Source organism: Pongo pygmaeus, chromosome 3 (assembly GCF_028885625.2).
Source record: "Pongo pygmaeus isolate AG05252 chromosome 3, NHGRI_mPonPyg2-v2.0_pri, whole genome shotgun sequence".
NCBI classification, from domain to species: Eukaryota; Metazoa; Chordata; class Mammalia; order Primates; family Hominidae; genus Pongo; species Pongo pygmaeus.
Genome location: NC_072376.2, coordinates 14,771,118 through 14,910,257, shown reverse-complemented (window position 1 = coordinate 14,910,257; position 139,140 = coordinate 14,771,118). Strand labels below are relative to the sequence as shown.

Here is a 139,140-nt window from a genome sequence, read left to right as displayed (position 1 = left end):
TGTTCATCTCACATAGATGATATGGGAACTAAATGAGTTAACATAGGTGAGTGTCTGGTTTCAAGCAGCACTCAAACAAATGGCAATCCCTGACTTGTCACATTGTCCCTAAGTCACAATTTTCCAGACCTGGGAATCTCTCCACTGAAAGGTTGTGCATATATTAGATAATTGCAGAAGCTAGTGAGTCTGGATTTATCCATAAATAACTCATCAGACTTTTAAAACACTCCACTTTTAATAAAATGCCTCAGGACACTACATAAAATGCATCTTGTTAAAATATTAAATCACAGGCAATGACAAAATCTGACAGCGTATCTTATTTCATATTTTTAGTGTCCTGTCTGGATAAGCTAGTTTAAAACTTAAGATTTATGTAAATGTTCCATATCCTTTATGACAAAATTAAAGTACAATATCTGCTCTGGGCTATAGGTCAGAATCTGTAGGAAACCTCCTACCATACTAGGTTTCATAGAACGAATTAGCCAAATGCATGAGCCAAAAGTTTGAAGTCAGCCAAATTGTACCGGGCTCAGCTCAAGGCTGAGTTCTAGCCTTGAGGTTAACTTGTCCTAATGGACCTGACCACTGGAAAGATATTTAACTTTCTGGACCTGTTTCGTAATCTGTAAAACAAAAAGCTTGCACCTGATGACCACACTTCTGCTCTCAGAGTCTATGATTCCGAGAGTTTAAGATTCAGGAACAATTTAAGGGCAGTAGAAAATGGATTGGAGGCCACCACTATCCTTCTGTGGAATGTGGCCAGATTGTTCAACATTTTTGAGCCTCAGTTTTCTGAAGGGGTGGCCAGCCCCTCCACACCTGTGGGTGTATCTCGTCAGGTGGGACGAGAGACTGAGAAAAGAAATAAGACACAGAGACAAAGTATAGAGAAAGAAAAGTGGGCCCAGGGGACCGGCGCTCAGCATACCAAGGACCTGCACCTGCATCGGTCTCTGAGTTCCCTCAGTTTTTATTGATTATTATTTTCACTATCTCAGCAAGAAGAATGCAGTAGGAAAGCAGGGTGATAATAGGGAGAAGGTCAGCAAGAAAACACGTGAGCAAAAGAATCTGTGTCATAATTAAGTTCAAGGGGAGGTACTATGCCTGGATGTGCACGTAGGCCAGATTTACGTTTCTCTCCACCCAAACATCTCAGTGGAGTAAAGAATAGCAAGGCAGCATTGCTGCTAACATGTCTCGCCTCCCACCATAAGGAGGTTTTTCTCCCATCACAGAATTGAACAAATGTACAATCGGGTTTTATACCGAGACATTCAGTTCCCAGGGGCAGGCAGGAGACAGTGGCCTTCCTCTATCTCAACTGCAAGAGGCTTTCCTCTTTTATTAATCCACCTCAGCACAGACCCTTTACGGGTGTCAGGCTGGGGGACGGTCAGGTCTTTCTCATCCAACGAGGCCATATTTCAGACTATCACATGGGGAGAAACCTTGGACAATACCCAGCTTTTCAGGGCAGAGGTCCCTGTGGCTTTTCCCAGTGCATTGTGCCCCTGGTTTATTGAGACTAGAGAATGGCGATGACTTTTACCAAGCATACTGCTTGTAAACATTTTGTTAACAAGGCACGTCCTACACAGCCTTACATCCCTTAAACCTTGATTCCATACAACACATGTTTTTGTGAGCTCAAGGTTGGGGCAAAGTGGCTGGGGCAAAGTTACAAATTAACAACATCTCAGCAAAGCAATTGTTTAAGGTACAGGTCAAAATGGAATCACTTATGTCTTCCCTTTCTACATAGACACAGTAACAGTCTGATCTCTCTTTCACTTCTCTACAGTTTCCTATCTTCCATCTGTGTTGTGAGAACCAAATACACTCCTTTGAGAAATCCCTTTATTAGGAGTACCCTGCTATTCCATCTAGCCGCTAAAGCAGCCACTCTCAACAAGGAGAGGGCAGAAAGTATCAGAATCAACCTGTGGAGTGTTTTCAAAACATTTATTCTCCCACACCTCAGAAGCTGAGTCATGGGATAAATAGTTTTCTTCTCTTTTACAAACTATTAGATTGGTGTATTGGTCTGTTCTTGTATTGCTATTTTAAAAATCTGAAGCTGGGTAATTTATTAGGAAAAGATGTTTAATTGGCTCACAGTTCTGCAGGCTGTACAGGAAGCATGGCGCTGGCATCTGCTTGGCTTCTAGGACACCCTCAGGGAGCTTTTACTCATGGCAGGTGAAGTGGGAGCAGGCATGTCACATGGCCAGAGAGGGAGCAAGAGAGCAAGGGGGAGGAGCCAGCCTCTTTAAACAACCAGTTCCTGCATGAACTCATTACCATAGGGAAAGTACTAAGCCATTCATGAGGGATCTGCCCCCACGACCCAAACACCTCCTACCAGGCCCCACCTCCAACCCTGGAGGTCACATTTCAATATGAGATTGGGAGTGGACAAACATCCAAACCATATCAATTGGTAATGGTTGCCTAGACCCTTGTATGGAGAAGACTGCTAAGGACATGAATGGACTTAATTAAACAGTTTTGTGGTGATTAATGCTGTCTACAAGGGATATAGGATTAAGGAGAGGTAGCTGTGGCTGTGTGTTTGCAATCCTAGGTTTGAAAGTTACAAGTCTGCCAGGATGATTTCTCACTTCCATTTCATTCTTTTTTCCTTTGTTAACCAATTTTTCTTGCTTCAAGACCCTGTTATTTCCCTAGATAAGACTTGAGTGGTCTTGGCATTTCAGCTAAAACTGAGAGAAGACAAGTTGGTGAAAGAAGGTGAAAATGACTTTCTTCACTGGATTCTGTTAGACTGTCTGTGAAGATGGTCACTGTGCCTCTACTCCCATTGGGAGTAGAGCCTTGTGAGACCACAAGGGTGATCTGTTCTAGCTGGACCCTGCTCAGATTCCCAGCCCACAGAACCATGCACAACAAAATGGTTATTGTTCTAAGCCATTACATTTTGGGGTGATTTTTGATGCAGCAACAGATGGTGGAAACAGTTTCCAGCAGGGCTTTTAGTTTATTTGAGCACAGAAATGTGTAAGTAAAGAAGAAGATTTAAATGTTCAAGCTACAAGGGTCTTATAAACCATGCAGCTCAAACAGTTCATTTCACTCATGAGAAAATCAAGGCTCAAATAAGTTATTTTACCCAAAGTCACAAAAAGAGTGAATTTCCTCTATGCTCTCCATTTTGTTAGCCTATAGTTGTTCATAATAGTCTCTGATGACCTTTTGTATTTCTGTGGTATTTGTTGCAATGCCTTTTGTTTTTTTTCTGATTTTGTTTCTATGGGTCTTCCCTCATCTTTTTTGGTTAGTCTATCTAGTAGTTTATCAATTTTGCTTATCTTTTTAAAGAATCAACTTTTTCTTTTATTGACCTTTGTATTTTTAAGTCTCTATTTCATTTAATTCTTCTCTGATGTTTATTATTTCTTTTCTTTCTGATAATTTGAGGTTTGGTTCATTTTTGCCTTTGCAGTTCCTTAAGATGCATCATTAGATTGTTTATTTGAAATCTTTCTACTTTATTTTCTGTTTTCTGATTAAATCTTGATGATATAACTGACATGACAAATAACCCAAGAGGGTAAAGTGGAACTCTCAATGGAGATATTTAGATAGAATAGATTAAGAGACCAAAGGGAATTGTGAGTCAGATGCCACAATCCTAAGAATGTGCAAAAGATCAGGAAATAAAGAATTACTGTAAACCCTTTGCACCCCTTGAAGATTGAACTCTATAGCCTGCATGCCCCAGGCTTCAGTGCCCTCTGCCTTTCGATTGGGTTCAGCCAATAGGAAGCATTAGCAGGAGCTAGGGGTGCAGTAGGAGAAAAGAGAGAGTGCTTACGTGAGTCCCTTGAAACACAATCATGGTGCCAGTATGGTGAGGTCAAGTGGGGGTTCTAATATTAGCCACACGCCAGCCAGAATAAGCCTTTTTATCATTTCAGTTCCTTTCTTCCAGGCTGGGGTGGCTGCTTTCCTCACTTAGGGCCACTTGGCAGGTGGCTGCTCTCCAATATCCACAGCTATCAACAGGTTCCAGGTACACTCATACCGGGGGGTGGTAACAGCTCCTCAGTGTTGCTACTTCTGTGTGCTTCACCATCCCTGGCTGGTCTCATTAACCCTCCCACATATTTGGTAAATGACTCCTCTTTAATTCTCTTCAATTGCCCTTCTGAGTGTGCCTCTGTTTTCTGTAGATACATGCCCTCATGGAGATGGCATACAGGGGCAGAGAGCTGGGATTGAAGGGAGGACCTGTGAAGGGAATTTCCTTTGAGAGAGCTATACTGTGAGCCCCCACCTGACCTCACCATACTGGCACCATGATTGTGTTTCAAGAGACTCATAAAAAAAGAAGGAAGGCATTCTCCCCACCTCACTTCAAGTCAAGAGAGGGGAGTTTTCACAAAGCCACTCAGAAAGCTCGACCTTTCCCTGGTGTGCAGGGGGATAAAATATCCCGTCTGATTACTTCATGAGAAATCTAAAGGTCGAAAGGTCAGTGGAACAGTTGCTGGCAGCTGAGGCTAGAGGAGAAGTGTCTGTGAGGGAACCTGCTGGTGTTCTGGTGTTCACTGGAGCAAAGCATGCCTGAGTGTGTCACATGCACCAAATATGAGTGAAATCAGAGCAAACCAGCATAAGACTTCCCAGGTCCCCTCCAAAAAGGTCTTTAGGGAAGCCAAAGGCAACGTTGTAGAACATTTGAAGCTCCAATTTCCCAGGAGTTAAGAAGGGGTAAGCAGAGCTGGGCATGGTGGGTCACATCTGTAATCACAGCACTTTGGGAGGCCGAGGTAGGCGGATCGCTTGAGCTCAGGAGTTTGAGGCCAGCCTGGGCAACATAGTGAAACTTATTCTCTACAAAAAGTACAAAAATTAGCTAGGCATAGTGGTGGTGCACACCTGTAGTCTCAGCTGCTTGGGAGGCTGAGGCATGAGAATTGCTTGGGCCCAGGAGGCAGAAGTTCCAGTGAGCTGAGATCACACGACTGTACTCCAGCCTGGGCAACAAAGCAAGACTCCATCTCAAAAAAAAAAAAAAAAAAAAAGTCATGGGCCTTGCCTGAATTCTCATCCAGGGGTAAGAAAACAACAGCCCTGTGCACACAAGTGAAGGGGCAGTGACAAGCCAGCATCAAGTCGCTTTGCAACGACTTCCTACAAGCTATGCTTGTTCAAAATAGCTGTTACAGCCACGCATATTCCTTTCTTTCTGTTAAAAATAGAGATGGAGTCTTGCTATGTTGCCCAGGCTGGTCTTGAACTCCTGGGTTCAAGGGATCCTTCTCCTGTGGCCTCCCAAAGTGCTAGCATTACCGGCAGGAGCCACTGTGCCCAGCCAGCTATGAATATTTTTCAAGCATTAACTGGCAAAACTAAGTAACAGGATCAAATCCATTCCTTAAATTGGGGCAAGAGATCACCATGGTTCTCAGGGCAGGAAGGATAGAGGAAAGTGCACAGCACCAGCCAGCCAACACAGAAAGCCAGGGAAACGGGACTCTGCAGGAGCATAGAGCCCCACCGGGTTCTAGTCTCCAGGGATTGGGAATTCAGCAGGATGAACATCGCGTGTGCCTGGAGAAGGTAATGAATTAGGTTTGAAGCAAACATACTGAGTTTGTAGAGGTTGCTCTTTGTACTGAGAAACTATAAGGACTTGGGTATGTTTTTTATTCTCTTTGGGCCTCAGTTCCCAAACTCATAAAACATGTTGTTTAAATCAGATGATATTTAATGTTTATTGGCCTAAAAATATCTGAATAACATGTACCTAACCAGAAAAAGAAAAAAGCACTAAACCATCTCCTTAAATTAGAAGATTGCATTAATCCCTGTCAATCCATGTTAGCCTGGCTTTTTTTCTACCTCAGACAGTTACAATTATGTAAAATGAAGGTATTAACCCATTCTCACACTGATATAAAGAAATACCTGAGACTGGGTAATTTATAAAGAAAAGAGGTTTAATTGGCTTATGGTTCCACAGGCTGTACAGGAAACTTTATAACTTCTGCTTCCGAGGAGACCTCAGGAAGCTTCCAAACATGGCGGAAGGCAAAGGAGGAGTGGCACATCACATGGCCGGAGCAGGAGGAAGACAGAGGGGAGGTGCTACATACTTTGTAACAACCAGATTTCACGAGAACTCACTTGTGATGACAGCACCAAGGAGGGATGGTGTTAAACCATGAGAAACTGCCCCCATGACCCAATCACCTCCCACCAGTCCCACCACCCCTCCGCCAGCATTGGGGATTACTTCAACATGAAATTTAGGTGGGGACACAGATCCAAACCATATCAATGGATAACAACTTTTAAAATGTTCTGCGTAACTTCCATTACAGGGTAGAGTGGTTTGTTGGTGTAAAAGGTGTTCCCGGAACATAAACAAAACAAATAAAAATATTGACAAGAAAAAGAGCCCTGGAGGTAGAGGAGGAGCCTGCCTCTATTCCTTTTATTCTCTCCTGTATTTGGGTGAAGTGGCTGCCTGGGCCTTGGATGTCTGCAACGATTAACAAAATGAAAGCACAATTCTCTCTCAGTTAAAAAAGAGATAAGATTTGAAAATTTGGATGTCCTTAAACAAAATAATAAGAATGTTATTTCCCTCCTGCTGTATTATTTTGTATTATTTTGCTTTGCTGTATTCCTTTTAGAAAGCTAATTCCATTCCTTTTTTTTTTTTTTTTTTTTGACATGGTCTGTCTCTGTTGTCCAATCTGGAGTGCAGTGGTGCAATCTTGGCTCAGCATAACCTTTGCCTCCTGGGTTCAAACCATCCTCTCACCTCAGCTTTCTGAGTAGCTGGTACTACAAGTATAAACCACCACACCCGGCTAATTTTTGTATTTTGTAGAGACGGGGTTTCGCCATGTTGCCCAGACTGGTCTTGAACTCCTGAGCTTAAGTGATCCGCCCTCCTCGACCTCCCAAAATGCTGGGATTACAGGCGTGGGCCATCATACCCAGCCCCATTCTAATTCCTGATTCCTTTTACGTAATATAACTGAAAAAAAATTTTTTTTTCTTTGGTCAAATTGTTCCCTGAACTCTAAAATTTCACAATGCCGTGCCCTGGCAAAATTCTATTTTCATCTCTGTTTTGGGTACTTGGTGGCCTCTTCCTATTTTGAAATTCAGTCCTTCAGTTCAGAAAAATGTTTTGGATATTTTTAGCAGTGACTTCTTCCCTCACTATTTCTCTCTGTTCTTTCTTTCTGGAATTATTATAGGATGCTGACCTTTTGGTCTGGTTCTCTGATTTTCTTCTCTGTCTTATTTTCCAACCCATTTTCTTTCTATCCAAGTTTTTGGTAGCTCTCTTCAACATTATCTTCCAATCCTTCCACTGAAATTTTCATTTGTTCTATAATATTTTTAAGTTACAAAAACTGTTTTTTTCCTCTAAATACTCCTCTTTTCTTTCTAAAAAATGGCATCTGTTATTTTTTGATTCTCATATATCTGCCTATATTTATTACAGCTTGTTTTTAAAGTTTTCTTCTTCCATTTTAAATTTTCCTCCAGATTTTTTACCTGTCATTTGAGTATCTAGTTTTTATACTAGAGTATTTTTTTTTAGATGTCTGGTGATCCTTAGCTACCTTTTTATCCATCAGAATAACTAGATCATGTTGCAGTCACAAAGAGAGTAGAAATTTCAATAGTGTAAAATAACCATGTTCATTTCTTGGTCATGATATATGTCCTTCATGGATTGGCCAGAGAATTGGTCTCAACACCTTCACTCAAGCCCCAAGCTCCTGTCTATTTCATACTGTCTCATGTATGTTTGCTCAAAGAGGCAGAGAAAAGAGAGCATGCCCTGGCTTTTAAAGCTTCTTTCCTGAAGTGACACACAAGACTTCCCTTCACACCTAAATTAGCCAGAGCAGGTCACATGGCTGTGTCTGAGTCCCATATGGTGGGGATTCTACTCCTTTCTTAAGGAGGGACACAGAGTATTCGTGAATAATACCATAGTCTGCCACATCTGCTCATATTATACAATGAGGCATTGAAACACCAACTGGAAATTGGCACAAGGGGCAAAAATGAGGGGGCTTATTGAATGTGGGCTTCCTTATAGGGTGATCTGACTGAACTGTTTCATCGAGGAAACCTCTGATGTCTTGGGCTGGTTCAATTCACTAGAGAAAATTCTTCAAATCTCTCTTGAAGATTTCAATATTCTGAAATCCATGCTTCAATATCCTGGAGACTGAGTGAAGAAAGAACACTGGGAGCAATGTCTCAGCATTCAGAATGTAAATTTTACTTGATTCTTTGTTTTGTTTTGGTCTTGTACCTTATTCTCTCACCTGACTGTTGCCCTGGTCGACAGATTCTTTCTACATTATCCTCAGAAGAAAATAAACCTCAACAATCTCTGGGGATGAAGAATCAGTGGGAACGTCAATAGATTCTTAATCAGACCTTTAAGGAGTCCTCTGGTCTAACACACCACTCTCCTTTTCCTTCCAGAGGTATTTGTTTTCATCAACTCCTTTTGAAGGATTGCAGTGTGCTAGTTTGCTAGGGCTGTCATATCAAAGTACCACAGACTGGGTGGCTAAAACAACAGAAACTTTGCTTACAATTCTGGAGTCCGGATGTCCAAGATCAAGATGTCCATAGGGTTGGCTTCATTCTGAGGCTTCTCTGCTTAGCTTGTAGATGGCGCCTTCTCCCTGTGTCTTCACGTGGTCTTTCCTCTGTTGGAGTCTGTCCTAATCTCCTCTTCTTCTAAGCACACCAGTAAAATTGAATTAGGGCCCACCTTAATGATCTCATTTTAATTTAATTACCTCTTTATAGTCACATTCTGAGGTACTGGGGTTAGGACAAATACAGTCACATTCTGAGGTACTGGGGTTAGGACATCAAGGTATACATTTTGGGGAAGTGCAATTCATCTCATAACAAGTAACATAAAACCAGGCTATTTTGGTCTTCTCAGTGCTAGCCTTAATTTAGTTTTCTGGATTTAAGTCCACTCAACCAGCACCTTCCACTTGCCAAAATGTAGCTCCATTAACTAACTCTTTTCATAAAGTCTTTATCCTGAAAGGTTTATATCTTTCTACATATGTCTTGATTATTCTCATTTTTGTGTTGTTTTGGAAGTCAGCAAAAGTACGTGAAAAAAATATTTTGCGGTAAGCAGCTAATTTATACAGAAGAAAATGATTACTTATTTGTTTTGCTTTATTCTAATCAGCAAAAGTAAGAGTGCTGACTGCTGAAATAAAGAAGAAAAGAAAAGGAAGGAAGGAAGGAGAAAGAGAAAGAAAAGAAAGAAACAGAAAGAAAAGACTAACCCAATATTTTTTCCAAATTATTGGGAACTCTTCCTAAAGCTAATTTTTATTACTGTATAAGTGAACCTTCTAACAGAAGGCTATCATGTTCTATCGACATGACTTCCTCATCTGGGGTAGATACCCGGGGCTTGTTGTCTTGTGCCAGTAAAATTTAAGACACTGACACATACAAGGAGTTTAGGAGTGGAGGTTTAATAGGCAGAAGAAACAGAAAGAACAGCTCTCTCTCTAATGAGAGAGAGAGGCTTCCTAAAGGAAAAGACCAGCCAGCAGCAGATGTGCCAGATTTTACAGGCAGGCTTGAGGAGGCAGTGTCTGATTTACCTATAGCCCGCAGATTGCAGGTGTGATGTTTACATAGCATGCGGGAAGGATGGCCACCCAATCCTAATCTTATTATGCAAATGAGCTTTCCACTTGACAAGCGCCATCTTGTCTGCTTCTTACTGTACACGTGGCTGACAAACAGAAGGGAAGATGGAACCGCCATTTTGAACATGATTGGCACAAGTACTGGCATCGATGTCTGCAGCTCGATTTTACAGACTGCTCTCTGTTAGAAAGGAAAGTTATTTGGGGCTGCTTTTCATTAAAAGGAAAACTTTGCCAAGGACTTCTGTACCCTCACTATCTGCCTAAGTAATTTCTCTTTAACTCGTATATCACCATTTATCTCTTTCACCTATGGTAGTATTTCTAAGTTTAAAAAAAAAAACACTACAGTAAGAATCTAGTCGAGAGTATATTTCTTGATAAATACCTCAATTCATCAAATCTGAAATATTATCTATTGTAAGACACAGAAAAAGGGTTGAAGATTGTTTCTGATGAGGAGGGAAGGGGTTGGTGACGTAAAGAGACTGATTTTTTTTGAAGTTTTTTAAAAACAATTTAATTCTATGTACATCTATTAAATCTGATAAAAATAAAAACCGAGGGGAAAAAATGAAGGCCGAAAATTATGTATATGATAGGTACTCAATTATTTAAGACTAATAAAATTCATAGAAAAACTGCTAAGGATCAACAAGCGTAAGTTTACAGGTGAGTTTTATTTTCATTATTATGTATTTCTAGATTTTTCACAATATTTTGTGGTAAGCAGCTAGTTTATACAAAAGAAAAAAGTTTGTTTTGTTTGTTTTGCTTTATTCTAAAAAGAAAAATGATCAGAAAGAAACATACCAAACAATGGCACTTGGGTGGTGAAAGTATGGATGCTATTTCTTTTTTGGGCTTCTCTGAAGTTCCCCAATGTCTTCTAACGAGGATGTTTTAAGGGCTTTAGGAGACCAAGAAAAAGCACTCTGGTTGAGAAATAGACAAAGAAGTAAAGCAGATGGAGAATACAATATCACCTTTAAAATTAGTAAACACTTGGTTGGAGGACTTGCTTAAAAGCCAGATTTCTGTGTTGGCTAGTTAATTAATCAAATTAACTGGAAACCTACCAAATACACACTCTGCTTTGCGCTGGGAGAACCATCCAAATGTGCACTTGGACTCAGTTGCTGAGGTATGACACAGCCTTTGGGATCTTTTGTCATCCTAAACATCCAGAGAATCACCAAGAAAATGTCAATTATTCCCATTAGTGTTATCAAAGGGTGGTTATTTTTCTGTTGCTAAGTGACAACTCACAATATTTAGCATGGGGACAACCAGGAATGGAAAATGGAAACTCTTGCTAAAGTGATTGATTAGTAAGTTTCATAAATATTTGTTAAAGTGCTACAGTGAGAACAAAATTAAGAAATAAAAATGTAAATGTGGGTAGGGGAAGCCTGGGTAGTTTCCAGGGCACACTCCAAGGGGAACTAGAATTTTCCCCGGGCTTCTAGAAATCATGTCTTGCTTGTCAGTTTGGTATTGTCTAATTGGTGAATGTATGTGTCTTACCATTTGAAGATAAGCATTTTGATCTCATTTAAAAAAGAAACAAAGAGAAGGAGCCTGTGCTTGGAGCAAGGCCAAAGGAGAGGACTTTCAAACTAGAGCAGGCCTCTACCTTCTCAGTCATTCTCTTCATGGTTACCAAACTGTTACAGGAAAGAGGTCTTGATCCAGACTCCAAGAGAGGGTCCTTGGATCTCGCACAAGAAAGAATTCAGGGCGAGGCTACAGTGCAAAGCAAAAGCAAATTTATTAAGAAAATAAAGTGATGAAAGAACAGCTACTCCATAGACAGAGTGGGTGTTCCCAGAAGTAAGAGGAGGATCCACAAGATTAGGATTATAAGAGGGACAAGGATCCTCCTAAAAAGTAGATGTAGCTAAATGATAACCAGACATTGTTCCCTGTCTTACCTTTTTTAATCTCTTGCTGCTCAGGAGTCATAAAGCCAGAGGGCACAAGATTTATGACTTCCCCAATTGCTTCTATAGATAACATCACTATTGTAGAATTTAAGATTGGTCTTTTGAGGTGATTGTCAGACTTTTTCATTCTGGGCACCAACGGACTCCATCCAGACCCAGGATTCATGACTCAAGTGGTCCTATGGCCCCACCCAGAGGCAGACTCAGTGCGTGAGAACTGTTTTCAACATTTTTTTTCTTTTGAGACAGAGTCTCCCTCTGTCACCAGGCTGGAGTGCTGTGGTGCAATCTCAGCACACTGCATCCTCACTGCACCAACCCTCCATGTATGTATGTATATTTATATATATATATCTTATATATACTATATTACAAATATAATATATATAATATATTATATAATATATTATATATATAATATAATATATAAAAATATAATATATAATATATTATATATATTACATAATATATAATATATTATATATAATATATTATATAATATATTATATATAATATATTATATAATATATTATATATTATATATAATATAATATATGTGATATAACATATAATATCTAAAATATATATAATATAATATATAATACATAAAATATATAATATTTTATATATATAAAAATATACATACATACATGGAGAGTTGGTGCAGTTTATATATGTTTATAAACTATGATTATATTTATAAACTATTATATTTATTATAACTATTATATTATATAATATATATTATATAATATATATGACATATTATATATAATATACATTATATAATATATAATGTATTCTATATTATATAATATATATGACATATTATATATAATATACATTATATAATATATAATGTATTATATATTATATAATATATATGACATATTATATATAATCTATCATATATTATATAATATATTACATATTATATAATATATATGATATATTATATTACATATTATATAATATATATGATATATTATATTACATATTATATAATATATATGATATATTATATTACATATTATATAATATATATGATATATGATATTACATATTATATAATATATATGATATATGATATATTACATATTATATAATATATATGATATATGATATATTACATGTTATATAATATATATGATATATGATATATTACATGTTATATAATATATATGATATATGATATATTACATGTTATATAATATATATGATATATTATATATTACATGTTATATAATATATATGATATATAATATATTACATGTTATATAATATATATGATATATTATATATTACATGTTATATAATATATATGATAGATTATATATTACATGTTATATAAGATATATGATAGATTATATACTACATGTTATATAAGATATATGATATATTATATAAATATATTTATATATGATATATTATATATAAATATATATAATATATCATATATATTTATAATATATATAATATATCATATATTCATAATATATATTTATTATATTATATTATATAGTTATAATATATATTTATTATATTATATTATATATTATAATATATATTATATATTATATATTATTATATTATATATATTATATTATTATATTAATTATATATAATCATATAATATATAATATTAGAATATAGAAATAAATATATAATATATATTTATCTATGATATATTATATAAATATATAATGATATATATTATATATTATATTTTACATAATATATTATGTATGATATATTATATATCATATAGAATATATTATAATATATAATATACAGAATATATTATAATATATAATATACAGAATATATTATAATACATAATATATAGAATATATTATAATACATAATATATAGAATATACTATAATACATAATATATTATAATATATAATATAAAATATATTATATAATATATAATATAATATCTTATAATATATAATATAATATATTATAATATATAATATATTATATTATATATTATAATTTATAATATATAATATATTATAATTTATTATATATTATAAATTATAATATATATCATATTATAATTTATAATATATATAATATATTATATATGATATATATGATATATATTATATATTATATTTTATATACTATATTATATATGATATATTATGTATTATATTTTATAGGATATATTATATATGATATATTATATGTCATATATGATATATGATATATTATATATATTTATATAATATATCATAGATATATAAGATATATAATATATAATATATTTATAAATATTTATATATAAATATTTAGATATATATAAATATATCTAAATATTGATATGTTATATAAATGTATATTTATAAATATTTATATGTTACATAAATGTATATTTATAAATATTTATGTTACATAAATGTATATTTATAAATATTCATATGTTACATAAATGTATATTTATAAATATTCATATGTTACATAAATGTATATTTATAAATATTCATATGTTACATAAATGTATATTTATAAATATTCATATGTTACATAAATGTATATTTATAAATATTCATATGTTACATAAATGTATATTTATAAATATTCATATGTTACATAAATGTATATTTATAAATATTTATATGTTACATAAATGTATATTTATAAATATTTATACGTTATATAAATGTATATTTATAAATATTTATATATTATATAAATGTATATTTATGAATATTTATATATTATAAATGAATATATACTTATAAATATTTATAAATATATAAATATATATATAAATATTTATATGTAATATATTTTATATATTTACAAATATTTATATATAAAAGATTATATATATTTACAAATATTTATATGTAATATATTATATATATATTTACAAATATTTATATATAATATATAATATATAAATATATATTATATATTTATAAATATTTATATATAATAGAATTATATATTATATACAAATTTTATAATAATAGAGCCTGAGGACATAGTCAATACACTAATACTTTTTGAGTTCCTACTCTTTGCTAGGCTTCAGGCTAGGCATTACACTAGAACTGTGAAAATGGTGATTAACTCTGGGTGGTAGAGATAGAAATCATGTTCACATTCTTCTTTCTCTTTTCAGAATATTTCCCAAATTTTGTTTTGTAATTAGATATAAAGTTATAAAATTTTTTTATAAATCAACCTTACATAAATATTCATTACATCAAACATTTTAATAAACATTTTCTGTAATTTTATGTGACATGAATTCCCAAATTCTTCTCTCTATTCTCTGAAAAGCCTAAGACCTACAAAAATAAGACATGTCATTTCAACAGAAGTGGAAGTGCACATTTTGAATGTTTCAGGAGTTGGGATATGCAGAGTTGACATTAATTATCTGGTACTGAAAGTAAATAGCCTGAGTTTTTTATGAATCATTTGCATTTTTAAGCTGATGAAAGGGGATTTTTGGAACTTCCCTCTGACCTCAGATTACATGACAGAAGGAACTTAAAAGTTTCCCAGCGTGATCTTTGTTAAGGATGCTATAGATGTCAAGAACACAGAGCTTGACTTCAGAGTTTGGGACCAACCCCTACACATCCTGACAATCTTTATCAGCCCAACCTGGAATCTGTTACCCAAAGATTATATTCATTTATTTTTCTTTGCCACAAGTTTCTTTAGAATATCTTTCTTCACTGACTATATTGGTCTTCAATTCAGAAAGAAAATTTGGTACACTGTCATTCTAATGTGGGCAAAGTATTTTAGAGTATTATTCCTTTACCCAAAATATATTTCTTTGATTTCTTTTTCTGTTGGCCCAAATAGGTATATTTTATTACATCTCTCTGGCAAAAAAACTTTTGACTGAATTCAAACAAGGTCAACCTGAAGGTTAATTGAAATGTGGACACTTTTATGGAACTTCCCCCAGTTGCTTACACTTTCCTGCAAAGCCAAGATTAAGAGTGAGATGTGAAGATAAATTGACTCCAAACTATGAGTCTGGCAATTATGGTGATCCCCGGCCAAGTCACACCCATGGTGGCACTGTATGATATAATTGAACGTGGTGTAACTAAGGAGATCAGAAGCGAGACGTCAGGAGAGTTAACAGCGTTAACTCTTTAAACAGCATTAACCCTTTAAACAGTGTTCCAGACTTGGTCTTGGGACAAACAAAAATATAGCAAGGAATTCCAAGAATTGGCAGGATTCACCAATTTCAAGGATATTGTAGGTCTTCATTAGAGAATTGCTTGAGTTAAGCCACCCTGATTGGGATGGGGGAGGTGGTTATCATTGCTATGAACTGCTAGAAGCTAACAGGGTGTGGTATCGAATGGCATGTGGTGAGAAAGGGGAGGCCCAGGAACCATGGTCTCTTGATTCTGTACATCAAGAGGTCCCCTTCCTTGATTCTAATGTGCACCTACCTAATTTTCTCTTTTGTAGAGTCTGTCAGATCCCCAAGCTACTGCTAATCTCCCTAAAGCAGCATTCATTACCACGTGTATTTGCTGGTAGATGATTTGTTCACTCCATTGTTTGAAGATCATAAAATTTTAGAACAAAAAAGATTGTAGAAGTCATCTTAGCCAGGTGTGGTGGCTCATACTGTAATCCTAGCGCTTTGGGAGGTGGAGGTTGGAGGATCTCTTAAAGCCAGGAGTTCAAGACCAGCCTGGACAACATAGCAGGACCCTGTCTCTGCAAAAAATAAAAAATTAGCTGGGCATGGTGGCATGCACCTGTGGCCCCCGCTACTCAGGAGGCTGAGGTGGGAGGATCACTTGAGCCTGGAAGGTCAAGGCTACAATGAGCCATGATTGTGCCACTGCACTCCAGCCTGGGCACAGAGCAAGACTATTTCAAACAAACAACAACAAAAGAAATCATCTTGTCTACCTTCCTCATCAGATGAGAAAATTGAAGTCTGGAGAAATAAAGTGACTTGTCCAAGGCCATACAGCAGGTCCTGTCCACCCTAACTCAATGCCTTACACAAGGAAAGCTCCACTTCTCTGCATCCATGCAGGGATGCCTACAGCATCAGACCCATTCTCCTAAACAGCTGGACATATTCCTACTACTGAGACGATGGCCCATGGAAGAGCGAGGAAAGCCAGTGGCCCAGGAGAGTCCTCATGGCCCCACAGGAAGGGCTAGGAACTAGTGATAGAGAGTAGGCCTGCCCTAAGAAGGGATAACTTGGCTGATCTCTTAATGAAATGTGCTTCAGGGAGACATCTAAGGAGGCAACAGAGGCTTGCACGGAAAGAAGAGGCTGCCTTGTCCTTTTTCCCTCCAAGCTTTGAGGAATGCCCTAATTTCCCAGACTCATCTAAAGATATGAACAATTTAGAGACCTGATGAAAACTAGTGAGGAAAAGAATCACTGAGAGTTTTCTGTGCCTGCGTCCTCACTGCACCAAACCTCCATATACCAGTGTCCTGGTCTCCAAGGTTTCAGGGGTTAGCAAGGGGCACATAACAGTGAGATGAGATGAAAGAATCCAGACAGGATAAGAAGGAAAGAAGGTCAGCCTGCCCCTCTCTTTTCCAGTAGCCCAAGATGAATTCATTCATTCACCCATTTATCCACCCATAATTATGTATTGAGGCCTTGCTGTGTGCCAGGAAAACAGAAATTAATGATTACTGCAACGAAATGGCTAGTGTCTGCTGAGAGTGTATTCCGTGCTTGATATGCTATTAATCACTTTCATTTCATTACCCCATTTGATCCACTGAGTGACTCCATGGGTAATTTCTACTATTAGCACCATTTTACCACTGAAGACACCGAGCTTTAAAGAGATTATATCCCACAGCTGGTAAGAGAGGTGGCTGGAATTTGAAGGTAGCTGGTCCAAGACATGAGCCTACGTCTTTAGCTACTGTCCCTACCTGTAAGGAAGTCACATTCCAGTAAAGAGTACAGACATGTAGATCGATAATTTCCATTTCTTCATTCATTCATGGAGACATGCAGTGGGCATTTATTGAACACCTAATATGTACATGCCAGGAAGTGTGCCAGGCTCCAAGGATACAAATCCAAGCAGAGGCCAGGAACCCAGAGTCTGAGGGACCAGAGACCAGCTCTCTTCTCCAGCCCCACAGGCCTCCATCCACATCACTACATTTGCTGTTCCTTTGACTTCCTCCCTGACTAGACCTACAGCTGCTAGATGCCAAGGTTGTGCCCCACACACTTCCAAGTCCACAGTTGCAAGCACCATGCCTGGCATGAAGAAAGTGCCCAGTAAATATTTACTGGATAAAGTCTAGCCAGGGCTTGAAAAAGGCCCAGCAACAGGAAGACAATTTCTGTTTCCCCGGGTCATTGCCTTGCATGACCCAAGGAAACAGCTTCCCCCGTGTAGTCCCAGGAAAGATTGACGATGCTTCTGTGTGGAGTGCTCCCTGGATGTTCCCACGGGAGCTCTGGGTTCTGCAGCTGGCTCGCTTGATCCTGGAATCGAATGCAAACTTGGGTCCTACCCTTATCGGACAGTAACATTGATTTCTACAATTATGAAATATTAGAACTGGGTGAAAGAGATGAGTTTTGAAGCCAGCCAGACCTGGGTGACCTGAATCCCAGCTCTGGCCCAAACTGTGTCTTTGTTTACATCATTTAACTTCTCAGAGCTTCAGGTTCCTTATCTATAAAATGATGAGGATCATCCTAAGGATAAATTGGTGAGATGGTTATTTCAATGTGTCGATTTGGCTGGGCAATCATACCCAGATATGTGGTCAAACACTATTCTGGATGTTTCTGGGAAAGAGCTTCTTTGGTGATGAGATTTAACATTTAAATCGGTGGACTTTGAGTAAGGCAATTTGGCCTCTTTAATGAGGTAAACCTCATTAAATCAGTTGAAGGCCTTAATAGCCTGAAAGAATGACCTTCTGAGCAGTAGGAAGCTGCTGGTAAATGGCCTTCAGACATGAATTCCAATATCAGTTCCTCCTTGGATCTGCAGACTTTAGATTTGCCAGCTTCTATAATCACATGAACCCAATTCCTTAAAATAAGTGTATCTCTCTCTGTCTCACTGTCTCTCCATCTCTTTCTCTCTCTCTCTCTCTACACACACACACACACACACACACACACACACACACCATTGGTTCCAGTTCTCTGGAGAACACTAACTAACACAAGTGACTTGAATCATGAAGTCTCATGGCCGGGTGTGGTGGCTCACCCCTGTAATCCCAGCACTGTGGGAGGCCAAGGCAGGCAGATTGCTTGAACCCAGGAGTTCCAGACCAGCCTGGGCAACATGGTGAAACCCCGTCTCTACAAAATAAATACAAAAATTAGTGGTGGTGCATGCCTGTAATCCCAGCTACTCAGGAGGCTGAGGTGGGAGAATCACCTGAGCCAGGGAGATGGAGGCTGCAGGAGCCATGATCGCACCACTGCAGCCCAGCCTCGGTGACAGAGTGAGACCCTGTCTCACAAAAAAAAAAAAAAAAAAAATGGGAAAGAAAGAGAAAAGTTCTCGACAAAAAACAGGTGCTCAAAGGATACTAGTTTCATTCCTTCTTCCCCAGAGAACTTCAGCCTCTTTATTCTACAGGTAAGAAGATGGTGGCCCAAGAGGTACCAGAACTGTCCACTGTGCCAGTGTTACCTGGCAAAGCTCTGAGAAGATGAAGCAGACAATCAGCTTTAGCATCACTGCTTATTGCAAAGAACAGCTGCTCCATACCCAAAGGGACCATTTCTTTTCCCAGAAAGAATCTTTGTTGGAATTTCAGAGATTATCTGGTTTAAAAAATCACAGCGTTATTTTGGTGGGAGTGTAAATGAGTTCCACCATTGTGGAAGACAATGTGGCAATTCTTCAAGGATCTAGAACCAGAAATACCATTTGACCTAGAAATCCCATTACTAGGTATATACCCAAAAGATTATAAATCATTCTACTATAAAGACACATGCTCACGTATGTTTACTGCACCACCATTTACAATAGCAAAGACTTGGAACCAACCCAAATGCCCATCGGTGATAGACTGGATAAAGAAAATGTGGCACATACACCATAGAATACTATGCAGCCATAAAAGGGAATGAGTTCATGTCCTTTGCAGGGATATGGGTGAAGCTGGAAACCATCATTCTCAGCAAACTAATACAGGAACAGAAAACCGAATACTGCATGTTCTCAGTCATAAGTGGGAGTTGAACAATGAGAACACATGGACACAGGGAGGAGAACATCACACACCGGGGCCTGTCAGGGAGGTGGGGGGCAATGGAAGGGATAGCGTTAGGAGAAATATCTAATGCATGCGAGGCTTAAAACCTAGATGACAGGTTGATAGGTGCAGCAAACCACCATGGCACATGTATTCCTAGGTAACAAACCTGCACGTTCTGCACGTGTATCACAGAAATTAAACTAAAATAAAATAAAATAAAAATAAAAATCACACTGTTGGCCTAAGGACCACATAGAATATGCTGCAGAGTTTTGGAGATTTTTCTTTTACCTCATACAATTTTTAAAAATTAACTTAAGATTTGAAAGATGTCATGTAAAAGTCTAGATTCCTGGCTTGTCTGGAGGGGCTAGAGGATCCAGTGACCTGAGCCCTGCACATCTGCCTAGTGACACTGAGTTGAAGCCAAGAGACCACTGCCACTGGAGACAGGACCTAGATCATGGGGCCATTTTACTGATTTGTGTTACCTGTCAACCCCTGTAGACATTGGAGCCTGTGACTCCTCCAGGTGTCCAGCTGTTTTCACTTAGACATGAGGAAACAGGCCCAGAGAGGTCCAGTGTTCTTGCACAGGGTAGTGTAGCTGAGATTGGCCAAGCTGGCTTTAAAACCCCAGTTCTTGCCTCCCTGGTGCCTGAGGATACGCTCCATGGCAAATGAGCACAAACACTTTTATTGATGAGCTAGGTGATTCCAAAGGTCTTTTGTTCCCCCATACAGCTTGTTCACTTTAGGAGTCAGATCAAGTTTAGTGTCACAAATGCATACAGCCCTTAAAAGTTTTTCATTGACTCGCTTTATTTATCCCTGTCATTATGAACACAGTTCTGGGGTCAGACCAAACCTAGTCTCAGTCAGGCTTTGCCTTTACCAGCTACGGAACCTATGGCAAGTTTCTCACCTTTTAAATACCAGTTGTTTATATTGCATAGTGCAGTGGGGCAGATTAAATGAAATATTTCATGTAAAGTACCCACTATAGTGTCTGGAATACAGTAAGCACTCAACGAATATTGTTGAATTCGATGTCAGAGGAATTAAAATCAATATGGCAAAATAGCAATGTAGCTAAGTGATTTTGAATCTGCAAATATATGAGTTCACGGTGACCCCACTGATTTAAATCTAACACTACACTGTTTTCCTCATCTTCCCCCATTTTGTAAATATGTCGTCTGTGTGCTTATTTGGTCTTGAAACCACCTTTGCAAAGATGATGACAGTGAGAGAGGCCTAGCATGGCTGACTCCATCTTGCGTTAAGCCTCCCGGGCTGGCTGTCCTCACCCATTCCTGGGCACAGGCCAAGCTAACTATGGGAGGAATTTAGTTTATAGTTTGACTTTGGAAGCAAGGATGATACTAGTGCCTCCCTGAAATGAACCCCCTCCTTGCCCAGAGACCAAAACTGCCTTTTTAAGATGAATGAAGAGCCACAAGATTTGGATTATAAAAGGGACATGCATCCTTCTAAAATGTAGGTGTAGCTAAATAATAACCAGCCATTGTTCCCTGTCTTACCTTTTTATAATCTCTTGCTGCTCAGGAGTCATGCAGCCAGAGGGCACAAGATCTGTGACTTCCCCAACTGCTCCTGTAGATAACATCACTATTGTAGAACTTAAGATTGGTCTTTTGAGATGTTTGTCAGACTTTTGCATTCTGGACATCAACTGACTCCACCCAGACCCACGACTCATGACTCAACCCATCCTGGGAGTAGTGGCTCACGCCTGGAATCCCGTTACTTTGGGAGGTCAAGGAAGGAGCATTGTTTGAGGCTAGTTGTTCTAGATCAGCCTGGGCAACTTAGCAAGACCCCAACTCCAAGAAAAAGGGTTTAAAAGAAAAAAAACTAACCAGGCCCAGCTATTAGGGAGGCTGAGGTGGGAAGATTGCTTGAGCCCAGGAGTTTGAGGCTACAGTGAACTATGATCTTGCCACTGCACTCCAGCCTGAACATTGCATAAGGTCCATGAGGGAGGAAGTATCTGTCTTGTTTGCTGCTAAAACCCCAGGATTTATCGGTAAATCTACTAGTCTCCAATTGAGACTCTGTCTCAAAACAAACAAACAAACAAACTAACAAACCCTGAAGTCCATGGAATACGTAACCTGCCCAAAGTCGCAGCTAGAAAATAGCAAAGAAAGCCCCCATCAGCTGCCTTCCTTCACCTTCACTCCTGCACTCCAGCGCCCACCAGCGCAACTCTCTCCAGTTGAGGCTCATCAATGGCTTACCTTTTCAGAACATATTTGTCTTGATCTCCTGGCAGACTTTGATGCTGTGCCTTCCTCTCTCTTTGTGGAAAGAAATATCTTCACAACCGATTTTCGCAGCATTTTATACTCCAATTCACCTGCTAGCTTTCCTACGGTCTTTCCCGCCCTTCTTTCTACCATTCCCTAAAACTGGGCAGTCCCTCAAGATTATGGTTTCTGCCTCCATTTTCTTTATTCATGTTGTTCTCTGACAATCTCATCCACTCTTACTTCTTCAAAGCTCTTCTCCCAGGTCTGGTTTTAATTTCCCACCTCCCTACTGGGCCTCCCTGTGAGGATGCTCCACCACAACCTCACACCCAGCACACCCAGCACCAATTTCTCCCTCCACCTCTCCAAGAAAGTATCTTCTCACTCTGCGTCCCCAGTTCAAAGCACTGCCAATGCCCTGTGCCTAGAACTCACTGGTGACTCTTGCATCGCCTCTCATAGCCTCTGGCTTCCCTGCCTCCCACTTGGATCTCTGTAGCACCTCCGTTAGTCCACGCCATCCTCTACTTTTGTTCCTTCCAATCCACAGCAGAGTCCACACAGCTGTGCAGAAGGGGATTATGATTACCCCCATCTTATGTCATCAGTTATTCTCTCCCCAAATGCTTGTTATATGAAAGAAAGCACAAATAAAAGCAATGCGGGCTTGCCACCTAGTGCATTTACCGATAAATCCTGGGGTTTTAGCAGCAAACAAGACAGATACTTCCTCCTTCATGGACCTTATGCAATGTTCATTATGTAGTTTACTTAGGATAAGCTTATTAATTCATCCAACAAATGTTTACCAAACACCTAATGTGTGCTAGCACTTTTCTAGGTACTAGGAATACAGCAATGGATAAAAAAGACAAAAGTCCCTGCCCTCTTAGAACTTACACTCTAATGAAAGGAGATAGAAAATAAACAAGGAGGTGCCTAAATAATATGTCACATGATCCTACATGCAATGAGAGGCAGCCCTTGTAGAGTTCGGAGCAGGAAGTTCATAGCCAGACCTCCTGTGTTTGAAGCCAGGCTCCACCCAACACTAGCTCTGGAACTTGGATCAAGATACACAACTTTTCTGTGCTTTATTTTAGTTGTCTGTAAAATGCAAATAACAGTAAGGCCTACCTCATGGGGATTTTTGTGAGAATTGAGTGAGATATATTAGAATTGTACCTAGCACATAGAAGCACCATGAAAGCTTTAAATTAAATATGGAGAAAAATAATGCGGAGAAAGGGCAGAGGCTCTAAGGAGCATGGAGGGGTACCATGTATATAGGGTGGTCAAGGAAGACTTCATGGAGAGGAAGACATTTAAGTCAAGACATAGGAAGGGAGCCTGCCATGCAGCTATCTGGGAAGCATTCCAGCTGGAGGGAAGAGGCTGTGGAAGACCCCAAATGGGGACAAGGGATTAGTGAGGAGGCCAGGAAGACTGGAGCAGCCGGGCCAAGGAGAGAAGGGAGGATAAAGTCAGAGGGGTGTAGAATGGATGGGAGAGGAGGAGCTCCTCCTAGGGCTGTGTAATCCATGAAGTTGGCTTTTGCTGCAAGTGCACTGAGAGCTCTTGGAGAGTGTTGATGGGGAGTGGCAGGGTCTGCTTTGTGTTCCAAAAGGCCACCCAGCTGCTCAGGGGAGAAGTGCCACCAGGAAGTGGAAAGGGAAACTGATCAAGGACAGTTTTGCAAGAGTCTGGGTGAGGAAACTGGGGGCTCTACCAGCGTGGTGATTCACAGGCAGGTTCTAGGTATATTTTGAAGGTTGAGCCAGCTGACCTTTCTGTTGGGTTGGGCATGGGGTTGAGAGGGGTTGAGAAGCATAACAGAGGAGAAGTACCAGACGCTATGAAGGCATGAAGCCCTTCTGGGAGGGGACTGGAGAAGGCAGACAGTGCGGGTAGGGGGCCTCAGGGCAGGAATGAGTAAGGAAGAGCAGTTGAAATGTGGGTCTGAGATGGCCATCCTGTTATTAGTGTTCATGTTTGATCCACTGAATTCTAAATGCGTGCCGAGCAAGGGCAAAGCCAAGCCCACGGATGCTCTGCTGCTCTGCTGTCCATGAGCAATGGGCTGCTCAGGCCCTTGCTGAGTTGGGGGAAGGGTCATACCAAGGGGACTGCCTCCTCTGCTGGGGCCCTGGTATTTCAGCCCATGCCTTGCTGCTATTTTCTCAGTATTCTGGTATTGTACTTACCTCAAATATTTGTCCTAGCTTTCCAGTAAATATTCAGTTTTTATAAGGGCATTTTACTTACCTTTATAAAAATTCTGTTTTTCAAATACCACATGTTCTCACTTATAAGTGGAGCTAAATGATGAGAACTCGTGGACACAAAGAGGGGAACAGAAGACACTGGGGTCTACCTGAAGGTGGAGGGTTGGAGGAGGAAAAAAGCAGAAAAAATAACTATTGGGTACTAGGCTTAGTACCTGGGTGATAAAATAATCTGTACAACAAACCCCCATGACACGAGTTTACCTATATAGCAAACCTGCACATGTACTCCTGGACCTAAAATAAAAGTTTTTTTAAAAAAGTCTAAAAAAATAATTTTTTAAAAAAATTCTGTTTTTACCCTACATTCAAAAAAGATAATTGAAAAGTCATATCATCATCTTCATCATTACACTTATAACCCACCTTTGTCCTACATTTTCCCGCAAATTTTCCCATGCTTTATCTCCTGAGATTTCATGCCTCCTCCGTGAGGTCAGTAAGGCATTATTCCCATTTCATATAAGAGAAAACTGAGGCTCAGAAAGGTGATGCAACTTGCCTGCTCTAGAACTCAGCCAGAATGTTTTCCCATGAATCCAAGCCTCTTGTCACTAGAAAAATATGCCCCGTAGGACAAGGAATCTTGGATAATATAGAAACAAAACTAGAGACCACCAGAACATTTCTTTATGTCTTATGTAGAGTTTTTCTAATTTCTCCTAATAATAATGACTATTTATTGCATCCTTCCCCCATGTCAGATATTGCATTAATTGCAATAAGTATACCAGGCCATTTAATATCCACATCTCTATGAAATAAAAGTCATTATTAATTCCATTTTACATGTGAGCTCTCGGAGATGTAGACACGATGTAACTTGCCTGTGGTTCTTGATCATAAACACAAGAGCTGGGATTTGAAGCTAGGTCTACAGTCCTCCCCATGTTTTCTCAGCACCCCGGACTGTGGCTTTCTCTTCCTATCTGGATATCTGAGCCTACCACCACCCTGACTCCTAGATGGTGTGGCTGGGGGCATGTCTCTCTCAGAAAGCTGTTGCACTTTCTCCTTCCAAATAGACAACTTCTAATACCAATTGAAGGTGATCTTTTGCAAGCTTGTATTGACTCCTAGGACTTTTTGGTTTTGTGTCTACCCTGTGCTCTGAGATGTGTTATTGTGTCGGGTTAGTGAGTAGGTAGGTACTGTCTTCACTTTACAGGTGAGGAAAATAAAGCTTATCTAATTGCTGGCTGGAAAATCTCCCTTAACTAAGCATCAGAAGACTCACGTTTAAAATCCAGATTTGCTTACTATCTGTGTGACATTGGACTGGTCCCTCTAAATCCCTGGGACTCTAGTTTCTCATCCTTCCACTCTGCCGGGCACAGTGGCTCACACTTGTAATCCCAGCAGTTTGGGAGGCCGAGGCAGGAGGATCACTTGAGGAAAGGAGTTCTAGACCAGCCTGGCCAACGTATTTAGCCAGAGGCGGGAGGATTGCTTGAGGCAAGGAGTTCTAGACCAGGTTTTGTTTCTACAAAAATAAAAATAAAAATAGCCGGGCATGATGGCATGGGCCTGTAGTCCCAGCTACTCAGAAGTCTGAGACTGGAGGATCGCTCCAGCCAGAAGTTCAAGGTTACAGTGAGCTATTATCATGTCATCACTCCAGCCTAGGTGATGGAGGAAGACCTTGTCTCTAAAAAATAAATAAATAAACAAACAAAATAAAATAGGAACATTAATTCTAGTCACAGAGCTCTTCTGGGAACCTAATGACATCATGCACATAAAAGCCTACTGGGAACTGTGCAATGCTACACTCACACTTATTGACTCTTATGTGTTGACTCTACTGTGATTAAGAATTAGGCTCTGGAATCAGACTCTCCAGATTCAAATTCAAGCTTTACAAGTTCACATTCATATCCCTGGGCACTTTACTGAATCTCTCTGTAAGCCTTGTTCCTCTTCTGTTCCTTCCCTTTTTAAAGGGAATTGTAATAGCAGCCACCTCTTAGGAGTGCGATGAAGATTAAGGGAGAAAATGAGTATATCAAAAGTTGTCAGCACACCACCTAGTGTTGAACAAATATCTGTCCTTGTTGTAATTATTATCATTGTTTTGTTATTCTTCAAGGCCCTGAGTGGGACTCTATGAAAAGACACATTCCCTCTGGTGGTTTCATAATATGAAGTAGAGAGAAACTGCTGAATTGGAAGGGAGAAGGGAACGGAGCTAATGTGTTTTGAGTACCCACTTTGGGAGATGTCTGTACCAGGTGCTTTTAACTCAGAATAACTGAACAGGAAAATCTCACACTAATTGCTAAGTTTTCTTTTTTAAATTTACTTTTTAAAATCTATCTTAATTGCCAAGTTTTCAAAGTTAGCATTTTCATTTATCATTGAGGAAATTTCTAAGTCATCCAAAGAAGTCTTTTTTTGGTGGGGATGGGGGCTGTAAAGAAACGTCTTGTTCAGAGAGCTTACAGATCTGGGTTAGTTGTCTTCAGGCAAGTGAGTTAAAGAGACACTTGTGATCACAAGATCACAGTGTTCTTGTGACCTCTAAGCCTGGTGTAGATTTATGGCCTTGACATTCATCTTCCCTAAAGCTAATGACTATCTGCTATATATTTTTTTCTTTCACCAAGCTTTGTAAGTTTTATCTTTCTTGCATGTGGATATTATGGATTTGAAGAACCACTGAGCTTATCTTGGTTTGGATAAACATGGGAAGCAGTAGGATATCAGAATTTAGAATAACATATTTCCTCTACTGTAAGTGACCTTTCATTGCCAGATGTGTCATCAATAAAAGTTTTTCAGAAGAAAAAAAAAAAAACAGAAAATAATCACATCAATTTTAAGATACACCCAGTTTTTGAAATGGGATCTTATAAAATGAATGGGCTTCTTGGATTTGAAGAAATCAGATAAGAGCTTGCCTTTGTGTGGCATTTCTAACTTTCCAGAATGCTCTTATATCCAAATCCCATTCACTTGGCTCACTTGCTCAGCAATACTTGCTGCCTCCTCCTGTCTGGCTTTTGCTGAAAAATCATCATTAGTCTTCAGCAAAGAAATGAAATTTTAAAACACCATGCAGAAAAACTGACCAATTGCCCTTCCATATCAATCTGTAATATTTGCAGGACATCTAGTAACGAGCTTCCAGGTTATATGTCTTTAACGAGCCCAGGTCAGTACTCTTAATAACACAAAAAATGGAAAAGCCTAGATCCCTTTTTCAAGTTGAAACTTGGCCTTGCTTCTCCTGATTTTCAAGGAAATCAGGTGACACACATGTTATAACTCAAAAACATGGTTTTCTGCAAATGAAATTAAACATTAATGATTTGTCTTATAAATCTCCCTGATATGACATTGAATACTTCAAAAACTCAAAGATATACTACAGCCTTGAAACCAAACACAGGATACATTTACCAGCATAATCAGATGTCAGGGCTCAGCTTGGGTCATAGCTTAATCTACCAAGGCTCAGAATTTTCTTTTGTTAATTAAGGGAAAGGCGTCCTTGAGTTAACAAATATCTGAGGGGTGGAAGATCCCATTTCACTGAGTAGCAGACCATTACAGTCACTGGGAGGGATTATTGCCTTGATACTAGAAGCCAATAATAAATGTAAATTTAACCATGAGTTCTTGAGCTCCTCCTGAGTCCCAGGCACCATTTTCACATGAGATTTCCACCATAGGCCTGGGACAGAGGTGCCGCTTTTTCTATTTTATGCATGAGGAAACAAACTCTGAGAAACGAAGTGATGTGCTCAAGGTCCCACAACTAGGTTATGGCTCTGACTCCAAGTAAGGATGACAAGTCATCCCACTTGCCTGAAACTGTGAGGGTTTCCCAGATGTGAGACTTTCAGTGCTAAAACCGGGACGGTTCTAGGGGTGCAAACTGGGACAAGTAGGCCATTGTCTATTCAAGGCCAGTGCTCCTTCCACCAGACAACTCCAGTCGAGGGGTTACATGGGCTGCTGTGAGACGGTCTGGTCATCCAACCAGTGTTTAAAACATGGGAATTTCAAACACCTAGTTAAAGGTACCCTTTCATGCTCCTCCTTTTAGCCAGTTTTATCATGGTGGCCCACAGCTCCACATCATGGTTATGACCTAGATTGGTTTTCTTTTTTGTTTTTAAGACAGGTCTCACTCTATCGCCCAGGCTGGAGTGTAGTGGCATGATCTCGGCTCTTTGCAACCTCTGCCTCCTGGGTTCAAGCAATTCTCCTGCCTCAACCTCCTGAGTAGCTGGGATTACAGGCGCCCACCACCACACCCGGCTAATTTTTGTATCTTTAGTAGAGACAGGGTTTCACCATGTTGGCCAGGATGGTTTTCAACTCCTGACCTTGGGTGATCCTCCCACCTCAGCCTCCCAAGTGCTAGGATTACAGGCATGAGCCACCATGCCCGGCTGGTTTTCTATATCTAATCATTATTTTGAGGATTTAGAAAAGATATTTATTCCTCCAGGATTAATTACAGATGGGACAAAATGGCTTGTTCTTGAAATTCTGTGAAGGAGGTAGGAGGCAATCAGATTGCAGCCCTCTGCACATGCCAAGATACCATAAATTCTTTGCTGATTTGCTGAACAGCAAAGCACTTAGCAGAAATAAGGACATATCCATTTTATGACTGCAGATTTTATCAGACCAAACAGTTACTGTAATGACCAGTCAATTCAGGAGAGAAAAGTAATTTAGGAAGATGATTTTACAACTTTAACTGAAAAGAATATCTTTTTAAAAAAATTACTTTATTTTCACTATCCTCAATCTCGATGGAAATGAGAAGAAAGTCTTGATTGAAAAAGATGCAATTGCCCCTGACAAAACAATGCAGACCTGGCTTTCCTTGACCAAGCACTATAATCCAAAGATGATCAACATTGCCAGATGGATATGCACCAGAACTGTTGGGTACAGACCAGACAGAGATGGATGTGAAATTCCAGACCAATTTGTTGTAGGATATGTCCTTGACTATAATTAATACTTTAAGGATTTGAATCATGTTTGTGTCATTAGCAAAATTGGAAAAGCAAAATACAAAGGCAAAAATGAGGGTCAAGTAGAGTAGCAGAGTTTGGGAACATCTGGAGTCTCATTGACATTGCCAGTAAAAGTGTCAAATGTTACATTTCTGTGGTCATCTGCATAGTAGAGCTTTTTGCATGGATCTTCTGAGAATTTTATCTGTTGCATATTTTAGATATAACAGTTGCTGCCATCTGAAACTCATTGTTAGCACTAAGAACCAATAGATCATCAGCTCCCTTTGGATAGGTTGTTGTTCCACTTGTGAATAAAAAACCTCCGGAAAAAAGCAAAACAAATAAAAATCTCTTTAAGAAACATTGAAAGAGAAGATATATTCATTTATTATTTGGTATATTAATATGTATTTAGTCATGAATTTATGAAAAGAACAGAATTAAATACAGTTAATTATTACACCACTTCAAAAACCAAAAAGCAGTCAGTTTTCTTATCCTACAGCATATAAGACGTTTTATTGTATTGTGTAAACCACGTTTCCTGGAATCATCTTAGTAGTGTTTCAATAGTATTAACTGAATTTTCCCATTTGTTGAGATTATTTCTGATGAGTCAGTCACTTTCTATGGTTTCTTTAAATATAAATTAGTGTGTTTAAAAAACGTGTACACATTTGGAATTCTTCAATAAAAAATCCTCAAAGACTGCCTGTTTTTTTTTTTCTTTTTTTTTTTGGAGTTTTGCTTTTGTTGCTCAGGCTGGAGTGCAGTGGTGCGATCTTGGCTCACTGCAACCTCCGCCTCCTGGGTTCAAGCGATTCTCCTGCCCCAGCCTCCCGAGTAGCTGGGATTACAGGCATGCGCCACCACACCCGGCTAATTTTGTATTTTTAGTAGAGACGGGGTTTCTCCATATTGGTCAGGCTGGTCTCGAACTCCTGACCTCAGGTGATCCGCCCACCTTGGCCTCCCAAAGTGCTGGGATTACAGGCGTGAGCCACCGCGCCCGGCCGGCTCTGAAGTTCCATATTCCCTTTGAAGTTTTTGATTCAAAACATACACGCACACTCCCAATTTGGTGATAGTTCATGAACAGAATGTCTTACTTAAGAGGAAAACCCCGTTTTCAAACACTCTATTATTTATGCAGCTTTCCATTTCATTCTACCAACTTTTTTTTCTTTCATACATAATTTATTCAGGTAAAATATCTTCCCATCAGGTATTTTTTAAAACTATGTACTGATCTTTCTATTCAATTAGGTGACTAGACTGTATTTTAAACCAAAAAGACCACAAATATTTCCATCCCAAAACATTTTAAAGAGTGTATGTCTTAATTTACAGAAATAACACAATTTTATCTATCTTCTTCAGATAATTTTTAAACACCTGGGAGAAGCCTTAGGAGGGATGTCATGGAGAACACACCTAGCCTTTCAAACACAATAATTGTGAACCCAAACAGTGAAATCCCAGGAACTTTAGAGCTGAGAGACTTTCTTCTGAGGAAGCCACATGGTCTTCATATAAGCAAGTGTGTGTAGATGGATAATGATGATAATGATGATGGTAATGGACATTGGTTGTACACTTACTGTGTGCCAAGTACTAAATGGTAAACATGTGTCTCAGCAAAGTAGCTGTCTCTCCAACACCCATTCTTACCTTCATCTAAAGGAATAGCATTTTTAGGTGGATTATGGCTGGACAGAATAAAACTTTCATTTTCTTACCTCTTCTCTGACTGATAAAGTCACATGACTAATTTCTAGTCAAGAAGTATTACTACAGGTGTCCTATGGCTGATTTCTGGAAACTTCCTTAAAAGACAGTGCAAAGTTAGTTACTCTTTGGTTCTTTGTCATGCTTTTTCCTCCCTTCCATTACTTGGAGCATTGGTTTGATGACTGGAGAGCCATCTTGGACCACGAAAATTAAAGGATGATTTTTAGTGATAAGGAAGGCAGCCAGGATTCTGAGGATCTTACAGAGCAGAGCTGTTCTACAGGCCCCAGACAATTGGCCTCTGGGCTTTTACATGAAAGAGATGTAAACATCTATCAGATTTAACTCACTGTGACTGCAGATTTCCTGCCCCTTGGAGATAAGCCTAGGTTTTACTAATTCTTATTCAGCCCTCACAGCAACCCAGCAAAGGAGGTTACTGCTGTAATTCCCATTTTACAGATGAGAAAAGTGAAGCACAAAAAAGCTTACAGCCAAAGGGAGAAAGAGCTGGAATCCTCACAGTCTAGTCCAGAACAGGAGCTCCATGAAGGCCCTGTTCTCATTCTTACTCGTTGTCTCTCAAATTGGAACTCTACAAGGCAGTACAAGCTTTAGAAAGTAATAATACTAATAGCAGCTAATTACTGAATCCTTATGGCAAGCTAGGCACTTACTATTTTGTGCTTAGAAAAGCTGAGGACTGGAGATGTTAAGCACATTGGCCTCGGTCACACAACTCACAAGAGTTGCAATAGAATTCAAGCTGAGTAATTCAGCCCAGAGCCTCATTCAACTACTAAATTTTACTGCCAGACAAGAGTGTGCCAGCCAGAAAGCAGTGTGTGCTGAGGGTGGTGGAAGAGCAGGCATGGAGGAAGCTGGGGCTGAGGGCAAGAGGGAAAGATGGTTTGAGAGTGGGAGGATGAGCAGGGCTACGCCTTTCCCAGAGTAGTCACCACTGATCCTATTCATTACCTTTCTACTCACTGCTCAAGGATAAAAACAGGGAATTTCTTATTCGAAAATGGCTCCCTGGGTGAGACATGTTCTTTTATCAGGTTCCCTCATCTGCAGTGGAGTCTGTTTGTCCACCCTGTTCTGGTCACCTGCACGTGAAAGCACACAGCCACTGTGAGGATTTGCAATACTAACCTTCCTCAGTCGAGGGGAACCACAAAGAGTCTTGCACCTCTTGAGTCTTTCTGTGTAGATTTAGAGCATTCTGAAATCCTTTAATTCATTAAACTTCTAAATTCCTCAACCACCCTCAACGCTCAGAGTATTCCAGAAAGAGTGTCATTAACCTCCCTGTTGCCAATTTCAAGGGCTACCTTTCTGCCCAAGGTTTTCTTTATAATTTCTGACATTTCAGTCATCTATGAACCTTTCCCCTCCCCTCACTTTTCATAAGTGGCTTTCCTTCTACTCCTCTGGCTGTTACCTTTCAGATTCTTACTCACACATTTTCCTTGGACTCCCACTGCCTGGGAGGATTGTGGAAAGAGCTTCTTCACAGCCTCTCTGTGTCCAGTGAAGCTACTTTCCCATTAATTCTCTATAGAATCACCAGGGTACTGTTTCTATAATGCAGATCTGATCACGTCTCTTCCATGTTTAAAATCTTCCCAAGTGTTGTTGATTGTAAAAACAATTTCCACAAATTCCATGTTGTATTAGTGTGTTCTCATGCTGCTGAGAAAGACTTACTCGAGACTGGGAGATTTATAAAGGAAAGAGGTTTAATTGACTCACAGTTCCACATAGCTGTGGAGGCTTAAGGAAACTTACAATCATGGCAGAAGGAGAAGCAAACACATCCTTCTTCACAGGGCATCAAAAAGGAGAAGTGCTGAGCAAAGGGGGAAAAGCCCCTTATAAAACCATCAGATCTTGTGAGAACTCACTCACTATCATGAGAACAGCATAAGGGTAACCACCCCCATGATTCAATTACCTTCCATCATGTTCCTCCTACCACATGTGGGGATTATGGGAATTACAATTCAAGATGAGATTTGGGTGGGGACACAGCAAACCATATCACATCTGTTCTTGTGTATACACATTCCTTTGCAATGTTAATTGGTAGTTTCCCAATCACAAGGTAAAGTTTATTTCTCTACCTCTTGAATCTGAGGTTGGCCATGTGACTTGTGACTTGTTGGACTTGCAGTGTTTATAATGGCTTGTTTTTCTTTTTAATAAATGTTATTTTTTCGAGTAGTTTTAGGTTCACAAAAAACTGAGTAGAAAGTACACTCTCCATATAATCCCTGCTCCCACACGTGCACAACCATCCCAACCACGGTTTTTATAAAAAATGGAAATAAAATACATGTACCAAAATACGGGATGAATAAATTATGGTACAACAATATTCTTTGCCAATGAAAAATGACAATGCAGAGCTCTATTTATTAACTTAGAAAGATATTCAAAACATATTAGTTTGAAAAAAGCTAGTCACTGTAGGGTGAGATAGCATTTCTCTAAACATATGCTCCCATTTCTCTAAACATATACCTATTTCATTAGATCTAAGATGTCATCAAGTATAAGATAGACTATTAATTTATTCATTACTAAGAAAAAGGATGCTTCCACTTAAACTGTCATATGTTGCTTTGTAAATACATTGATTCTAAGATACAGCCTGATGTCAGAAATTCTAAAATCTTTTTAAAAATGTTTCTTAGCTTGTGTGTATGTGGTCGATATAAAAATATAATTTTTAAATTTATTGATACGTAATATTTGTACACATTTATGAGATACATGTGATATTTTGTTATGTGCATTGAATGTATAATTATCAAGTCAGAGTTCTTAGGGTATTCATTGCCTCGAGTATTTATCATCTCTATGTGTTGGGAACATTTCAAGTTCTCTCTTCTAGTTATTTTGAAAGATACAATACGTTGTTGTTACTTATAGCTACCCTACTCTGTTATGAAACATTATAACTTATTTCTTCTACGTAACTGTATGGTTGTACCCATTCAGCAACCTCTCTTCATCCCCTCCACCACACACACACCCCCTTAGCCTTTGGTGTCATTCTAGTCTCTATCTCCATGACATCAACTTTTTAAGCTCCCACATATGAGGGAGAATATACAATATTTGTCTTTCTGTGTCTGGCTTATCTCACTTAGCAGGATGACCTCCAGTTTCATTCATGTTCTGAAAGTGACATGATTTCTTTCTTTTCCATGACCAAATAGTACTCCATTGTGTATATACACCACATTTTCTTCATCCATTTATTAATAGATAATTCATTAATTCATATCTTTGCTATTGTGAACAGCACTACAATAAACATAGGGGTGCAAGTGTCTTTTGATATACTGATTTATTTTCCTTTGGATAAATATGCAGTCATGGGATTGCTGGGTCCTATGATAGTTCCATTTTTAGCATTTTGAAAACTCTCCACACTGTTTTCTATAGTGACTGTACTAATTTACATTCCCAACAACAGTGTATAAGAGTTTCCTTTTCTCCACATCCTCATCAGTATCTGTTAATGTTTGTCTTTTTAATAATACCCATTCTGAGGTAAGATAATACCTCATTGTGGTTTTGATTTGCATTTTGACAATTAGTGATGAACATTTTTTCAAATATCTGTTGGCCATTTGTGTATATTCTTTTGAGAAATGTCTCTTCCTGTCCTTTACCCACTTTTAAATGGGATTAATTGTGGGTTGGTTTGTTTGTTTACTGTTGAGTTGTGAGTGCCTCATATATTCTGAATATTAGTCCCTTATCAGATGAATAGTTTGCAAATATTTTCTCCCATTTGACAGGTTGTCTCTTTACTCTGTTGATTATTTTCTGTGCTGAAGCTTTGTATTCTAATATAGTCCCATTTGTCCATTTTTGCTTTTGTTGCCTATGCTTTTGAGGTCTTAGCCATAAAATCTTTGCCTAGACCAATGTCTTGAAGTGTTTTCCCTGTGTTTTCTTCTAGTAGTTTTATAACTTAGGGTTTTGTGTTTAAGTATTAAGGCATCTTGAGTGGATTTTTTGTATATGATGACAGATGGAAGTATAGTTTTATTTTTCTGCATATGAATGTCCAATTTTCCCAGCACCATTTATGGAAGAGGGTGTCCTTTCTCCAATGTATGTTCTTGGAGCTTTTGGTGAAAATCAGTTGGCTATAAATATGTGTATTCATTTCTGGGTTATCTATTCTGTTCTATTGGTCTATGTGTTGGTTTTTTGTTTCTGTTTTTGTTTTTGCGATAGAGTCTCGCTCTGTCACCAGGCTGGAGTGCAGTGGCGCCGTCTTGGCTCACTGCAACCTCTGCCTCCCAGGTTCAAGTGATTCTCCTGCCTCAGCCTCCCAAGTAGCTGGGACTACAGGCCAGCACAGCCACACCCAGATAATTTTTCTATGTTTAGTAGAGACGGGGTTTCACCATGTTGGCAAGGATGGTCTTGATCTCTTGACCTTGTGATCCACCCACCTCGGCCTCCCAAAGTGATGGTATTACAGGCGTGAGCCATACCACCATGTTGTTTTGGTTACTATAAGCCATGTAATACATTTTGAAGTGAGGTAGTGTGATGCCTCCAGTTTTGTTCTTTTTGCTCAGGATTGCTTTGGCTATTTAGTTCTTTTTTTTGTTCCATATGAATTTTAGGATTGTTTTTCTATGAAAAATATGATTTATATGAAAAGTGTACAGTATATACATAAGATGTTATCAGTGGTTACCCCTGGATGGTAAGATTATCAATGAGTAGAAAGTATAGCACTGATATATTTCAATGATTTTATCTTTATTTTTTATTATCTGTATTGCTTACATCAAATAAATGGTAACTTGGTTAAAAATAAAAACATTTTAAAGGAAAACTCTCAATCTCCCCTGTTTGGGGAAGCTTTCATCATCCCTCTCACATCACCCCAAATTGTACTTTGTGCTCATGGGGCATGTTTGTGTCATTGATAGTACTAACCATCTCATCCTCAGTCCTCCTAAAAGACCAGAGTTTTCCCAGACAACACAGTGGGCAGCTGGAAAGGCGTATGGGGGAAATGACTTTAACCAAGTTCAGGCTGAAGTAGAGATTCCCCCTTGAATACACAGGGAGTGGGCCATCTGCTCCATGGCAGTAGCCCATGTCTGTTTCTGTCAATACTCTATCACCAGCACCTTGCACCTAGAAAAGGATCAACTAATACCGGTGATCAAATAATCAGTAGGTCAATTATTTAACAGTGAGGCTAAAGTGGCCAGCAAAGCCAAGTCTGGACAAAGAAACTGAGCTACAGAGGTAAGGATCAAAGAGGGCATTATGGAGACAAAAGCTCTGAGAGCAAATACTGAGTGAGTTTCTGCTATGTGTCTGGGATTGAGGATAAAGCAATGAAGAAAAAGACCAGGTCTAGCCATCATGGAAATGAGATTCTGGGTGAAACTAGATCAGAGGAAAAGAGAGGAAGAGAGAAGTATCTTTCTCTAGAGTTTGGTACCCTCTGCGTATGGCTTCCATTTTCTAAGTCCAAGTCTGCTGCTGAAATTTCATTGTTTTTCAGCAAAGTAAAAGAGATAAAAATGAAAATTTAGTCTATCGATGATAGACTGGATCAAGAAAATGTGGCACATATACCCCATGGAATACTATACAGCCATAAAAAAGGATGAGTTCATGTCCTTTGTAGGGACATGGATGAAGCTGGAAACCATCATTCTGAGCAAACTATCACAAGGACAGAAAACCCAAAACTGCATGTTCTCACTTATAGGTGGGAATCAAACAATGAGAACACTTGGACACAGGGTGGGGAACACCACACATTGGGGCCTGTCGTGGGGTGGGGGGAGGAAGGGAGGGATAGCATTAGGAGAAATACCTAATGTAAATGATGAGATAATGGGTGCAGCATACCAACATGGTACATGTATACATATGTAACAAAACCTGCACGTTATGCACATGTACCCTAGAACTTAAAGTATAATTTAAAAAATGAAAATTTAGAGCAAGTGACTGTTTTTAAGGTGACTAGGCAATTGCATTAATCATGTCCATTCACACCCTATTGGCCAGAGCCAGCTGCAGAGCTGGAATCTGTTCTCTAGCCGTGAAGTCATGCCCTGATTAAAAATGGCAGATGGGGAAATACTGCTTATTTTTTTAAAAAAGAAGAAAAGAACAGATACTAGGCAACAGTTAGCAATCTCCACCACACCTGTTTGTGGATTCTTAGGCTTTTTTTTTTTTTTTTTTACTTTTAAAAATTTTTATTTTTTTATTTTATTATTATTATACTTTAAGTTTTAGGGTACATGTGCACAATGTGCAGGTTAGTTACATATGTATACATGTGCCATGCTGGTGTGCTGCACCCATTAACTCGTCATTTAGCATTAGGTATATCTCTTAAAGCTATCCCTCCCCTCTCCCCCAACCCCACAGCAGTCCCCAGAGTGTAATGTTCCCCTTCCTGTGTCCGGATTCTTAGGCTTTTTGATAGGAAAGAAAGACATGGAAGGAGAAAATCTTGACTCCTAAACTACTGCTCACAACTCAACACACACCCTCCACAACCCCAGAAGAAGGACTTAGTATCTTCACTTGTCAAGTAAAGTAGATGAGCCACTGATCTGCCACCATCATGTTCCATGGTTCTTTCATGATTCTGTAATAAATTATTACAGAAATGTCTATTTTGTTACTTTTACTGTGAAAGTATTTGACATGTTCATGGTAATGAGTGACACTTAGAAAACAACAGGCCGGGCGTGGTGGCTCATGCCTATAATTCCAGTAGTTTGGGAGGCTGAGGCGGGCGGATCACAAGGTCAGGAGATCGAGACCATCCTGGCCAACATGGTGAAACCTTGTCTCTACTAAAAATACAAAAATTAGCTGGACGTGGTGGCGCATGCCTGTAGTCCTAGCTACTCAGGAGGCTGAGGCAGGAGAATCGCTGGAACCTGGGAAGCAGAGGTTGCAGTGAGCCAAGATCATGCCACTGCCCTCCAGCTTGGCTACAGAGTGAGACTCCGTCTCAAAACAAAAACAAAAAAACACATTAATCCCATCTGATAGCACAGAGTCACCCATGTTCTAAAAGGCTGACAGCAGGAAGGACACCTGATGAGATCCCACCTCGCTTCCTTCCTCTCATATCACCAGGCCAAACAAGCTGTGCCTGGAGAAGCTCATGACTTCTGTGGCCCAGTGCCAAAGTCATCAAATTCTGAGCGTCTAAGAAGAATCTGGGACTTAGCAGCAGCTCCCACAGGGCGTCTTTCCCTCCAGCTTGTATCTGATTATTCCACCAGTGCAGGAAAATTCCCTGGAAGGCAATGCTGGGAAAACTGAACCAATTATTAAATATTATTCACAACGGGAGATTTGTTCTTTTGCAGAAGGTCAGAGATAGCTGTCCCATTTCTTCTTAGCTCTCCTGCTTTCTCAATGTTCTTTCAGTTCACTGATTCCACTGGGAGAAAATGTCTACTCCCAGCACATCTTGTCTTCTGGCTTCATTGCACCAAGGAAGGCTGTGTGCTTTAACCATCATCAGAGCAGTAAGTACCTGGTCAGGAGAGCAGGGGCTTGAACTGGCAATGCTAAAGGAGGCTGTTGAACTCTTGATCAGCTTGAAGGATGAAATGTGTACATGTGAACCTCTTAGATTTGGGAGCAGTGGAGTCTATTGCTGCATTTTGTCAACCTCCAGCTTGGGATAGGCCAGCTCTTAATGAAAGGTATCTGGCCCATTTCTCTCTTAGGTGGGAAAGTTCTAACCATCTAGAATGATTCAAAGCTTGTGAGAGACTATAGCTGATCCTGTTGGTTGGCAAGAGAGCCATTCTCTACCCTCTTCTCCATTGTCCCCTAGGTCTCAGGGTCTCAGCATCTAAACTAGGTAGGCTTGTCAAGGAATTTCCTCCAGAATAAAAACAGGCGCAAAAAAAATTAAAATTAAAATTAAACAAAAGACCTAACATTGATACAGTTCTTCATATGTATTAAGCATTATCTTAAGAATTTTGCACGTATCACCTTACTTAATGCTCAAAACAACCCAAAATGATAGACACTCTTATCACTCCCATTTTACAGACAGAGAAACTGAGCTCTGTCCTAAGCATTTTATCTGTATCAGGCCCTACACACTGAACATATCTGTGCAACCATGAATCTGTGGCTGATGAGGAAGGGAAGCAGGTGCCATGCACCACCCACCATTCTCTTTCGTTACTTCTGTTCCCAGAAATAGCCATGTCTGTGTTCTGGCAGTGATAGAGCGACAGCCAAGTGTCCGCAGGGTAAGTGGCAACTTTTCTACCTGACAAGCCAGTGGAGTAATCTGGAGTGTTGTTCTTGGCTAAGTGGCTTTCAAACTATTTTCTCGCCCTCCTAGACAATCTATAAGCTCTTGATAGTTTTTAGAAAATTCACTTTCAGCCTGTGATGGTTAATATTGAGTGTCAACTTGATTGGACTGAAGGATGCAAAGTATTGTTCCTGGGTGTGTCTGTGAGGGAGTTGCCAAGGGAGATTAATATTTGAGTCAGTGGACTGGGAGAGGCAGACCCACACTCAATCTAGGTGAGCACCGTCTAATCAGCTATCAGTGCAGCTAGGATAAAAGCAGGCAGAAGAACGTGGGAGGACTAGACTGGCTGAGTCTTCTGGCTTCCATCTTTCTCCCATGCTGGACGCTTCCTGCCCCCGAACATCGGACTCCAAGTTCTTCAGCTTTTGGACTCATGGACTTACACCAGTGGATTGCCAGGGGCTCTCAGGCCTTTGGCACAGATGGAAGGCCGCACTGCTGGCTTCCCTGCTTTTGAGATTTTGGGACTCGGACTGGTTTCCTTGCTCCTCCGCTTGCAGACGGCCTATTGTGGGACTTCACCTTGTCATCATGCAAGTCAATACACCCTAATAAACTCCCTATCATATATACACCTATCTTTAGCTCTGTCCCTCTAGAGAACCCTAACACACAGCCAAAGTAGTGTTCTGCTGTTTCAGCTGAGATCACAGGCTGATACGATGTGTGAAGTGCCTTGTATGATAAACATTGGTTTTCTCTTTTCTGCAGGTCTGCATTTTGCATCAAGTTTTTTGTTTTGTTCTGTTTTTGTTTTGTTCATTTGTTTGTTTTGAGACAGCATCTAAATATCTATTGTCCAGGCTGGAGTGCAGTAGCACAATCTCAGCTCACTGCAGCCTTGACCTCCTGGGCTCAAGCAATCCTCTCACTTCAGCCTCTCAAGTAGTTGGGACTACAGGAACATGCCACCACACCTGGTTAGTTTTTGTTTAGTGTTTTTCAGAGATGAGATCTCATTATGTTGTCCAGGCTGGTCTCGAACTCCTGGGCTCAAGCAATCCTCTCACCTCAGCCTCTCAAGTAGTTGGGACTACAGGATCATGCCACCATGCCTGGTTAGTTTTTGTTTAGTGTTTTTCAGAGATGAGATCTCATTATGTTGTCCAGGCTGGTCTCGAACTCCTGGGCTCAAGCAATCCTCCCTTCTCGACCTCCCAAAATGTTGGGATTACAGGCACGAGCCACCCTGCCAGGTCTTTTGCATCAAGTCTTTAAGTGTTGTTTCATGTTTACGTCACTTATTAAGAATCACACACAAGATCATGTCCTTTGCAGGGACATGGATGGGGCTGAAGGCCGTTATCCTTAACAAACTAACGCAGGAACAGAAAACCAAATACCTCGTGTTCTCACTTATACATGGGAGCTAAATGATGAGAACACTTGGACACATAGCGAGGAACAACACACATTGGGGCTTATTGGAGGATGGAGGGTGTGAGGAGGGGGAGGATCAGGAAAAATAACTAATGGGTACTGGGCTTAACACCTGGGTGATGAAATAATCTGTACAACAAACCTCCATGACACAAGTTTACCTGTGTAACAAGCCTGCACCTGTATGCCTGAACTTAAAAGTTTTTTTAAAAAAGTAATCACACATTTTGTTTTCATTCTGTTAAATCCTGTGAGGTCTCAAGGTGAGTCTCCTTAATAGAGAATAAAAGATGTGTCATCATGTGATTCTCGAATGTGAGACTCCTACTGAAAAGCAAACAACATTCTTCTTCAATGTGTTGAAGAATAAAGAGGTGTGAGTAAGGATTTTCAGGTCTTTGTAGACAGCAGCACTGGTCTCTTGTTGGCATCTATTCCCACTTATTCCACCAGTGAGACACACCAGGACAGTGACCCAACCTTTCCCCAGCTACCTAACTCACTCAATCATGGGGTGCGGTAGGTGGGAAGTCCTGTTGTCTTCAGCAGTGTGCCACCCACTGAAGATGTCCCTTAATTCTTTCAAGCCCGGAGACAACTCCTTTTAAAATAATTATTCAACACAGTTCTTTATTATATTTTTATTGTTTGAATAATTCATTTTTGTCTGTTACAAATAAATTTCAAACTAGAGAGTCATAGATGTTAATAAACTTGCCCAATGCATCACCTGCTTCTTAATTCCATAGTTTCCACTGCCTTGTGCTACTTGCATTCTGATTAGAGAATGGTAATGTGTGCCTCTCTGAATCAATTTCAAGAATAAATGCCCTGTCAGGGGATAGTTCAAAGCCTGTTGTGCTTTGTGTGTGTGAGCTAAGGCCAAGCTAACTACCACTTCTCTGGGCAGCACCTCTCAGCTGCCTACTGAGTTCTTGGTGGATTGCTTAAAATATATGTTAAAATGATGACTCTTCATAGTATAAGTAAATTAACTGCTCTGTTATTCTGAGAAAAACTGTGGGAAAATATCTGGATTAGCAATGTGTTGATAAAATGACTTAAAGTTATACAGTATTCTAGGTGTATTTTAATATTTTACTTTACACAATTTTTATCTGTCATACATAAAAATTATCCAGCACATATAACAACTTGCCTTTTAAAAACCCACAAAAGCAGTTTTTCTGTGCAGTATGGAATCTTCCTGAGAAACTTAAGTTACAGATTTAGGAATTGTTCTAACGGGGAATAAGGCACCAAGAAGTAAGTTGATGCGGTCCCTCTTGTATCACAGTGTGCAGACATGGGTTGAGCTTCTTCCAAACAAGAGCTACAAAAGGCACAGAAAGTTGCCAAGGCAAAGCCAAAGAAAAAATGTGTTTTGCCAAAATATTTGATAGCTCTGCCAGTTACATGAGAGACGTGGACATGGCACCAAACACGTTGACACAAATGGTGACTCAGGGCTAAAGTAAGACCTACTGGATGCTGCAATTACTGTGGATTGAGAGACACCGTTTTTGTAACAGGAAAGTATATATACAGTCATGTGCCGCATAACCACTTTTCAGCCAATGATGGACCAAACAATGGATCACATATATGATGATGGTCTCATAAGATTATAATACTGCATGTTTACTGTACCTTTTCTATGTTTAGATATGTTTAGATACACAAACATTTACCATCAGGTGAAAATTGCCCACAGTATTTAGTACAGTCACACGCTGTACAGGTTTGTAGCCTAGGAGGAATAGGTGATACCATGTAGCCTGGGTGTGTAGTAGGCTATACCATCTAGATTAGTGTAAGTACACTCTATGATGTTCACACAATGAGAAAATCATCTAATGATGCATTTCTCAGAACATATCCCCACTGTTGGCATATGATGTATACAGGCGTGTGTGCGTGTGTTTGTGTATATATCATATGACTGTATACAGGCACGTGTGTGTGTGGGAGTGTATACAGCCATATGCACTTACATATGTGTGTGTGTGTGTGTGTATGTGTGTCCTTTCAAGTATTCAGTCTGAAATCAAAGGACTATATTTGAAAAGGTGCCTCAAACATTATAAAGTCAAGAACCATTACAATAGGAAAATGGTGAGCCTTAGGAATTTAGAAAAGGGGCATTAGGGCCCAGGTCATTCCCACAGCCTTTGGGTAAGCATGATGGTGGGTGAAAGTTGGGATGGTAGGAGAATTTTCTACAGCAAATGAGAATGGAGTAGGGAGACAGGGAGTAATAGATATACGAGTAAAATATGAGGTGTATGAGCAACCAGTAATCCAGTAGATAACTCACTTATAAGAAAAGTAATATATGTTGTGAGGGGGTATTTATACATGTAGGTCAGAAAGTCCTTCGGGCCGGAGATGGCAAAGATACCCACATTGGAACTACAGGGGGAAAGGAGGTAGAGCTGAGGCATTGTGATAATGAAGATAGACACACAAGGTCACGCACGGAGAAAAGAGCACCAGCCCCTCACCACCTCTGTGGCTCCCTGGGGCCCTCTACAGCACGGTGCAAAATCCTTGTGACCAGCCTCCCCTAAGGTCTCCACTGGCTCTGAACTTGAACACTCAAATGAGTCTTCCTAGCGGAAATTTCAAAAATTGATTTCTAATATTTCCATTTCTTGTTTGGAAGGGGATGTGGCCCAGGCAGCCACTTCAAGGGGTATCCTGTTGAGCAAGGACTCGATGAGTCCAGAAAGCAGCAACCAAAGTAGAAAGGGTCTTAAGAGGAAAACAGCAGGTCACCCAGTAGACTGACCGGGCCCCGATTCTGAAGACATTCTGCAGCGGGAGCTAATGGCAATTTGGGGCAAGTCTGAATCTCACTCAGAACTGGTCCCAAACTCCTATCCTCATGTTAAGCCAAGACTAAACTCCCACAAGGATGTCTGCCAGGGGAGAAAGGGCTAGTGAAGAATCCCTGGACTGACCATGGTGGCTACAGCTACAAAGGCTCCTGTGGGAAACTGGATTGTCAAGCAGGGGAGGAAGAAAGGAACCAACATTGTTGAGTGCTTGCTTATTTAGGAAGCTCTGTGCTGGACTCAATTTTTGCTGTCGTCCTTAGTACTTACCACATTTTAACAGGGGTAAGTTTTGTAATCCTTATTTGAGTAGCAAGGAAGCTGAAGTTCAGAAAGGTTATTTTGTTCAAGATGACAGCATGATGTCAAAATATGAATCCAGAAATGCCTGACTCCAACATTTAGGCTATTTTTAATAAATTGTGGTCATTCCCTGAAGGAGTCTCAAATAAATTTATTAATTCTTTATTCAACACATACGGTTTATTTTATTTATTTTTGTTTTTATTGAGACAGGGTCTCACTCTGTCACTCAGGCTGGAGTGCAGTGGTGTGATCACAGCTCACTGCAGCCTCAACCTCCCAAGCTCAAGCAATCCTCCCACCTCACTCTCTGGAGTAGCTTGGACTACAGGTGTACAACACCATACCCAGGTAATTTTTTTTAGAGATAATATCTCACTGTTTTGCCCAGGCTGGTGTAAAAACTCCTGAGCTCAGGTGATCCTCTTGCCTCAGCCTCCCAAAGTGCTGGGGATACAGGTGTGAGCCACCGTGCCTGGTTTATGTTTTTTTCAAAACTAGAAAATCTCCAGATGTTAAAAACTAAGCACATATTTTTATATAACAATGAATCGAAAGATATTTTTAACTGAAGGATAATAAAGAGAGGCATATAAAAACATAAGAGCTGCAGCTAAAGCAGAACTCAAAGGAAAATGTATCGTCCTAAAATCTATGTATACAAAAAGAAAACAAGCTGAAGGATCAATGGTCTAAATTTCCATCTCAAGAAGCTGAATAAGTAAATCTACCCAAAGAAATCAGAAAGCATTTCTATGTTTCCAATGATAAAGAGAAGAGCAAAACCCAATTAAATAGAAAGAAAAAATGAATGAAGCTAAAGCTTGGTTCTTTGAAAAAGTAATACAATTGTTAAAGCCCTCAAGCAAGGTTAATCCATGAAAAAAGAGAGAAAATATAAGCTTCCAGTATCAGGAACAAGTATATTTTAACTGTATACTACATATATAAAACACTGAGCATGAAGAGGAGGAGGAAGACAGGGGAAGAAAAACATGTGTTTTGGAGCCATCCAGAAGAACTACATTCCAGATTCCATTCTAGTCAATTTAACCCAACATGCATTTGTTGGAAGAAAATATAACTACTATTAGTTTGGTACGAAAGGCCTAGAAGGAAAAAGCACATGAATTTTGGAGTTGGATAGAGTTGAGTTCAAATTCAGTCTCTAGCTTGATACTAAACGTAGGACTTACGGTAAATTATTAGGTTGGTTCAAAAATAATTGTGGTTTTGCCATTCCTTTCAGTGGCAAAACTTGCAATTACTTTTGCACCAACTTAAATATATAACCTCTCTGAGCTCCCATTTTCTCACCTAAAAAATGAAATAATACCAACCTCACAGCACTGTTGGAAGGGTTAGAGGTAAAGCAGCAAGTACGCGGGTAGCTTATATCCTACAGAATAATTTCCACCAACATCACCCATGACCATGAAGTTTACAGTTTGACTGTCTGTAGGAAGGGTACAAAAATGCACCATGCAACAAGGTCATTCATTTGGAAATGTAATGCTTTCTGAAAAACTTGAGCATTCACTTTTCTTCACTTGCCTGTTCTAATAAGAGAGGTTTGGTGTGGTGATTTTTCAGTAGAAAGGATGTTACCAATATATAAATAACATAAAAGGACCACAGGAGAATTAAAGTGAAGTAACTTAATACACAATTTTCATTCTAATCTTATACAACAATTTTTCTTGACTATTGATAGATCACAATAAAGGTATGCTGATGATATAAGTTATTTTAAGACTTTGGGGAAAAAGGCTCCCATCTCTGGGGTTGACCTTGCTGTGGAGGACCCTCCAAAATCTTCATCTCTGCACCAGCAGGTATGCTGAGTCATGTATGTTGACATAAACCACAAGGAGTCAAGGAGCTAAAACAACCACGGCGACTGGCTCAGATCTCAGATATGCAAGATGAATCCTCAGGACTTTTCACACACTGAAGAAACTTGTCAGGTCTATGACAAGAAAGGAAAAAGGAAATCAAGAGACCATAGGATACATCTGTTGTCCAATTCGCTAATGGAGGAAGCCCCATTTTTAGCGATGACAAGGTGCACAGACCACTTAGCATCCATACAAACTCCTCTCCTGCAGTGACATGTCGGGAGAGGAGCTATCCATGCCACCTGATGGTCAAAAAAAAACAGCAGGAGCAGCAACCAAGGCCAGGGACCCCCACAGCTTCTGTGGCTAATTTGTTTTCCTCTCTTCCGAAGCTTCCTAAGGGAGTGTTGAATCCAGTGTCAGAGGCAGAAGTTATAGACCGTCTGGGAAAAAGCTGGAGACCCTCAGCAAGGGGACCAAACTTGCTTTGAAACAAACCTTAGGTAAGTACCTAACAGGTGAATGACTATTATTTTCATAAAAATTAGCTAAAGCAACAGGATCCAATGGAAGTGGCTGGCACATGAATAGGGGGATGATGGATAGCGAGGAATGGGGTTCTCTAAATTTGATTTTGCTAAATATGAGCCAAGGAAGAGAGAGATCCTCAGAAGCAGCTGCCAGCACCCCTGGGCTTCTGGAAGGAAGAGGTATCAGAACCTGCCCTTGTGATGTGTCACCTAGTTCCCATATGGGCCACTGTCGGTACAAGTCCAAATGGAAGCCATGCCCATATTTTCTTTCCAGATGGAGAATGAGTGAGCTCACTTGGAGCCTAAAGCGGACACAAATGAGGGGAGTTGATAAATTATAATATAAAGGTCTTCTGATCATTTATGAGAAAAAGGTTAATGTTTAACAAGACAAAAGAGTATTGGGAATAAGACCATCTTTATTTCCCAATCTTTGTCTAGGTTTCTACTATTCTATTTTCTCCATGCAACATATCTTTGAGCAGCTTAGACTGGTCAGATATCTGCCAGATTTCTTTTACAGTTGCTTCTTCATTCATTCTTTCTGTTTTGCTGTCTAACTGCTGTAGAATGCTCATGGCCTTTTCTGGCAGTTTCCAGATAGAAGCAAGGTGACTGATGGGGAATTCAGGTCATTTGGGAAACAAAAGCCATCAGTAGAGTCTCCAGAACCTATCCTTCTGCTTTTCTGATGTGGTTAGTGAGAGAAGGTAGTGACATGGAGACAGGAACAATATTCTAGCATCTCAGCTTCTACCTCCTTTGAACAGCTTTTTCTCTCTGCATCAATCTTGTTCCAAGCTATTATATGTGGGAAAATCTCCAAAGATGCTTCTACCAGTGAGTCCCTACATACACCATTGGTCACAACTGCTTAAAAATGAGTGAGGGGTCTCGGTTTTGAAACTAGAATTATAGGTGACTCTAAAAATATATATATATCTATCTGTAATTTCAAACTTTTCTAATAAACACAAATTATTAGAAAAAATTTTTAAATACTTTTTTTTAATTTAAAAAAGATAGATCTTGGTAGACTGCCATGTGATGCCTTATCACATGTTAGGCATCTGTACTCAGATCCAACTAAGGAAGCTTCACATGCAAAATGATGTCAAGTCACAAGGATTTTACAACTTGGAAGAAAGGGCTTAGCAAAACATTCCCTTGCTCCCCTGAAACCTAGTAGGCCAGTGAACCCTGGACTGGGCCACTCACACTGGGAATGAAAAAATATGCCGTCAAAGGTTGTGTCAGCTTTAGAGGCAAGTCCCACTTGGGACCAATAGAGACGGACGAGGAAAGGCAGCCAAGTGAAGGCCACTAGCTTGGACACTTTCTGGACTCAGCTTGGAAGGAGGGACAGAGATCACCAGAGGTTGCCATCTGTGATCATCATCAAGGCCCAAGAAAGATTCACACAGCCCTCCAAGCTCAGAGGAAGCTAAGGAAAAAAGGAAATTCTACAGGTGACAAGACAGCTATTTTTTTCTTCAAGAAGAAATTAATTACCTGTAGATATTCTTGCAGGAAAACTGAATATTCCTTTTGCTTATAATCGATTCCAGCTCTTTTATGGTGGGATCCTGGCATAAGTCTCTGGGGAAGAAAGAAGAAAGTATTAAAATTACAAGATCTCACATTTTTGGAGTCTCTTTGTTTTTGTAGCAGGCCCTGGACAAGGCCCTTGGATAAAGAGGTAAAGTAGAGGCCCAGCCTCTAAGAGCTCCTGGGTCAGCAGGAGAGCTGAAGTGTCAAGCAGTTAAATATCCTTTGTGGAAATAAAGTTAAGAGGCTGTTGGGATTCGTGTACATTCATGTACTTTCATTTCCCAAGTCAATTTGTTCCCAGTGCATTCTTGTGACTGTGGATTCTTTTGCGGACTGATTCATAAAATAACCCTTGGGTACAAAGTAGTAAGATATACCTGGAATCTTCTCTTCCACCATGTATCACCCAGGCCTCTAGTGTCTGAACCTTCTCTGGTTGCAAATTATGGACTTCCACACTCCCAAAAGTGCTAAAATAGAAGAAACAAAGAACCCCAAACGTCAACCCCAAACGAAAGCACTCACGCTTCCCTTAAAAACCAGCAGGCAGAAAGGCACTGGCTAGGACCTATCCTTTGGAGTTGACACATCAAATTGCAAATCAATAACATTTTCTTATTCAGCATGACCCTTGGTTAAGAACAAAAATTAGAGAACAAAGGCCAAAAAGGTAATCAATGTAGTAAAAACTGTAAGTATAGAAGGAGATCAGCCAAGGAAGGCACAGGTGTGGCCAGATTCAGTGGCAAGGATCAGCAAATGAGAATAATAGCTGATTCTCATTGAGCACTTTCTCTGTTGTCAGGCACAGAGCTCAGCATTTTTCATCTGTTGTCTCAGTTAATCTTCCCATCACCATCAACTCTATGGTACATATGCAGGGGCTCACAGAGGTTGACTGCCCTGCCTAAGGTCACACAGATGATATGTAATGACCACCAGTACCTGCTTTCAACCACTACAGTACATTGTTGACAATGTCTGCAAAAAGACAGTGAAGGCCAAGGGCCCAGCGCAGTTCCCAATGTTCCCAGTAGTAGTTTTACTACTGAATTGGGGTACACAATTTTCCTGGAGGAGAGGAGAGTCAAGGCAGGTCTTCATGGATGGTGAGGATTTAGAAAGAAGGGAGCAGGGGAGCAGGGGAGGCAGGTCATATGGGGGAACAGTGTGAACAATGGCGAGCAATGGGTAGGGTGGAGGGTAACAGGAGAGAAAGCTGAGAAAATTACACCAGGCCTGGAAAAGTTAAGAGCAGGGGCTAGATACAGTGCAGTGGCCATTAGAACTTGGTAGACAATTTTTGGCAAAGGAGAAATCAGACAAACACATTGACTTAGGAGACAACTCTCTCCACAGAATTCAAAATTTTTACCTTTTTTGGCCCAAATCTTCAGAACTGACCTGAAACATGAAAAGCATATTCTTTCTAGAGATGAAATATCCACTGTAATATTTGCAACAGGATACTTGCAAACAGGATGCAAAATAAATGTGTACCTGTTTTTGTCAAAGATTTTACTGCGGGATCCATTGAGCATCACATGGACCACACCACAGGCAGCTTCTGCAAACTTAAAAAAAAATACCCACCATTCACCATGCAAACTTAATTACCATCCTCCAGCAGTTTCATTCAAAACAATACTTAGCAATAGCTGGTTAAGGAAGGATATCCTATATGGTTTTAGCACAGGAATGTCAGGTCTACACAATTTTCATTCCAAGCCACTGGACGGATTATGCTTCATATCAGAGTTATTGAAGCAGTTGCGCAAATCTCTAAGTGAACAATGTTCAGTGTTATAGTTCATAGAGCTGGTGGTTCAGTGGTTCAGAAGTCAGAAGTCCAGATGAGTAAGAGGAATGTCTAGAGGGGGAAGATGAAAGTGCTTTCTCAGTGTCATGCACTGCAGACACTATGCTTCATTTAGTGGGAGCAGATGGATGATTCAGGGATAAGGGAAATGGGAACACCACAAAAGGGGAAACTGAGGAGAAAACAGGGGACCCTCAGGCCTGGAAAAGCACAGAGAGAAAGGAGGACTGAATAAGTGAATGAATAAATATGCTTGAGCAAAGAGTCTTATTTCTCCATGCAAGAAACATTCAGCAGGAATCTTTGTTAGACTTTGGAAAAAATGAAATGAACAAAATAAAGTGTTCTATATGCTCCCTCCAGGAGGCCTCCCCAACCCCTGGGACTAGCTCAAGTCCCCTTCTCTGACTCTGACAGCATCCTACATTCCCTCCACATTATCCAACTGTATTGTATTATAATGATGAGTTTAACCTACCCACAAAAAATTAAACATTAAAAAAAAAACACTGCCTCTGTTATCAGAAAAAGAAAGGGACAAGTCTGAAAAAAGAAGTCCATCCACATACGTCCATGGCAAAATAAAGGTGCTGGTAGCTTACAAGGTCAGGACACCTTCAGTCACGTGCACCTCTGTATTCCTAGTGCCAGGGACTGAGTGGGGAACACAAGGAGGTTCTTGGTACATATAAAATGTGACTTCACTTTAAAAGATTTTAGCAACAGCACTGCCCTAAAACATACCATAGAGTAGTGAAATGGAAACTATTCTCAGAAAAAGCAAACAAACAAAAACTATAAAGTGCCCATGAATGTTCACTGTCCATAGTAAGTACTCAATGAATTATTTTTGAAGTGGGTGGATTTTGGGTTACATTATAGGATGGTGGTATCTCATTTAAACATTGCAGTAACCCTATAGAACAGGTCTATTTTGATTTCCATTTGACAAATGAGGAATCAGAAGATCAGAATGAGTAAAGGAATCTGCCCAAGTTTAAACATGGTCTCCTTATGTCAACTTCCAGGCTGTTTTCCTGTTTCCATCATACCAGGGTTTACATGAATCCCCCTAAGACAGAGGTTTAGCTAGATACCAACCTAGAGTTAAGATCAAACCTGTCATTTAAAAGATAGAACCAATAAGCAGATTCAAAGAACAAAACTGAAGAGCATGGCTTTGGAATCAAGAAGACCTAGGTTAGGCTCTTGGGTCTGCAACTTATTAGCCCAGGGAACTTGGATGAGTCACTTAACTTCTGAGTCTTAGTTTCCTTACCTTTAATGTAGGGATTTGTCACACTACCTATGGGGATGACTCAATGGGAATGACAGAGGAAGCACTTCAAGGCTTGTCACAGATATGCTGCTATGATTTGAATGTATATGTTTCTTATGTTGAAACCAAAGACCAATGTGATGGTAATAAGTGGTGAGTCCTTTAGGAGATAATTAGGCCCTAAGGGCTCTGCCCTCATGAATGGGATTAACACCCTTATGAAAGGGCTCCAGGGAACTAGCTAGGTTCCTTTAGCCCCTCTGCCTCTGCCATGTGAGGACACAGCAAGAAGGCACCATTTTGGAAGCAGAGAGCAGCCCTCACCAGACATTGAATCTGCTGGCACCTTAATCCTGGATTTCCCAAGTATCCAGCACAATGAGAAAATAAAACTCCTGTTTTTAAAAAAATTACCAAGTCTCAGGTAGTTTGTGATAGCAGCACAAATGGACTAAGACATATGCACTTAACAAATACACTTCCACCTGCCCCAGCTCCTCAGATGTCTAAGTTTAATTTTGAAAATTATAATTAGTATATTGTTACTCCCACCTTCTTCTTTCATTTCTTTCTTCCTTCCTTTCTCTTTTTTTCCCTAATACACTTGAAAATAAATGTTTCCTTGTCCACTTAACACTGAAGCAACTTACAAGATAAATAAATATACACAGGTAGCTTTGAGTAAAGTCAGAAATAGATGGGGGTATATGTGCGCAATGGAATTGTATTCAGGCATTAAAAAATGTATTCCTGGCCCAGGTGCAGTGGCTCACCCTTGTAATCCCAGCACTTTGGGAGGCCAAGGTGGGTAGATCACCTGAGGTCAGGAGCTTGAGACCAGCCTGGCCAACACAGTGAAACCCTGTCTCTACAGAAAATACAAAAATTAGCCGGGCATGGTGGCCCATGGCTGTAGTCCTAGCACCTTGGGAGGCCAAGGCTGGTGGATCACCTGAGGTCAGGAGTTTGAGACCAGCCTGGCCAACACGGTGAAACTCCGTCTCTACTGAAAATACAAAAATTAGCCGGGCATAGTGGCCCACACCTGCAGTCCCAGCTACTGGGGAGGCTGAGGTAGGAGAATCGCTCGAACTTGGGAGGTGGAGGTTGCAGTGAGCCGAGATCATGCCATTGCACTCCAGCCTGGGTGACAGAGCAAGACTCCATCTCAAAAAAAAAAAAAAAAAAAAAAAAAAGGATTCCTGTCATTTGCAGCAACATGGAAGGAACTGGAGGGCATTATGTTAAGTGAAGTAAGCCAGAAACAGATGGTTAAATACTACATATTCTCACTCATATGTGGAAGCTAAAATTAAGTTGATCTTATAGAAGTAAAAGGCAGAACAGAGGCCACCAGACGCTGAGAAAAGTAGGAGGAGGAGATAGGTAGAGATTTGTTAAAGGATACAAAATTATAGTTAGATAGGAGGAATAAAGTCTGGTGTTCAATAACACTGTAGGATGACTATAGTTAATAATATGTAGTTTCAGCTAGCCAGAAGGGGGGTATTGAATGCTCCCAACACAAAGAAGTGATAAATGTTCGAGATGACGGACATGTTAATTACCCTGATCTCATCACTATACCTTATATGTATCACCACATCACTATATACCCCATAAATATGTAAAATTATTATGTATCAATTTTTTAAAAAAATAGGTAGAGGGTGGAGTGGTGAGTATTTCCCAGCCTAGATTTTGAATCTGGAGTCAGACGGCTTGGGATAAACTCCCACATATGCCTCTTACTAATTCTGTACATTTAGTAGATTCCTTATTTACTTGTAACTTCACGTTGTTATGTGTTAAATGGTCACAATACTCACAACACCTGCTTCACAGGGTTCTGGTGAAGATGCAAGTTCTTAGTTCATGTAAAGATCTGAGGACTGTACCTGCCACACAGTAAGGGGTCTATACATGTAGATTGTTATGACTGTCCGAGGTATCTAAGATGGACTAATACCTGAATCAGAGGATTAAACCAAGCCCCAGGTTCCTGGTAGCCAAAGTCAGAGTGTGTACGTGCAAAGATTCTGCAACTGGAGCCCATGGATCCTCTAAGAATGTTCTAAAATTGGATGTGTAAATTTTCTGGCATGTGCTTCTGAACCTTTTTCTCAGGAATGAATCCTATATTTTCATTCCTAAAAGTATTTGTAATCCAAAAGTGTTAAAACCAAGCACTGACTGGATAACGTCTTAAGTTCTGTGGTCTCCAAAGCTCTAGAATTTCACTACTTGGTACTTACCCTGTGGGAAACCGTTTTCCAGAATACCGAAACAGGGTTGTTGCTGCAGTCCTTTCTCCAGTCTGGGCAAGATTGATAGTTTATTTCTAAAAGACATAGTTTGTAGAAAATAAAGTGGAAAAGAGAGAGTATAAAGAAGCTCTACTCTTCCCTGGCTGTTCAATTATAGTGGAACCATTTTCCAATGTGTCACTGCCAAGATGGAGGCTGGGGAATGGACACATTTTGACCCAATTTAACTAAGTGTCCCCTGAATTCCTTCCAAGTTCTTACCTTATCTTCCAAATCCCAGATGGGAACACAGTGGCAAGTTTTGAGTCATGATTCTGGGAAATGTTAGCAAAAGTTCATCTGACAGAGACAAGCCTTCTAGATTATCTCTAGTCCAGGAAAAATTAGAGGTAAAACCAGTCCTTCAGTGGTTGCTTTTGCCAACTGCTTTTCTGCTTCCCGACAACTCTCTCTTGCTGAGTTTCCTGACCCCCCTTCTTAAGTCTTCACTACTTACTCTCAGATGGCCTCAGAGTCTTCCTACACTTGCCCTCATCAAGGCAGTCTTAGCCCTGAGTGAAGTACAATAGACACAGAGCATAAATACATAGTTTCTGTGTCATTTCTCCCAAGGATATCTGCCTTAATGCATATTTATAGAGTTTTAGGTGTTAGGGGTAGAAAGATAAAATAGAAAAATTAGATGGGAACTTTGCCTTCAGAGAGCACATGATATAGTAATTCTAGGAGTCTTATAATGTAAAACCACACAAATAAAAAAGAAACATTCCCATGTGTAGATATAAATAATTATTGTGGAGTCAAAAGGAATTATCTTCCCAATAGAGGTAAAAATGTTGATGGTGAAATGGACATACATTTCGTAAGGTGCTTTAAAGTATATACGTTTTCATGAATATAAACTTCTTTTATCTTCACAACGACATCTGGAGAGAATTCTCTCAGTTTGTCATCTTTCCTCTCCCAATAGGATTCTTCCTCATTGCTGCCTGCCATTCATTAAATAAAAATTTAAAGTTAGGAATAAAAAGAAAAAGAAGAAAATCTGACAAGGAACAGAAACAAAATTAAGAATATAAAAAAGGCAAGAGAACAAAAGGAGATTAGAAGGTTATCGCATAAATTAAAAACTTCATAGTAAAACAAATAGGCTGGATGCAGTGGCTCACACCTGTATTCCCACTTTGGGAGGCCGAGACAGGTGGATCACTTGAGCCCAGGAGTTCAAGGCTAACCTGGGCAACATGGTAAACTCTGTCTCTACAAAAAATACTAAAATTAGCTCGGTATGGTAGGGCATGCCGGTAGTCTCAGCTACTCAAGAGGCTGAGGCAGGAGGATTGCTTGAGCACAGGAGGTTGAGGCTGCAGTGAGCTGAGACTGTGCCACTGCACTGTAGCCTGGGCGAGAGAAAGAGACAAGAAAGAAAGAAAAGACGGAAAAGAAAGACAAGAAAGAAAACGAAGGAAGGAAGGAAGTTAGGAAGAAAGGAAGGAGAGAAAGAAAGAGAGAGAAAAGAAACAATGAAAAATGGTAAAAAAAAAAAAAAAACATAAAACATGGCAAAACTAAATCAGGTTAAAATGTTGAGAAAAAAGTAAGCTGAAATATTAAAAAATTAAAATATAAAAATCGGGCCTTTTTACTCCTCTGCCTTCTGCCATGTGAGGATGTAGCAACAAGCAGAGAGCAAGTCTTCACCAGACATTGACTTTGCCACTGCCTTGCTCTTGGCCTTCTCAGCCTCCAGAACTGAATACTTAAGGCCTAGAGGAGTGACATCAGCAAGATGGCAGGATAGAAAGTCTCAGACTCTACTCCCACTGAAAGTTCAACTAGCAATTATCCACAGAGCAGGATGTCTTTTTAAAGGCTCCAATACTTGGAAACAAACTTGAAACACCTACATGGTCCGTAGAACTGAATGAAAACCAAATTGGATGGGTAAGAAGAATGATCTCACTTTGACTATGCCACCCCTTCTCCTCCCCAAAAGGAGAACACAAAGCCAGATGGAGAAAATTTTCCTAGGCCATGGTTTCTACTAGGGGAAGGAGAACCAGACGCAGTCATCCATCTTCCCTAGCATTCCAAGATGCTTCCCAGGAAAGCTCACTCCAGTCTCATCTCACAGGGAATGCTGAGGATAGCAGGACAACTAGATTGCACCAGATTAGGTAGAAACAAAGAAAGGAGGCAGAAATCATAGTGACCAGCACATGGATCTTGATGATATCTCTGTGTTTCTGCCCAGCTGTGGCATCCTATGGGAAATACCAGCCAACTTCATGGCCCAAAATAAGCTGAGCTGGTCTCCTTCAGAACCACTTGGGGAAGTTCAATCTAGCATAAGTTCCTAGATAGCTAGATTCCATGCCTTGCCTCAGAGACCAACCCAGTGACCCAACCCAGGCAGGTAGATGACCACCTTTGCCCATCCTAAAGAAACATAAAGGCTAGATTTAATTGATCCAGGAAGTCAAGCAGTGGCTCCACTCAGCCAAAATGACTGCCAATGACCTACTCAGGCAGGGAAACTTTTACCTCAGTGCATTTTGGAGAAGCATCAGAGCTAGTCCCAGTTGACCTGGAAGGTCAAACAGCTGCTCACTTTAGCCAAAAGCCAACCCTATGGCTCCATTCTCAGGAAGGTCATCCTCAATTGTGCATTTCTAAGGAGCATAGCCTCTGATCTTGCCTGTCTATCTAACCTTGGAGCCCAGCCTGAAATGCTGCTGAACTTCAGATACCAAATATCATAATTGCCTGGCCAGGAAATACATCCTATGAATGATGTGACGAGAAGCCATCACAGTAACCAGCCAGCAGCTATAAAACAATGAAACCAGAAGGAAGACAATAAGAGAGGAAGAAAGAAACAAAGTATCTAAAAAAGCAGAAAACAGAAAACAATTAATAAAATTGCAGTAGCAATTCTTTACCTATCAATAATTACACTGAATGTAAAAGGATTAATTCTTCAACAAAAAGATGGAATGAATAGATTTTTTTTAAAGATCCAACTATATGCTGCCAACAAGAAACTCACCTTACTTTTAAGAACACATATAAACTGAAAGTAAAGGAATGGAAAAACATTCTATGTGAATGGAAACTAAAAGAGATCAGGAGTAGCTACACTTATATCAGACAAAATAGACTTTAAATCAAAAACTAAAAAGAGACAAAGAACATTGTATATTGATAAAGGGGTCAATTCATCAAGAAGATATAACAATTGTAAACATACATGCACCCAACATTGGCACACCTAAACATAAACAACAAACATTTAAGGATCTGAAAGGAAAAATATAATGTATGGCAAAAATAGCAGGGAACTTCAATACAACATATATTTAAGGATCTGAAAGGAGAGATATATGTAAAGCAAAAATAGTAGCGAACTTCAATATCCACTTTCAACAACAGATTATTTAAACAGAAAATTAATAAGGAGACAACGAACTTGAACAATACTTTAGACAAAATGAACCTAACAGACCATATACATCAGCATCGACACTATCCAACAGCAGTGTAATACACATTCCTCTCAAGCACACACAGAATATTTTCTAGGTTAGAGCACATATTAGGACACAAAAACAAGCCTCAGCAAATTTAAGAAGGTTAAAGTCATATCAAGTATCTTTTCTGACCACAATGGTAGAAAACTAGCAATCAATAAAATAAATATTGGAAAATTCACAGAAATATATGGAAGTTAAACAGCATTTTCTTGAAAACCCAATGGGTCAATAAAAAAATTAAAAGGAAAATTAAAAAATATGTTGAGGCAGCCGGGTACAGTGGCTCACACCTGTAATCACAGCACTTTGGGAGGCCAAGGTGGGTGGATCATGAGGTCAGGAGATCAAGACCATCCTGGCTAACACGGTGAAACCCCATCTCTACTAAAAAATACAAAAAATTAGCCGGGCATGGCAGCAGGCACCTGTAGTCCCAGCTACTCAGGAGGCTAAGGCAGGAGAATCGCGTGAACCTGGGAGGTGGAGCTTGCAGTGAGCTGAGATCGCGCCACTGCACTCCAGCCTGGGTGACAGAGCAAGACTCTGGATCAAAAAAAAAAATGTTGAGACATGAAAATGTAAATACCATATACCAAAACATGTGGGATGGAGCAAAAGCAGTTCTAAGAGAAAAGCTATAGTAATAAATACCTACATCAAGAAAGGAGAAAAATCTCAAAAAAATACACTTAACATTATGGAAGGAAATAATAAAGATTAGAACAGAAATAAATAAAATAGAGACTAGGAAAACAATACAAAAGATTAACAAAATTTAGAATTGGTTTTTTTGAAAAGATACACAAAATTGAAAATATTTAGCTAGCTTAACTAAGAAAAATGAGAAGATTCAAATAAATAACATCAGGAATGTAAAAAGAAGACATTACAATGGATATCACAGAAATACAAAGGGTCATAAGAGACACTATGAACAATTATTAATATATGCCAACAAGTTAAATAGCATAGAGGAAATGGATAAGCTTCTAGACACACAAAAGCTACCAAGACTGAATCATGAGGCAATGAAAAATCTGAATAGAAATAATGAGTAAGAAGATTGAATCAGTAATTTAAAAGCCATCAAAGGAAAGCCCAGGACCTGATGGATTCACTGCTGAATGCTATTATATCAAACATTTAAAGAACTAATTCCAATCCTCCTCAAACTCTTCCAAAAATTGAAGAGGAGAAAATATTTCCAAACTCTTTTCATTAGGCTAGCATTACCCTGATACCAAGGCCAGACAAGGACCCTACAAAAAAAGAAAATTACGGCCAAAATCTTTGGTGAACATAGATGCAAAGATACTCAACAAAATACTAGCAAACTGAATTCAACAATATGCTGAAAGGATCATCCACCATGATCAAATGAGATTTATCCCTGGGATACAAGGATGGTTCCACATACACAAACTTTAATAAATGTAATATATCGCATTCACAGAATAGAGAACAAAAACCATGTGATCACCTCATTAGATTCAGAAGAAGCATTTGAAAAATTCGACATCGTTTTATAATAAAAACTCTCGCCAAATTAGGTATACAAGGAATGTAACTCAATAAAATAAAGGTCATTATGAGAAGACCACAGCTACCTTATACTCAATGGTAAAAAATTAAAAGCCTTTCGTCTAATATCTAGAACAAGGATGCCCATTCTTGTCACTACTATTCAACATAGTAATGGAAGTTCTTGTTGAGCAATTAGGTGAGAGAAAGAAATAAAAGGCATCCAACTAAAAACAAAAGTGAAATTGCCACTGTTTATTGATACCATAATTTTATATATTTAAAAACCCCACTAAAGACTCCAGCAAAAAACTGTTAGAACTGACAAATATAGTAAGGTTGAAGCATGCTAAATCAACACACAAAAATCAACAGCATTTCTGTACATTAGCAACAAACTATCCGAAAAAGAAATAAAGAGAATAATCCCATTTCAATAGCTACAAAAAAACCACAAGTACTTAGGAATAAACTTAACCAAGAAAGTAAAAGATCTGTACACCAAAAACTATAAAATATTGATGAAAGAAATTGAAAAAGACACAAGTAAATGAAAAAATATTCCATGCTCATAGATTGGAAGAATAAATACTGTTAAAATGTCCATACTACCCAAAGACATCTACAGATTCAATGCAGTCTGTGTCGAAATTCCAATATCACTTTTCACAGAAATAGAAAAAACAATTATAAAATACATGTGAACCCACAAAAAAATCCAAATAGCCAAGGTAATCACAAGCAAAGGGAACAAAGCTGAAGGCATTACACTACCTGATTTCAAACTGTAGGTATAGTAATTAAAACACCATGGTGCTGGCCAAAAAGACAGACATAGTGATCAATAGAATAGAATAGAGAGCCCAAAAATAAACTCATGCATCAATAGTCAATTGATTTATTTTACAAAAGTGGCAAGAATATACAATGAGAAAAGGAAAGTTTCTTCAATAAATGGTGTTGTAAAAACTGAATATCAACACAAAGAACAATAAAATTGGACCTTTATCTCATATCATACACAAAAGCCAGCCAAAAAAATTGACATAAATCTTAAGTTTAAAATTGATTTAAGTAAATTAAACAATTAAATGTAAGACCAGAAACTGTAAAACTACTAGGAAAAAACTATCCTAGACTCTTGGTATGTTACTATAAAGGAATACCCAAGGCTGGGTAATTAAAAAAAAAAAATTGGTTTATTTGGCTCATCATTCTGCTAGCTGGAAGGTTCAAGGCTGGGCATCTGCTTAGGGGTTCAGGTTGCTTCTACTCATGGCAGAAGGTAAAGGGGAACCAGTATGTGCAGAGATCACGTGGTGAAACAGGAAGCAAAAGAGTGGGGAGGCGCCAAGCTCTTTTCAACAACCAACTGTCATGGGAACTAAGAAAGTGAGAAATCACGGATTACCGCAAGGACAGCACCAAGCCATCTGTGAGGGATTTGCCCCCATGACCCAAACACTTCCCATTAGGTCTCACCTCCGACATTGGGGATCAAATTTCAACATGAAGTTTAAAGGCTCAAATGTCTAAACTACAGCAAAACCATAGGGGACAAACTACAGAAAATTGGACTGGGCAATGATATTTTTGGTTTTAATCCCTAAAGTGCAGGCAACACAAGCAAAAGGGATTACATCAAACTAAATTGCTTTTGTACAGCAAAGGAAATAATTAACAGCATAGAGAGTCAAACGGGATTATGGATTGAGAGAAAATATTTGCAAACCATACATCTGATAAGGGGTTAATAACCAAAATATATAAGGAACTCAGACTTGAGAGTAGAACAAGATGGAGTAATAAATAGAAGGCTCCACCAAACATCCCCTGCACAAGACACCAATTTAACAACTATCTACACAAGAAAACACCTTCATAAGAACCAAGAATCAGGGGGGCACATATAGTACCTGGTTTTAACTTCATATCACTGAAAGAGGCACTGAAGAGGTATAAAGAACAGTCTTAAATCACCAATGCCACCCATCTCCCACCCCCAAGAAGTGGCTGCTTGGTGTGGAGTGATTCTGTGTGCTAGGGAGAGGGAAAGCATAGCAATTCCGAGGCATTGAACTCAGGGCTGCCCTGTTATAGCAGAAAGCAATACCAGACCAAACTCAACTGATGCCTGTCCCCAGAGGGAACATTTAAATCAGCCCTAGCCAGAAGGGAATTGTCAATCCCAGCATTAGAAACTTGAGTTTTCACAAGCCTTACTACTGCAGACTAAAGTGCCCTGGGGCTCTAAATAAACTTAAAAGGCAGCCTAGGGGACTGCAACTCCTAGGCTAGTCATAATGCTGAACTGGGCCAAAAAGCCAGTGGTCTAGGGGCACATGTGACCTACTGAGACACCAGCCAGGGTAGCCAAGGGAGTGCTGGCATCACCTCTCCCCTAACCCCAGGCTGCACAGCTCATGTATCCAAAAGATGCCCCTTCCATCTACTTGAGAAGAGGAGATGGACATGTGGGGAGGACTTTGTCTTGCATCCTTGGATACCAGCTCCAGCCACAGAAGTATACGGCAGAATTATGAGGCCCCCTTTCCAAGCCCTGGCTCCCAGATGACATTTCTAGGCACACCCTAGGCCAGAAGAGAACCTGCTGCCTTGAAGGGAAGCACCCAGTCCTGGCGGGATTCATCACCTACTAACTGAAGAGCCCTTGGGCCCTGAAAAACCAGAAGTGATACCCAATTAGTATGTCATGGGCCTTGGGTGAGACTCTGTGACTTGCTGGCTTCAGGTATAGCCACAGAGAGGTAGAGCACCAACTGGGCTTGGGGTCCCTGATTCCAGGATGTGGCTCTTGGATAGCATTTCTGGGCCTGCCCTGGGCCAGAGATGTGCCCACTGCCTTGAAGGGTGAGTCCCAGGCCAGGCAGCATTAACCACAAGCTGACTGAAGAGTCTTTGGGCCTTGGAATATTAGCAGTACACTGGCAGTACTCCCTGTGGGCCTGTGGTGGTGGTGGCCATGAGGTGAGGCTCCTCTGCCTTAGAAAAGGAGAAGACAGCACAGGAAGGACTGTGTCTTGTGGTTTGAATGCCAGCTTAGTCATAGTACAATGCAATACTAGGTAGACTTCTAAGGTTTTTTACTCTCGTCCCTGGCTTCTGGATGGCACCTCTGGACCAACCCAGGGCCTTGGGAAACTTGCCAACCTGAAGAGAAGAACACGGGTCTGGCTGGCTTTCTCACCTACTGATTGTAGAGCCCCAAAGCCTTGAGCAAATATAGATGGCAGCTAGGAAGTGGTTACTGCAGGCCCTGGGCAAGTGCTGTACTGGCTTCAAGTCTTACCCAGCAAAGTCCTAGTTGCGGTGGAGTGTGTCACCAGCTTTACGTGGGTCAGAATAGAAAGAGAGAGACTCTGGGAGAAAGTAAAGGGAATAGAAAAAGAATCTCTGCTTGGTAATCCAGAGAATTCTTCCAGATCTTGTCCAAGACCATCAAGGTGGTGCCTCCATGAGTGTGTACAAGACCCACAGCATTACTAGGCTTGCAGGGCCCCCTACAGCAGATACAACGTAGATCACAACATCCGAGTCCTTCAGAATATCTGGAAAGCCTTTCTAAGGACAAGCACAAACAGGCCCAGGTTGTAAAGACTACAATAAATACAATGCCTAGACACAGAAAAATATCTGCAAGTATCAAGACCATCCAGGAATATATGACCTCACCAAATGAATTAAATAAGACATCAGAGATCAATCCTGAAGAAACAGAGATATGTGAGACAGCAACTTAATATCCATTAATAGGATTCTTAATGATAAAGCCTTTTAAAAGAGGATAGCTATCTTTATACTTACCAATTTTAAGTGAATAAAGCAAGTTGCACAACAGCACGTGTATATTTTAAATATATATGTTTACATTAGCATAGGAAAAGTCTGGAAAGATCTATATCAAATTGCTGATAATAGTTACCCTTTGAGAAGTGATGTGGAGGCAGGAGGTGAAGGGAAAATTCAGAGTGACATTTGCTTTTTGCTTTTATGCATTTCTGTAATGTGCAAGTATTTTTTTTTCAAATAATCATGCTTTATTTTTGTAATTGAAAATAATGCAAACCTGGGACAAAGAAGCTATAATAAGATAAGCTTTTTAAAACAAACAATGAAAAGTAGTAAAAATAAGAATAAAACTATATAAAGTAAAAATATCCACCATATAAACAAAAAGAAAAAAAAAAGAAGTGAAAACTGCAGTAGGGTTTTGGTTGTAGGAAATCCCTTCCCCTAGTGAGGTGTTGAGTCTTTCTGGGCAGGATAAGGCTACATCTGAAAAATGATGGCAAAGCCAGTGCCTGAGATGGAAGAGTCCAGTCCATGGCTACTGTGATGATTCTGAAGAGCAAGAACCTTGGTCTAGGTCCCACTGAGACCTCATCCTGTTCTAGACTTCTTTGGACCTGAATGATGACCTTACAGAGAGCAAAATACCAAGAATTCAGAAGCAGGCTATGTGAGCACTCAAAAGAAGGGAATTAGGGAGCATGGGCAATCCCCAACTCTGAAGTCAATTTTTCAAGAAAACAGGGAATGCTACTTTATATCAGCCTGAGTTGTCATTAAGGGTAGTGCTATAGTTTGGATATTTAACTCTCCAAACCTTATGTTGAAATTTGATCCCCAGTGTTGGAGCTCGGGACTAGTAGGAGGTGTTTGGGTCATAGGGATGATCCTGCATGAATGGCATGGTGCTGTCCTTGTAGTAATGAGTTCTTACTCTATTAGTTCCCAGGAGAGCTGGTCATTACAAACAGCCTGGCACCTCCCCTGATCTCTCCTTGCTTTCCTCCCTCACCATGTGATCTCTGTACATGCCAGCTCCCCTTCTCCTTCTCCATGAGTGGAAACAGCCTCAGGCCTTCACCCGAAGCGGATGCTGGTGCCCTACTTCTTGTACAGCCTGCATAACTGTGAGTCAAATAAACCTCTTTTCTTTATAAATTACCCAGCCTCAGGTATTCCTTTATAGTAACACAAATGGACTAATATAAGTATAGATGGCATCAGGATGGGTGCCTGTGGCTCTGTCCTCCACACTAATCATTCAGGGCCCCCAGCAGAACTCACTCTGTTCACCCTCCACATCCCTGGGCAATCCCACAGGGCCCAGAGCCTCACCGGAAGTGTTGAATTCACCACACCATGTGAGGTCATCAGCAAGGTAGCCTAGCAGCGTGTCCTCCAGGGTGAACATGTCCCGCTGGACCTGTGTGAACTGATGGGCCAGATCTTTTATTCTGCTCCAAAGAAGAATCTAAGAAAGAATAAATACAATCTATTACTGAGATCAATTTAGCGTGTCAAAAAAAATTAATCCACGGTTTTGTAAATGAAAAAAAAGCAGAGCATATCAAAGTAAATCACCCATAGTAAGAGTAAGAATTGTAAGCATCAATGATTTCTGTGTGCAGGAGAGTGGGGGAGAGAGAGAGAGAGTGTGTGTGTGTGTGTGTGTGTGTGTGTGTGTGTGTGTGTTCTAGGTCACAATGTAAATAAATCTTTTATTCTAGGTCACAGTCAAAAAAGTCTGAAAGCCACTAATCAAAATCTTATAATCAACATGGGATCACATATGGAGGTGGCATGAGAGAGTTACAATATTCCTAAGGTTGTCTCCAAAAAAACTTTGTCTACGTGCTATTTTCAGGAAGATGTGCTATTTGATTCTTAAAGAACTATATAACCTCTTCCAAATTCCCTAAATATTCCCTACCCCTACCAAAAAAAAAAATACAATAGATTTTTTAATTTAAGGGTCCCTCTTAAAGGTACAGGGAGTCAAAGTTCAGAATTATATTCTGTTTTATGAATCTATTATTTTTATTTTTATTTTAAGTTCCAGGGTATACATGCAGGACATGCAGGTTTGTTACATAGGTAAATATGTGCCATGGGTTTGCTACACCTACTAACCCATCACCTAGGTATTAAGCCCAGTATGGATTAGCTATTTGTCCTAATGTTCTCCCTCCCCTCACCCCAACCCCAACAAGCTACAGTGTGTGTTTTTCCCCTCCTGGTGTCCATGTGTTCTCATTGTTCAGCTCCCACTTATAAGTGAGAACATGCGGTGTTTGCATGTTCCTGTGTGAGTTTGCTGAAGATATGGTTTCTGGCTCCATCTATGTCCCTACAAAGGACATGATCTTGTTCCTTTTTATGGCTGCATAATATTTGATGGTGTATACGTACCACATTTTCTTTATCCAGCCTATCGCTGATGGGCATTTGGGTTGATTCCATGTCTTTGCTATTGTGAATGGCATTGCAATGAACATATGCATGCACATATCTTTATAATAGAATGATTTCTATTATACCCAGTAATGGGATTGCTGGGTCAAATGGTATTTCTAGTTCTAGATCTTTGAGGAATTGCCACACTGTCTTCCACAATGGTTGAGCTAATTTACATTCCCACCAACAGTGTAAAAGCATTTCTATCTCTCCACAATCTCACCAGCATCTGCTGTTTCTTGACTTTTTAATAATGCCATTCTGACTGGCATGAGATTGTGGTTTTGATTTGCATTTCTCTAATGACCAGTGATGTTGAGCTTTTTTTCATATGTTTGTTGGCCACATGGATGTCCTCTTTTGAGAAGTGTCTGTTCATGTTCTTTGCCCACTTTTTGATGGGGCTGTTTATTTTTTTCTTGTAAATTTGTTTAAGTTCTTTGTAAATTCTGGATATTAGACCTTTGTCAGAGGAATAGATTGCAAAAATCTTCTCCCATTCTGTAGGTTTTCTGTTCACTCTCATGATAGTTTCTTTTGCTGTGCAGAAGCACTTTAGTTTAATTAGATCCCATTTGTCAATTTTTGCTTTTGTTACAATTGCATTTGGCAATTTCATAATGAAATCTTTGCCTGTGCCTATGTCCCAAATGGTATTGCCTAGATTTTCTTCTAAGGTTTTTATAGTTTTGGGTTATACATTTAAGTCTCTAATTCATCTTAATTTTTGTATGAGTTGCAAGGAAGGGGTCCAGTTTCAATTGTCTGCATATGGCTAGGTAGTTCTCAAGCACCAGTTATTAAATGTGGATTTCTTTCCCCATTGCTTGTTTTTGTCAGGTTTGTCAAAGATCAGATGGCTGCAGATGTGTAGTTTTATTTCTGAGATCTCTACTCTGTTCTATTGGTCTATGTGTTTATTTTTGTACAAGTACGATGCTATTTTGGCGTCTGTAGCCTTGTAGTGCAGTTTGGAGTTTGGTAGCACGATGCCTCCAGCTTTGTTCTTTTTGCTTAGGATCATCTTGGCTATATGAGCTTTTTTGGTTCCATATGAATTTTAAAATAGTTTCTTCTAATTCTGTGCAGAATGTCAATAGTAGTTTAATGGGAATAGCACTGAATCTATAAATTACTTTGGGCAGTATGGCCATTTTCATGATATTGATTCTTCCTATCCATGAGGAAGGAATGTTTTTCTATTTGTTTGTGTTCTTTCTGATTTCCTTGAGCAGTGGATTATAGGTGTCCATGAAGAGGTCCTTCACTTCCATTGTTTGCTGTATTCCTAGGTATTTTATTCCCTTTATGAATGGGAGTTCATTCATGATTTGGCTCTCTGCTTGCGTCTTGTTGGTGTATAGGAATGCTTGTGATTTTTGCACATTGATTTTGTATCCTGAGACTTTGCTGAAGTTGCTTATCAGCTTAAGAAGCTTTGGGGCTGAGACGATGAGGTTTTCTAGTTATAGGATCATGTCATCTGCAAACAAAGACAATTTTATTTCCTTTCTTCCATTTGAATAGAATTTCTTTCTTTCTCTTGCCTGATTGCCCTGGTCAGAACATCCAACACTATGTTGAATAGGAGTGGTGAGAGAGGACATCCTTGTCTTGTGCTGGTTTTCAAGGGGAATGCTTCCAGCTTTTGCCCACTCAGTATGATATTGCTTGTGGGTTTGTCATAAATGGTTCTTATTATTTTGAGGTATGTTCCTTTGATACCTAGCTTATTGAGAGTTTTTAACGTGAAGCGATGGTGAATTTTATCGAAGGCCTTTTCCGCATCTATTAAGATAATCATGTGGTTTTTGTCTTTAGTTCTCTTTATGTAATGAATTACATTTAATGATTCATGTATGTTGAACCTGCCTTGCATCCTGAGGATGAAGCCAACTTGATCATGGTGGATAAGCTTTTTGATGTGCTGCTGGATTCAGTTTGCCAGTATTTTGTTGAGAATTTTTGCATCGATGTTCTTCAGGATATTGGCCTGAAGTTTTCTTTCTTTCTTTTTTTTTTTTTTTAAATCTCTGCCAGGTTTTGGTATCAGGATGATGCTAGTCTCATAAAATGAGTTAGGGAGGAGTCCTTCCTTTTCAATTTTTTGGAATAGTTTCAGAAGAAAGGGTATCAGCTCCTCCTTGTAAATCTGGTAAAATTCAGTTATAAATCTGTCTGGTCCTGGGCTTTTTTTTTTTTTTTTTTGGTTGGTATTTATTACTGCCTCAATTTATAGAACTTGTTATTGGTCTGTTCAGCGACTCAGCTTCTTCCTGGTTCAGTCTTGGGAGGGTGTATGTATCCAGAAATTTATTCGTTTCTTCTAGATGTTCTAGTTTATTTGCATGGAGGTATTTATAGTATTCTCTGATGGTTGTTTGTATTTCTGTGGGATCAGTGGTGATATCCCCTTTATCATCTTATTGTATCTATCTGATTCTTCTCTATTTTCTTTTTTATTAGTCTAGCTAGCGATCCATCTATTCTATTAATTTTTTTTCAAAAAACCACCTCCTGCATTCATTTATTTTTTTGAAGGGATTTTTTTGTCTCTATCTCCTTAAGTTCTGCTCTGAGCTTGGTTATTTCTTGTCTTCTGCTAGCTTTGGGATTTGTTTTCTCTTGGTTCTCTAGTTCTTTTAGTTGTGATGTTAGGATGTCAATTTGATATCTTCCTAGCTTTTTGATGTGGGCATTTAGTGCTATAAATTTCCCTCTTAACACTGCTTTAGTTGCATCCCAGAGATTCTGACACACTGTCTCTTTTTTCCTATTAGTTTCAAAAAACTTCTTAATTTCTGGCTTAATTTTATTATTTACCCAGGAGTCATTCAGGAGCAGGTTGTTCAATTTCCATGTAATTGCATGGTTTTCAGTGAGTTTCTTAATCTTGAGTTCTAATTTGATTGTGCTGTGGTCTGTGAGATTGTTTGTTATGATTTTAGTTCTTCTGCATTTGCTGAGGAGTAATTTATTTCCAATTGTGTGATCAATTTTAGAGTAGATGCCATGTGGCACCAATAATAATGTATATTCTGTTGCTTTGGCATGAAGAGTTCGGTAGATATCTATCAGGTCCACTTGATCCTGAGCTGAGTTCCGGTCGTGAATATCTTTGCTAATTTTCTGTCTTGATGATCTGTCTAATATTGACAGTGGGATGTTAAATTCTCCCACTGTTATTGTGTGGTATCTAAATCTCTTTGAAGGTCTCTAAGAACTTGTTTTATGAATCTCGGTGTTCCTGTATTGGGTATGTATATATTTAAGATAGTTTGCTCTTCTTGTTGAATTTACCCCTTTATCCTTATGTAATACCCTTCTTTTTCTTTTTGATCTTTGTTGGTTTAAAGTCTGTTTTGTCATAAACTAGGATTGCAACCCCTGCTCTTTTCTGTTTCCCATTTGCTTGGTAAATATTCCTCCATCCCTTTATTTTGAGCCTATGTGTGTCTTTGCATGTGAGATGGGTCTCTTGTATACAGCACACCAATTGATCTTGACTATCCAGCTTGCCATTCCATGTCTTTTAGTTGGGACATTTAGCCCATTTACACTTAAGGTTAATTTGTTATGTGTGAATTTGATCCAGTTATCATGATGCTAGCTGGTTACTGTGAAGATTTGTTTATGTAGTTGCTTCATAGTGTCATTGGTCTATGTACTTCAGTGTGTTCCTGTAGTGGCTGATAATGGTTTTTCCTTTCCATATTTAGTGCTTCCTTCAGGAGCTCTTGCAAGGCAGGCCTGGTGGTGATGAATTCCCTTAGCATTTGCTCATCTGAAAAAGATTTTATTTCTCCATTTATGAACTTAGTTTGGCTAGATATGAAATTCAAGGTTGGAAATTCTTTTCTTTTAGAATGTTGAATATTGGCCCCCAATCTCTTCTGGCTTGTAGGTTTCTGCTGAGAGGTCTGCTGTTAGTCTAATTGGCTTCCCTTTATAGGTGACCTGGAGAATCTGATGATTATGTGTCTTGGGGTTGACCTTCTCATGGAGTATCTTACTGGGGTTCTCTGGATTTCCTGAATTTGAATGTTGGCCCGTCTTGCTAGGTTGAAGAAGTTCTCCTGGATGATATCATGAAGTGTGTTTTCCAACGTGGTTTCATTCTTCCTGTCTCTTTCAGGTACCCCAATCAGTCATAAGTTCTTTTTAAATAATCTCACAGTTCTCAGAGGTTTTGTTTGTTCCTTTTCATTCTTTTTTCTCTAATCTTGTCTGCCTGTCTTATTTCAGCAAGATAGTCTTCAAGCTCTGATATCCTTTCTTCTGTTTGGTCTATTTGGTTATTGATACTTGTGTTTACATCGTGAAGTTCTCATGTTGTGTTTTTCAGCTCCATCAGGTAATTTATGTTCCTCTCTAAACCAGTTATTCTGGTTAACAGTTCCTATGTTTTATCATGGTTCTTAGCTTCTTTGCAGTGGGTTAGAACATACTCCTTCAGCTCAGTGAATTTCATTATTATGCATTTTCTGATGCCTACTTCTGTCAATTCATCCACCTCTGCCCAGTTCTTTTTTTTTTTTTAACATTGGGTAAATGTAGCCAGTATCTTTAGTTTTTTTATACTTTAAGTTCTGGGTTACATGTGCAGAATGTGCAGTTTTGTTACATAGGTATACACATGCCATGGTGGTTTGCTGCACCCATCAACCTGTCACCTACGTTAGGTATTTCTCCTAATGTTATCCTCCCCTAGCACCCACCCCCGACAGGCCCCATTGTGTGATGTTCCCCTCCCTGTGTCCATGTGTTCTCATTGTTCAACTCCCACTTATGAGTGAGAATATGTGGTGTTTGGTTTTCTGATCTTGTGATAGTTTGCTGAGAATGATGGTTTCCAGCTTCATCCATGTGCCTGCAAAGGACATGAACTCATTTCTTTTTAGGGGCCTCAGCCCAGTTCTATGCCCTTGTTGGAGATGTGTTAAGATCATCTGGAGGAGAAGAGGCACACTGGCTTTTTGAGTTTTCAGCATTTTTGTGCTGATTCTTTCTCATCTTCATGCATTTATCTACCTTTGATCTTTGAGGCTACTGACCTTTGGATGGGTTTTTGTGGGGTCTTTTTCATTGATGTTTTTGCTTTCTGTTTTTTCTTTTAGCAGTCAGGCCCTTTCTTCCATAGGCCTGCTGCAGTGTGCAGAGGGTCCGCTCCAGACCCTATTCACCTGGGTTCCTCCCACACCTGAAGGTATCACCAGTGGAGGCTACAGAACAGCAAAGATGACAGCCTGCTCCTTCCTCTGGAAGCTTCATTCCAGAGGGGCACTGGCCTGATGCCAGCTACAGCTCTCCTCTATGAGGTGTCTGTTGACCCCTGTTGGGTGGTCTCTCCCAGTCAGGAGACACAGGGGTCAGGGACTCACTTGAGGAGGCAATCTGTCCTTTAGCAGAGTTGGTGTGGTGTGCTGGGAGAATCCCTCTTGTCAGGATCAGCTGCTGTCTTCAGAGCCAGCAGGCAGGAACGATTAAATCCACTGAAGCTGCACCCACAGCCGCCCCTTCTGCCAGGTGCTCTGTCCCAGGGAGATGGAGGTTTTGTCTGTAAGCCCCTGAATGGAGTTGTTACCTTTCCTTTAGAGATGCCCTGCCCGGTGAGGAGGAATCTAGGGAAACAGTCTGGCCACAACCACGTTGCCACACTCAGTCCAGACTTCCCAGCCTCCTTAGCACTGTCAGGGGAAAACCGCCTATTAAAGCCTCAGTAATGGCGGACGACCCTCCCCCGACCCAGCTCCATCATCCCAGGTCAACTTCAGACTGCTGTGCTGGCAGCAAGAATTTCAAGCCAGTGGTTCTTAGCTTGCTGGGCTCCGTGGGAGTGAGACCCGCTGAGCGAGACCACTTGGCTCCCTGGCTTCAGCCCCCTTTCCAGGGGAGTGAACAGTTCCATCTCACTGGGGTTTCAGGTGCCACTGGGGTACAAAAAAAACTCCTGCACCTAGCTGGGTGTCTCCCCAAACAGCGGCTCAGTTTTGTGCTTGAAACCCAGGGCCCTGGTGGTGTAGACACACGAGGAAACCTCCTGATCTCAGATGGAAATGCAGAAATCACCCACCTTCTGCGTTGGTCTCACTGGGAGCTGCAGACTGGAGCTGTTCCTATTCAGCCATCTTGGTTCCTCCCCCTATTCATTCTTAATGGAAGTCAGTGAAGGATACTGGTTTAAAGCATGGGCCCTAAAATCCCAGTCCTTATTGAAGCCCAGCATCATCATCACTTATCAGGTGTTTCACCTTGAGCAACCAAAACATCACTAAGCCCCACTTTCTACACCTGTAAAATGGTAATGATAATGACTGAAATAAACTAGTGGGGTGCTAGGGAAATTAACTGAGATAAATGCAAGTAAATTGCTTAGCATACTATTCATCGCATAGTCACTTATTTGACAACTGTCAGCCTGGGTTATTATTTGCCAAACACCTTCTCTGCATAGGTCATCACGCCTAGTGAATGGAGAAGTTTCACAATGACTCCAGCTCACTAACAATAGAATGAGAGGCTGTAATTTCTGGATGGATTTAAGGGCTTCACAAAGAAAATTTTAGGCACGTGGAATTTTGCCTTAAACATTGACTGTAGAAAAGGTGCACTCTGATAGACCTTTTCCAATATAACCAATGTATTAGAATCCAGGCCTCTGTGGCTCCAAGTCTCATACCATTTACATTTAAACTGGTCACTTTGAAGCCTGTCAAACTTGGGCAACACTGGTCACCTAAACACACCAAGCCTCAGTTTTCTCACTGGTGAAATTAGGATGCTGACACCTGACCTGCCCATTCCAGAGAATGGCTATGAAGGCCTAAGAAAGTAAGGATTAGGAGAGTCTTTTGTAAGCAAGAAAAAGAAGAAGCAGTCTGCAAGTGTAACTTGGCATTGCTATTGTTACTACCACTACTATTATTATCGCAGGTCAGGGGAAAGTTTTGTTATTATATAGGTCGTGTTAATTTGTTTGTTTGAGTTGGGTTTGGTGTTAGGTTTTTTCTGCCTAGTTTTTGGCCAAAGCACCTTTCCTATCTCTGTATCCCCATTTCTCTCTCTTATCTCCCTTCTCCAGATGTCCTAAATCTTAATTATATCATGGCCCCTCAATGGCCTGCAAATTCCATTCCTACCAACCACACTCACACTATAATGTCTGGATTTTTCCTCTTCCTTCATTCTAATCAAAATTTGGACCTATGAATTGTTACCATTGGCTTTTATCCCCAGTTTTAAAATCAACGGCATGCCCCCAGTTACCTTGTTGCAAGGTACGGTCTGAGTTCCCAACTTCATTAGTGGCTGATAGTCTTCTTCAGTAATGTTGCAAGGATGTTTTGAAATAAATGCACCCTTGAATGCATCCCATACACTTTGGCAGTCTACATGTCTGTGAGATAAAACACAGAAAATAAAACATAAATTATTTGATTTTAAAAATATTTTTGGAGCATAATTATTTTTTAGAATCTCATTTAGGAAGCATCTATTATATGCCAGGTAGCTCATACATATCTCGTCTAACACACAGTCTACCAGGGGCACAAAGAGGAGCTGGTACCATTCCTTCTGACACTATTCCAAACAACAGAAAAAGAGGGGCTCCTCCACAAGTCATTTTATGAGGCCAGTATCATCCTGATACCGAAACCTGGCAGAGACATAGTAAAAGAAGAAAATTTCAGTCCAATATTCCTGATGAACGTCGATGCAAAAATCCTCACTAAAATACTGGCAGACTGAATCCAGCGCACATCAAAAAGCTTATCCACCACGATCAAGTTGGCTTCATCTCTGGGATGCAAGGCTGGTTCAACATACACAAATCAATAAACATAATCCATCACATAACCAGAACCAACGACAAAAATCACATGATTATCTCAATAGATGCAGAAAAGTCCTTCAATAAAATTCAACATCCCTTCATGCTAAAAACTCTCAATAAACTAGGTATCAATGGAACATATCTCAAAATAATAAGAGCTATTTCTGACAAACCCATAGCCCATATCATACTAAATGGGCAAAAGCTGGAAGCATTCCCATCGAAAAGTGGCACAAGACAAGGATGTCCTCTCTCACCACTCCTATTCAACATAGTATTGGAAGTTCTGGCCAGGGCAATCAGACAAAAGAAATAAATAAAGGGTACTCATATAGGAAGAGGAAAGTCAAATTGTCTCTGTGTGCAGATGACATGACTGCATATTTAGAAAACCCCATCGTCTCAGCCCAAAACCTCCTTAAGCTGATAAGCAACTTCAGCAAAGTCTCAGGATATAAAATCAGTCTGCAAAAATCACAAGCATTCCTATACACCAATAATAGATAAGCAGAGAGCCAAATCATGAGTGAACTCCCATTCAAAATTGCTACAAAGAGAATAAAATACCTAGGAATACAACTTACAAGAGACATAAAGGACCTCTTCAAGGAGAACTACAAACCACTGCTCAAGGAAATAAGAAAGGACACAAACAAATAGAAAAAAATTCCATGCTCACAGATAGGAAGAATAAATATTGTGAAAATGGCCATACTGCCCAAAGTAATTTATAGATTCAATGCTATTCCCATCAAGCTACCATTGACTTTCTTCATAGAATTAGAAAAAAACTACTTTAAATTTCATATGGAACCAAAAAAGAGCCCGTATAGCCAAGACAATCCTAAGCAAAAAGAACAAAGCTGGAGGCATCACGTTACCTGACTACAAAGTATACTACAAGGCTACAGTAACCAAAACAGCATGGTACCAGTACCAAAACAGATATATAGACCAATGAAAGAGAACAGAGACCTTGGCCGGGCACGGTGGCTCACGCCTGTAATCCCAGCACTTTGGGAGGCTGAGGCAGGCAGATCATGAGGTGATGAGTTCGAGACAAGCCTGACCAACATGGTGAAACCCCACCTCTACTAAAAATACAAAAATTAGCCAGGCGTGGTGGTACGTGCCTGTAATCCCAGCTACTCAGGAGGCTGAGGCAGGAGAATTGCTTGAACCAGGGAGGCGGAGGTTGCAGCAAGCTGAGATCGTGCCACTGCACTACAGCCTGGGCGACAGAGTGAGATCTCATCTCAAAAACAAAACAAAACAAAACAAAACAAAAAAAAAACAGAACAGGGACCTCAGAAATAATACTACACATCTACAACCACCTGATCTTCAACAAACCTGACAAAAACAAGCAATGGGGAAAGGATTACCTATTTAATTAATGGTGCTGGGAAAACTGGCTAGCCATATACAGAAAACAAAAACTGGACTCCTTCCTTACACCTTATACAAAAATTAAAGACTTAAATGTAAAACCTAAAACCATAAAAACCCTAGACGAATATCTAGGCAATACCATTCAGGACATAGGCATGGGCAAAGACTTCATGACTAAAACACCAAAAGCAATTGCAACAAAAGCCAAAATTGACAAATGGGATCTAATTAAACTAAAGAGCTACTGCACAGCAAAAGAAACTATCATCAGAGTGAACAGGCAACCTACAGAATGGGAGAAATTTTTTGCAATCTACCCATCTGAAAAAGGGCTAATATCCAGAGTCTACAAGGAACTTAAACAAATTTACAAGAAAAAAACAACCCCATCAAAAAGTGGGCAAAGGGTGTTAACAGATGCTTCTCAAAAGAAGACATTTATGTGCCCAACAAACATATGAAAAAAAGCTTATCATCACTGGTCATTAGAGAAATGCAAATCAAACCCACAATGGATACCATCTCACGCCAGTTAGAATGACGATCATTAAAAAGTCAGGAAACAACAGATGCTGGTGAGGCTGTGGAGAAATAGGAATGCTTTTACACTGTTGGTGGGAGTGTGAATTAGTTCAACCACTGTGGAAGATAGTGTGGTGATTCCTCGAGGATCTAGAACCAGAAATATCATTTGACCCAGCAATCCCATTACTGGGTATATACCCATAGGAGTATAAATCATTCTACTATAAAGACACATCCACACATATGTTTATTGGAGCACTATTTACAATAGCAAAGACTTAGAGCCAACCCAAATGCCCATAAATGATAGACTGAATAAAGAAAATGTGGCACATATACACCATGGAATACTATGCAGTCATAAAAAAGAATGAGTTTATGTCCTTTGCAGGGACATGGATGAAGCTGGAAGCCATCATTCCCAGCCAAAAAACCACAGGAACAGAAAACCAGACACCACGTGTTCTCACTCATAAGTGAGAGTTGAACAGTGAGAACACATGGACACAGGGAGGGGAACATCACACACTGGGGCCTATTGGGGGGGTGGCGGGCAAGGGGAGGGAGAATATTAGGACAAATACCTAATGAATGTGGGGCTTAAAACCTAGATGATGGGTTGATGGGTGCAGCAAACCACCATGGCACATGTACACCTATGTAACAAACCTGCATGTTCTGCACATGTATCCCAGAACTTAAAGTAAAATTTAAAAAAAAAAATTAACATATAAAAATCCATCAATTTAATGTGCTATATTTTGTAGAATGACAAAAACCACATGATCATCTCAATAGATACACAAAAATATTAACAAAATCCAACACTCTTGTGATGAAAAAAAACACCGAGCAAATTAGAAATAAAATTTCCTCAACCTGATAAAATTCATCTATTAAACCCCACAGCTAACATTATACCTAATGGTAAAAGACTGGATGCTCCCCCTTAAGATCAAGTACAGTCCAAAGATGTCTGATTTCATTACTTATATTCAACATTGTATTGAAGTTCTAGCCAAGGAATTTAGGTAAGAAAAATAAACTAAACTCATCCGGATTAGATAGGAAGAAGTAAACCTATCCCCTTCACGGATGACATGAGATGCTGTATATAGAAAATTATAAGAAAGCCACAAAAAGGAAACTGTTAGAATGAGTAAACATATTCAGCAAGGTTTCAGGTTACAGAATCAGTATACAAAAATCAATTGCTTTTCCATATACTGTCAATGAAAAATATAAAATCAAAATTTAAACAATTCCATTTATAATAGCAGCAAAACAATTAATATTCTTAGGAGTAAATGTAACAGAGAATTACAGGACTGGAACACTGAAAAATACACAACATTGTTACAAAGTAAAGAAGACCTGAACAAATGGAAAAACATTCTACATTCATGGATCAGAAGACTTAATATTGTTTTTTTTTTTTTTTTTTGAGACAGAATCTCGCCCTGTTGCCCAGGCTAGAGTGCAATGGTGCGATCTCGGCTCACTGCAACCTCTGCCTCCCGGGTTCAAATGATTCTCCTGCCTCAGCCTCCTGAGTAGCTGGGATTACAGGCACACGCCACCATGCCCAGTTTTTTATTATTATTATTTTTAGTAGAGACGGGGTTTTACCATATTGGCCAGGCTGGTCTCGAACTCCTGAGCTCATGATCCACCCGCCTCGGCCTCCCAAAGTGCTGGGATTACAGGCGTGAGCCACCGCGCCCGGCCAGAAGACTTAATATTGTTAAGATGGCAGTATTCTCCAAGCTGATTTACAGCTTCAATATAATCTCTATAAAAATCCCAGTTCCCTCTTTTGCAGATAGTGACAGTTTAACTTAAAATTCATATGGAAATGTAAGGAACACAGAAGAGCCAAAAATCCTGAAAAAGAAGACCAAAGTTGAAAGACACAAACTTCCTGATTTCAAAACTTACTACAATGCTACACTAATCAAGACAATTGGTACTGGCATAATGGTGTAATCACAGGACCAGTTCTAACTGGCCCTACTCCGATGATAATAGTATGTCAAGTTATTTTACAGGCACAAAGCCAAAAAGTTGTTAAGTCATGCAGCCAAAGCAATGCAGAAAAGAAGACCTCAACCTTGAATAACACCCAGGAGAAAAATTCCTCTCCTGCCCCACCACAGAAGCAAACGGTCAAGGCATGACTGGAAACTGAGGGCCCAAACATTTTTAAAAGCAAGAAACCTGAGCCCAGGCATGTCCAGTGTTAGGACCCTTACCATACCTTGCCATAAATGGTCTTGTTTAAAGTACTTCCAGTTGAAACCTGCCCTACCAGTGCTTCTGCATACCAGCTTGCCCTCCCTAACCCATAAAACTTGTCCCAGATCCCAGATGGGGAGACAGATTTGAGCTTTGCATCCTGTTTCCTTGCAAGTCAACCCTCACAATAAAGCTTTTGCTTTTCTCAAAAACCAGTTCCATAATACTGGCTTCTCTATCTGTCAGGCAGCAAGCACATTGCTCAGTAACAATGATAGAAATATAGATCAATGGAATAAAGAGTCCAGAAATAAAGTCTTACAGTTACCATCAATTAATTTTAGACAAGAGTGCCAAGGCCATTCAATGGGGGGAAAAAAAACACGACACTTTTCAACAAATGGTGCAGGGACAACAAGATATCCACATGCAAAAGAATAAATTAGGACCCATATTTTACACCATATACAAAAATTGACTCAAAATGAATGAAAGACCTAAATATAAGAGGTAAAATTAGAAAATTCTTAGAGGCAAACATAGAATAAAAAATTGTCATAACCTTGGATTAGGCAATTATTTCTTAAATATGATACCAAAAGCACAGCAACAAAATAAAAAATACATAAATTACACTTTATCAAAATTAAAATCCTGTGTTCTTCAAAGGACGCCATCAAGAAAGTGAAAATAAAATTCACAGAATGGATTAAAATATTTGCAAATATTATTTCTGTTTCAGAACTTGCATCCAGAATAGTAAAGAGCTCTTATAATTCAATAATAAATGGATAACTGAATTAATAAATGGGCCAATAATTTTATACACATTTTTTCATAAGAGATATAAAAATGGCTAATAAACACATATAAAAATGCTCAACATCATTAGTCACTAGGGAAGTGGAAATCAAAACCAAGAGATACCACTTACCACTCACTAGGACTGGGCTAGGGGATGAATTATGTCCCATTTGAAACTTACATGATGAAGTCCTCAGCCCACTACCTTAAAACGTGACCATTTAAAAATAGAACAGTTGCAGGTGTAATTAATTAATGCAAGGGTGGCATCCAACAATCATGTTTTAATAAGCCCTCCAGGCAATTCTGATGCAAATTTAGGTTTGAGAATCACTGGGTTATACACGAAAATGTGAAGAGTTCAACAGCGGTTTCTTTCCAATATCTGTGCACCATATTTCCACTTCATCCACACTTGCCTTTGAAAGCCATGCCAGGAAACCATTATCAACCTGGTTTTCTCCGTACATTATATATTTAAGGAAAAAAAGCTTATTACATTATGTACTTCAATGTCAATGAAAATTTATGGGGCACCATTTTGGATAGTTTAGAGAAAAGAGATTTGGCAGCGATTTTCCTTTAGGGAATCTTGTTTCAATTCTATTAATTAATGCAGTGGCCTTCTTGGGAACTTCCTGTTCCCATACTCCAACTCCCTCGTAAAACTCTTCTACATCTTTCCTTAGCAGCATCTTTGCAGACAAAGATGGAAGAATAAGATAATTTTCCACTACAAAAGATCTGGCAGGAAAGAGAAATTCATATGCACTGAGCACCTACATGTACCAGATGCTTTCATAAGAGTGTTTATATATAATCACCAAAACTTTTATTGAGTCCCACAGAGAATTAAAACACCTCTAGAATTATTTTTATTCTTCTTGGGTATATATATCCTACTTCAAGAAACATTACCTCAGCATTCAAGAAAGTCCAGGTTACAAATTTAACAGAATTCCTTGTTTAGACGGAGCAGAGCTATAGAACATTAGAGTTGAAACAGACCTCAGAAGAGTTTGTAACTTAACTCTCCGCCCTTTCTACATCTTATGAATCCGAGCTTTCAGTGTGCCCTACAAATTAGAGAAAATGAGTAAAGGCAATGAGAAATCTGGGGGCAGGTTTTATGAAACTATTTATTTTATCCTTAAAGCCAAACACCTCACCTTGGTTGTGCAAGTCAATTTTTTTGTTGGTTTAGATATATATGTTGAAATAAAAAGGGATTGGGACTGCAGTAGACAGGGATGGGGGCAGATCTTTCCGACTAAACAAGCAGCAGAGAAGGACTGAGTCATTTCTGGAAGTTCAATAATATTTTTCTTCAAAGAGTCTTCTGTTCCAACATTGGAAGCCTTCGTCAGGAGACGTCTAGGGGTGCCTGCAGTTGGGACAGGGAGACAGTGTCACGGCAATTATTAGCTTAGCAGCCGTTCCTGAGAGCTCATTCTGTGCCTGTGATTCGCTCCTTCCTAAACCAGAAGTGCTGTTGGAAGTCAGAGGTTCTCAGCCCTGGCCACACTTCAAAATCACCTGAAGAGCTTTAGAAAAGCTGCAGTGCCTGCTTTCAGACCCACCAAGTGAGAATGGGGAAAATGGAAGACCCCGGAACCAAGAATTTCTAAAAAGGTCTCCCAAACGATTCTAGTGGTCAACCAGGGGTGATGAGAAGTAACCTAACGAAACCCCTTCATTTCGCAAATGAGGAAAAGGAAGTTTATAAAGGAAATGTGACTAGCCCGAGGTCACACAGCTGTTAAATGTTAGACAAGCAGTTATTCAACTAGTTTTCCCCAGCACTTAAACTCAGGCAGAAGAACCAGAACCTGCAAATGTCTCCTGATTCCCTCCACCACCTCCCTCCGCTGCTACTGCCTTACTTTACTTTCATTTCTTAAGCCAGTTAGCCAACAATCAGCAATGACTAATCATTGTAATAATTATAACAACCACAACAATTAGCATTTACCAAGTGCTTTCTTCACGCAGCCATCTGACTAAATGTTTTACAGGCATCTCATTGGATCCTCATTCACACACACCTATTATCTCCAGTTTACCTATAAACTCAGACGACCAAGTAACTTTCCAACACTCCACAACTAGAATATCCCAGCCAGAATTTGCATCTTGTCCTGTCCAAGTCCAGACCACATACCCCTAGACACTTCATCAGACAGCCTCCCAAGAGGCCATCCCAAACATTGCTTCCAAGAACAGAGGGCGAGCCCTCTACAATATTTTTAGAGAAAGAAAAGCTTTTCTTAAATAGCTCTTTTTCCAGAGCCACCTACTCAGCCGCCATGATGGAACTAAATAGTTACCATAGGGCCCAGGCAAGGCTAATGCAATCAAGCAAACAAATCCGAAAGTAATTCATAACATCGTTTTGAACTGTTCAACTATAATTCCTTCATCCTAAGACCTTAAAACCAGGGCATCTTCAAGGATTTTCTGTCCAAAAAAAAAACTTGGAGAAATCACCCCACACTGATCAATCCATGTTTTAAAAATAGCTATCACCGGACAGTAGTATAGAGTTGTTTTGTGACCTTCTATTCTCCTTCTTATATTCTCAATTTTTCTGTGATAAGCATATATTACAATGGGGGTTCTAACAAAACTTTGATTTTCTTGTTAAATTGCCTGGGCAACTATACCAAATGTTGGAGAATCTTGGAGGGTCTTAGGAAATGGGAACATCTCAGGTCCAAGCACCCTTGGTGGTCACCTGTTATTTTTGTGCCTCTCCCAGGTCTCTTGGCCACAATGTATCCTTTTGCATCCCTCCTCCAGATAAAGACACACTATGTAACAGGTAAGACAGTGCTGGTGCCCCAGACCCATGTGCTGAGGTCTAATGATGTGAAATGTGCAGTGGGGCAGGAGGCTAGGACTACAGACCTCTTCCAATAGACCTTTCTCCTCAAACACTTCCTTGCATCCTTCAGCAAAACTGGATACCAAATCACACAAGAATCAAAGAATATACCCAGAATCGCACTACAAATAATGTCAGGGAGACAGGTAATAAAGAGGCTCAAACAAAGCAAGGAGAGAATGGCACAACCTGCAAAGCCCTGCTGGTCCTGCCTTCCTTCCTGCATGGGACATATGCTTTCAGGCCCAGAAGAATGAATAAGGCCACTAAGTGAGGTTTCATGGGGTTCCTCACACAATCAAAGGGATCTAAGGGATGAAGTCTCCAATTTATTCCATAGAGAATTGTACAGCTTACATGATCTTCCAGGGAATCATGCCTCACGGATTCTGAATTTAGTTTTCAGAAATAATCCTTTAATCAAGGACATCCTGCTAAGGGTATTCTAGAGATGGATCTCTTTGTTTTAGCAAATATTTTCAGTCTATCCGCCTAGAGCTCCAATAGAAAAGGAGATTAGACCAGCTCACCTGTCTTCCCTTCCTCTGGTTCCCTCAAGAGCACTCGTCTCCTCAAATTGAGTAAAGTGATCCCAGTCTAGCTGCTTTAGCTCCTTCCTTCTGGGACCTCACATGCACAGGTTGTATTGTATGTGGAGATGTTGGTAATGACAGAGCAGTGCAGCCCCCCTGACACTCAGGAGCTGGCCGGGCCCCCACAGCTGGGCCTTAGTGTTTTTCAACTAAGCATAATCAATTCCATGGGACACTAGCAGCAGACAAGGCCACTGTGTACGTGGCCTATCACCATGACAGATCATGATGTGAATGCAAGCAAAAACAGCATCCAAACCATAAAGTAATAGCCAAACATCCTTTTGTCATAGCTGATAGGAGTGACTGCCACTTCTTTACTTATTACAGCTTCAGCCTTCTCATTCTTTCAGCCCAGTAGAGGAAATTTATTTAAACATCCTATCACGGACTTACTACCATCCCCCTACTTCCTGGCAGCATCCAGGAAAAGCCAGCCTCCTTGAACCTTTCCTCCAAATCTCCTAAAACAAGCCCAAATCCTCAGTAAGTCCTTTCTAACATCATCGGATAAAACCTGCCCCGCCCTCATGGGTCCCTATGCTGAGTGTCCTCCCTTCTTGCAGAGAGCAACAAACCCATCTTTTTCAATTACAGTGTGTTCCTGGCAGTCTTAGGTTGCGGGGGCATTGACAATAACAAACAATCTTGAAGGGGATATTAAAGAATCAAAGAGATTATGACAATCAGACTGCCATAATCAGTGTTTATGCTTGGCCAAAGCTCCGTGATCAGCTTCTGAACAAGACAACTAACCCACTGATGAAAGTTTTCCTGGAAGGCTGGAGAAGCCTCGATCTGTTAGCAGTTTTCTGCTCACCTCCGCAAATGGTGACCTGAGGCTCAACACAGCATAGGCTGGGCACAAATGCCAAGATTCAAGGTCAATGGCATGTTTTCCCCTTTCCTACCATTCTGCTTCCGCCAACAGATCCCAGACCTCTCACTCACCCTATCGCCCTGTGCATCATGCCGTCGAGTTCACCTCCCACCACTTTATTCTACCTTCTCTGACCTACCCAAGGTGGATTGACTCCAGGTTCTCAGAGGGAGGAGGCAGCACTATCAGGAGAAAGGGATAGTCATGATCACCAAAGAGCATTCACCACCTGCCACTGTGCCAAGTGCCTGACATTTAAATCTCACACTAGTCCACGGGCGGGGTATTAGCATCATCCCTGTTTTAGAAATAAAGAGACTAAAGCTAGAGATGTTTATTACCTTGTCCAAGTGGCAGAGCTGCCTCACATGCCAAACTGTGTTCTTTTTGCAAAGCAATGCTGCCTCCCACAGGAAATTTACAACCATGGCCCTACCCGCAGAACAGCATTGGTTCTAACAGAAATGAGGATCTGAGACCCCAAGAGGAGTTCTCATTTCCCTAGATGGTACAAAAGGTTCAGGACCAGAATAGGGCACAGTTATTCCCCAGTGCTGGGGTAAAGTGAGTCAGATAAGAGGGCACAGGGCAGGAAGAGATGAAAACACAGATATATTTGGTGATTAAATCCAGTTTGTCTGCTGTCAGCCTACTTCAGGTGTCACAGCTCTGTGCTAGCACCTCTCTCTAAACCTATACCATTCTCACAAAGAGCAACTATGTTTCAAAGTCCCCATCAATTAAGCAATATCACCTTCATAATGTGTCCCTCTCCAGGAAAACTCTCACCGCCTAAATCCTCTTGCCTAAAAGCACTCAGATCTTGCAGGGTAATTACACTCGTCCTTTAAATTTTACAGCTGTCAGTTCCCATAGGGCAGGCTGTCTGGGCTCAAAGAAAACAAGCAGGTTAACTCAGCTATTAATTCTCAAATTTGAGGCTACCAGAACCTGTGTTGAAGGTAAAGACTGCCACCTTGTGGGAGAAGTGAGTGACTGGTGAGAGTCACTGAGACAATTAGGATTATCTAAGTAGAATCTTAAAATCAGAAAACTCTTCAGGCTGAAGGAAAGCTTAGAAATCATTAATTCACCAACCTAGCAAATATTTATTGAGCACATACTAGGTGCTCGAAACACTCGTGAGCACTTAGGGTATATCAGTGAACAAAACACAGGTCTCTGTTCTTCTAGGAGTTTACATTTTACTGGAACAAAGATGGACAATAAACAATAAACAATAAACAATGAATATGTAAGTTATAAAGCATGCTAGAAATGTATAAGTTCTATGAGAAAAAAACATAAAATAGACTAGAATGAATGTCAAGAGTGAGGGGGGAGGAGGTGTCAGTGATATTAAATAGGGTGGCATTAAATGCGGTGGACAGTTGACATTAAATAGGGTGGATATATTTGAGTAAAGAATTGAAGGAAGCGAGGGACTTAGCTCCACGAACATCCCAGTAACATTCTAGGCAGAAGGAATAAGCATCACAAGCCATATAAGAAAAAAGTTAACAAACTGGACCTTAACTAGATTTTTTTAAAACTTCGCTTTTTAAAAGTTTTTAAAAGTTTCCATTAAAGAAAATGGAAAGGTAAGTCACAAAATGAAAGAAAATATTTTTAGTACACATCTGAAAATGGACTTCTTTTCAGAATATATAAGCTTCGTACAAGTCAATAATAGGATCAAAAAAACTAATTTTTCTTATCACTTTTAAATGACACATAATTGCACATATTTATGGGGTGAAGGGTGACATTTCAATACATGCATACAATGCACAGTGATCGAATCTGGGTAATTGGTATATCCATTATCTCAAAGGTTTATCATTTCTCTGTGCTGGTAATGTACAAAATTTTCTCCTCTCAGTACTTGAAAATATACAATAAGTTATTGTTCACTATAGTCACCCTACAATGCTATAGAACACTAAAACTAAAACTTATTTCTTCTATCTATATATAATTTTGTATTCATTGATCAACCTCTATCTCCCTACCCTTCTCAGCTTCTAGTAACCACTATTCTACCCTCCACTTCTCTGAGATCAACTTTTTTAGCTCCCACATGTAAGTGAGAATATATGAAACTTGTCTTTTTGCGCCTGGCTTATATCACTTAACATAATGTCCTCCAGGCTCATCCATGTTGCCACCAATGATGGGATTTCATTCTCCTTTATGGTTGCATTCCACTGTGTATATATACCACATTTTCTTTATCTCTTCATCTGTTGATAGACACTTCGGTGGATTCCATATCTTCATTATTATAAATGAAACTGCAGTAAAGATGGGAGTGCAGGTATCTCTTCGACATCTGATTTTATTTTCTTTGGATATAGGTCCGGTAGCGAGATTACTAGATCATATGGTAGTCGTATTTGTAGCCTGTTAAGGAACTTCCACACTGCTTTCCATAATAGCTGTACTAATTTACATTCTTACCAACAACGTGTGAGAATTTTCTTTGTCGCTTATACACTGTTGGTGGGAATGTAAATTAGTTCAACCACTGTGAAAACCACTTTGGAGATTTCTTAAAGAACTATTAATAAAAACTGAATTACCATTCAACTCAGCAATCCTACTACTGGGTATATGCCCAAAGAAAAATAAATTGTTCTACCAAAAAAAAAGACATGCACTTATATGTTCATTACAGCACTATTCACAATAGCAAAGACATGGAATCAACCTAGATGCCCATCAATGGCAGATTGGATAAAGAAAATGTGGTGGTACGTATACACCATGGAATACCATGCAGCCACAAAAAGAAGAATGAAATCATGTCTTTTGCAGCAACATGAATGCAGCTGGAGGCCATTATCCTAAGCAAGTTAACGCAGAAACAGAAAACCAAATACAACATTTTCTCATTTATAAGTGGGAGCTAAACATTGGGTACACATGGACATAGATATGGGAATGCTAGGCACTGGGGAGTATAAGAGGAGGGGGGGAAGGAGGAAGGAAAGGTTGCAAAACCACATATTGGGTACTATGCTCACCATCTGAGAGACGGGTTCAATCATACTCTGAAACCTCATCATCATGCAATACACCTGCACATGTAACCCCTGAATCTAAAGTAAAAGCTGAAATGTTTTAAGTTTCCTTTTATCTGCATTCTTGCTAGCTTTGTTATTTTTTCTTCTTTTTGATAATAGCCATTCTAGCTGGCATGAGATAATATCTCACTGTGATTTTGATTTGCATTTCCCTAATCATTAGTCACGTAGAGCACTGTTTCAAATAGTTAGTGGCCATTTTATGTCTTCTTTTGAGAAACATCTGTTCAGATCAATTGCCAATTTTAAAAATCAGATTATTTGGCTTTTTGCTGTTAAGTTCTTTGTATATTCTAGATATTAATTCCTTGTCAGAGAAACCATTTGCAAATATTTTATCCCATTCTGTAGTTTGTCACATTACTCTGTTGATTGTTTACTTTGCTGCACGGAAATGTTTAGTTTGATGTAATCCCATTAGTCTATTTTGCCTTTGTTGCCTGTGTTTTGGAGGTCTTATCCATAAAATCTTCGCTCAGAACATTTTCCTTATGTTTTCTCTTAGTAGTTTCATAATTTGGGGTCTTACATTTAAGTCTTTGATTAGTTTTGAGTTACTTTTTGTATATTATGATAGATGGGGCTCTAGTTTCATTCTTCTGCATATGAATATCCAGTTTCCCCAGCAACATTTATTGAAAAAGGTGTCCTTTCTTCAGTTTATGTTCTTAGTGCTGTTGTAGAAAATCAGTAGGCCATAAATATGTGAATTTCTTTCTGGGTTCTCTATTCTGTTCCATTGATTTATGTGTTGCTTTAACGCCAATACAATGCTGTTTTACTATAGCATTATAGTATATTTTAAAGTAAAGTAGTGTGATCCCTCCAGTTCTTTTTGCTCAGAATTGCTTTGGCTTGGCTAGGAGCAGTGGCTCATGCCTGTAATACCAGCACTTTGGGAGGCTGAGGCAGGTGGATCACTTGAGGTCAGCAGTTTGAGACCAGCCTGGCCAACATGGCGAAATCCTATCTCTACTAAAAATAGGGCATGGTAGTGCATGTCTGTAATTCCAGCTACTGAGGTGGCTGAAGCAGTAGAATTGCTTGAACCTGGCAGGCAGAGATTGCAGTGAGCTGAGATCATGCAACTGCACTCCAACCTGGGTGACAGAGGAAGACTGTCTCAAAAATGAAATGAAATGAAATGAAATAAAACAAACAATTGCTTTGGCTATTGGGGGTCTTTTATGGTTCCTAACAAATTTAAGAATCTTTTTTTCCATTTCTGTGAAAAATGCCATTGAAAATTCGATAGAGATTGCATTGAATCTGTAGATTCCTTTGGGTGGTATGGAATCTTAACAATATTAATTTTTCCAATCCATGAACATGGGATATCTATCCAATTTTTTATGTCCTCTTCAATTTCTTTTATTAGTGTTCTGTAGTCTTTATTCTAGAGATCTTTCACCTCTTTGGTTAAATTTACTCCTAGGTGGGGTTTTTTTGGGGGGAGGGGTAGCTATTGTAAGTGGGGTTCCTTTTACAGATAGTTTATTATTGGTGTATAAAAATGCTACTGATTTTTGTATGTTGATTTTGTATCTCACAACTTTACTGAATTTGTATATCAATTCTAAGAGTTTTTTGGTGGAGTCTTTAGATTTTTCTATAGGTAAGAGTATGTCATCTGCAAACATGGTCAACTTGACTTATTCCTTCCAAATTTGGATGTCTTTTATTTCTTTCTGTTGACTAATTACTCTGGCTAGAACTTCCAGTACTATGTGGAATAAGAGTAGTGAGGGTAAGCATCCTTATCTTGTTCCAGTTTTTAGAGAAAAAATTTCCAACATTTCCCCGTTCGGTACAATATTAGTGGTGGATTTGTCATATATGGCCTTTATTAAGATGAAGTGTGTTCCTTCTTCTAAACCTAATTGTTTGAGAGTTTTTATCATGGAGGGATGCTGAATTTTATCAACTGTTTTTCTGCATCTATTGTGGTGATCATATGATTTTTGTCCTTCATTCTGTTGATCGGATGTATTATGTTTATTGATTTGCATATGTTGAACCACACTTGCATCCCTTGAATGAATCCCACCTGGTTTTAGTAAATAATCTTATTAATGTGCTGTTGGATTCAGTTTGCTAGTATTTTGTTGAGGAACTTTCCATTTATGTTCGTCAGGGATACTGGCCTGCAATATTCTTTTTTTGTTGTTGTGTCCTTGTCTGGTTTTGCATCAGGTTAATTCTGGCCTTACAGAATGAGTTTGGAAGAATTCTCTTCCCTTCAATTTTTTGGAATAGTTTGAGAAGAATTGGTAGTTATTTTTTAAAGTTTGGTAGAATCCAGCAGTAAAGCCATCCAGTCCCGAGCTTTTTTTTTTTTAATTGGGAAACTTTTTATTGTTGTTTAATAAACATTATTATTGAGGTTCCTCAATACTTGTTATTGGTCTTTTCGGATTTTGTATCTCTTCCTGGTTCAATCTTGGTAGGTTGTAGGTGCCCAGAAATTTATCTATCTCCTCTGGGTTTTCCAATTTATTGGTGTTCATAATAGTCTCTTACGATCCTTTATATTTTTGTGGTATCAATTGTAACATCTCCTTTTTCATTTATTTGGCTCTTCCCTCTTTTTTCTTAGTCTAGGTAATGCTTAGTCAATTTTTTTTTTAAAAACAACTTTTCATTCTGTTGATCTTTTGTATTACTTTTCCAACCTATTTCATTTATTTCTGTTCTGACCTTTTTTATTTACTTCCTTCTACTAATTTGGAGTTTGGGGGTTTTGTTGTTGTTGTTGTTGTTGTTTTGCTTTTGTAGTTTCCTGAGGTTCACTGTTGTTTGTTTTAAATCTTTCTACTTTTTTGACGTAGGCAATCATTCCTCTGAACTTTCCTCCTAGTACTGCTTTTACTGTATTCCATAGATTTTGGTATGTTGTGTATCAATTTTTATTTGTTAGATATATTTTCATTATTTTCAGTAAGTTTTTTTATTTTTCTTAATTTCTTCATTGACCCATTGGTCATTCTGAAGTATGTTGCTTAATTTCCAAGTATTCGTACAAAAAAAAAAAACCCTAATTTTTAAAGATGGGCAAAAGATTTGAACACATACTTCAAAAAGCCTATGAGATGATCCTCAGCATCATTAGTCATGGGGAAAATGCAAACTACAACCACCATAAAATAACACTATAAATTTTTAGATGGCTAAAATTTAAAAGTCTGACAATACAAAATGTTAACAAGGACGTAGAACAACTAGAATATTCACACACTGATGCTACACATGTAAAACTATACAATTGCCTTATAAAACAGTTTGGTGGTTTCTCAAAAAGTTAATCAACTTACCTACCATATGGCTCAGCTATTCTGTTTCTGGGTGTTCACTCAAGAGAAATAAAACAGTATGTGTAAGAATTAAAGAAAGAGGAAAGAAACACGAAAGGTGGCTTGCCAGTTAAGACAGGTTTATTTTAGAGAAAACAAACCCGTGAGGAGCTTTTGGCTGAGCTAGGTCAAAGGCACACTCTCTTACAGACTAAGAGTTTTTAAGGATTTAGGATAGGAGAGTTTATTAGAGGCTTGGACTGCTTTTGTGTTTTTTGTTGTGCTTATTTGGGAGGAAGAGTTGTGTGCTGTTTTTATACATTTTTCTGTAGCTGCAGGCATACCCCCTGAGTCTGCTTTTAGCTTCCCTATTTTAGTGCACCTGAAGGGAAAATAATGTGTTTATTAACGCCCACTGTTTTACTGGGGCCCACTGTATGAGGGTGAAGTTTGGCAGTTACCCAAGAGACTTTTCTCCCACCTCCTTCTGTGCCTGAGCTGTTTTATCTGTGTTTTACTGTTTGCTCTTTCTGGCTACTTGTAGTTAGAAGAAAAGTGATTTCCCTGAGATGCATGAGGCTAAAAATGGAGCTGGCACTTAAAGTGGCAGTGTTTGTCCAAGAGGACGGTGCTCCTGCTCTGTCAGTATGTCCATACAATAACTTGTACACTAATGTTCATAGAACCTATATTCATTGTATCCAAAAAGTGAATACAAGCCAAATGTCTATCAACAGATAAATAAACAAATTGTGATATATACACACAATAGACCCAATAATAAAAAGGAACGAGCTATTAATACATACAACATGGATGAATCACAAAAACATCATGACAAAGACATACAACTCAGACACAAAAGAGTACATGATATGTATTCCATTTATATAAACTTCTTAAAAATGTAAATTTATCTCCAGTAACAGAAAGCAGACATGTTCTACTGGATATCAAAGCATTAGTAATTTAAACAACGTGGCAGTGGTATAGCGACAAACAGACCATAAAACAGATTGGTGAGTCCAGAAATAAACTGACATACATAAAGAAACACAAGATGCAACAGAAGTGGCATCAGATAACCCTCGATAAAGGATGGATTATTTGATAAACAGCACTCACACAACTGCCTATCCATCTGGGGAAAAATGAAATGGGCTTCCTAATTTCACCACACACAAAGATAAATTCCAAGCGGATCAAAGATCTAACTATGAAAAGCAAAAGTTTAACATTTTTAGAATATTTATAACCCTTTTGTGATCTCACATTAAAGAAATCAGTTCTTAAATAAGATACAAAAGGCACAACCCTAAAAGAAAACATAAATTTGATCATATTTAAATCTTTAGTAAATAAGGAACATCATAAATATAGAGTCAAGAGTTAAGCCATAGACTGGGAGACTATATTTGCAATCCACATAACTGACAGAAGATTAGAATCCTGAACGTGTAGAGACAATTCAACATAAGAACAAGCAAAAGACAGAAATAGGCTTTTCACAGAAGAAACCTGAATGACAAATAAACACATAAAAAGATAATTACTTGTGTTAATGATCAGGGAATTAAAAAAATAAAACAACAAGGAAATGGGCATTTTTTTAAATTTGAGAATTCCAAATGATGACGAGGATGAATAGCAATGAGGACTTTACACCAATTTTGTGAAAATAAAGTGATACAACAAATTTGGTGACCATTTGGCCATATGCAATGTGGCAGACGCAGTTGGTTCCGTACTCTCCAGAAGATTTCTTTTACCCTTCTTTCCTTTTGGCAAAGCATGTCTCCTATTATGATTCAAAATATCAAATTCTCACTTCTCAAGCCTCTTTTATAGCTTTGGGTAACCGCATGGTCCAATTCTGGCCAGTGAAATTTAAGGAGAAGCCTAGAGAGGGTTGGAAGAGGGCTGCTGGGAAATATGTTACTTTGGGATGAAAAGAGACTTGAAATGGGGGTGTGCTCTTGCCCCTCTCCCTGCCCTCTGTTCCAGGTATATGAGGACATAATGCTGAAGCCACTCAAGGGAGATGGAAGAGTGGAAGGAAAGAGCCTCGGCCATCACTATGCTGCTGAACCGACCCTATGACCACCCCACTTCTGGAGGTCTTGTTATGTGTGTCAACAACATTTTAAAGTGGCCAGGCTCTGTGGCTCATGCTTGTAATCTCAGCACCTTGGGAAGCCAAGGTGGGAGGATTGCTTGAGGCCAGGAGTTTGAGACCAGCCTGGGCAACATAGTCAGAACTCATCTTTGTAAAACATTTGTTTAAAATTTAGAATATATTTTAAACCTTTTCAGTTGAATGTTCTGTTAGTTGCAGCCAAAAGCATCTTAACTGGTATACCTGTTGTTATTCATTGAATTTTACCCCCCCAAAAGACGTTGAAACCCTAACACCCAGTACCTCAGAAAATGACCTTATTTGGAAATAAGATTTTACAGATGATCAAGTTAAGATGAGATCATTAGGGTGAGCCCTAATCCCATACGACTGGGTCCTTATAAAAAGGGGAAATTTGGGCATAGAGACAAACACAAACAGAGAGAAGACAATATGAAGACACTGGGACAACACCATCAACAAGACAAGGAACGCCTGAGGTTACCAGAAGCTTGGAAGAGGGCATGAAGCAGATTCTCTCTCACAGCCTTCAGAAGGCACCGACCCTTCTGACACCTTGATTTTAGACTTCCAGCCTCCAGAACTGTGAGACAGTACACTGCTATTGTTGAAGCCACCCAGCTTGTGGTACTTTATCACGGCAGCTGCAGCACACTAGCATACCCAGTAAAGGTGAAGATGGCTCACCTCACAACCTTAGTCATTCTATTAAACATACTGGGAAAAAATCATATGCACAAGTAGACATGTATGCTTTAGCATTGTTTATGCCAGCAAAAACTGACAAAAAAGATAACAGACTAATTAATAAGTAGGTAATAATAAATAAATGAGTAGTATGGTCATTCAATAGGATACTATTGAATAGCACTTAAAATTGAGGAACCCGAGTTTATATATTAGCATGGGTAAATCTCAAAAGTGATGTCATTAAAATCACAAAAATATATTGTTAGCTAGAAAAGTAAAGTTCACTCTACAGGGCAAAAACACATAGTAAATGCAAATAAAGATTAAACTGAGGTAACATTCCCTTATCAGACCAGCAAAAATCAGAAAATTTGAAGATACTCTGTGTAGTATGGGTATGGGGAAATAGGAGTTCTCATTACCTCAAGAAGATAATTGCCTTGTGAAGAGAAGTTCGACAACTTTTTCAAAATTAAGTAGCATATACTTTAACTTAGCAATTCTACTTCCAGAATTCTATCTTATACACAGATGCACGTATGTATACATACAGAAAGATTTCATTGCAGCATTGTCTGTAATGTTGCCAAAGGTTTAAAACAATCTAAACGTTCATAGATACAAGTCCAAAGTACAGTAAATTTGTAAAGTGGAATCTATATAATTATTAGGATGAAACAAAGCCACACTGATCATCAAGATACATTGTAGAATGAAAAAAAGTAAGACACGGAAGAGATACTATGTGTGGAAAAATATATGGATATATGCTTATATATGCAGAGAATATTTCTAAAAAGATACAAGAGAAGCAAGTAGCAGTATTTGCCTCTGAGACAGGAGAAAAGGAAATCGGTGGAAGGAGTATTTTGATTTTATTTGTAACATGTTATTTCTTTAAAAACTAGAAAAAAGATGTAAAACAAATATGGCAAATTTTTATTGTCTATTAACTCCATGTGGTGGGTAAATGGGTATTTGTACTTCTATTCCATGAACATTTCACTGTATTTAAAATGTTAATAATTTAATTTTTAATTTTAAAAAGGAAAAATTGAGAGGAGATATTGACTGAGAAACATTGAAGGAGGATATGAGGATACTGAAGGAGGAAAAGGAGTCCCTTCAGGTGGAAAAATGAAGAAAGCCAGACCTGGGAAACACAAAGTATACAGTTTTCAGAGACAAATAAATTAATATATTCAGATCCTGGGGTTCAAAACTACCTTCGAAAAACTTTTATCTGAAAGTATTAACACATAAAAGCAGGACCCCAAAATGTGAACAACTAACTAAATCTTACATTTTTTTGTGGTTTTAAATCTGTCTCAGTTTCAACAAGGTGTTTTCAGTCCTTCTTTGCCTTTATTAAGAATTCCCACGGAGATTTAATTACTGCCAACTTAGACACTGCTAGAGATAATTTAACTCATAAACTATCTCTCTTAGGAACCAAGATAATCAATGAAGCAGTTTTATTCGGAATTTCACAATATTTCATCTATGAAGTGCCAAATTCACAAATAACTTTATAATATTTGCTTGATAGTCATAAGATAAAATGAACATTTGGACAATATCAAGGCAAATATGGATCATGGCCAGAGAAAAATATGCCGTCAGAAATTTACAATGTATCTTCAAATCAAACTTTGCTAATTGCTTCAAAACATCCAAAGACCAAAAATGTAGAATAACCATCTACTATGTGGATGCAGCATGTTTGATACGTTCTAGCAGGGAGTAGACAACTGAGCTTAGCAATTTTTTAAAACATCACATAATAGAAAAAAATTAATTGTAACTATAAGACTACTTATGCCGAGGCCATCCATTTAAGCAGGTATATATCTTCCTTTTGTGGAGCTCCTTATTTATTTTTTTAAATTGTGGGTTTCTCCGCTATTTAGAATTCTACTTTGGGGCTTAAGCAATTTTACATTCTTTTCTATATTTTTGTATTCATCCAAATGTTCTTCAACGGGCATGTTTTACTTTTATAATTTTTTTAAAAAGAAGAGTTATTAGAGGGAATAAGAATGTTAGCATCTTGCTACACTTACTTTTTAAATTTCTGACCTCAGTTTTCACCTTTTTGGTCTTTAAATACAAGATTCTTATCCTCTTTTTCCAGAATAGACATTTGCTGGTAATATTTTGCTGAAAAAAAGATAATCTCCTATTCCCTATTAAGATGAACTACAAAAATCTGTGAATATAACCATTCCTCCCCTTTCAGCCCCTTTCTGTGAAATACACACACACACACGAAAATAATTCTTGATTTCACCTATTGTTGAGTTTCCTGTTTTTTTCTCAGCATCTTACATCCATTTTTTCCCCACCATCCCCTTATTTAAGAAAACTGTCTTTGTGGTTTTCTGACCTGATCTATTTCTAAGAGTTTCCTTTAATGGCAAAAATAATGCCTAGCCAATTCTAAATGTACTCATTGCCTCAAAAAATTCAACTGATACCTATTTAACTGACTCACTATACTAATCAACACTATTCATTCCCTCTATAAAAGCAAATTTTCTTTCTTCTAGACAGCTAATAAACTACTCTTTTGCACACGTGAGAATTTTTGTTTCCATCTACTTGGTTATTTATTTACCTATTTATAAACATGTTCGTGCTTGTGGTTTTTACTTATATAATTTAATTAAATTGTGCACAAAATTGAATAAGTAGAAAAAGAAAAACCATTTTTTTCTATGAAAACTAAGTTGCATGTTTTGGAAAACATCCAGTCAGTACTTCACTTGTATTTCTGTTCCCCTGGCCAGCAAAACCTCCTGCAACAGTTGTCTGTGCACAACAACCTCTAATTCCTCTCTCTTCTTATTTGTTTTTTTTCTTGAATTTGTTCCACATAAGCTTTCATCACTACCACTCCTCCCAAACTGACCTTGCCAAGTCACCAATCCATTGGTCAATTTCCAATCTTCATCTTACTTGGCCAATCAGAATCACTTGAACAAGCTGATTATACCCCCTCTTTCTGAAATGTTTTCTTTCCTTGTGTCTGTATTCGCTGTTGACTTCCAAATTTATATCTCCAGCCCAGACCTCTCTCCAGGACCCCCAAACTCATATGAACCAGGCTTCTGGTCAACATCTCCACTAAAACAGTAGTCTCCCTTATCTGCCAGGTTATGTTCCAAGCCCCTCAGTGATGCCTGAAACTGCAGATAGTACTAAACCCTATGTATATGTACTGCTTTTTCAATCTGATAACTGAGATGGATACGCAAGTAGCCATCTACTTGCTTAGGCAAGTAACAGGCAGGTAAAATATGCAGCATGGATATGCTGGACAAAGGGATGATTCACATCCAGGGCAGAAGAGAGCAGGACATCATGAGATTTCATCACGCTACTCAGAAGAGTGCTCAATTTAAAACTTATGAGTTGTTTATTTCTGGAATATTCCATTTAATATTTTCAGACCATGGCTGGCCATGGATAAGTGAAACTGCAGAAAGTGAAACCCTAGATAAGGGAGGGTTACTGAATGTGGAAAACAGAGCTGCTGTTTCCTTCCCAACTTGCTTTACCACAGTCTTTCTCTTTCTGATAAACGGAAATTCATTTTTTCAGTACCTCTGCCCCAAAATCTTGGAAGCATTGTTGTTTCTTCTTTTTCTCTCACATTCCATATATTAGCCCATGGCAAATCACATGGGACCTACTTTCAAAACGTATCCAGAATCCACCCACTTCTCAACATCATCCATCACCATCCAAGCCAAAATCATCTCTTATCTGAATTACTAAAGAGCTTCCAAATGGCTTCCAGGCTGATGTCCTTGTCCTGCTACCATCTGTTCTCAATGCAGCAGCTAGAGAGATCCTTTAATTAAGGTATCAAACACTGGTACATAGTATTTTGACTACACATCACTAGTGGGATAAGTCCTGTGTCCCAAGGACCAAAAGAATCACAGAGAAAACTTATATCATTCAGTAGACATTTCATTAGCAATAATATATATGCACATATGTATATATAAAACAATTATATATAACATATATATGGGAAGTAAATGCATAATTATATTAATGTCATTGGGAACTAAGATTTTCAGTGTAAAAGAGAAACAAGCATAAAATTAAAATGTTAAATAAAAACTTTGTTCCCTTTACTTTGAAACGAAATTATCAATATGAGCTCATACTTTATTTGTCTCTTTCTCTAAATGGATATATTTTCTAGCATTGGATACTAAAAAAATCAGAAAGTTATGAAAAACAGTAGCAAGCAGAAGTACTGGAGAGAGGTCTGGGCTGGAGATATAAATTTGGAAGTCAACAGTGTGTACAGACTCAAGGGAAGAAAACGTTTCAGAAAGAGGGGGTGTAATCAGCTCGTTCAAGTGATTCTGATTGGCCAAGCTGTCAGTCAACAGATAATAAAGGGAATAGAGGAGGATTTTAAATAACACCACAAGGATGTAATTGGCCAAACCCAGAAGGTGGGAAATTCTACAAGATGAATTGCCCAGTCTGTTTAATAAATTAATATGCATTCTTAAATGGGGGAGGGAAATGGTTGTAAATTAAAGGAAATTTAAGATACATATATTTTTAATGCAATGTGCAAATCTTGATTAGAACAAATCAATTATAAAACTACATTTTAAAGAAAATCATGGAAAATTAAACATCTGATCAATATTGGATATGAAAAATTACTCGGTTGTGTCAGGTAGGATGATGGTATGATAGTTGTGTTTTTTAATGTTCTTTTTAGAGTTACAGACTGAAAGATTTAGAGATACAGACTGAAAGATTTACAGACAAAATTATATAAACCCTGGAATTTGCTTTAAAGTATACTTTTTTTAAAATGGGTAAATAGATGAAATAAGAACAGCAGAATGTTGATAGTTCTTGAAGTTGAGTAATGGGTAAGTAGGGGTTAATTGTATTATTAGCCCTAGTTTTACATATCTTGGAAATTTTTCGTAAAAGAACATTCCAAACACACTGGCTGGCTTGCTGCTTTTCAAGGCCTTTGCACTTGCCGTTCCTTTTACCTAGGATGTTCTCCCCAGATATTTCTATGTTTTGCTCTCCCTCTTTCTCTAGGTCTTTGCTAAGAGGCCACCTTCCAGTAAAGCCTTCTGTTTTAGTCACTTTCTGTTGCTCATAGCAAAATACCTGAAGCTGGGTAATTCATTTTAAAAATGAATTTATTCCTTAAAGTTATAGAGGCCAAAAAGTCCAAGGTTTAGGGGACACATCTGGTGACAGCCTTCTTGCTTACCAGAACTCTGCAGAGTCCTGAGGCAGGGCAGGGCATCACACGGTGAGGAGGGTGAGCATGCTAGCTCAAGTCCCTTTTCCTCTCCTTGTAAAGCCTGCCATTTCATTCCAAGGATAACCCATTGATCCATTAACCCATTCGCATATTAATCAGTAATCCATGAATGGATTAATCCATTCATGAGGGCAGATCTCTCATGACCCAATCACCTCCTAAAGGGCCAGTCACTCATCCTGCCACTTCTGGGATTACATTTCAGACATGAGTTTCGGAGGGGACAAATGTGCAAACCATAGCATCTTCTTTATTTTAGGTTTCCATACCTAAAAAAGAAATCCCCAAAGTTTATGGCTTTTTATCGCCCTGAGAAACTAACCACTTTTAAATCTACTCGGTGCCTCAAGATGTTCTTTGAACTGAGTTTATCATCTTGCTGATTCCTTCATAAATGAGTAAGTTGTAAACACCACACAGCACTCTTTTTAATACTTTCCACCATCTGCCATACTATGTATTTTTCTGTTTCACTCAATGTCTGTCTCCCCTACTAGAATATAAGCTCCATGTGAGCAAGAATTTCATCTGTTTTGTTTACTGCTACATCTCCAGGATCTAAAAGAGTTTCTGGGACATCATAGGAGCTCAATACATATTTATTGAATAGATATGTTACAAAAATACCTAAAACGTAGAAATAAGGCAAAAAGATGGGCAGCATGTCTTTTCAGAGTCACACTGGGGTACTGTTTGCCAAGTTTACCAATAATTATTTAATTATCTGGTAAAACATATATTTGTTTGTCTTTTCTATTTACCATTCATTAATAACTCTATGAAGTTTTATTCTAATCTTATGAAGTTAGAGGGTAACTTGGAGATCTTTTCTGTTAAGTATGCAAATAATTTCTGTCTGATGAAAAAGAAATCCCCAACGTTTATAGCTTTTTATTGCCCTGAGAAACATTAACCAGTTTTATATCTACTCAGTGCCTCAAAATATCCTCTGAACTAAGTTTGTCATTTTGCTGATTCCTTCATAAATGAGTAAATCAGTCTTTGATGTGTGTTGATTCTGCGTGCTATGAAAGCCACGCTCTTAACTTTTTGAAAACTGATGTTAAATTGTGATGAGCTGGGCAAATTCAGCTGTTACTTTGCCTATTCACTATTCGGGGTCCTGATTCTGATGTGTGTTTACACAGCACACACCTACCCCCGTGCAACAAGTCTGTTCTTCATCAGCAGAGAACAGTTAGATGCACCCCACCTCTCATCAGATTCATCCAAGCCAAGCAGCCCCAGGCCCTTGACCCTCTTCATCTGGCTCCTCATCCTGCCACCCCTCTGTTTGGGGACCTGCGCTCATATGTCTGTCACTTCTTTTTAAAGTAAGCTCCCAGGACTGAAGGTGCATGGAATGATGATGGTATCTTCCTGGGGGCAGATAATGTGGCAGGTTTCCCTGTTTCGGCTGACAAACAACATGATTCTAATGCAGAATCACAAGGAAATGTCACCTCTCAGAGCAACTCCAACCAATTGGTAGCATCTCCATGGTGCACTGGGTGGAAGATTCTGAGGCTGAACCAGGCTCATCCAATATGCTCTGAACAATCAGCAATGCCCATCATGGGCACAGTATTAGGAGTGCCAGGTGCATGCTGCCTACTTCGTGACCCAGCTCTAAGAAGTGATTGTTAAGGTGAGATCAAATATAGGAGATCGGTCAGAGTAGTGGGAGAACCGATAGGGAAAGCAGCAGACCTTTTGAAAGGTCACAAGGCTCTGCAAAGCTTCAAGGGAGAATAAGCTGAAGGCAGCTGTTCTCTTACCCTGACGCAGAGGGCGAGGAGAAGGTACAAGGGAATGTAGGGGAGTTTGTCTAAATAAGCTTGTTTACTTCCGGAAACCGACCTTTGATCATCCTCCGGCGAGACTGCTCCCTGCAAGGCAGAACAACGATGTTAAACACCCACAGATTGCGTTGGCTCCAGGCTTTCGGCATTATGTCTGTACTGAATGAAAGCGAGCAGCTCCAGTTTATCGAGACTGCTGACTCTTCGGCAGTCCCCTAGCCGCTCTTTCACTGCATACCTGTGTCTGAGTACTCCTTTCATTTGTCACTCAGCCTGGGTCTGCAGGACAGACCCAGCAATCAAACCACAATGAACATGTCCTGGCAACCAGGAGAGGACGTGGCATTCTGCCGCTTTAGCTACAGAGATTCGTAATGATTCCTGAAGTACAAAGACAAGGCTTCGTGGCTCCCTAAAAGGAGGCCAGTGACCCTGAAGCCTCAGGACTCACCTTTGAGGTCTACAGAAAAATGAGCAGACACCTTGTCCCTGCAAGTATCCCTGTGCCCAAGACGGCTCAACATTAAATAGCAACCAAACACCACCATGGCAGGTGGAGGAAGAGACCCTGGAAGAAAGAAAAGCTGTTTCCTGCTTTTTGAAAAATAAGCCCCACATTTTCATTCTGCACTAGGCTCCATAAATTACATAGCCAGCGTGACTATAGCATATCACCAAATTACTTAATCTCTCTCAGGGTCCATTTCCCCAACCCTAATGAGAGGTGACAATGTGCTGGTGGCCCTCGCTCGCTCTCAGCGCCTCCTCGGCCTCAGTGTGCCCACTCTGGCCACGCTTGAGGAGCCCTTCAGCCCACCGCTGCACTGTGGGAGACCCTCTCTGGGCTGGCCCAGGCCGGAGCCGGCTCCCTCTGCTTGCGGGGAGGTGTGGAGGGAGAGGCGCTCGTGGGCCAGCACGAGCTCCGGGTGGGCGTGGGCTACCCGGGCCCCGCACTCTGAGCAGCCAGCGGGTTCCACCGGCCCCAGACAGTGAAGGGCTTAGCACCCAGGCCAGCAGCTGTGGAGGGTGTGCCAGGTCCCCCAGCAGTGCTGGCCCGCCGCCGCTGCACTCGAATTCTTGGTGGGCCTCAGCTGCCTCCCCGCCGAGCAGGGTTTGGGACCTGCAGCCCGCCATGCCCAAGCCTCCCACCACCCTACCGGCCGTGGGCTCCTGTGCCACCCAAGCCTCCCCGACGAGCACCGTGCCCTGCTCAGGTGCGTCCCATCCACCGTCCAAGGGCTGAGGAGTGCGGGTGCACCGCACGTGACTGGCAGGCAGCTCCGCCTGCCACCGGGTGCAGAATCCCCTAGGTGAAGCCAGCTGGGCTTCGGAGTCTAGTGGGGACTTGGAGAACATTTATGTCTAGCTAAGGGATTGTAAATACACCAATCAGCACTCTGTGTTTGGCTCAAGATTTGTAAAGTCACCAATCAGTGCTCTGTGTCTAGCTAATCTACTGGGGTCTTGGAGAATCTTTACCTCTAGCTAAGGGATTGTAAATACACCAGTCAGCACTCTGTGTCTAGCTCAAGGTTTGTAAACACACCAATCAGCACTCTGTGTCTAGCTCAAGGTTTGTAAATGCACCAATCAGCACCCTGTGTCTAGCTCAAGGTTTGTAAATGCACCAATCAGCACCCTGTCAAAATGGACCAATCACCTCTCTGTAAAACAGACCAATCAGCTCTCTGTAAAATGAACCAATCAGCCGGATGTGGGTGGGCCCAGATAAGGGAATAAAAACAGGCTGCGGGAGCCAGCACTGGCAACCAGCTGGGGTCCACTTCCACCTGGTGGAAGCCTTGTTCTTTTGCTCTTTGCAATAAATCTTGCTGCTGCTCACTCTTTGGGTCCACACTGCTTTTATGAGCTGTAACACTCACAGCGAAGGTCTGCAGCTTAACTCCTGAGGCTAGCGAGACCATGAACCCACCAGGAAGAATGAACAACTCCAGATGGGAGGAACGAACAACTCCAGACGCGCCACCTTAAGAGCTGTAACACTCACCATGAAGGTCTGCAGCTTCAGTCCTGGAGCCAGCGAGACCACGAGCCCATCAGAAGGAAGAAACTCTGGACATGTCCGAACATCAGAAGGAGCAAACTCTGGGCACACCACCTTTAAGAACTGTAACACTCACCGTGAGGGTCTGCAGCTTCATTCTTGTAGTTAATGAGAATAAGAACCCACAAATTCCTGACACACTAAGGTGTGGTTCCTGGGACTTCCCCGACAGGATTCGGAGAAAGTTTAAAAAGAACCAACTATGTAGTTTGCAGCACATTGCAGGCAACCTGTAAACATTGATTCCCAACCTTTTTCCCTCCAAAATATCTAAACTGACATTTGGCAGCTGTTTTTCAAGAGTCCTAAGACAAAGAGGAAAGGAGGAAGCAGAGAAGCCATGAGTGTTTATTGTGATTAAAAAAAAGAAAAAAGGAACGTTCTCCAGGCTGAACACCACCACTTCCTGCAGCTATTATGACACCAGAACAAGGAGCAAGTGCGTGTCTTGAGCAGTGGGTTCCACTGACCTTCCTGGGAACAGTGTCTGAAGCAAAACACGAGGCCAAAAGGCATAGAAATAGGTATCATCTTCTCCCTCTCCTGATATCTGTTGTTTCCCACTGATCCTTTTCATCCACTCTGGGGGCTTCCAAACAGCCTTTGCTTCAAGAAGATTCTATTCCCTGGCTGTATTCTCCCTGATATCCTGGTGGCACCCCAAGCCCCCAGAATTAGCTAATTTGCGTAAGTACTCCGCTCTACCCTTCCTTCCACAGGTAACTGAGACCTATAGTCTCACTTCCCCATTTGTAACTACAGCAGCACCCAGGCCCCACACCTCAAAGGCCTGTTTCACTTCCCCTTCCACATTCAATCTGTCTCAGGTGCACCTGAGTTTTATTTATTTTTTTTAAGACAGTCTTGCTGTGTGATACAGGCTGGAGTGTAGTGGCGTGAGCTCAGCTCACTGCAACCTCCGCCTCCAGGTTCAAGCGATTCTCCTGCCTCAGCCTCCTGAGTAGGTGGGACCACAGGTGCACGTGACCACACCCGGCTAATTTTTGTATTTTTAGTAGAGACGGGGTTTCACCATGTTTGCCAGGGTGGTCTCAATCTCCTGACCTCGTGATCCACCCGCGTCTGCCTCCCAAAATGCTGGGATTACAGGTGTGAGCCACTGTGCCTGGCCAGCACCTAAGATTCTTAGAACTCCAGAACAAAAGGTAGGACTGAAGGAAGTCTTCAATCATAACACTAAGCATTGAGAAGACACAGGTAAGCATGATGCTTTCCAGCACTCTAATGAATCTCATGGTCTCAGTGGGGACACTGATGTTGAGCAGGTGGTCATTCCATCACTCCAGGGGGAAAACATGCTGGAATTCTGTCCTGTGCAAAATGGCCACCCTCATAGTCTCTTGTGTGCTGAGAAGGTCCAGGTGTGGACAGACCAAGAGGAAGTCCAGACCCTCTCACCAGCAGAATCCTTCCCAAGATCCCCAAACCTTTAAGGGTTTAGTCAGTCAATTGGCCAATCTTCCCTGGCAGTAGCATCTTATCTGACCACCAGGATTTTCTCAGCAGGGTAGCACACACTCTTAGAGCACCCTCTTGTTGAAATTCTACTTTTAAAGGAAGACCTGAAATGCTATTTCTTTCTTAAAGTGCTTCCTGACTCTGCCCCACCACATGGGGCACGTCTGCATCTCCATGGCATTGTGCTGGCACTCCACTCACATATTCAGCAATTCACATAGTCTTTCTTGTTTGATAGGGGTACAGCTCTTACATCCCTGCAGAATCTAGTGCAGCACTAACTGCACAGAAGCAATGGCTCCTTCCTCAGTGACCTCTTGGCTGTGTACAGGCCTCTTTGTCATTACAGATCACATGGTGCTGCATTGCTCTGTTCCCAGGTTGGTCCTCCACGTACCTCCCACTGCAGGATCCTGGAGATCAATGCTTGTGTTTCTTCATTTGTGAATCTCCCATGTCTCACCCTAACACTAGGCAGACAGCTAAGTCTTTGCTAAGTGTTTGCATAAATTTGCTATTTTGCACATGTTGTACTAACAAGTTTTGCTGAGTAGACCGTGAGAAAATCCTACAGTCATTAAAATGGGAGGCATGGGGAAGTAAAAATGGAGAATTGGCTCCCAAGAAATCCTGCCAGAAATTTCGAAGAGGAAGTTAAATAAAAAAGAAATCGACATGAACATGAATCAGAAAAGATAGTCCTCGTGGGCACAGAAGTGATCATTAGAACGTAAGGTAAGACAGATGAAAGATTTTCTCTGATTAAGTCTCCCACAATTTCTATTTATGTTTAACCAGCATGATGTGGACTCAAGGCAGCTCAATTTAGCAAGCTTCTATTAAGAGACTATTAGGTGATAAGCAATGTGTTAGACAACTGGAGATGCAGAAGTGAATAAAATAGTCACTCCCCACAGGGCCCCCACCTTGTCTTGGGGCAGGGGTAAGGGGACCTCTCAGAAATGCCTGCTCCCATCCCTGAATGCTTGCCTAGACCACCAGCAGTCTGCAGCTATCATCAGTACCTGCAATCACCATCATTCATGGAGAGGGCTGGTTTTCACCCAGGTGAGGGGATTAGTGGAACTGAAGTTACACTCTCTGGATATCTTCCTAAATGCCCAGCTTCCCCTAGGTGCTGGCTCTCCATTCCCTCCTGCAGGTCCCACCCCACCCCTGACATCACCTGGGTCCGTCCTGACTATCACCAGACACTGGGCTCCCTCCCACAGTACCGAGATGCTGTCAGCGCTGACAGTCAGCAAACGCTTTGTTGAGTCTTGGCCATGTGTCTTTCAGGTCTCATATGCCCAGAGCCATCTTAGTCAGAAGGCAGCTCTTGTGTGTGTGTGGCCCTTGAGACAACAGAACCAGAGGTGATCTGTTCAAGAATATTCCGCACGTAATGCCCCTGGTTCAACTCAAAGAACCAACCTGGTAACGCCAAGAACAAGCTTAAATACTCACCTACCCACACTAAAAAACTTGCAGAAAGTGAGTTTCTCTGGAGACCCTTACTACTATACCGTGGCATTAGTACTAAGAGTGTGTGACAGGCAGGAGAGGAGAGTTCTAAAGGAGACTGTTAGTGCAGGCAAGATGGACTTGGGGGAAATTGTTGAGAGATTTTTGGAAAAGGACAACCAAGGAAAAGGACCAGTGAGGAAGATAAAGTGCTACAACCCTTAAAGAAATACTAAGGAGCTACTACACAAAGGAAAAATTAACAGTTTCTATGCTCAAGACAGAAATTGAGGGTTTGGGGAGTAATGGTATTAAATCGTTCACTGGGGAAGTATATTTATTATGACTCTGTTTATGTTATTTTTAATACCCTGGCTTATATGCCATTCATTTAATTCAGCCAAATATTTAATGCCTGTTACATTTCAGGCACTATTCTAGGTCCTCAAGATATATCACTAAACAAAAGTCCCTAGGCTCAAGAAGACATTCCAGGAGGCATGTATTAGATTTTTATCATCTTAAAAGCTAATTGATAAAAGGTAGTAAAATAGAGCAGTAAGTGTAACAGAAGGACGAAAGACCAGAAGAAAATGAAAACAGAAAAGCTAACAAATCCAGATGTGAAGGGTAAAAGCTGTCTACATTATTTTTGCTGCTTCCTCCATGGAGGGGTGGAGTTTGTTTCTCCTTCTTTTGAATCTGGGCTGGTCCGGTGACTGTTTTAACCTATAGAATCTGTGGAAGGGAAGCTGTGCCTGTTGTGGATCTGAAGCTTTGAGCGGGCCTGCCAGGCTGCACTTTTGAGAGTTTAGAAACCTTGAAGAAATTCGACTACACCAGGGAGAGACCATATGGAGAGGCCACATGGATAGAGAGAGGCCCTGTGGCAACACAGAGAGGAAGGGAGGCCTGAGCAGCCCAGCTGAGCCCAGGAGCCATCGTGTTAAGTGGGACATCTTGGATGTTCCTGCCAAGACAATTTTGCAGATGCCTACATCCCCAGCTGACGCCAAGTGAAACAGGCCACTCAGCTGATCCCAGTCAAACCACAGAACCATGACAGACAATAAATGATTGTTGTTTTAAGTCACTAAATTTTAGGGTGGTTGTTTATTATGCAGCAACTCATGACCAAAACAGAAAGTGATACTTGGAAGTGAGGTCTTGTGTAACAAAACCTTAAAACATGTATGTGATGATTAATTTTTTTAAAATTATTATTATTATTATTATTATTATACTTTAGGCTCTATGGTACATGTGCGCAATGTGCAGGTAAGTTACATATGTATACATGTGCCATGCTGGTGCGCTGCACCCACCAACTCGTCATCTAGCATTAGGTATATCTCCCAATGCTATCCCTCCCCCCTACCCCCACCCCACAACAGTCCCCGAAGTGTGATGTTCCCCTTCCTGTGACCATGTGTTCTCATTGTTCAGTTCCCACCTATGAGTGAGAATATGCGGTGTTTGGTTTTTTGTTCTTATGATAGTTTACTGAGAATGATGATTTCCAATTTCATCCATGTCCCTACAAAGGACATGAACTCATCATTTTTTATGGCTGCATAGTATTCCATGGTGTATATGTGCCACATTTTCTTCATCCAGTCTATCATTGTTGGACATTTGGGTTGGTTCCAAGTCTTTGCTATTGTGAATAATGCTGCAATAAACATACGTGTGCATGTGTCTTTATAGGAGCATGATTTATAGTCCTTTGGGTATATACCCAGTAATGGGATGGCTGGGTCAAATGGAATTTCTAGTTCTAGATCCTTGAGGAATCGCCACACTGACTTCCACAAGGGTTGAACTAGTTTACAGTCCCACCAACAGTGTAAAAGTGTTCCTATTTCTCCACATCCTCTCCAGCACCTGTTGTTTCCTGACTTTTTAATCATTGCCATTCTAACTGGTGTGAGATGGTATCTCATTGTGGTTTTGATTTGCATTTCTCTGATGGCCAGTGATGGTGAGCATTTTTTCATGTGTTTTTTGGCTGCCTAAATGTCTTCTTTTGAGAAGTGTCTGTTCATGTCCTTCACCCTGTGATGATTAATTTTAAGTGGCAGTTCGCCCAGGCATGGTATCCAGATATTTGGTCAAACGCATCTAGTTGTGATGTGAAGGTATTTTTTAGATTTTAAGTCAGGAGACTCGGTGTAAAGCACATTACCCTTCATAAGGTGGTGGGCCTCATCCAATCAGTTGAAGGCCTTAAGAGAAAGACCAAGGTCCCAGGAGTAAAAGAGAATTCTGCCACAGACTGCCTTTGGACTCCAGCTGCAACATTAACTCTTCCCTGGGTCTCCAGGCTGCTGGCCTGTCCAGCAGATTTGAGGCATGTCAGACTTCACAATGATATAAGCCAATGTCTTAAAATCTCTTTCTCTCTATTAGTGTATTTGTATTATGTTACATAAATTTTGTTTCTCTGGAGACCCTTACTACTATACTGTAGCATTAGTACTAGGAATGTGTGACAGGCAGGAGAGGAGAGGTCTAAAGGAGACTGTTACTGCAGGCAAGATGGACTTGGGGGAAATTGTTAGCAACTAGAAGAAAAGCAGCCCGTATTATGTCCTGGTAAAAAGTTTGGTAGCACTCTCACCTGTCACAATACAACGTGCAGAAAATATACCTAATGATCTTATAGGTTTGGTAAGGAGATTTCCAGGCAGAATGTTGAAAGTGCCAACTCACTTCTTTTTTTGGTTTGGTTTGGTTTTGAGACGGAGTCTCACTCTCTTGCCCAGGCTGGATCTCGGTTCAGTACTACCTCCTCCTCCTGGGTTCAAGCGATTCTCCCACCTCAGTCTCCAGAGTACCTGGGATTACAGGCATGTGCCACAACACCCGGCTAATTTTGTATTTTTAGTAGAGTTTCAGCATGTTGGCCAGGCAGGTCTTGTACTCCTGACCTTAAGTGATCCACCTGCCTGGGCCTTCCAAAGTGCTGGGATTACAGGTGTGAGCCACAGTGCCTGGTCCAACTCACTTCTTTTAGCTGTGTCTAATAAGGTGCAGAAAGAAAGAGAGAAAGTAATTATTTATTTTTTAAAAGCAGAATCAAGAGCAAACATTTCCATGCGAGGATTTGTTGGGTTTGAAAATAAAACTGTCATTCTTAGTCTTTCCAAAGAATATCGAAAAAGAAATAGTCTCAAGGCAATGATTGAGTCCAGAGTGCTGCCAGTAAAACATGTTTACAAGGTCAAGATTTCAGGGATGTGGCTGTAAGACTGTGTGTGTGTGTGTGTGTGTGTGTGTGTGTGTGTGTGAATATTATCTAAAATATATAAAAATCTCCCTTAATAAATAAATAAGCAGCTCAATAGAAAGTATCAAGTATCTGGACAGGAAAATTACAGAAAAAAATATAAATGGCAAATAAACATATACAAGATGCTTAGACTCACTGATACTGAGGGAACAATTAGATGCTCTTTTTTCTCTTAAGTAAAAAAGTTGAAAATATTCAGCATTGAAGAAATTGTGGGAAAGCATCCCCTCTGATAGACTGATGATGGGAGAGTAAAATGGCACAACTATTTTGGAGGATATTTGGAATACCTGGAATTTGGAAAAATCAAAACTTAAAATATGCGTAATTCTCCCTTTTACTCAGCAATTCCATCACTAGAAATCTATCCTGCAGAAATACTCCCATATGTACCACAATATATGTATGAAGATTTTAATTGCATCATGTTTCTCCCAACTAAGGTGAAAATTTCATGAGTGAGAACTTTGTTATTCACTCTTGTGTCATCAGTAGCTAGATCACTGTCTGGAACATAGTGGATGCTCAACAGATACTTGTTGGATGAATGAATGGGATTGAAAAATTGGAAACAAGTTAATTTCCTGTCAATAGGAAATGGTTGCATCTAGTTTATGAAATACTACGGGCTGTCAAAAGAAATGAGATAGATCTATATGTACTCACATTGAAAGATCTTCAAGACCAGTGTTACTTTTTTTTTTTTAATGAGGTTGCTTTCTAACATTACCATTTCATTTTGGATTTCACTTCATACTTTACAATGCAGCCTGGAGGAACGCCTCAACTTCTAGTTTCTCTCTCCATTAAGTATCTAATTATGTGTAAATAGAACTAACGGAACGCTGGGAATCCCAGGAGGCGAACATTTTGCAACCGGAACTGTTGAGTGTGCTCGGAGAGGCGAGGGAGGTCTTTTTGCTTATTTCCTGGGATTGCTTAAATGCGGGATTTTGCTATCCCAAGCACAGAGCGTAAAGTAGCAGCTCCCCCTGCTTGACTTCCCGGCTTGTTCTGTTTTACAAGCAACGATAATTTCCCGGTGAAAGTGAGGCCTGGGAATCAAATCCAAAAAGTAGTTGTTCCCTGTAGGAGAGGTTAGTAGCTGGGAAGGAGCATGAGAAAACTGGAACGTCCCATAGACTAATGTGGTGGGTTTTTTTCCAAGGTTTGTACAGATTCACCGAGTTGCTGCGCCTTATCATCTAAACTAATGTCTTAGTTTTTAGAAGTTGCCATTGTTTTGTTAATTACTTCTCTGGTCACATGCATTTCAGGCCGCGCAAAAAGAATCGGAGTGGTGCTTTATATAAATGAATAAAACTAAGTTCCGTGGTTTGGCCCTTCTACACCCTCCTCCCCTACCACAGGCTTTGCAAACCACTTAATCAAGTGTCCTCTGTAACCGTCCGGGGGCACTTTCGGGTCAGAGACAGCGGGCGGAAACCGCAGAAAAAGTTGAAAATGTCAGCGACCCCTTGCATCTGCGAGTTCTTTTCTGTCCCTGAAGCGGTGAAGCGGGGCTGAGAGCGCCGAAGGTGGGCTGCAGCCCGGCGAGGGGCTGGGCTCAGGGCATCTTGCCCAGTAGGCGGGCATCGGTGCCAAGTGTTCACCGGCTACACAGCAGAGCCACCGAGCAGCGCCCCCCCCGCTCCCCGCGGGCACGCTCGGTGCCAAGGCCAGCTGCTCCTGCAAGCGGCCCGCGGAGCCCCGAGCCCGGGACTCCCTACTCAGCACCACCCGGCGGGCTCTCGGCTGACCCGCCACGGAAGATGCCCGATTCCGGGCGATCCGGGCGGCTTCCCCGCGCGCGGGGCCCTGCTGTCCCCGCAGTGCCCACCGGTGCACCTTAGTCGCCAACCCACCTCATCTCAGGATAGATTTCAGTGTACTTGACGCATCGCTCCAGGACGGTCTCGGGAAAGCGCTTGGTGGTGCCCGGACCGCTCCACTGCTGGCGCCACCTCGGGACGACTACCGCGACCACCACGACGACGATCAGGACCAGGATACAGACGCCAAGACAGAGTTGGGCTCTCCTAGAGAGCCGGCAGCAGGGTTTGTCCCCGGACACCGGGCTGAACTCGCAGTTGGCCATAGGGCTCCAGGCGGGGTTGGCTGGGCGAAGATGAGGCCGGCGGGAGGCTGGGCAGCAAGAGAGAGGCTGGCTGGGTTCTGAAACTGCACCTCCCCTTCTGTTTCACTTGCCTTTTCTCTGTTTCCCTTCCCACCCCCAACTCCTTGCCTCAGAGTTCCGTGGCTGGTTACACCAATAAGAGTTTAAAAGACCAACGACTATAGGCTCCTGTGCAGTGACCCACCCACTCCACCTCCAGGGAGAAACAGCCACCTTAACTCTGCAGATGTCCTAAGGGGGCAGACAGTACATCTTTATACTCCCTCCGCTAACTCCCTTCATCAAACGGGCACTTTACACCTGAGCCACATTTGCTTCCTGGAAAGCATGAGGGTGGGCTGCCCGCTTCTATACGTGTGTGCACACAATGCCCTCTGCCTGAAAAAGGATGTCCTACCTCTCTTTCTTAACTGACAAATGCCTGGTCAACCACCTTTAAAGACTCAACTTAAGTCTGACTCCTTCTCTCAAGAGGCATCAGTGGCTAAGCTCTGGGTTCAAATTTAGTTCTTGCTGGATGACATGGGGCAAGCTACTTAACCTCTCTATACTTCAGATGTAAAGCCGGGATAGTAGCAGTACCTACTTCATGGGATTGTTACGAGGATTAAGTGAGTTGATATCTACAACGTGTTTAGCACGATTCCTGGCACATGGTAATCACCCAGTAAATGTAAGTTGTTACTACCAGCTCCAGGAGCTGCTCAGAGATGCAATTTTATAGTCCATGGACTGTGTTTGAAGCAGGGTCTGGCACACAGTAATACTGCACTCTATGCTGGAGTTTAATGAATAATAAAGTGGCTTTTCTTGCCTCTTCTTTGTTAAGAGAACATCTGTGACATTCAAGCAGAGACCTAAGTAATGTGAGCGATCAAGTCACCCAACTCCCTTGAGGCAAACATTTCCCAAGCAGAGGAAATGGCAGGTGCAAAGACTGAGGCAGAAAAGCTCTTGGCCTGTTCCAGAGCAGCAAGGAGGCCAATTGTAGTTAGGCTAGAGGGTTGAGGGAAACAGAACAGAAGTTCGGAAAGTAGCAGGAGACCAGATCACCCATGGTTCTGTAAGACAGGATGACTTTTTGGACTGTGTGTTTTATTTATTTTTTATCTTTTTTATTTTATTTTATTTTGTTTTAAGTTCTGGGATGCATGTACAAGACGTGCAGATTTGTTACACAGATAAATGTGTGCCATGGTGGTTTGCTGCACCTATCAATCCATCGCTTAGGTATTAAGCCCCTCATGTTTTAGCTATTCTTTCTGATGCTCTCCCTCCCTCCACTCTCCGCAGTGTGTGTTGTTCTCCTCCCTGTGTTCATTGTTCAGCTCCCACTTATAAGTGAGAACATGCAGTGCTTGGTTTTCTGTTCCTGTGTTAGTTTGCTGAGGATAATGGCTTCCAGCTCCATCCATGTCCCTGCAAAGGACATGATCTTCTTCCTTTTTGTGGCTGCACAGTATTCCCTGGTGTATATGTACCACATTTTCTTTATCCAGTCTGTCACTGATGGGCATTTGGGTTGATTCCATGTCATTGCTATTGTGAATAGTGCTACAATGAACATATGCATGCATGTATCTTTATAACAGAATGATTTATATTCCTTTGAGTATATACCCAGTAATGGGATTGCTGGGTCCAATCGTATTTCTGGTTCTAGATCTTTGAGGAATCCCCATACTGTCTTCCACAATGGTTGAACTAATTTACACTCCCATCAACAGTGTAGGTGTTCCTATTTCTCCACAACCTCACCAGCATCTGTTGTTTATTGACTTTTTAATGATCACCATTCTGACTGGCATGAGATGGTATCTCACTGTGGTTTTGGTTTGCATTTTTCTAATGATCAATGATGTTGAGCTTTTTTTTATATGTTTGTTGGCCATATAAATGTCTTCTTTTGAGAAATATCTGTTCATGTCCTTTGCCCACTTTTTAATGGGGTTGTTTATTTCTTGTAAATTAGTTTAAGTTCCTTGTAGATTCTGGATATTAGACCTTTATCAGATGGATAGATTTTGAAAATGTTCTCCCATGCTGTAGGTTGTCTGTTCACTCTGATTATAGTTTCTTTTGGTGTGCAGAAGTTCCTGAGTTTAATTAGATCCCATTTGTCATTTTTGCTTTTGTTGGAATTGCTTTTGACATTTTCATTATGAAATCTTTGCCCATGCCTATGTCCTGAATGGTATTGCCTAGATTTTCTTCTAGGGTTTTTATAGTTTTGGGTTTTACATTTTAAATCTTTAATCCATCTTGAGTTAATTTTTGAAAAAGGTGTAAGGAAGGGATCCAGTTTCAATTTTCTGCGTATAGCTAGCCAGTTTTACCAGCACCATTTATTAAATAGGGAATCCTTTCCGCATTGCTTGTTTTTGTCAGGTTTGTCAAAGATAGGTGGTTGTAGACATGAAGTCTTATTTCTGAGATCTCTACTCTGTTTCATTGGTCTATGTGCCTGTTTTTGTATTTTATTTTTAACCCATTCCTGTGCATTTTATTTTTAACTCATACAAGGTCACCAAATGACTTGATCTGGCATATTATTTTAAAGGCTTAATCTGGCTTTGGTATTGAGAATAAATTGTAGGAGGATAAGGATGGAGAACAGTTACAATGGCTGTAGTAGCAGTAATGAAGGTGGCAAAGAAAAACAAAAGATGGATTCTGAATAGAGTTTGAAGGTAGCAGCAGCAGGATTTGCTGATGAATTGGATGTAGCATTTGCAAGAAAGAGATGAGTCAAAGATGATGCCAAGATTTTTTATTTGTGTAACTGACCAAAGGAAGGAAAGCACTGCAATCTACAGTGATGGGAAAACGGGAGGTGAAGTAGATTTGGTCTTGGGAAGAGGCATGAATCAAGAATTTGGTTTTTGATGTCCTAAGTTTGAGATGTCTATTAGACCCCCAACAGGAGGCATCAAGGAGCCACTTGGGTATAAGCTTCTGGAGTTTGGGCAAGGGATTAATGCTGGAGACACTAATAAGGGAGACCTTAGCTATGGACAGTTTTTAAAGCCAAGAGTATACATATAAGATCACGTGAAGAGTGTGTGCAGAAACAGAAGAGTTTCAGAGGCTCAGCCATGGGCAACTCCTGTGGCAGAGGCCAGAAAGATGAGAAAGCTTCAGCAAAGAGAACTGGGAAGGATGATCCCTGAGACAAGAGGAAGGGTACCCTGAAAGTTATTGATGATATTGACAAGAGGAATCATTTTAGAGGAATGATGAGAACAAAGTAGGTTTAGGAGAGTATGTGAGAAGATAAGTGGTATCAGTAAGTTAGCTGGGGTTTGCGTGTGTGTGTGGAGAGCTTTTCTGTAAAATGAAATCGAGAAATAAAGCCATAGCTAGAGGATGCTGGGCAGTCAGGAGAGAATATTTTGTTCTAAGATGAGATTATCACAGTATGTTTGTAGGATGCTGGGATGACCCAGTAGGCAGGCGACAATTGACAATTGCTCCAGTAATTTCCCGCGACCTGCTAAGCTCAAGCGATCCTCCTGCCTCAGTCTCCCGAGTAGCTGGGACTACAGGCATGCACCACCATGGGCCTGGCTAATTTTTTGTAGTTATCTATTTATTTGTTTTTGTAGAGGCAGGGTTTCATCATGTTGCCCAGGCTGGTCTTGAAATCCTGGACTCATATATTGGTGAGAGGTATCCAAAGCACAGGTGAGAGTGTGGGTAGGAGCTCTACCACCTCACAGGAGAAAGATGGAAAACACAGCTTTTGGGGTTGGGAGGTTCATGGATTGGGTGATGATAACGTGGATGTACTTTTCTGCTGCTTCTCAGTGAGATGAGAAGAAAAGGTCATCTTCTGAGAGTTGGTGGGGTGCTGGTAGACCTGGAAGGAGACCAGGAGAGCAAATGGACTGTGGGTTCTCAGGGTATCATCAAGTAGTCAGGAATTTTTTAAAAGGTCAGTTAGTGGTTGTGTTCTTTTGCCCAGCCACTCCCCACTGTTTAAACACAAGGGTGAAAGTGAGCAGAGTTGGATTTGACAGGGTTGGGGTTTGCTGTGTGTATTTGTGTTCTAGGGTTGCCATAACAAAGTGCCACAATGGGGTGGCTTAAGCAACAGAAATGTATTGACTCACAGGTCTGGAGGCTAGAAGTCCAAGATCAAGGCGTCACCAGGCTGATTTCTTCTGAGGCCTCTCTCCTTGGCTTGTAAGTGGCTGTCTTCTCACTCTGTCTGCACGCGGTGTTCCCTGTGAACTCCTCTGTGTCCAGTTTCCCTGTTTTTATAAGAACACCGGTCACACTGAATTCGGGCTCACTTTAATGACCCCATTTTAACTTAATTACCTTTTTAAAGCTATTACCCTATCTTCAAATACAGCCACATTCTAAGGTACTGAGGGTTAGGATTTCAACATATGAATTTGGGGGGTTCACCATTCAGCCCCTAACACCAGTAAATATAATGGAGAAAGAAACGTCAAGGAAGTAGAAACTTTAAGCAAGAATGGGTTTTGGTTTTGGTTTTTATTGGTTGTTTTGTTTTTGTTTTTTGTTTTTTTGTTTGTTTTCGTTTTGTTTTGTTTGAGACAGGGTCTTGCTCTGTCACCCAGGCTCTGGATGCAGTGCTGAGACCATGGCTCACTGCTGCCTTAACCTCCTGGGCTCAAGCAATCCTCCTGCCTCAGTCTCCTGAGTAGCTGGGGCTGCAGATGTGCACTACCACAACTTATTGTATTTTTTTGTAGAGATGGGGTTTCGCCATGTTGCCCAGGCTGATTTCAAACTCCTGGATTCAAGCCATCCGCTCTCCTCAAGGATGGGATTTTAATAATGGTCCATGACATCTAAGTCCCACAGAAACTGAAGCGGGGGCAAAAGGAGGGTGAGAGATCACCAAAAGATGAGAGAGCTCATGGCTGGGAGGTCCTGAAGGGACCAAAGAGTTGTTAGAAAAGACAACACTTGTATTTGAGTGCTTTCATAGTCAATGCAGACTCATTCTGTCCAAAACTAAACTGTTAATCTTTCTCTGTCAAACCAGCTCCTCTTCTGGTCTTTTGCATTTCAGTGAAAAGAACCAACATCTCCTGCAGTTACACAAGCTAGAAATTTCCCAGTCTTTGACTCTTGCCTCTCCCTCATTCCACATATCCACATGAATGACAGTTCCTACTGCCTGCAAATTATTCATTAAATATCCATTTCTTCATCTCCAGTACCACTAACTTAGTCCAAGAGAAAATTCACCTCCTTTTTCACCCAGGAAGAGCTTCCCCACCATTCTCCCAATTCCACTCTTTCCACCTTCCTCCATGTATTCTCTATACTACAGTCAGGCTGGTGGGTTTTTTTTTCCAAGTCACCCCTTTCAAAGACATAACTTTTACAACGTAATTCTGACTCCCTCCCCTCTTGCTCTGGACATGACAAGCAGCCTGTCTGTTGGCCCACGTCTGCTTCTCCAGCTTCCATGGTGCACACCTCTGTACCCAGCAACTCCTATGCTTCTCCACTCCTGCTGGCCTTCTCTCTGTCCCCAACCAGCCCAAGCTCTCCTCTGCCTCTGGGCCTTCACAGATGCCATACCGTCACCCTGCTGACTCCTACTGACCCTTCATGTCTCAGCTTCAATAAGACGTCCTCAGGAAGCCTTTTCTCACCCCACTCAGCTCCCAAGCTAGGTTCGATCTGCAAATTGTTGTATACTCTTCTCACTGAATAACATAGATGCCAACAGATCTCCTGAGACAATACCCATCTCAGAGGCTCTGGTCTGGACCCCCTAGCCCAGGAATGCACACTCTGAGGATTTCTTCAGGGTGTCCCCTCCTCAGGAGACCAGGAGTTTGCACAAGGCTAGATTGGCAGCAATTGAAATTTATTCTCTTAGTACCCTGGGATCAATTTGATGTCTATAAATGCTGGTTGAACAAACCAGTTAGTGAATGACTGAGAAATGTGGGTTTTGCCTCTGAATTCATTTCTATAATTTCTGACCTTGCTGTGTTCCCTCTCTTCTTCTGCTCTCTTGTTCTGGGCATGTGCTTTCTTTCACGATCCCTATAGTGCAAGGTTCAAAATCAGTTACCATGCAAGAAGGTTTGCCACCTGCTGTTTACGAAACTGAACCATTAGGAATTATAGCTTTCCAGCTTGTGAAATGAAACATCTGAGTCCTGCCACAAAACACACCCCTTTGAAAAGGCTATTTGTTTCTGACAATAAATATGATAAACACACGTGGAATAAATGTCAAATAGATCAAAGGGCTAGATTCAGAAAACAATTCTTTCGTCTTCCCTGAACTCCCCTCTTCCCATTTTAATGAACAAGCAGCATACAGAGAGAGAGAGAGAGAGAGAGAGAGAGAGAGAGACCTTCATTGTTTCATAAAAATTATAGCATAGGACATATGCTGTTGTGTACCTGGCTTTCCTCACATACTAATGTATGTTGAAGACATTAAGTACCAGCACATGTTGCTTACCCAATTCTTTTAGATGACCCCTAGAATTCTATTGTATAGTATGCTAGAGTTTACTTAACTAGACCTATATAAATGAGCACAGAATGCTACAACAAATATTCTTGTGGCAGCATATTTTTTAGGTGTCCAAGTACATACACTCCTAAAAGTAGACTTCCTGGGTCAAAAGACACAAGCACTTAAAGTTTTGAAAGATATTGCCAGCCAAAGGGGTGGTACCAGTTGGCCCTCTCACTGACGGTAGCTGAGAATGTGAGTTTTTCAACACTCACACAGTTACAGTTTCAAGTTTGTTTTGTCTTCATTTCTGATTATTAATCATCAGGGATTTGGCAACTTCAGATGTTAGTTTCTCTTTCTGTGAAATGTAATAAACACTTGAGAAAATAAAACCTAAAGGAACCCTATAGCCCCTTACTTCTGCTACATCACTTGGTTTGTGAATATTCTCATTTTGCATTTTATCTTTCTGCAGGCAAGAAGCTTGGCTACAAACGTCTAACACTGTGGTATATTTGGGGGTAGAAGATAATGCACAAGAAACTACCCAGATCCTCCTACCACACCCTGTTGTAGTATGATTTGGGGCAAGTTACCAATATTTTTTAATTTCTATTTTCTCATCTGTAAAATAGGTGCAGTGCAATGTCTACTCATCAGCTTGAAGAGCGGATTAATTGGTAATGTACACACCTAGAACAGGCTAGACACTCAACATATGGTAATATTATTGCAGACTTATTTGTGCATAGTTACACTGCACTGAGGCTTGAAAAATGGCATATTCTGATATTCATTCATTCAACAAATATTAAGGACCCACCATGGGCCAGGTACTGTGTTAAGTATTGAGGGCACAGAAATAAACTGGCCTTGAGGAATCCCTGTATAGCCCAGCACTTAAGAGCACTTGGTGGTCAGGTAGACCTGGGTGGGCTTTGCTATTTGGGCAAATAATAAAGCTTCTCTGAAGGACAAGTTTCTCATCTGTCGAACAGGCTGAAAAATATCTGTGGGCGTCGTTGAATTCTTTTCAGAGTTGAATCAGGTAATGTGTATAGAGAACATAGCTGAATGTCTGGCCCCTAGCAAGTAGTCAACAAATAAGCGCTAATATTGCAGTGGTGATGTAGCAAACATGGGGAATCACAAGGAATCGGAGTGGCGTTTGTTTGTTTATTTGTTTGTTTGTTTGTTTTGAGACGGAGTCTCACTGTGTTGCCCAGGCTGGAGTGCAATGATGCAATCTCGGCTCACCTCAACCTGTGCCTCCCGGGATCAAGCGATTCTCCTGCCTCAGCCTCCCAAGTAGCTGGGAGGCACGTGCCACTGTGCCCAGCTAATTTTTGTATCTTTAGTAGAGACGGGGTTTCACCATGTTGCCCAGGCTGGTCATGAACTCCTGACCTCAGGTGATCCACCCGCCTCAGCCTCCCAAAGTTCTGGGATTACAGACGTGAGCCACCACACCTGGCCCGGAGTAGTTTTTAGGAAGACTTTGAAAAGACAGTGACACCACAGCAGGCTGTTGAAGGGCAAGCAAGTTTTGCAAAAAGGAGGGAACAGCATATAAGCAGAACGGTGGGGAGAACAACAGATCTGGGGACACCTGGGGACAAGAGGCATGACTATCTCCAGGCCACACAGCTGGTTAGTAGAAACATTGGTTCTAGAATAAAAAGCACACATGTTCTTCTTTCTTTGGTCAATTTCATTAGTCATTTTAAAATCATTCAAGTAAAAAAAAAAAAATCACATTTTAGCCATGCCTGGTGGCTTACACCTATAATCCCAGCACTTTGGGAGGCCGAGGTGGGTGGATCACTTGAGGTCAGGAGTTCGAGACCAGCCTGGCCAACATGGTGAAACGACGTTTCTACTGAAAATACAGAAGTTAGCCAGGCTCAGTGGCGCACACCTGTAATCCCGGCTACTCAGGAGGCTGAAGCAGGAGAATCACATGAACCTAGGTGGTGGAAGTTGCAGTGAACTGAAATTGTGCCACTGCACTCCAGCCTGGGTGACAGAGGGAGATTGTCTTTAAAACAAAACAAACAAAAACAAAAAAACCTATATTTTAAAAGTGGAAATAGAGAAAAGAAGAAAAATGCTCCCCCTCATTGCCCAACTACCATTAACATTTTGGTAGTATCTTTCCTTTTTTTTCCCTAATCTTTCATAGCTTTAAAAATGATTATAAAATATTATTTGATATTATAAATATATAGAGAGAGAGAAAGAAAGGGAGAGAGAGAGAGAGAGAGAGAGAGAGAAATTCTGTCCTTTCTACTTCACTGTGTATACATGGCTCCTGCCAGGCCATATGTCCTCTCCCAAACCACCAGAGCCCAGACTCCAATACCACCTCTCCACCCCCACTGGCTCTTTGAGCCTGAGCATCTCGTGTAATCTCCCTGTGCCTCAGGCTTGCTGCAAGAACATGTGAGTGTATATGTCAAGCAAAAAGCAGCCAATTTCCCTGGGAAAGCCTCTAGAAATGGGAGAGCCTCCTCTCTTCAGTTCCCCCACTAGAAGGGCAGCTCCATGCCAACAGGGCCATTGCCTGCCTTTGTTCACCAGAAATACCAAGTTCTCTGTCCCTAGCACCAGAACCATGCCCAGTATGTGGTTGGCACTCAAGCAATGCCTGCAGAATAAGCAGCTCCTTCTCCCACAGTTCAAACTCAGTGACAACAGGCTGGACATTCACCAACAGATCCAAGGTCTTCATCGGATTCACCAGCTAAAACCATCTATCAACAAGCATCTGTTGGCTCATTGCTGAGAAATAAGGCACAATGTTGAAGGGAGAAAAGGGAGATGCTACAATTCATACATAATTCTTGTTTTTTTTTCTTTCAACAATAATTGCTAACATCTTTGAGTGTCAGGTCCTTTGTGAACTATACCCTCACAACACTGCCATCATGTAAACATGTGATGATTTTCATATTGTAAATGTGAAAACAAAGGCTTACAGTTGACAGACTCAGTCTGTTCTCAAAGGGGATTTATGCTCCGTAGTGGGAACTTCTGGAAACATGCTCTTGGATACGGGTCTGTGGCAGCTGTCAGGAGGCCTTTTTTTTTTCCCCAAGCCAAACTGTATTCAGCTTTATTAAAGATACTGTCCATCAACACTCATGGTATTTCAGCAGGACATGGGCAGACAATCATTAACAGTATACAACAACTTTCAAACTCTCTTCTTCCATGGACTACCAAAAATCAGAAAGTCACTCTAAAACCCATGAAGCTTTTGACTGATGCTCTAAACAGGGAAAGTTTAGAGTGAGGGTTGACATTTCACATTTAGCACATTGTTTAACAACTTTAAATTCTGCCATTTTTATTTCACTTCCTGAAAGTCAGGGTTATCTGAAGATCCACAGTCTAGAATCGGAACCGCTGCTCTTTTGAGGGACACCATCTCAGTGGCATCACTGGAAAGTCCAGATTGCCTGACACACTGGTAACCAATTATTGGGGGTCAGGTCCCAACAGGTGTCTGGATTTAAGGGAGTTAAGTCTATGCTGAAGAGTGGAAAGGAAGAAGAGGATTTAAAAACGAATGAATTTGTTTTTCCATACCACAAAGCTTTTGTGCCAAGGTGACCATGTGGTGAAAGTCAGGGAATCCCTCCTCCTGGGAGCCAAGAGGAAGTCCTTCAAAACTACAAGGGGGCTGGGCATGGTGGCTCATGCCTGTAATCCCGACACTTGAGGAGGCCGAGATTGGCAGATCACTTGAGGTCAGGAGTTCGAGACCAGCCTGGCCAACATGGTGAAATTCCATCTCTACTAAAAATAAAAAAAAAAAATTAAAAACTAGAAGGGAAAGGTGTTTTCCCCACATCAATACAGCTTCAGAGACATTCTATTAGTGACGTATGCGCCTTCCCCAAAAAACAATAAAGTGTTCTGTGTACTAACAACATAGCTTTAAAAAGAGTAAAACAAAATTCTGATTTTTATAAAACTTGATAAAAAAAAAAAAATAGGGCCGGGCACGGTGGCTCACGCCTGTAACCCCAGCACTTTGGGAAGCCGAGACGGGCAGATCACGAGGTCAGGAGATCGAGACCATCCTGGCCAACATGGTGAAACCCTGTCTCTACTAAAAATACAAAAAATTAGCTGGGTGTGGTGGCACGTGCCTGTAATCCCAGCTACTCAGGAGGCTGAGGCAGGAGAATGTCTTGAATCCGAGAGGTGGAGTTTGCAGTGAGCTGAGGTCACACCATTACACTCCAGCCTGGCGACAGAGCAAGACTCCATCTCAAAAAAAAAAAAAAAATTGATAAAAAGCAGTATTTCAAACTGTGCAGCCACCAGAAGCACACAGTTTTCAAAAATGCACACGCTTCCCTCAGCACCCCCAGCACCTTCGGCTTTCTGTGTGCCTCGTCTGTTCAGGCATCTCCATTTTCTGCAGGGTTATCCGCTCCTTGCCAGCGTCAACTTTTCCCTTTGGGTACCTTCTCTCCCTTCTTTGCAGGGGCCTTTTTAGGCTTCGGCTCTGGCTTTGGAGGGGCAGGTTTAGCAGACAACTTGCAGATCTACTATGTGGGTCATCCTTCACCTTGACCTTATCTCCTATAGCATCCCCTTCAGCCGTTCTCTTGGGCATGCTGGCAACGGCGGCGGGACGTGGGCACTGGGCATGGGATGCAGCAGCGTGTGGTCTTTGATTGGTCCAGGGATTGTTCTCGCCATTTCTTCACACTTCTCCTGGTCAGAAGGCTTTGAGTGTCACCAGGAAGCTCAGGGTTAATCTGCTTTTTTTTAGGGAGGTCTTTTTTTTTTTTAGGGAGGTCTTTGTCTCCTCAATATGTTTTGTGCCTCCTCAAGTCAGGATACCATCGCGAAAAGAAGAATAGATAAATGCTGAATATCAAAAACAACAGAAAAGCATGCTCGTTGATGCCACACAGATCACACCTGTGACCTGCTTCTTTCTAGCAGATTCATATAAGACAACTGCATGATTTCTCCTCCCACATCCTGAAACTGAGCAAGGCTGAATCTTGTATGTACTACTCTTTCTGTATTTTTAACGAAATAAGAGTAAACAGAACTTGGCAAGATGCCTCAAAATGCTTTTAATTCACTTGGGCTGCCTGCCCTTCATTCTAGGCTTCCTTGTTTATTTCATCAGAGTAAAGACAGGAGTTCATTAGAAGTCAACTTCTCAACCACATCCTCCCTTAGGTCTGACCGCAGCTTAACAGATCTGGTGACTTTTCAGCTCTCCCACTGCCCCACCTCCCTCACCCAGTTGCTGTTCCTTAGACCTTCAGGTGACAGTTTAGACACTCCAAATCTGAGACATCTTTTACAGGCCTTCATGTCTGGATTACAAGCTTGTATCATGGATAACCATATGCATCCTATACTTCCTGATTTTTTGGGACAGTTTTACCACCCCACCTCCATCCCCAACTAGATTATAGAAGGATGCCAAACAATCTTTGTCTCAGGTACATCCTCAGTGGTTAGCAAGTCCCTGGTACTTAGAGGGCACTGCACAACTATATGTTGATGAGTATCACACTGTAATGCAATTCTTTTGACTTCCATTCCCTTATTCAGCCCTTTGTGCATTAAATATTTACTGAGCACCATGAACTATTTTAGTACTGGGTTTATAGCAGTTAAACAAATTCAGTTGCCAGGAGCTTATGTTTTAAAGGGGAATAGACATATAATAGACAAGATAAGTAAACCATAGCACATGTGAGGTGATGATGTAGGCTAAGAAACAAACTCAGCAGGGAACAGGATAAAGACTTGGGGGAAGGTTGCAATTTTGGGTAAAGGACCAAGGAAGGTCTCACTCAGAAGGTGGCACTTGGGTAAGAATCTGAAGAAGGTGAGGTGAAATCTAGGGGAACAGGGCTCCAGACAGAGAAGAGCAATTGCAAAGGCCCTAAGGCAGAAGCAAGCCTGGTGTGTTCAGAGAACAGCAGAGGTCAAGTAACAGGTGCATGGCACAGAAAGAACAAGGAGGAAATACGTGGGAGATGAGGATAGAGATGTAATTGTGTGTTTGGGACCCGGAGATAGGCAGGCACTGGTGCACAAGAGTGACATGTCCTGACGTGTTTTGTCAGGCTCACTCTGGCTGTTTGTTGAGCAGAAATGGAAGTGGGGCAGGGACAGAAGCAACGAGGCCATTTTGGAAGCCATGGTGCCATAATCCTGACAAGAGATGATGGTGCCTTGAACTGGGTTGGCATCAGCAGATGCAATTAAATTCTGAATATATTTTAAAGGTACAACAGACAGGATTTGCCGATAGGGTAAAGAGACAATGAGAGTGGTCAGAGACAACTCCAAGATTTTTGGCTTGAGCAACTGGGAGGATGGAGTTGTCGTTTACTGAGTGGAGAAAGACTATGAAAGGAGAATTCATTTGAGGTATATCAAGTGTAAGATGCCTGTTACATATCCAAGTGAAAATGTTGAGACAAACACCGTGTCACGCTCCACAAAGATTAACTTGTACAATCCCCATAAGAACCCCATGAGGTGAGTAGTATTGACCCCATCTTACAGGAAAGAGACTGAGGCCTGAAGCCCAGAGAGGAAGAGTGATTTTTCCAAGTTTACCTAGCTGGTTGGTGGTGGAAGTGGGGAACTGGGATTCAAACCTAAGCAATAGGGCTCTGGAATTCATGCTCTTCTACACTTTGCAAAACACACACACACACACACACACACACACACACCTCACCTCATTCTAGTCACTTAAGATATTTCTTGCCATGAGCACTCATTGAGCCCATTTATGAGCCAATCACTGTGGCCAGGGACTGGAGTGCTCCGATTAGATTGGGTCTGTGTCACTTTCTGTGGGCCTGATCTTGGGGGTGGAGCCCCACATCGGTTGAGAGTAAAGCAACGGGCAGCTCTCCAGAGGAAAATCAGGGTATTGTCACCAGAAATAGGGTGAATAGATGCTGAATATATATATTTCTTAAAACCCATTCTGATATCAAATTTAGCCCATCATAGCACATGGACAAAGTTTATATATGAGCCATTCTTTATATGCATTTCAAACACCCAGAACACCAACTTGTGTCAAAATTTTCTCAAAAGATTTTCTAATAAGATGTTTACTTGATTCCCTAGGACAATTACACTTTCCATTCTTATATTCTAACACAAAGAGGCTGAAGGTCAAATATCTCAGCTGAGGGGAGGAACACATTCTTGAATATTTAAGAAGCAACTGTGCAATGCTTTCTCAATGCAGCATTTTTCAGAGCAAGTTAAAAACAAAAGCAAACAAAAATTCCAAAAGAAAGCCCCAAATATAATTCATTGAAAATAGGGATACTGAATATCATTCACTGATTTTTTTTATTTTACTTCATTTTTTAGAGCAGCTTTAGGTTTACAGCAAAATCCAGCAGAAAATACAGAATGTTCTCCTATTCTCCCTTCTCCCTACACATGCACAGTCTCCCCTACTATCAACATCCCACTCAGAGGGGTACCTTTGTTACTATCAATGACCCAACCTTGACTTGTCATTATCCCCCAAAGCCCATAGTTTACATTAGCGCTCACTCTTGATGTTGTACATTCTAGAGGTTTCAACAAAGGTAGAGTGATGTCCACACACTATTATAGTATCATACAGAATTGTTTAACTGCTCATTCATCACTTCCTCTCTTCAACTTCAGACAACCATTGTTGTTTGTTTGTTTGTTTACTATCACTGCAGTTTTGCCTTTTCCAGAATGTCATACAGCTGGAATCATACAATATGTAACCCTTTCAGATTGGCTCCATTCACTTAGCAATATGCATTTAAGTTTCCTCCATGTCTTTTCATGGCTTAATAGCTCATTTCTTTTTAGCACTGAATAATATTCATTTGTCTGGATGTACCACAGTTTATCCATTTACCAACTGAAGAATGTCTTGGTTATTTTGTTTTGTTTCCTGACAGTAAATTTTTCTTACTCTAATAAATTATAAAATTCTGCTTATTAATATTTTACCAAATAATTAGTAATCAAAGCAAAGTTCAAACGTATATTTCAGAAAGACATTCCTTCGTAAAAAGTAATAAGCTCTACAAATGATTTTTCAGGTTATAATAGCAATTGTGTGCTTATATATAATTTTGAAAAGTAAGAAGAGTACAAAGAAAAAATACAACTACTTGTAACTTCAAAATTCAGAAATAAATGGCATTAATATTTTTATGTATTATATATACATTTTCCCCGGAATTTATATCCTAAGATTTTAACTCCACATTATATGATACATATTTAGCTTATCTTTAAATATTCTTCCTTTTTAATTTTTTTCCTCCTGTATATATACATGGATAAATATTCTTCTGAAATAGCATTTTTATTTATTTTATTTTAAAACATATTCTAAAGCTATAATCTTTAAAAGTCATGTAGAAAAAAGTAACTCAGCTCTTTAAATTAGATTGTCGAAAACATCATTAAGAACCTAGAAATAATTTTTTTCTTTTCAAAAATGCATTTATTATACATTTCCAGATCAATAGCATAACGCATGGTTTTTTGAAAAGTAATAGGAAAATAACCTCATGTTCATTACAGCATTATTCACAATAGCCAAGATATGAAATCAACCTAAGTATCCATTGTATTCATCAATGGATGAATAGATAAAGAAATTGTGGTACATATATACAATAGAATATTACTCAGCCATAAACAAGAAGGAAATCCTGCCATTTGTGTCAATTTGGATGAACCTGGAGGACATTATGCTAAGTGAAATAAGCCTGACACAGAAAGACAAATACTATGTGATTGCACTTATATGTGGACTCTAAGAAAACCAGACTCATAGCAGAGAGTAGAATGTTGATTGTCAGGAAGTTGGGGTTAGCAGAAATGGAGAAATGGTCAAAAAGTATAAACTTTCAGTTATAAGTTCAGAGAATCTAATATAAACCAAACTCATAGCAGAGAGTGGAATGTTGATTGTCAGGAAGTTGGGATTAGCAGAAATGGAGAAGTTGTCAAAAAGTACAAACTTTCAGTTTAAGTTCAGAGAATCTAATATACAACATGGGTGGTAATGGATGTGTTCATTTGATTGTTGTAAGCTTGTATGCTTTAAATATATTCAATCTTTATTTTTAATTAAATATTTTTAAATGAAATAAACTTTAAATATAATAAAATAAAAACAATTACAAATAAGCTTATAAAAAACACCCGTAATCATACTACCTAGAGAAAATTATGTTTTTACTTACCTTTCTACTTACGTGTGTGTGTGTATATATATGTATATATGGGTGTGTGTATAAAAGAAAGTTGTATACATACATACACACACACGCATGTATGCATGGTTTTGAATTAAGTTCTTTTTTTTTTTTTTTGAGATGGAGTCTCACTCCGTCACCCAGGCTGGAGTGCAGTGGCGCGATCTCGGCTCACTGCAACCTCTGCCTCCTGGGTTCAAGCAATTCTTCTGCCTCAGCCTCCCGAGTAGCTGGGACTACAGGCAGATGCCACTATGCCTGGCTAATTTTTGTGTTTTTAGTAGAGATGGGGTTTCACCCTATTGGCCAGGCTCGTGATCCGCCTGCCTCCTCCTGTCTCGGCCTCCCAAAGTGCTGGGATTATAGGCGTGAGCCACCGCACCCGGCCGAATTGAGTTCTTAAAACCATCTACAAAAAAAGAAAATAGCACATAAACACGAAAATCATGTAACAAAAGCTCACTCATTCATTCATTTATACACTCAAAACCTGTGTTGAGCCTCTGCTATTTACCTGGCTGTGGGCTGGGTTCCAGGAATATAAAGACCTTCAAAGGGACAAGGTGTCTGTTCTGTGCATGGCTATATTTCATCCAGGAGAAGGAATTTCTATCACATAAGAATAATTTATCACATGCACACCATCATGCAAGCTCAAGCCACAGAAATGTGGTGGCAAAAGTGAGAGAATGGTGAATTAACTAAAATTACAACTTCATCCAGATTCTCATTCATAAATTATTTTCTCATATTCTATGTTTTAAGCTTGGTTTTCTAGCTACCAAGCTAGCAACAGACTGGAAGATAACAATAAAGAAATTACTTTCTTGTTTTTTAGCACTTCAATACGTTCCCTGTATTACTGTATACATGTATTGCCACATACAATTTTATCTCACTTAAGTTTCATGCTCAGTTAATTTCTTTTCCTTTCCAGGTGAGAAGGTGGCACACAGGACAACACAAAAAAAAGCCTCTTTCCCAGAACTGCACAGCTAGAGTAGAATTTTAAAACTCCATTTTTAACAAACAACAATTGCCAATTTACAAAACTATATGCCCATGGAGAAACCCCGTCTCTACTAAAAATACAGAAAATTAGCCAGGCATGGTGGCGCATGCCTGTAATCCCAGCTATTTGGGAGGCTGAGGCACAAGAATCACTTGAACCCGGGAGGCGGGGGTTGAGGTGAGACGAGGTCGTGCCACAGCACCCCAGCCTGGGCAACAAGAGCGAAACTCTGTCTTAAAAAACAAAACAAAACAAAACAAAACAAAACAAAAAAACTGTACGCCATATGTAATGTTTAAACAAAAATATGTTGGCTGGGTGCAGGGGCTCACACCTGTAATCCCAGCACTTTGAAAGGCCAACGCAGGCAGATTACTCAGGAATTTGAAACCAGCCTGGCAACATGGTGAAACCCCATCTCTACTAAAAATACCAAAAAAAAAAAAAAAAAGCTAGGCGTGGCAGTGCATACCTGTGGTCCTCATTACTCATGAGGCTGAAGTAGGAGGATCACCTGAGCCCAAGAAGTGGAGACTGCAGTAAGCCAAGATCACACCACTGCACTTCAGCCTGGGTAAAAGAGACCTTATCGTGAAAAATAAATAAATAAATAAATATATAGTATATATTTATATATGTATATATTTATTTATGCATGCTTACATATATAAGGAAAAATTATATCTTTACCAGACAATTATTAATTCATTTATTCAATTTATTTAATAAATAGTTTTAAGTTTACCATATGTCAGCACTGGATCAGCGATGAACAAACCAGACAAAAATCCCTGCCCTCAGCTACTTTGGAAAACAATCTGGCAAATCCTCAAAATGTTAAGGAGAGTGAACATGACCTGGAAATTCCACTCCTGGATATCTACCCAAGAGATATGAAAACATATGTTCACACAGAAATGTACATGAAGCTTCATAAAGGCATTATCATAATAATTGAAAAGCAGAAACAACCCAAATGTCCTTAATTGATGAATGGATAAACAAAATGTGATATGCCCACACAGCGGAATATTATTGAGCCAAAAAAAAAAAAAATGAAGTGCTAACACATACCACAACATGGACGTACCTCAAAAACATGCCAAGTGTAAGAAGCTAGTCACAAGAAGTAACATATTGTATAATTCCACTTACATGAGATATCCAGAATAGGCAAATCCATAGAGATGGAAAGTAGATTAGAAGTTCCCTAGGGCTGCATGGCGGGGAATGAGGAGTGACAGCCCAATAGGAATGGGGTCTCCTTGGGGTTGAGAGGAATGTTCTAAACTTGTGTGATAGTCACAAAACTGGATATACTAAAAACTACTAAATCATTTACTTTCAGGGTAAATTTTATGTTTGTAAATTCTATCTCAAAAAAAGATGTTAAACAAAATCCCTCCTTGCATAGGGTTTATGGTTTCTGGTGTAACTCCCTTCCATTTTTTCTGGTTCTGATATGAAGATAGCCCATTCCAGATTTGATGCCACTGGGTAAATACTGGGAGTGGAGGGGGGGAAGAAAAGGAGAAAGTGGGGTATTGAGCATTTATTAATTTATGGTAATATCCAACTAAACAGTAGCTCTTTGGTGCTGTACTCCATGACACCCCCTGTCACAGAAACAGGGAAAATTGTTTCCGTTGGCAGAATAGTCATACGCTGCCTCTTACCAACTCTTAGGAAGAGAAATAAGGAATGAGGAAGAAGAAAGGGGATGGAAGAGAAGTGAAGAAGTGAGAAAAACAGGAGGAGGAGGAAGAAGTTAGAGAAAGAAAAAGAAAAGAAGAAAAAAGAAAATAGATGAGAAGTTAAGGTAGAAGAAAATGAAGGAGGAAATGAAGCAGAAACATTAACTGAGCATTTACTAAGTGCCAAACACCATACTGGGGTCTTTCTATACACAGTGTTATCAAATCTGCAAAATAACCCCATAAGGTAAATATTCTTACTATACCTGTTTCACAGATTTGAAAACTTGAGTGTGGTGAATACAGCATTTTCAGAGGTACCACTTCTGGAAGTTCTACAAGTCAGCCCTTGAGCAGCACATCCATCTTCTTTTGCCCAGAAATCTGGGTAATGGGCTCCATAATGGACCAGTAGTATAATCTGGATGTTATTCTTGGCTCTTTCTTTAGTCCTTCCCTGTCCCTGAGATGCTTGAGCTTCCTAATATTCTGTAATATACACCAGGAGATAGTTTTGATATACGTAACTAGGAATTTTGCCTATGGCAGACAGAGGTCAGATAACTTAACTGAGGACACACAGATATATGTGGTGGAAATGGGACTTGATCCCTGTCCACCTGATTCCAAGCATTGACTCTTAACAATGATTTCCTTCAAAAGGCACTGAGGTGTGTAGGCCATAGCTCCGTGATCCACCCACAGTGAAGACAACACCGGCATGCAGGTTGTGGTTCAGATGGGAAATGTTTTGTTCTGTTTCATTCTATAGAAATATGTAGGCATTGACACCAAATACTTTATACATACTAAAACTTAATTAAATGATCTTAAATAATACTGTATATTCTCACTTAAATGAAGAATCTAAAACAATCAAACTCGTAGAACCAGAGAATAAACTGGTGGTTACAGAGACTAGAGGGTGAGGGTATTAGGGAGATGATGAATGAGGTACAAAAATCTCAGAAGGAATATGGAAGTTTCTTTGAGATCTATTGCATAGTGTGGTGAATATAGTTAATAAACAGTATTGTACATTTCAAAATTGCTAAGAGAGTAAATTTCAAATGTTCTCATGACAAAAAATGCTAAGGGTATGATTTCATTCTTTTTTATGGCTGCATAGTATTCCACATACTTTGCAGCAACATGGATACAGCTGCAAAAGATGTAGCTTAGGATAATGGAGGCCATTGTCCGAAGTTTATTGATGCAGGAACAGAAAATCAAATGCCACATGTTCTCACGTTTAAGTGAAAGCTAAATATTGAGTACACATGGACATAAAGATGGAAACAATAGACGTTGGGGACTACTAGAGGAGAGAGGGTGGAAGGGGAGGGAGGGCTGAAAAACCAGCTATCAGGTACTATGCTCACTACCTGGGTGATAAGATCATTAGTATACCAAACCCCAGTGACACACAATTTGCCTGTGTAACAAACCTGCCCATGTACCCCCTGAAACTAAAATAAAAGTCGGAAAAAATGCTAAATATTTGAGCTGATGGATATGTTAACTAGCTTAATTTAATTATCCTACATTGTATTTATAAATTATAACATCACTTTGTACCCAGAAATATACACAATTATAAATTGTCAATTTACAGTAAAAATTGTTATTAAAAATGCTGATGTTATTGGGTTTTTAAAACATTAAATATTTAATGTTTAAGAAAATCCCACCGGGCGCGGTGGCTCATGCCTGTAATCCCAGCACTTTGGGAGGCCGAGGAGGGCGGATCACCTGAGGTCGGGAATTTGAGACCAGCCTGACCAACATGCAGAAACCCTGTCTCTACTAAAAATACAAAAATTAGCCGGGTGTGGTGGTGCATGCCTGTAGTCCAAGTTACTTGGGAGGTTGAGGCAGGAGAATCACTCGAACCCAGGAGATGGAGGTTGCAGAGAGCTGAGATCCTGCCATTGCACTCTAGCCTGGGCAACAAGAGCAAAACTCTTTCTCAAAATAAATAAATAAATAAATAAATAAATAAATAAATAAATAAATAAATAAAATTTTTAAAAGAAATTCCCTATGAAGGATTCTCTGTAATATTAATGGAAAGAAATGGTGAAGAGGGAGTGAAGTTGAGGAGAAGTTTTCTTTAACAGGGGACCAATGTTCAGAACAGTCTGGGAGGTGTGTGCTTTTGTCCTCTTTATATACAGGAGGATCATTATTCTGTTCAGCCAAGGTCACAGGACTAGGACAGTGGAGCTGGTATTTGACCTTGGGCCCAAAAAAATACACTGCAGTTCGTGCAGGGAGAACCAAATGGTCTACCTCCACCCTCCTGGGTTCTTTGGCAGGATTGTGAATTAAATCAGCATATAACAGATTAGCAGGAAAAAAAACTATGTTTAACTACACACATTGGCACAGGGGTCCCACGAAAATATGAGAGTTGAAGAAAGACCAGATGATGGAAGCTTATATAGCAGCATGAGCTACAGAAAGGAATAGGAGGAGCTTGGGGGCTTCTGGGGGTGGTAGAGACAAGCTATGAGAAGGGGAGGGAGGAAATATAAGGTGAATAAAACTTTGTCTTGTTATGCAAATAAAGTATCTCAGGTAATAAAAATTGTCTAGGAACAGCCCTCTTCCTGATACAGATAGTTTTACTAATATAGATTTCTTTTACAAGAAACGTAACTTTCAATTTACATTAGGCATACATTTCTTTTATAAAGGGCAGTTTTTCAGAGATACTCCTGCGTCTGCAGTTTATCTGAATAACCAGCTTGAAACATGCCAAGAAGTATATTTTGGGGTGGCACATCTTGTCTCCCACAGTATGTTTTGGGGTGGTGCATACTGAGCCCCAACAAATGAGCATCTTGGAAAGAGATAATGGCTGGCCACTGCACAGCCAGTGCACAGAAAAATGTGAATAGCACTCCAAACCTCACCCTCCAAGGCCACTAAGGGGAAAAACAGCTCTCCACAGTGCAACATACCTGCTAGATGTTACAATAACCCAAGCCTATGATGATGACCTGAGTCATTCATAGAAGATATACCCATTAAGGGCATCATCTTCACAAAACTAGTTATATGCAGCACGTCCTATGTCAAAATGTTTCTCAACATTTGTTTACCTATCAAACACATTCTCAACTAATCTCCACCCAGGTCAAGAAAATGTGGTTGAGTGTCACTTCCTGAATCTGGCTGGTATTGCAAAATATAAATCCAACGTTTTTTCAAACACATCACACCCCCAGACCTGCCATTGGCATGCACATCTTTAACCACAAACCACATTATTGAAAATGAGAAAGAAAACTCTCCTCTAGCTGGGCGCTTCATAGGACTAGCCAGGTGAGACCATCTCTGAGGGTCTTTGACAGCTCAGTTTTACTGCATAATCTGTTTTCAAGACCCTTTAAAAGACCAGATTGTCTAGTACTTTTCTTTTATGAGAAGAGCTTCCCCCAACCCACCCTGCTGTCTTTTAGCAAAAACACCAGAAAGTCGGTTTTTTCCTCCTTGTTTTGTTGTTTTTGTTGTTCGTGGTGGTGTGTTTTGTTTGTTTCAGCTTTATTTTTTCAAATTCCATGGTTATTTTCAAAATGAATATCTAGCTTACCGTGTAATTTTTAAGTTTATGTTTATGTTGCAGAGACTGGGGGAACTGTTTAGTCACCACCTTGAGAACCTTAACATCATCTATTAGTTTACATGGTACTTGCCCTGTGGAGGAATTCAGAGCTCTCAGATTGTTTTACCTTTATTCCCTAGAAGCTCTGGACTATTGGAATATAAGCTGGAATAAGAAACTCATTGATTTGAAAGTGGAGTGAAGTGATTATCTGTCTAATAACCCGATGGTTAAGTTTTTTTTTTTTCAAATAGGGTTTTCAGAGTACACAAATGAGCACATACTCACACACTCACAGATGCATAAACACTCTAAGACATTCATCACTGGTGGTAACCACCACTCTACATTGACTGAAGGTGACATCTGGACTCAGCATTTCTTTTTTCTTTGGGGCTTTTCACCCATAAATAATATGCAGTTGTTCAATTCATTGCTAAACTACAGAGATTCAGCGAAGGATGAATACATTAATATTGGAAATACATTTACTCTTTGACTCACTGACCCCATTTCTAGGAATTCAACCTACAAATATCTCTGCCCACATGAAAGATAACAAATATATCAGATTAGTCATTGCAGCATTGTTTATAAGAGAAACTGGCGCCAGGCACAGTGGCTTGTGCCTCTAATCCCAGAACTTTGGGAGGCCAAGGCGGGCGGATCAAGAGGTCGGGAGTTCGAGACCAGCCAGACCAACATGGTGAAACCCCGTCTCTACTAAAAATACAAAAATTAGCCAGGCATGGTGGTGCGTGCCTGTAATCCCAGCTACTCAAGAGGCTGAGGCAGGAGAATCACTTGAACCCAGGAAGCGGAGGTTGCAGTAAGCTGAGATTGCACCACTGCACTCCAGCCTGGGTGACAGGGTGAGACTCCATCTCAACAAAATAAAAAAAAAAAAAGAGAAACTGACTGCAAACAACCCAAATGATGTTCCTAACAGGGGGTGGGTTAAATAAATTACAAAACATCTCTCCCATGGAATATTATGCAGCTGTAAAAAATAAAGTGAGGGATCTCTGTATATATTGATACAGAAAAATCTCCAGGATGTACTATTAAGGAGTACAAAGTATTTTGTATTGAATGCTTTCTTTTGTGTAAGAAAAGGTAGGGAGTAATAACATGTATTTGTGTGGGCTTGCATTTTTGCAAAGAAACCCTAGACAGATCTACATGAATCTTTAAACAAGTGGTCATCCGAATAAGAGGTGTGGGACCAGAACAGGGGACAGGAATGGGAATGAGATTTTTTCATACTGTTTTATTTTTAAGCCATGTGTATATATTACCTTTTCAGAAATAACATAAAAATCACCAAATGTAATCTAAAACAAATCTATGTACTTAAATGACAAAAATGGACCATTGGGAAAGAGCCCGTTTTTTTCCATCTTATCAGGCATGCTTATCAAATACTTCATCAATTGGAAATTCAACAAAATAAAGTATGTGTGCAGCTACATCCAGCGTTGATTCTTTATCTCATTCAAAACCACACAGTGCTGACAGCAACATCCTTCCTCTCAGCATTCATGCTTCTGCTACCACCCAGGGGCACTGAGTTCACAGCCAGCTCACAGGAGGTAAGAAACTGCACACAACCCTTAAAGAGGAGACAATCTTAGATATGTGCATGCTTCAGAGAAGAACATCTGGAAATTCTGCAATGTTCCTGAACTAAACATACCCCTGTTTCCTTGGGTCCCTTTAGGCCAGGGTTCACAATGGGCTCACACTAATCCTCACAACCTCTATTTTAGTGGCTCATGGAGCCTCTATTGTTCTGCAGAACACCATTCCCTTTCAAAGAGCCTGCCTCTCAATATTTCCGGGGGTCTTCGTGGGGATTATCTCATCTGCACTCAAAAAAGCTGCCCACAGTCCCATGGCCTCCGCCGTGGTTTTCCTCTCTTCTCGATCCCCACTGGTGATACACACGAAGAAGCTGTGGCCTCACACCCCCTACCTGGCCTTCCAGATCTTCCAGCCTCTCCCTTTGGCTCTCTGCCCTGGATCCAGCCCCAGTAGGCTCTCCCAAAGGAAGGAAGGTGACTGAGGTCCGGTTATCCATTCCCTCAGCTGGCTTCCTCCCTGCAGGGTTGCCTCAGGCCACTGGGTTCCTTGACAGGGGCCACTGCTCTTCTCGAGATGACCTCTCCTTGGGACTCTCTCCTTCCGGATTCCCATGACATCCCTATTGCCTCACTCCATGAGGCCTTGGTGCATCTCTGTACACACCAATGCTTTGCAGATAGTCCCTATTAAACCTCCTCCAATTTTCCTGATTTGAGTGTGCCATCTGTGTGTCTGGATGGGGCCTGACTGATTTGGATTCTCCCTGCCTGCAAGGCAGTTTATGTATGTTCCATCATTGCCTTTGGTGGGCACCATCTCTGCGAACCTCCAGCTGTGCCATGGCTGGGCCACACTTTGAGAGCTGGGTCCTATCCCAATACTGTTTGTGGCTCTGTCTCGTAACATTCTTAAAGACCCTACTCTTTCTCCTTAGGGCTCACCGAATGGAGAGGGATGCTACTAATAATTATGCAAGGGCAAAGGACACCCACTGGCGCGATCATGAGCCATTCAGGATGTTTGGTTTCTACATGTATACACAGGAGCACACACATACATAAAAAATCTCTGCTACAGATATGATGAACACCTTCTAATTCTTCTCCGTTTTCCAGACCGGCTTTATCTGAAAATAATCCCTCCCACAAATGGACTTCTGAAAGCCCCATGCTATCAGCCCTGATGTATCTGAGCCCCAGAGATAGAGACAGCTTAGACAAAGGCTGGAATATATCTAATCTGAAATTTTAGAAAAAGAATGCAGCGTGGTGTATTTTGGATATGACATTTATGTCAGAGAGATGAAGATGGAGGGTGATATATTGCCAGATGAAATGCTAAGAGGACAGCCACTTTATCTTCTTAGTTATTTATATTTAAATGTCTTAGTGATTTATATGTATATTTCTTAGTGATTTATATTTAAATATTTCTTAGTGATTTATATTTAAATCACTTTATCTTCTTAGTGATTTATATTTACTATTTACATTATCAACCAGCATCAATGTGCAGTGGCCAGAAGCCTCTCTCCAATGGGCCTTTACTGGCTTTCCATCTCATTCCAACAAAAGCCAGTGAAATAGCCTGCAAGGCCTGACCTGATCTGGCCTATTTTCTTCCCTCACCTTAATCCTGCCATCCTGGCCTCCTTGCTGTTCCTCAAATAGTTCAGACACATGGCTACCACGGGGCCTTTGCTTCTGCTCCTTCTGCTTGAAATGTTCATTCTACAGATATAAGAATGGCTTGGGAGGCCGAGGCAGGTGTATCACCTGAGATCAGGAGCTTGAGACCAGCCTCCTGACCAACACGAAGAAACCCTGTCTCTACTAAAAATACAAAATTAGCTGGGCATGGTGGCACATACCTGTAATCCCAGCTACTCAGGAGGCTGAGGCAGGAGAATCACTGGAACCTGGGAGGCAGGGGTTGCAGTGAGCCGAGATTGCGCCATTGCACTCCAGCATGGGCAATAAGAGCGAAACTTTGTCTCAAAAAAAAAGAAAAAAAGAATAGCTTGATTCCTTCACTCCTTCAAATCTTTGTTTAAACATCATCTTCTCATAAGACCTATCCAGACCTCTCATTTAAAACTATAGCCCCCAGCCTAGCTTTCCATGTTGCATTATTTCCTGGAGCATGCATCACCTTTGAAAATACAATTTATTCCTTATACAAGCTATTTATTATCTCCACCCACTAGAATGTGCACTACAAGAACATATGCACAATTGTCCGTTTATTGAGTAGATCCTAGCACTTAGAAGAACACCTGGAACTCATAAACACACAATGATATGTGTTTAGTGAATTAATAATCAAAGCACAAATCTCATCATACACCTCTCTTGTCAAAGTTTTTTAATTTTTTATCGTTTTCCATTTCTTTCAGGATAAAACTAAATCTCCTTAGCATGTTTATAAAATAGCAATAATTCATTTTCTAGTCGTATACAAGCCACGTTCCTCACTGCCATGAGTTGTTACAAGAAATAAATTGTTATAATACACGAAGGAGAAGTGCTGGATTTTGTGTGCTGTGATGAGAAAAGAGACTGAGACATAAGCATATTAAGATGAAGAAAATAGTGACTACAGTGTATATTTATATACACTATACACAGTGTATCTACACATAGATGTATATACATAGATATATACATAGATGTATACATACTATATGTGGATGTATATGTTATATCTATGTATATCTATATCTAAGATATACACATACTATATAATTATAGATCTATAGATATACATAGATATAGTGTATACACATAGATCTATATACATAGATATAGTGTATATTTATATACACTGTATGCACAATAGTGACTATAATGTATATATCTACATCTCCACTATGTAGGAAGAGTATTGAATCTTCCCAGCAGCCTCCCTTTATGGACCAGTGCTACCTTTCTTTTGAGGAATTGCTTCTCTTTCTCTTCTGAATAAAAATACCTGTCTTCTTTCATGGTACCACCTCCCTGATCACAGCTAGTCAATTATAATAGTCAACCCAGCTAGCCACAGTCATTGGCCCATGGTGGTCATGTGACTCCAGCCCTGCCAATCAGAATGTTCCCTGAGATTTTTTTCAATTAAAGGGGATTATAAGGGGAAGTTATTTCAACTCACAGGCCTAACCACTGCACACACTACACACTTTTCTACCTTGTAAAACCCTACTCTTGTGACAAATTAATTCATATATCCCCTCCTCTTTAAAATCTTCTCTAACTTGCTCACCCACCTGCCTATCCACTCCATGCACCACCCCTACTCTAGTATAAGTCTCTCTAGTGCATGAACTGTGTTACACCTGATTCATGCCTCTGGTAGCCCTGTCTTCTCAATTAAATATTACTGTTTGTCTTCTCCAAACACTGGGCTGAGAGCTACTTGAGGATAAAAAATCATGTGGATTCATCTTTGTATTTCCAGAACCTACTATAATGAGTTTTGACTGATATTGCACACCATTCATAGTGGACACCCTGATAATTTTTTCTTGATCAGTACTGACCAGTAGACATATAATATGAGCCATGTATAAAATTTTACATTTTTATAAGTAGCTATATTATTAAGGAACAAAAAAACCCAGTTATAATTAATGTTAAAATATATTTTAATTAACCCAACATATCCAAAACAAGCATGATCATTTCTACACGTAATCAATATAACAATTATTAATGTGATATTTTATATTCTTCTATCTTTGTACTAAGTCTTTGAAATATGGTGTTCATTGTACACTTACAGCCCATCTTAGCTGGCACTAGCCACAGCTCAAATGCTCAGTAGCTGCAAGTATTTCGTGGCTACCATACTGGACAGCATAGCTCTGGATAGTAGTTCCTTGAGAGCAACATCTATCTTATTCACCCGGCTCTCTTTCACAGGTAATTAATAAGCATCTCTCTAGTTCTAAGCAGAGACATATTAAAAGTCTTCCACCTGAAGGGATGGGAATGAATTCCCAAACACTCTTTGCTTATGTTGAGTGAAATAAGCCAGGCCCAGAAAAACAAACATCACATGTTCACACTTATTTGTGAGATCTAAAATTCAAACCATGCCAGGCACAGTGGCTCACTCCTGTAATCCCAGCACTTTGAGAGGCTGAGGCTGGTGAATCACCTGAGGTCAAGAGTTTGAGACCAGCCTGGACAACAGAGTGAAACCAAATCTCTACTAAAAATACAAAAATTAGCCGGGCATAGTGGTGGGCACCTGTAATCCCAGCCACTCAGGAGGCTGAGGCAGGAAAATCGCTTGAACCTGGGTGGCGGAGGTTGGGCAGCAAGAGCAAAACTCCGTCCCCAAAAATAAAATAAAATAAAAGTCAAACCATCTGAACTCATGGACATAGAAGGTAGAAGGATAGTTACCAGAGGCTGGGAAGGGTAGTGAGGGGATGAGAGGTAGGTGGGGATGGTTAATGGATACAAAAAAAAAAAAGAATGAATAAGACCTACTGGTTGATAACACAATAGGGTGACTATAGTCAATAATAATTGTGGATTTTAAAATAATTTACAAAGTGTAATTGGATTGTTTGTAGCTCAAAGGATAAATGCTCGGGGGGGTGAATACCCCATTTTTCGTGATGTGCTTATTTCACATTGCATGCCTGTTTGAAAACATCCCATGTACCTCATAAATATATGCTACTATGTACCCACAAAAAAGAAATTTCAAATAATAAAAAATACTCTTTGCTGTCATTTGCTCGTGAATGCCACATGTGCTAGCTTTCAGGTTTGTTATGCTGCTAAACAGGGAAGCTCTTTAGTTCTAATTGAAGAAGTTATTTCCAGAGGTATTCTTTGCTTTGAAAAAATAATAAAATTACCAGGACAGTGATAGAATAGTAACTCTTTCATTCATGAAGGCAGATCTGTAGCAATAATGAATTTTGAGGTAGAGGCAAAATTGAAATGATCCCAGAAAAGATCCCCTGAATAAAGTAAAATAACAACAACAACAACAACAACAACAAAATCCAGACTCTCAACTGTGAAGCATTTGGATCAAGTGACAGAAAACCCACTCGTAGCAGAGGGTGCTGGCGTCTCGTGCTTATCCACCTTGGCAATGATCATTTCTGGACCCATCCTCTCAACTTCCAATGGGAAGCACCTGTGACTGCCTGAGAGCCTTCTCTGACTTCCAATACCTGTTCTGCCCCCACACGGGGCAGCCTGGAAATGTCAGGAATTAATATCCTCCCTGGGAGTGCCCTCAACCAATGACTGGCAGGAATGGAGGATAGAGACCTCAGCTTCCCCATGTCTTTGATTAATTAACTCTGAGAAATGTGCTACACTGTCAGCCAAAGGTCCCCGCAGGATTAAGCTCTAGTTGCCCTCAGTGACAACTTGCTTGGTAACGCATCCTTTATGGGCCGCTTCCCTCCCTCGTCTCATCCTCCCTTCCTCTGGTGTGCTGTGGCATTTCAATAACTGCGACTCTTGCATGAAGTGAACTATGACGGAAGAAAGAGAAAGAGATGCACTGACTTACACTCTATTTATAGCTACTGAGAGATGTCATAAAATGGTAATGATAAGGAATGTGGAATTAGCTGTTGCTTTCCACTACCGTCATGTGCTGAGGGAAGAAAACAACAGGATATCAACTACCAACTATCACCTCGTGTGTAGTGTGAAGTCAGAAGACCTCAGTGGCCCTCAACATTGAAGGAGCCCCTCACCCCCTGCAGCCAGAGGGCAGACTGCACAGCATGTTCATTGTGATCACAGCAGAATAATCAGGAAACCTTGGTCTCTATTCCCAGCCCTGGCAGATATCCTTCATTAAAGTCAAGGCCTTTGTGGGGAAGGAGTAAGACCCTGAGATGGGATGAGGACATCTTTGCCTATGTAATGGCAAACCTTGAACCCCTAGATTCCCATGACCCCCCAGTGAGTTGGCAGGAGTCGTTTTCTCCCCCTCTTACTGAAGGATAGCGGCTCTCTTTGCCTGGAAACTGTGCACAGCCTTGGATTGCAAGAGGATGCTTGCCCTCTTCAGTACCTGGCTCCCTTCACTGCTTCTAGACCAATAACTAAGCTCCAGTATCGGCACCACGCTCCTGGGAAACACTGTCCCTTATTTTGGAGAAAAGGGATTGTTAACCAAAAGAATCATAGGATCTGCCTGAATATATGTCAGGAATTGGGAAAGCATGCATGAGAATGGTGTTGGACTGATAATGGTGGTACATAATATACAAGGCTGGATAAGAAAGAAAGAATTGATAAAAGGGTACTCTCTCATGACTCAAAATTCAATGACCTGGCAAGGCATTTAGAGCTGGTCCTAATAAAACTGCAGGAATGGCTCATTGAAATCCGGAAAAAAGAAGGCCTGAAATAAATGAGATAAGACTGGCCGGACATGGTGGCTCATGCCTGTAATCCCAACACTTTAGGAAGCCAAGGAAGAAGGATTGCTTGAGGCCAGGAATTCGAGATCAGCCTTGCCAACGTAACAAGACCACATCTCTACAAAAAATAAGAATTTAAAATATTAGCTGGGCATGGTGACTTGTGCCTGTAGTCCTAGCTACTCAGGAGACTGAGGAAGGAAGATCACATGAGCCTAGGAATTCGAGGCTGCAGTGAGCCATGATGGGACCACTGTGCTCCAGCCTGGGAGACGGTGAGAACTTGTCTCTAATAAATAAATAAATAAATAAATGTTTTTAAAAACTAGATAAGATGTATTTACTATGTGCTTCAACTCAGGGAGATAAGCTTACTCCAAAGGATGACATAGAATAACATAGCCCGCTGACAATGTTTCCAGGGAGTCCAAGAAGATGCTCTTCATTAAAACAGTAAAGAATGTGATAGTGATGGGGGTACTGGCTTCACGGAAAAGCTC

The 139,140-nt window shown here is 40.2% G+C and overlaps 1 protein-coding gene across 1 annotated transcript; it reads right to left on the bottom strand.

The window, feature by feature from the left end:
• Nucleotides 1–41,556: 41,556 nt before the first annotated feature.
• On the bottom strand, nt 41,557–108,678 carry CD38 (CD38 molecule). Its single transcript, XM_054485440.2, has 8 exons — nt 108,319–108,678; nt 71,942–72,071; nt 63,557–63,692; nt 53,346–53,431; nt 49,493–49,566; nt 48,370–48,462; nt 47,954–48,040; nt 41,557–46,039 (listed from the first exon to the last, which is right to left on the bottom strand). The coding sequence occupies exons 1-8, from the start codon at nt 108,549–108,551 to the stop codon at nt 45,976–45,978; spliced, it is 903 nt and encodes a 300-aa protein (XP_054341415.1). The 5' UTR covers nt 108,552–108,678; the 3' UTR covers nt 41,557–45,975.
• Nucleotides 108,679–139,140: the final 30,462 nt, after the last annotated feature.

What these genes read in the sequence shown, in the direction of transcription:
- CD38 (XM_054485440.2), bottom strand. Translation starts at nt 108,551, where the DNA reads ATGGCCAACTGCGAGTTCAGCCCGGTGTCCGGGGACAAACCCTGCTGC. An exon ending in TGGTGAATTCAACACTTCCG is followed by an intron (nt 53,432 to 63,556) that starts GTGAGGCTCTGG and finishes TATGTCTTTTAG; the next exon opens with AAATAAACTATCAATCTTGC. An exon ending in GGAAAACGGTTTCCCACAGG is followed by an intron (nt 49,567 to 53,345) that starts GTAAGTACCAAG and finishes TTTTTTTTTAAG; the next exon opens with TTTGCAGAAGCTGCCTGTGG.